This window comes from Cheilinus undulatus, linkage group 12 (assembly GCF_018320785.1).
Source record: "Cheilinus undulatus linkage group 12, ASM1832078v1, whole genome shotgun sequence".
Lineage (NCBI taxonomy): Eukaryota > Metazoa > Chordata > Actinopteri > Labriformes > Labridae > Cheilinus > Cheilinus undulatus.
In genome coordinates, this window is record NC_054876.1 from 534,788 (window position 1) to 678,966 (window position 144,179).

General features: G+C 39.5%; 3 protein-coding genes across 9 annotated transcripts in view; 2 read left to right on the forward strand and 1 right to left on the reverse strand.

The window, feature by feature from the left end:
- Nucleotides 1-515: 515 nt before the first annotated feature.
- On the forward strand, nt 516-41,323 carry LOC121518774 (RAC-beta serine/threonine-protein kinase-like). 4 transcript variants are annotated; one of them, XM_041801368.1, is made up of 14 exons: nt 516-646; nt 1,673-1,828; nt 2,030-2,158; nt 7,929-8,040; nt 8,183-8,333; nt 9,427-9,558; nt 16,711-16,776; nt 24,613-24,681; nt 24,771-24,893; nt 28,807-28,935; nt 31,233-31,447; nt 31,531-31,618; nt 40,164-40,266; nt 40,359-41,323. In XM_041801368.1, the coding sequence occupies exons 2-14, from the start codon at nt 1,783-1,785 to the stop codon at nt 40,436-40,438; spliced, it is 1,443 nt and encodes a 480-aa protein (XP_041657302.1). In that variant the 5' UTR covers nt 516-646; nt 1,673-1,782; the 3' UTR covers nt 40,439-41,323. The 4 variants fall into 4 exon arrangements, with proteins under 4 accessions (XP_041657302.1, XP_041657303.1, XP_041657301.1 ...); XM_041801369.1 differs by having other exon boundaries at nt 549-646; nt 1,676-1,828; XM_041801367.1 differs by having other exon boundaries at nt 567-813.
- A 5,127-nt stretch (nt 41,324-46,450) lies between these two features.
- On the forward strand, nt 46,451-121,609 carry cblb (Cbl proto-oncogene B, E3 ubiquitin protein ligase). 4 transcript variants are annotated; one of them, XM_041801358.1, is made up of 19 exons: nt 46,451-46,640; nt 52,152-52,329; nt 53,751-54,001; nt 62,662-62,808; nt 68,119-68,275; nt 68,849-68,970; nt 70,975-71,112; nt 76,330-76,417; nt 78,391-78,522; nt 79,792-79,992; nt 84,018-84,212; nt 90,189-90,563; nt 92,436-92,527; nt 104,740-104,856; nt 104,952-105,001; nt 108,958-109,059; nt 112,567-112,725; nt 112,829-112,945; nt 119,024-121,609. In XM_041801358.1, exons 2-19 carry the CDS (start codon nt 52,162-52,164, stop codon nt 119,269-119,271), a joined length of 2,859 nt encoding a protein of 952 aa, XP_041657292.1. In that variant the 5' UTR covers nt 46,451-46,640; nt 52,152-52,161; the 3' UTR covers nt 119,272-121,609. The 4 variants fall into 4 exon arrangements, with proteins under 4 accessions (XP_041657292.1, XP_041657294.1, XP_041657295.1 ...); XM_041801360.1 differs by having other exon boundaries at nt 104,743-104,856; XM_041801359.1 differs by having other exon boundaries at nt 46,632-46,673.
- Nucleotides 121,610-127,192: 5,583 nt separating this feature from the next.
- The window catches only part of alcama (activated leukocyte cell adhesion molecule a), a 65,186-nt gene continuing 48,199 nt past the window's right edge, over nt 127,193-144,179 (reverse strand). The window contains exons 6-16 of the mRNA XM_041801363.1: nt 142,088-142,258; nt 141,522-141,646; nt 140,418-140,550; nt 138,522-138,634; nt 135,605-135,728; nt 134,929-135,047; nt 134,183-134,312; nt 132,567-132,593; nt 131,757-131,871; nt 131,314-131,425; nt 127,193-129,314 (exon numbers count right to left, since the gene is read on the reverse strand). Of these exons, the coding sequence (XP_041657297.1) occupies nt 131,341-131,425; nt 131,757-131,871; nt 132,567-132,593; nt 134,183-134,312; nt 134,929-135,047; nt 135,605-135,728; nt 138,522-138,634; nt 140,418-140,550; nt 141,522-141,646; nt 142,088-142,258 (1,142 nt within the window). The 3' untranslated portion in view covers nt 127,193-129,314; nt 131,314-131,340. The remainder of the gene's footprint in view (nt 129,315-131,313; nt 131,426-131,756; nt 131,872-132,566; nt 132,594-134,182; nt 134,313-134,928; nt 135,048-135,604; nt 135,729-138,521; nt 138,635-140,417; nt 140,551-141,521; nt 141,647-142,087; nt 142,259-144,179) is intronic.

Genomic DNA, 144,179 nt, shown 5'->3' on the forward strand with positions numbered 1-144,179 from the left:
GATATGCAGTAAAGGGCCACAGGCCGGCTTCAAACCCGGGCTGCCCGCATACGTGGGAGGCGCTTTAAACCACTTGACCATCTGAGCTCCCATAACGCCATTTATTTTAACGTCGTTATTCCCATCACTGGTTTTTACATAGAATGAATGAACATTTTAAATAATTATTTAAACATTTATTTAATTATTCATGTATTTCATGAATTATTTATTTATTTATATATTACCAATTTTAAATAATTAATGGCACATTTAATTAATTATTTAATTATTTAATAATTAGATAATTAATTAAATTGATTATATAATTATATATTTATTTATGTACTTGTTGATTCATTTCCAGAATTAAATAATTGATGACACATTTAATTATTTATTGATTGTATATTTATATACCTCATTTTGGCACTTTTAGTCCTCCGTAGTATTCAGTGGCTCTGCGTGTGTGGAAAAGAGGCGAAAGGCTCTGTTAACCGAAATGCATTCACAGCCTTCTGCCTGCAGGGGGCGATGTGGGTCCCCATAGCTGCGACCATGTAGAAGAAGAAGAGCGTGGTGTTTTCCTGGTTGAGTGGCCTTCACTGGATTTAGCCTGTCAGAACGGTATTCATACCAGAGCAACGTGGGAAAAAGTAGTTGAAATGTGCGTGAATTCCTTGTTTTATACGACGAAATGTAAAGTAAGCCTATTAGATATCAATTGATAAGCTTATGGCTCGTGAGTAAAGTCTTCGATGAACTTACTTCGACACAAGTTCTACATCTCAGTACTACATCTGTAACTTGGGCGAAGGCAAAATGATCGCTACTGTAAGAGAGTTTACTTCAAATAAACACGTTTTTCATTTCATGATAGTGAAACTTACTTACATAACGTTAACATCAAGACAGAATGTTGGACACATATTTACTAATGTAAAACTCAAGAACATCCGAAAATCTTTACTTTTATGTCGCTTTCTGTGTTTAACTGGAAATTGAACACGATAAATTGCTTCTTTGGTTAAACATGACATGTAGCCCAAGTTGGATTAAGACATAAGTTTCCAAAAATGTATAACTAATGTTATTTTAATGGTTATCTATCCATCCATCTATCTATCTGTCTATCTGTCTATCTATCTATCTATCTATCTATCTATCTATCTATCTATCTATGTGTGTGTTTCTATTAGCTTAAAGTCATAAAAGCTCATAAAAAGAAGGTAAAGAGTTTAATATTAGAACAAATCACAAAATGGAAGATATTAGTAGAATAGGTATGAGCTACAGCCGCCTGTGCTTTTATACCAAGTAAATGTGTTCATCCCTGTGTTTATTGAGGACATATGTACATCTTTGATAACACAATCAAAGCTACGGAGGTTTTAAATTTTTAAATTGAGGTTTAAAAAAGTTTTTGAGCAAAGTTGTTGTAATCAGACCCAACAAATTCATGTGTTTATACTATTCTGTATTATTATGGTATCTTTTTTAGTTGATGTTGGAATGTGTTTTGAGATAGGTCTTGAATTTAAATTCCTGAAGCCTTCATTAACTGAGTTTAAGGATGGAATCGTTTTAAGATGAAGATACCCTCTTAAGCTACTGCAAAGAGTCTGAAGTGCTGTAACATTGTAAGAGCTTTTATACTAGATGGTCTTATGTCGTTTTTACTATTTTTTTTCAGCAGGTACTGTCTGAATTTGTTAACTGAGAGTTGATTGGGTCAAAAGCAAAACAGACTGCTCCCCTCCCAAACCTCCAGTTCCTGGGCCTCACTGAAACACATCTCCTATCATGAATGAAGTTAATATTGTCAAAGAGGGTTGGCTTCACAAAAGAGGTAAGGACCATGGGTCCCTATGATATATTTACATAACAACGTACTTTTGAAGCAAAGTTTAGCAGTTCTTGTCTTGTCTGTTGAAACTTTTGGACTCAATCTGATCAACACCTGTAATTATTAACTCTCACCTTTACATCCTGCAGCAAGTGATGCTTCTATTGACTAATAATACAGTTTTTCATCTATTTTCTTAACCAGGTGAATATATCAAAACATGGAGACCGAGGTATTTCATCCTAAAGAGTGACGGTTCCTTCATCGGTTACAAGGAGAAGCCTGATTTCAGTGATCAGACCTCCCCACCACTCAACAACTTTTCAGTGGCAGGTCAGTCCTTTAGGTTCTATAAATATTGATCTCAAGCAGATATCAAAAAGATTCATAGGAACTGGGTGGGTAAAGTACTTCATTCTAAGTTTGATTACAAAGCCAGTGGGGCAGCAATTCTAATTCATAAAGATGTTCCCTTTGAAAGAAGTGAAATTATTGCAGATTTAAATGGGAGGTATATCATTGTTTCTAATGAACCCAGCATACATGCTCCCAGCTGGGGCAGTAAAGCTTTCATACATTCTGCCTTCCCCAGCCTGTCAAATATAAACAGTTATTCACTGATAATTAGTGGAGTTTAGAATTGTACTCCGAATAGTGAGCTTCATTATCCAGACCCGCTCAAGCATTAAAAATGGTCCCTACCTGAAGCAGTTTCAATACACAGTCTGGTCTGTGTGACCCCTGAAGACACCAAAAAACAGGGCTTATTCCTTTTTCTCCCCTTTGCATCACACATTCTCCAGGATGTATTATTTGACATTTGATTTATTCCTGATATTAATCAGTTTACATACCACAGCATAGTAATCTCAGATCATGCCCCCCTCTCCTTTGTACAGAATTTTCCAGATCAGTCTACCGCTGTTAAGACATGGCGCCTGAACTCCCTTCAACTTGTAGAACCTGCATTTATTAAATTAATAAACTGTCAAATCAAGCTTTTTATTGAGACTAATGCTGCCCCAGAAATCTCCCAGTTTATTTTATGGGAAACCCTGAAAGTATTTCTGTGTAATTTGAGAAGTAAATGAGAGAATATTTCTAAATTAAAGACGCTTTCTGATGGTTTAGCAGAGATAGACTGACAGTATGTAGAATCCCCATCCCCTGGGCTATATTAAAAAAGCCTTCAACTTTATTTGATTTTGCTTCCTCTTCAAAAGTATTTTGAATCTTATGAAGCATTCTCAAACGACTTAGTACCTCTGCTTCTTGCTTTGTTCAGCAAGGCTTTATTAGAAGGCCAGTTACCCCTTACTTTGAGGCAAGCATCGATATCACTCCTACCAAAACAAGACTAGGTTAAACTCTAGTATATGGCTGACCCCATCTATCTGGGTACCTGTTGAAATGTCTGATTGAAGTGTGTGTTCTGGCAGAGGTGTGTAATTGTGCTGTCCCTAATGTCTGTGGGTTGAGAATTGAAGGAATTTTTCTGGTACTTGAAAAACTGAAAGAATGACTACATTCTACATAATGTCACACAACGTGGCACCGTCCTATTAATATGGAAGTTATTGTTCATGTATGTGCAAATCTACTTGCCAGTGAAGCCGAAAGACAATGGTGCACAAAATTCTTTGCTCCTCTGTATTTCTGATATCAAGCAGTGGTTAGCCCAAAATTTTCTTCATTTAAATGAAGAAAAAACAGAATATATTATGTTCAGAGATGCTGAGACGGTTGGCTCTGGTGCGTTGTCTTCCAGGCTCAGTCAGTCTGTCAGAAATCTGAGAGTGATTTTGGAAAGTAATCTCAGATTTGACAAACAAATTGACAATGTAGTAAGGACAAGCTTTTATCAATTACGTCTTCTTGCCAAATGTAAACTGTTTTTAAGCCGTCACGATCTTGAGAAAGCTATCCATGCCTCAATAAGTTCCAGGCTAGACTACTGCAATGCACTTTATGTCGGAATCCCCCAGTCCTCAGTAAGTCCCAGCTTGTGCAAAATGCAGCTGCACGTCTTTTAACCAACACATCCAGACGAGAGCACATAACTCCCATTCTCTTTTCCCTTCACTGGCTTCCAGTCCATTTCAGAATTGATTTTAAACTTTTAATGTTTGTTTTTAAAGCTCTGAATGGCCTTGCTGTCCTATTTATCTGAGATTTTAACACTTCGGGATCATGGCCGGGCCTTGAGGTCATCCAACCAACTTTTGCTGGAAGTGCCCAGGTCTAAATACAAACACTGGGGTGACCGAGCTTTTTTAGTTGCTGCTCCCAGGCTCTGGAACAATCTCCCCCCTGATATGCGTGTTATCTCTGATTTGAGCGTCTTCATATCAAAACTAAAGACTTATTTATTCAGGATGGCTTTTTATACCAAGTAGTGCTGTGAGTCTTTTTTTTTTTTTTTTTTGTTATTTTTACTTTTGTTTTATGGATTTGTCTTTTGCTGTCCTTTAAATGCTGTTGATTTTTTTCGTAAAGCACTTTGGTCACCTGTGGGGTGTTGTAAAGGGCTAAATAAATGAAGTACATTTACATTTACGTATATACGTCTATATTTTGTCCTCTCCCTCTGTGTGGAGACTCAGTGGTACACAGAGCCCTGAGCGGCATCATCCCTCCTCCCTTCCTGATTTTCTTTTATCGCATCTGACTGGCTACACAGAAACGTGCCCACAACACAGAGACGTCTAGTCAACCACAGCGCTTTGGCAGAACAGTGAGGAGGAAATATCCTCCCTTTGTTCTGGGCTGTTTTGTGCGGGACATGTCACTACAGGAGACATGCAAAACATCTTCTCTGCCAAGACAAGCTTTCAGTGTGGCTCTCTGCTCTGGTTTTAACGAGAAAATGGTCCAGGAATTCCTTGAGCCACATCCGAGCTAACCGCTAACATGTCGGCATGCCCTGGAAACCAATACCGAAACAGACCAGGAGTAGAGGCTAAACATCTTTTCTGTCATGGACAGCTGTCAGTGTTGCTCTCTGTGCATGTTTTAATAAAGAGATGTCCAGTTCAGACAAGTCCCAAGCTAAGCACTCCATTAGCAGGCCTTGTAAACAACCAACTCTCTCCCCGTAACTATTACATACTAATGCCAAAGCAGGTCGGCAGAAGGGCGACAACATTGTTTTCTGTCGCAGAAAGCTTTTAGTGTTGCTCTCTGCACTTGCTTTAATAAAGGAATGCTGTCCATTTCTAACAAAAGTGCACTCACACAACAAGTAACCCTTACCCTCCAACTGTCACACACTCATGCGGAAGCAGGTCAGCAGAAGAGTGAAAACATCCTTCCCACCATGAAAAGCTTTAAGAGTTGTTTTTATCCTTTATGTCATACAGAAATGTGGCCCAGTTCTGGTAAAAAGGAGATGATGTTAAAGCTACATCTGAGGCTTTTTCAGCAGTGGAGGCAGCCATTAGAGCACAGGTGTCAAACTTAAGGCCCGGGGGCCAAATCTGGCCCGCAAGATCATCGTTCTTTCTATTATAACTGTCCCGCCAGCATGAGGTCTGCAGATTTCCTCCAGTAAACATGTAAACTTAACCTTGATAATTTAAGATATCCTCGTTAAATTATAAAAATTGGAAAAAGTAAAGAGTAAACAAAGTTAGATAAAAACTCAGAAAGGTGAGAAAAGAAAGTAATGTTGTCATTTCATATTTTCAATTTTACATCACACAATTCTGACTTAAACTTATGATTTTGACTTTATTAATGTTTTGACCTTCAGAGATTCACAATTCAAAATTCCAAGTCACATTTTTACCTTTAAACTTGTGATTTTGACTTTCTATCTCATTTATTTGCCTTTAAAAACATTATTTTGCCTTCAAATTTTGTGTTTTGACCTTTTGAACTAATAAGTTTGACTTTTTTATCTCAGACGTTGAGCCTTTAAACTTCGCATTTTTACTTTTTCATCTCAGAATGATTTATTATCAGTGTTATTTATATTTTTCATATTTTACTAATGGTGAAAATGAGGTTGACAGTTTATGTTTACAGGTTGACCTTGTTGGGCTCTTAGGTAAGGCCTAAATTTAGAATCTTTGATTGACAATTCTGGCCTAATAGTCCGACCCTCAGGACTTCTCATCAGAGCAAATCTGGCCCCAGAATAATATGAGTTTGACACCTCTGCATTAAAGGGCTGTCAGTAGAACTAAACCCCACCCATAGCACAACTCTGTATGTATGGCTCTAGTTACCACAGTGGAGCAGCCATTACCCACGTCATTCAGTACAGGCAAACCCAACTCTGTATGGTATGACTCTAAAAGTAGGATCACTCACTCAGTTACTCAGACACAGACAGAGCCATCTGTGCCAAATCATACAGGTTCAAAACAACAGTCCCTAAAATGTAGCAGCTTTACCTGAGACATAACCCAAAACATTAACACTGCAGTAAAACCCAAATATCAAATACAAGGCACTCTTGTTATTTCAGTGCAATTTCTAAAGTGCAACTGGAGCTGCTACATCATTTTTTCCTCCCTTTTATTTCTTTATCCACTGTAACTTTAAAATGAAGTGTAGATTCTTGTTTAGGAAGATCCTTGATGGCCTGTTTTACATGCTCTGCTGTGTAAGACCCGCTAAACTGGCGTGCATGTAATACTGCACGCTTTACCTCAAAGGTGGAGGACTGTGTAGTGAGACTCAGCAGTGACATGGGGCTAACATCGGAGCTCTAAACATCTAAAGTGAAGCTAACAGCAGTGAAGTTGCTTTTTACATTCTCTAGTATGCTGTCACTTTGTTGTACAGCTCCGGTAAGGCAGCGTCAGTAATGCAATGTTAAGAAGACGGAGCATAGCGTGGGTCTAAAAGCTCAAGAAGATGACAAAAACCCAAATTCTCCACCACGGACGTGGGATGGTTGTCCAAAGTGAAGAATTCGACCATTTTTTTGGCCTTATCGCTCTCTCGAGGGTACTTGTCTGTTCTCTTAAAGTCCAGAGGTTGTTGTTTGGGTGTAGCTGCCTGTTGCTATAGTGAGGTCACTGTATTCTGCTGTATGTTTAGTTCAGAGACGACAGATCAAATTTGTAGAGTTAAACACTGCTCTGCTGCTCCCACCTCTTGAAACAGTTGTATTACAGATGCTGCAAGTGGCCACTGAACTGTTTTCACTCTCACATTTGAAGTTCTTTACACACCGCTGACATTTTAAACACAGGAGTGCTACCGCTACTGGTGCGTTTATGGCCTGTCGTAAAATTGTGCTCCGTTTACAACAGCAGAGGTAAATGATCAGCTGGGCTGATCGGAAATTACCAATCTCCAATCAATCAAAAATGCTTCTATCTGCTCCGATCCGATACATACGATTGGGATCAGGACATCCCTGATCCTGATGTTCTCTTTGTAGAAGTTTTAGTTGTTAAATTGCGATTTATTCAGTCTGATATTTTAAAGTTTTTTAGTATGTACTGTACTTGCAATAATATCCAGCTGATGGGTCTTCCTGCAGCTGAGGTTAAGCTCACGGCTGCTGCTTTATGTTGCTAAGCTGTCTGTAGTCCTCCAGTTGATAATGGCTAGCATAAACTCTTCTCACATTACTTTGTCAGCAAATTGTGTTGTAAATTTAGTTTTACAAGATTCTCTTTTTAAAACTTTTTCTAGAAATGTAACGTTATTTCCTTCAGAATACTCTCTGCTTATCGAGTCATGAATTGAGTGGTGACACCCAACCCTAGAGGAAACTGGGAAGCCCCGGAGGTTGATGGGGATGGCTGTATTTTTCTAAAATCCACACGTCTTCAGCCTCCAGTGCTTTTAGGCTCTGATTTAAAGGGAAGAGCAGAGGGACAAGAGAACAGGATCCTTATGGCCCTGTCAGAAAATGTGTGATCTTGCTTTCTGCAGATGGAGTCAAGCACATTTAGTAGTTTGGGTGTGTTCTGTTGCAAAACAGAAATCCACAAACCATCCTGGAATAGGCTACTGCTGATTCCAATAAATTATTTCTACATTCTCAGCCAAACAGTTGAATGTTTTTACTTTGTATATTTCTGTACAAAACCAGACATTTTGCCAGCCTGCTGCTAAGTGCATTATTAATGTTGTTTTACAGAATGCCAGTTAATGAAGACTGAAAGACCCCGCCAAAACACATTTGTCATCCGTTGCCTTCAATGGACCACTGTGATTGAGCGCACCTTCCATGTGGACAGCAACGAGGAAAGGTAATAACAATGTTATAAGGAGGCCTCGTTTTTGCTGAATAAATTTAAATGTTTTCTTAAACAAAATTATGTAGTCTCTCTGATTTATAGACCTCTTTATGTTGTTCTAATACCTGCCAATTATGGGATTTCTTCATCTTAGAGAGGAGTGGATGCGGGCCATTCAGTCTGTTGCAAATAGTCTGAAGATGAGGGAACAGGAGGAGGACGAACCCATGGATGTGCTGGGCTTACCAAGTGAAAGCAGTCTGGAGGAGATGGAAGTGGCTATGTCTAGAGGCTGTTCCAAAGTGGTAAGTGGATTAAATGTTAGGCAAAAAGAAAATGGTGGGCTCAACTAAATAATTTTAACATTATCTTTGTTAATATTTTCCCATTATTTAAGACAAAAATATATTTTGAATAGAGCTAGTAGAAGCTGAAACATGCTTGTGTGAAGAAGTTATACAGGTCATAATCCACTATATTTATATTGCACATTAAAAACAACATTACGTTTACCAAAGTGGTGCACAGTAACTAAAACTTAAATAAAAACATAAAACCACTGTGGACATGAAAACATAAAATACATACAACTTTAAAGTAACTCAAGACGTTTAAAACACATGTAGCAAAGTAATAAAAACAGATAAAAACAAGTAAAAGAAAATAAATGACACACAACTTTCATACTTCGTTAAAAGCCGAGGAATAAAAAAACATTTTAATACACAATGTAAAAGTAGGTTAGCTGAGGGTACTCTGGTTCCATCTTATATCTATTTCATTTATTAGCTGGAGAAAACAATTTTGCTCTAACAACTAAATTAATTCAAGCATCTTGACAAACCCTGATTTTTTTTCTTTACGTTAAATTCAAAGACATTATGATGACGTCTTACTGAGCCCGCCTTGAGCACCATAATGTAACTGAATGCCTCCTTGTTTGGTTAGAAATCTAACTTTCATTTATGGATTTCAGTACTGGATTCCTGTTTTAACTGACAGGGTGTGATACAAAGTTTGGGAGCGTTTACCATGGCTGCTTTAGTGGATGGGGATGAGGGCTGTGCTGCAGCAGTTGTAGCTAATGCTGTGTGTCTGATTGTTTGTTGCAGCAATGGCACAGTTTACACAGCTTCTTTTATCAGCCAAAGACGGTCCAAGGTGCTGCATTTTAGTAAAGTTGATGTACAGTGCTGATGGGCTTGGAGGTTGTGTTCCCCTTGGAAGAACTGATGTATGTTTGTGCACTAGTGATTCGATTTATATGATGAAAAGCTCCCCATTCTCAAAATTACTTTCACTGAGTCTTGTTTTCTTATTTTAGTTACATGCTTATAAAAAATGAACCTACGCTTATCCCTCATGATATCCTACACTTCTTCCTTGTCTTCATTACAGACAATGAGTGACTTTGAGTACCTAAAGCTGCTTGGCAAGGGTACATTTGGAAAGGTGATTCTGGTCAAAGAGAAGTCTACTGGAGTGCATTATGCCATGAAAATACTGCGAAAGGAAGTAATCATTGCAAAGGTAAGTAAAAGATGTGCTTGTTTTAAACAAAGGTCATTGAAGTTGTAATAATCATCCTGCTTCTATACTATCTTCTCTCAAATGCTCCAAAGTGAGAGAAAAAAGGACAGCCATGCTGCTGACAACAGTAGCTAAGCACATCTCTAAGAGCTACATTTTCTGGAATTTGTTTTTTCAAGGGTCAACAGGAGTCAAATCATCATAAGTTCTTCTAACCTTAAAAACACACAGTCACACATTTGTTAATGAGGCCTCTGGGGACTCTAATAAAACCCTTCTTATTTAAATCTGTTGTAATTGGTTTTGTTGAAGTGTTAATTTAATGGAATGGGCATGATGACCTTTGTGTTCTATGTGAATAAGAAAAATGAAGCAAACTTACTGGGCGTTCCTACTATTTTGCTTCATATTGTCTGTTTGATTCATCAATCATCAGTCAAAGTAATAATTTGGGGCGGTTTGTGGGCGGTATTGTTGATGTGCTGTGCTGTGCATGAAATTTTGATTATTGCAAAATGCACGGGTGCACAGATTCACAAATGTATTAGTTGACATAGACCTGAAAATGCACACAAAGATGTGTTCAGGGATCTACAAATGTCTGTTTCATTTATTAAACTTTACGATTAGTTAATCGTAACGTTTCCTAAATACCATCAATTTCCAGAAAAGATTATGCTGGGAACCATATTGGTACGACAGTGCAACTCGCTCGTAACGAAAACAAAGTTACACGTGTGTCACCGCCTCCTGTTGCTTCATAGGCTCAATCCCAAACCACCCCCTACACACTCTCCCTACACACTAGCCCTCCGTTTGCGCGTTCTCGCGGAGGGTCTGCCATATTAAGGACCGTCCCAAACCATGTAGTGCAGAGGGGGACTTGACCGTTCAGCCCTTAAATAGCGAGTCTGCATCGATGCACACTTTCGACGACTTTTGCAGAAGTGCAACGCCTAAATGGAGGAGGAAACAATATATAAATGTAAGTGCCGCATGTGTCCAATATGTTCCCCACACCTTTGTCACACTGACAGAAAATCACAAAAAGCGTGGTTTAAAAAACTTAAACGAAAAGCAAATCTTACTCTATGCTGACGTTTGATTTGATTGTGCAGCCCTGGCACCTTAAAATGTGAGCACAATAGGCAGCATTAATTCATTTGTTTGATTGGAAATGTCAGATGGTAATAGGATTGAAAGACGTGGAATCACTTAATATTATTTTAAGTATAATGTAGCTCCTGTCATTGTAATGGCTTCTGACAAGATAATATTTAGGTAATCTACGTGCATATTGCGGTTTTTGTGTGACTGGTGGGAGTCAGTATAATGTAGCTGCCGTTAAATGTAGAAGGATCTCACAGAGTTATGTACCATCAAATATATCAAGTTAACGAAATACACAGCATTTACCTCTTGCTGATGCAACAAAGCCAACAAACGCTGAAGACGCTTGCGTCTTCTGCAAGCGGCAGCGATCCTGGCAAGTCGCAATCTGTGCACGGTTCTGTTGCCATGGCGACGAGGTCTTCCGTTTTCCGGTGAAGTGAAGAGGGCCTCCCATTCCTGCCCATCATATTTATACCCTCCCACTTCGATTAAAGTGCCCTCCACAGCTACAAGTGTGACTTCATTTGGAGTGACACTCGGTAGTGAAGGGGTAGTGTGTAGGGGGCCATTTGGGATTGAGCCATACAGTCGCAGGCAGGGGCGTGTCACAGTCCCAAACAAGCTACAGCATGGAGGAGGAAGAGTTGTTCCCTCCGAATAAATAGTTCAAGTCAGCGGTGTGGGAATTTTTTGGATACAAAAAAATGACCAGGGTGTCATTGTGGAAGACGGCCAGCCTAAATGTAAAACATGCCACTAAAAAGTTGCCATGAAATCAGGCAGTACTTCAGCACCTGCGGGATAACCACCCGGCGTTGTACGCCAAAGAAAAGGTAAATAGTAACTGGGTTACGTAATGTCAGTGTTGGGGATGGGGTTCTGGGTTTTTGAAATACCCGAAATCAATAATGTTTTAGCTTATCGATACTGCTATCGAGTCTCACAGGCTCTGTGACATAACATCATTTTAAGATAAGACTGGTGTAAAAAATAGATCAGTTCTTTAAAGGGGAACATAAACTAGAAGTGTCATGCATCACATCAAACAAGAGTTTACCTTAAACTGTTGGCTTGAGAAAAAAGACGCTGCCTGTGAAGGAGGCAGGCTCACATATCCCTCACTTCAGCTGCTTCAGGACAGTTTACTTCTTCAGCTGCTCAGGACAGTTTTCTTCTTCAGCTGCTCAGGACAGTTTTCTTCAGCTGCTCAGGACAGTTTTCTTCTTCAGCTGCTCAGATAAATGCTGATAAATGCTCCAAAACTCTGGGACAGTCCTGTTTGTTAACAATATTAATCCAGTGTAGAAATCTGCGGTGGAATCGGCAGAATTGAAGTTAATTAGCGAACTTTATAAGCTGAAGACGGAAAATATGATGCATTCAGGTAACCTCAGTAAATTAGACAATTGTATTATAAATGTTATGATGTGTTTCTGATGCCACATAAAAATGGGAAAATTTAGTTTTTGATGAGAAACTTTAATAAATACAGTTGTGAATATGAAGAATGTGTTTATATTTGAAGGATATAAAATAGATGTGACTGTCTGAATTATAGCTTTTTAACTCAAACACTACTCAGCTAAGACCACTCGAGTGGTCCATCCAAATGGGATTATTATCATTTTTCGTGTAATTTTTGGTTACTTTACATTGTTGATATATTATTTTGTTATGAGAGCATCCTGGGATGGAAATAAATTAAAATACAAGACCTATAAGGAGTGTTCATGTAATTTTACTTATTCATGGTAGTGGAAAATTAATGCAATTAATGCAAAAATAATTGTGATAATTGTAAAATTGTAATTATTTCTCCGACAATAATGGCACCAAGAAAATCTGTAATCGTGACATCCCTAATTTAGACTAGTGCAGGGTTTTTCAAAGTGTGGGAGAGTGAGCCTCCCCTAAGAGAAAACTATTCATTCGGTGGACCCCCACCCCATAAAGATTCAGACTGAAAAAAAAACATAACCATCTTTTCAAACATTTATGTCTAATTTGTAACATTTTTAACATTTTTATATCTTTGATATTTTGGTCTGCAAATGTTCTTAAACTTCTGTCTTTCCCAGGCAATCAGTTATTTGGTTTCAGTAATGAATTTATTGCCAATGCTACCTGATTATTATGCTCTACGCTCTTATTTAGTGGGAACAATACATTTTCATCTGTACATTTGATGCAGGATTGCAAAACAGCAGACAATCTTACACCTTCAGCCTTTCCTGGCACTTGCTTTTGATCAGTGACTGAAATTCCTTTCATGTCCTGTTAAAATTCTACTAGTTTGGTCACTAGACTTTTTGTTCAGTCTTAAAGGGATACTTCAACATTTTGGTAAATTGGTCCATTGCCATAATTCCTATAGTCTTAGTAATAGGTTTGTTACCTTTAGTTGTCGGTGCAAGCTGTTTCTAGATCGGCGCTGCTGAGTTCGAACCTGCTGTGCCAACTCAATGTAAGCAGACGGATTTCCGGCTTTCCTTCACCAAACTCATCAAATACACAATCCAACAACTCTGCAACGCTCTCATGGACAAGTTGTGACCTGCACATTCACCACGCTATGAAATAATCATGGAACATTACAAGGCGGAGATGTTTTAAAGCTAAATGCAACTACACTTTTTTTGTCTGTTCTAAATGTACCACACAGGACTATCTATCAGGATTTTAATATCCTTATCAATACAAGTGAACAAAAATGCTTTCTTTGTGCAAGTGTTTGTTCATGTTAACAACCCAAAACAACAATAGATAAAGTCCAGAAAATTCTCTAGACTGAGATCAAAGATAATGGATGCTCCGAAAATCTGTTAAGAGCATAACATGGTAAACTCAAGCCCAACAAGGACAACAGATGGAGACACTGACCTTAATGTAACATTACTGAATAATACCACAATGCAGTGCCTAACTTCAGACTTCTAGAAGTTAACTTCTCTGTTCTCAGCAGCTTAACACATAACAATAGATCTCATCATCAAACATGGACATAAAGAACACAGTCAGTCAAGTTTAATCACTTAAAGATCATTCCTGGGTCCTTCACACTAAAGCAGAGAGATAAAGTTTCACAGAAACATCCCTTTACACCAGGAGGACTCACAACAGGATGATATAAAAAAGAGAGACTAAATACAGTAAGAGAATTACACTGCAGATCACTGGGAGAAGCCAAGTCTTTGCTGAGAGCTCAGCAGTGGCACAGACACATCTAATGGTGTTTCACTGCTCTGATGTGGTCAGAGGTGAGTAAGGTGGACACATCTGCCCTACTCAAGAAAAAGCAAGTAATTACTTAAAAAAAGTTTGCTATTATTTACCATATTTTTACTTGGAAACTAAAAAATGCCGCAATGTAAAATAAATGCGGACAGTAAGAAATTACTGTCATCAGTCCAGTAGATTTACTGGAATAATAATAAACATACATGTGGAACTGCTTTTCAAAACTAATGAACACACAAAGTAAAAGAAGTCTCAGTGGGTTACTTAACCATCTTTTCATTCTTCAGATCATAGAAGAGCTACAGATTTAATCTAAAACCATTTTTCTTCCTAATTAAAGCGGACCCACAGTCTAATAATGCTTTTTAGCTTATATTATCATACTCTACAGAGCTCATTCACTCTCAGGCTCACCTGTAACCTCTGCTCTTCTGTCACACACCAGCCTCTGCTGCTCTGTCTCCTCCTCCTCCTCATGATGCAGCTGTATATTCACCAGCATCAGACCCTCTCCCATAGGGACTGCAGAGTCTTTGACACTTTTGCAGCATCTTCATTGACAGGTTTTTTTTTTTTTAATTCAGCGTTTATTTACAGTTCCAGTCGATCGTTTTAGTAAGTTTTGCAGAGAGCTGCCCCCTCCAGCATGGAGGGGGCGGCTCTCTGCATTAGCGGTGTGCATGGCCAGCGAGTGGTACGGGCTATTTAAGACACTACGAACTCCAGGTAACTCAGTTCATGTCGACGGCAGAAGCAAATAACTTCAGTTTTATCTGACATGATCTGAAAGCTGAAGCTGCCTTTCAGAAGTCTCTGTCCTGTATGCATTTTTGCTCGCTTGAACTGCATAACAACAGCACCACTTCCTGATCTGACAAACTACGGGTTGGGTCAAGGGTCACACAGAACACGCATGCGTTAATCGTGGGACAAAAAAAATTAGCGCCATTAAAAGTAATTTGAGTTAACGCAATATTAATGCGTTAACTTTGACAGCCCTAATAATTATATTTTATTATTTCATAGTGTGGTGAATGTACAGGTCACAACTTGTCCACAAGAGCGTTTTGGAGTTGTTGGATTGTGTATTTGATGAGTTTGATGAGGGAAAGCCGGAAATCCGTCTGCTTACATTGAGTTGGCACAGCAGGTCTGAACTCAGCAGCGCCGATCTAGAAACAGCTTGCACCGACAACCAAAATGAACAAACCTATTACTAAGACTATAGGAATTATGGCAATGGACCAATTTGCCAAAATGTTGAAGTATCCCTTTAAGATGACCCCAAGGTTCACACAGTCTTATGCTGTCATTAGCTTACACATCTTTGCAAATTAAACACTGTAACTTGAGCATAATCAGGATCAATGCAGAACAATCCTAATTTGTATAGTTGACTCTATGGGATAGTCTTTAAAGTAACTATAAGTCTATTCATTTTGCTCCATTAACAGCCAAAGTTAGCAAAGCAAATCCCCTCTTTTCTGGTTGATGGTTCCGCGCCTCCCCTGAAGTTCTGTGGCGCCCCCCAGAGGAGGCCCACCTCACACTTTGAAAACCACTGGACTAGTGCATTTATAATATGTAAAACAAAACAGGCACATAATTATCGAGGCTGAAAAGTCTTATTGCTTTTTTGTCTCACAGCCTAAAATACCCAGAAGTCTTCAGTTACAACTGAGGTAGCAGCTTACATGTGTCTGTGGTGAAGGTCATAATATGAATGTCTGCATGCATTTTTATGCATTTGTAAAACTATTTAGACATTTGAAAATAGTTTTCCAACAGTAGCTAAATGGGCTCTTTGCATGGGGAAGTGTGACGTATTTCTCGTGAAAAATTAGGCAGCCTGACAACTTCTGCCTGACGATACATGCTAAGCAAAACAGAACCTATTGTCATCGTAACCATCCTATACTGCCTGTTTTTGTCAGTTTTTTTGTTTGTTTTTTTGATTGTAGTTTGTGTTTACTCTTTATCATAATGACATCCTATTGTGTAAAATGACGTTTCAGAGACGGGTTAAAAGCCCTTCTGGACATCATTGCTGTGTGTGACAGTGTACAACTTCAGTTGAATCTAATTCTGTCTCAGTTAACTCCTGAAAACAGCGGCTAAACCGCCATCGTACTCCATTCTCGTCTTCGCTCAGTCTCCTGACTGGAAGTTTGTGATTGGCCTAATGTCAAATGCGTGCCTAGAGCCTGTGAAAGTGTTTGCTGCTTAAACTTGTTTCAGGAATTTGTAGTCAGGCTAAAGACCAGAACATAGCACCCACAGAAAGATGAAGCTGATTTTCTTTTAACCTCTCTGACAATAAAAAAGTGAGACTAACATTTTGTTTCTGCAGGTTGAATTCTTTGCAGATATTTTATATTGAATCACATTATATTTGAAATGTATATTTAGATAGTGTTTAAAATTGCTAAATAGCAATCCCCTTACATATCCCACCGTCATTTGATGTTGCTTTCTACTACACTCAGTTATCCCATACTTTGTTGCATGATCCATCTTAAACTACAGTATATTGCTGTGTCTTAATCGCTTTTCCTTTTTACAGGTGAAACTTCTTGAAATATTGGTGAGAACTGGTAGTGATAAAAATGAAATCTAAATGAAGGGAAGTGCAGCGCACAGCTTGTTCTTGGGTTTAAGGACAAAAAATCTAAGTCTGTAATTACATTCTTGGCTGCATCTGTTTCAAAATTTGAACACGTTGCTGTTATCTGACTAACAGACATGTCAAGCGTAAGGGTTATCATTGTGATGCCTATGCTTTTTAAAATTGTTTCTTTACAGGATGAAGTGGCCCACACAGTAACAGAGAGCAGAGTCTTACAGAACACACGACATCCCTTCCTGACGGTAAGACTGTTGATAAAGGGTTGTCAGTCAATGTCGTAGCTCTCTTGGTAAATGCACCATCTCAGTTTCCTTTAAGGGATCTCAGTATTGCATAAAACTGAGATTATAGTATCATTTCTGACTGCTATGAAAAATTTTTACAAAGTTTTTATCGACATACATACAGTATGTTTTTATGTACATGAGTACTTTCAAACTTAAAATTATAAATGAATACTTTTAATGATATAGATCTTTAAGACAGTTTTCAGATTTGAAAGCAGATAACTGTCCCAGAATGGTAAACATTTGGGGTTTAGACCTCTGATAGTGGCTCTCATACCTACATAGAAAAGTAGAGAGAAAATACAGAGTGAATTGTATTTTTTACAAAATTACTAAAAGAAACTTTTTTTAAAAATTGTGGAAACAATGTTTTAACTTACATGTATCAGCATTTTACTTAGATAGTTCAATGCAACTTATAATCTACATGGTCTGTGATTGTAACTCCTAGTGAGGTCTTCAGCTGTCTGTGACTAACACAACAATTCTGTGTATTTGGCCCTAAAAGTAAAATCTTTGCAGTACATCTGCCCAAGTAGTGGCCTTTATCAGGGTAAAAAGTATTAAATGTTGATAAATCAATTTAGCCAAAATTAGCTTTTTAAAAGTATTATTTGCTTTAAAATGAGAATAAACATACTATAAATATCCTGAAATGGACAATTGTACTTTTTTCTTTCAACCTAAATGCATGCTGTTCTGTTTTTTTTTTTTTTTACCTGTAACTGCAGTGCTAAACTTGTAAACAGGGTATCCGTGGGGTCTTAAAAAGTCTAAAATCCAATAATTTGAATTTAAGGCCTTAAAATGTCTAAAATTCTCTTAAAGTCTCATAAAATGTCTTAAATACGATTTTTAAAGGTCTTAAAAATGTGTTATCAATGTATTATTATAACGGAATCGCGGAATTGGCCTATAAAAATGGAATTTACAATTTAATGCGGAAATTGAATGAATTTGACTGAAATGCTGTGGGTTTTTTTTTTTAGAAAGAGGAATGTATATCTGAGGAATATGTCCCCGGGGGAACACTAAAGCGGGGCACAACTTGTCCCTCAAACACCCCGCCCCCTCTTAAACAAATAACAGCATGTCAAAGCAGCTGCACGAAACGCCGGTGAACATCACGTAGCCCCAAACGGGGAAGTACCGTGGGACTTAATGTTGCACCTTCAAGAAAACTCATCCGTGCTTCGAGTTATTTTACCTCATCACACCGCTCACACCTCAGAGGCTAAAAATCAAGTCGGACAGACTTGAGATTTATGAAGTCCCGCAGTCTAAATGATATTAAATTCGAGTAACAGTTAGCTTAATAATTCATCCTGTAGATAATGTAGTTCCCTTTGGTTGCTCAGCGAGCCAACACTTGTCTGGATTAACGTAGCGCTCTGATATGAGGCAAACAGACAGACAGCGAGGATGGAGGGAGATGAGGAGAGAACCGTTACAGTCAGGAGTAAAACGGTGCAGCACCAAACTGCATGGACTGTTACAGACTGAGAGAGTAAAGAAAAGTTTAGGTAAAAGGTTTACTATTAACCATTTAACTTTAATGTGACCTTCTTATTTAGTTACTATCACTGTGTTTGAGAGAACAGAAGGATTTCTTTATTTTTACATTATAAACATCAGTTAGGATGTGATTATACATGTGTCTTGAAATCTTGGAAATATTTGACTGTTACACTGGTTATAATTATTTTATATCAGGGTTATCCAAACAAAGGCTCCTGGGCCAACTGTGGCCCTTATTCAATAAATTTAAGGTTATTTCTTTTTAATTAGTCAACATTTGAGTCATTTACATAAACAAGAAACTCTATTTTCCTGGTAAAATTAGTGGAAAGGTTAAAAAACAGAATTCCAAAAAAACATTAAAACCAAAAAACTGGAATTAGGGAAAGAAATAAAACAGATTACATAGGGCCCTACACATACTTTGCAAGTAATTCTTGGCTTCCGATTTCCCTTCATCTCTTTTTTACTTTCTTGCCAGTATGGTTGTGAAATGGGTCTTAAATTGTATTTATTATGGTATTAAAAAGTCTTAAAAAGTCTTAAATTTGACTTGTCAAAACCTGCAGAAACCCTGTGTAAATCTGTACTTCTAGATTGTGGTGTAACTACTTTTAGGCTGCTTAAGTAAACAATAAGAACTTCCATTCAGCTACCTTATGGAACAGTTTTTTTCCTTATAGTCTAATCTCAAAATTCTCCAAGAATACTAATTTACAATCCACATTAAAAATGACTACCTGCATTTTCTTTCTTTCTGGTCATATTCTTGTCTTTCTATCAGAACACTACATATTTGTAGTTGTGTTGTTAATGTAATAGGTTGTAAACTGAAGATGTGATAGTCTTAAAATGTATGAAGAGGGTCTTGAAAAAGGTCTTAAAACGTATTGAATTTAATGTTAGATTTTCTGTTTATGTATGGTCACAGCGTCCACATGGAGGAGGTGCTACTGATCACTTAATATCCATCTCATGTGAATAAACATGTGCTAGAGCGTCATGCTGCCTTCACAGTGTCTGTGACAGCTGCAGTGCATCAGAGAGTCTGCATGTGCTGCCATCAGTTTTCTGTGTTCAGATCAGAGGCTACACTAAGGTCTTATCATACAGAAGTTATGATAAAATGAAAACTGCTTAGATTTGGTTCAGCATCAAGGAACAAAGAAATGGCATTATGACGTGTTTCAGGTCGCACAACTGCAATTGCATTTTCCACTATTTGACCATTGCACATGCCCATATTGCACTTGTGATTGTCAAATGATATATTTTTCAGCCATAGTTTCTAGACAAGCTCAAACATACTTGAACCTGGCTAAGAAACAGGCTGAAAGTAATGCTGAGCCACAAAAGTAACCTGACAAGAGTCACAATAAGTCATTTAATCGATACTTAAAGGACTACAGAATGGTTTTTGAATAAGTGCAGGACAGCATCAGCAGAGCAGACATATTATGTTGGTCTACAGGGGTCAAACAAATTAACTCGATTTTAACTTTAAGTAAGGCTTAACTTCTTATTCACTCTGCTAGATTTATTCAGGAAACACCTCCACACAGACCCCCTGACCAGTCTTTCCTGTCCTCACTCATCCAAACATTTGCTGTGTGGCACAGGCAGGCAATTTTCTGTATTGTGGCTGCAAGACTTGTGGGGTCTTAAAAATTCCTCTAATACCACACTTAAATTTAAGCCCTGAAGATGATTTAAAATGTACTGTTATTTCCCCTTAAAGTCCTGCAGTCACAACAACCTCTTGGCCTGTAGATGTCACTGTGTTGCTGGTAAATAGGTACAGTCATGGACAAAGGTATTGGCACCACTGGGATTTTTCCAGAAAATTCATCATTTCTCCCAGAAATTGTTGCAATTTTAATGTTTTTGGTATGCATATATTTATTTCATGTATGTGCATTGGAGCAACACAAAAAAATCAGAAGAAAAAAGCCAAAATTGACATAATTTTACACATAACTCAAAAAATGGGCCGGACAAAATTGTTGGTACCCTCAACTAAACATTTGGTTGCACACCCTTGGGAAAAAATATCTGAAGCCAGTGGCTTCCTTTAACCATCAACAAGCTTCTTACACCTCTCAGCTGGAATTTTGGACCACTCTTCTTTTGCAAACTGCTCCAGGTCTCTCAGATTTGAAGGGTGCCTTCTTCAACAGCAGTTTTGAGATCTCTCCATAGGTGGTCAATGGGATTTAGATCCGGACTCATTGCTGGCCACTTCAGAACTCTCCAGCTTTGTCTCCAACCATTTCTTGGTGCTTTTTCAGGTATGTTTGGGGTCATTGTCCTGCTGGAACACCCATGACCTCTTACACAGACCCAGCTTTCTGACACTAGACCTACATTGTGGCCCAAAATCTTTTGATAGTCTCCAGATTTCATGATTCCTTGCACACAGTCAAGGCACCCAGTGCCAGAGGTAGCAAAACATCTCTGAAGCTCCACCATGTTTGACTGTAGGTACTGTGTTCTTTTCTCTGTAGGCCTCATTCTGTTTTCTGTAAACAGTAGAATGACTTCCTTTTCCAAAAAGCTCTACCTTAGTCTCATCTGTCCACAAAATGTTCTCCCAGAAGGATTGAGGCTTACTCAGGTACATTTTTGCAAACTCCAGTCTGGCTTTTTTATGTCTCTTTGTCAGCAGTGGGGTTCTCCTCGGTCTCCTGCCATAGTGCTTCATCTCATTCAGATGACCACGTGTGGTCCCAGCTGACACTTTTGCTCCCTAAGTCTGCAGGACAGCCTGAATCTGTGTGGAAGTTGACTGAGGATGTTTATCCGCCATTCCAACTATCCTGTGTTGCATTCATTTGTCGGTTTTTCTCTTCTGTCCACATCCAGGGAGATTAGCCACAGCTCCATGGGTTATAAACTTCTTGATTATATTACGCACAGTGGACAAAGGAATTTCAAGATCTCTGGAGATGGTCTTGTAACCTTGAGATTGTTCATATTTTTCGACAGTTTTGCTTTTTAAGTCCTCAGACAATTCTGGGCTCTTCTTTCTCTCCTCCATGCTTGGTGTGACACACACAGGCACACAACACAAAGGTTGAGTCAACTTTTAGACATTCTAACTGGCTTCAGGTGTGATTTCTAGATTGCCAGCACCTGTTACTGCCACAGGTAAGTTTAAATGAGCATCACATGCTTGAAATAAAAGCATTTACCCACAGTTTTAAAAGAGTGCCAATCATTTTGTCCGGCTCATTTCTGAGTTTTGTGTAAAATTATGTAAATTTTGTCTTTTTTTTTTTTTTTTTTTTTTGTGTGTGTGTGTGTGTTGTTCCAATTCACATAAAGGAAATAAACACCAAATCTCCAAAACATTTGTAATTGCAACAATTTTCTTTTACTTTCGTCCGTGATTGTATGTCGGCCCCTCAAGCCTTAAAGGTCACATATTTAGCAAAATACACTTTTCAGGCTCTAATGACAAAAATATGTGGCCCTGGCCTTACCATGAATCAGAAACCCCCCCCCACTTTTCAGAAAATGTGTGCTGAAACAAGCTGTTCTCAGATTTTCCCCTCATGATGTCATGTGGGGAGTTAGTCCCGCCCCTAGGTTTGATTGGCCCTCCCTACTTGGATGAAAGTTCCGCCATCCTCTTCTGATCAGGACAGCCACATCCATTTCCTGAGAGGGGTGCTGTGTCAGGGGTGGAGTCAGACAGCTCATTAACATTTAAAGCCACAGAAACAGCTCGTTCTGAGCAGGGCTGAAACAGAGGAGTTTTAAGACATGCAAAATCCAAGGGCTTTAGTATGGATTCTTCTTATTGTTTATTTTGTAAATCTGTGAAAAACATGAAATAATGTCATTAAAAATTGTACATGCACATAAACATGGTAAAATAACCCCATATAGCTGGTAGCTGTCACCTAAGAAAGTAAACAACCATAACTAACAGGCATACAGACCAAGTTAGCATCTAAGCTAATCTTAGCACCGTTTTTTAATGGCAAATGCTAATCGCGCTTTGCATCTGTAACAATTCTGCACAAAGAACACAAAACAAAGATTAACCTTCCAAGATCTACAAAGCAGTGAAGAGTTACATAATATATACAAAAGAGCTTACAGACTTTGATCTTCACATGAGAAAAGGTTGAAAAGGGAGTAGGCTGCATGTTTTTTTTTTTTTTTTTTGTTGGGTTTTTTTTAGTAGGCTGCATGTGCTCTCATCAGGAAGTAAAACTTCACTAATCTGTATCCTGACAAGCCAGATAGATTTGTCTCACACATCCATCTGGAAAACCCTCAATACTAAGCGTTTGGGAAAGGGCAGAGGCTTTGAAAAAAACTTTCAACGTTCTGTCACATCTTTACGGGCCAATCAGGGCAACAAAACACGATGTAGCTGCGACTGAGGTGTGCGTGCACAGCTACCGAGGAATAATGCAAACCATGGGGACTGTAGACATGTCAGTACATGACTTCTGTTGTTTTTGAAAAGAAAACAACTCACTGCTGTTCTTTGTTCTTCTTTTAACAAGAAATGTCGTCAAGTTCTGATAAAACTGGCGCTTTAGCAGCATCCACGCTAATCTTTTCCTCAATAATAGCACCGGCCTCTTGTTGCTGCTTGCTTATGTCGCGACTCCACCGCTCCTGAAAGTACTGCCGCTGATTGGTCCTGTCACTTTCTTACTGGGCCCAAATGGTATAGATGGGAGCTTTGCAAGCTGGATTCACCGGTGAAAAACAAGGAAACGGACGCATCCATCTGCTCTGCAAGGTTAAAGGGATACTTAAACATTTTGGCAAATTTGTCCATTGCCATAATTCCTATAGTCTTAGTAATAGGTTTGTTACCTTCAGTTGTCGGTGCAAGCTATTTTTAGATCGCTGCTGCCGAGTTCAGACCTGCTGTACCAACTCAATGTAAACAGACGGTATTCCGGCTTTCCCTCATCAAACTCATCAAATACACAATCCAACAACTCTGCAACGCTCTCATGGACAAGTTGTGACCTGCACATTCACCACGCTATGAAATAATCATGGAACATTACGAGACAGAGATGTTTTAAAGCTAAATGCAAAGCCAGAACTACACTCCAGACATGGCTGCTGCACTGTGTCACTCCGCCCAGTGGTTTACTCAGGAAATAGTTCAGAGTATTTGCTCCATGTGTCGTAATGTTACATAATTATATGTTGTTATTTCATAGCGTGGTGAATGTGCAGGTCACAACTTGGGATTATTGCAATGGACGAATTTGCCAAAATGTTGAAGTATCTCTTTAACTGATCTGCCTATGGCAAACAAATAGAACTTGAGTGCAGTACATTTTTACACCACCAGGTATCTCTAAATGACACAAATAATGTGGGGCAGAACACCAATACTGGAGTGTTTTTTCAGCAACAAACCTCACAGACATGTTTTGGGGACCTCTGAGACCGATATGAACTTGTCTTAAATGGGTAAAATATGTGACCTTTAAATTGCTGTAAGCAAGAGAGGGAGCAAGTATGGTGGAGTGACATAAGAGTAAACATGAGGTACAGAATATCTTTGTTTCTTTGTAGCTTCTTCCAGTGAAAAATTAGAGGACTTGTACTACTGGCTCATATATACATGCACTTTAAAAGGTGTACAGTTTTCAGAGACAAAGACGTACCTTTACTGCAGTTGTATTTATTCATCTATACCAATTCAAATCCTTAATTTAGGCAGAAAGATGTCATTTTTGCTCTTAACACATATCAATTTCCAATTTTTAATATGAACTACTAATAATTGATAATAATTAATTCATATCAGCCCTGAATAAACAATATTGGTTGATCCCTGACAAATATCCCAATATGTAAAGTATCATTAAGTACTTGTTAATGGCCAGGCCTAGTTTTGACATCGTACACTTTGGGAGTAAAGAGTAGATCTAAGAATGTCAAATTCTTTACTCTTGTTTTTTTGTCCCTCTCTTTTTCAAATCTGTAATTCTGACATCTAGGTATTGATTTGTAGAGAAATTTCTTATTGCTGCTCAGTACCACAGCTGAAATTATCTGGTAGGTTAATCCACAGTAATTGTAAATGTTTATGTAAAATTTTTTCTTTAACTAAACCACTATAATGGTTGGGATTTTGAAGGGATCAGAGGCTCTTTAAATTAACACCCATGGTTCCAGATAATTCATAGCATCTCAACTTTTTCTGGTCTATCTTTGTTTTAACCTGTCAGTGGATAAACTGACATTGTTTTTTCTTCCTTCTTTGTGACCACTGTCTTCCTGCAGACTTTGAAGTATGCCTTTCAAACTCACGATCGTCTCTGTTTTGTAATGGAGTATGCGAACGGTGGTGAGGTGAGACCTCAAACACAACTGATACCAGTGCAATTCAGTGGAAAATTGGTGAGTAAGTGTATAAATGTATCTTCTTTAACCTCTTCCAGCTCTTCTTCCACTTGTCACGTGAACGAGTGTTCACAGAAGACCGGGCACGCTTCTATGGTGCTGAGATTGTGTCAGCACTGGAGTATCTCCATTCACGTGACGTAGTTTACCGGGATTTGAAGGTAACAATCTTATCTTTTCACAGTGACCCAAAATGCCATGGTTTTCAGTATTTAATAAATTGACATATTTGCAATTAGCTTAACTTCTTCTGTAAGTCCTGATTCATTATTTCAAATTATCCCATCAAGTTTTTTTAATTAAAAAAATATGTACAGATTTTAAATACTTAAATTTTTCATGGAGCTGAGCTTGAACTCTTCTTAATTTCACTGTTGGTAAGCTTGTCAGGCTTGCTAAACTACTTTTATTCTGCCAATTTCAACATAGATTTCAATATTAGGTAATATTTTAAACCAACCTAGTGTTGAGGGTGCTTTTTATGGCCTCTCTGAGCAGACAAGGAGCAGCTGAAGCCAGCAAATGAATGATACTCTTACAATCTTGATTTTTTTTTTCTTTAAGCCAACAGTCAAAGGCACCACATGTAGGCTAAATTTGATTCATAACATGGATGTTCTTTGAGCTTATGTATTGTTTAAGCCTTCTGCTAAAGTGCTCCTTTCAGGCCTTTTTTTTTTTTTTTCTGTCTGGACATCATTTACAGTTACATTATGCCATAATTTGTGCTTGTAGATAATTCTCTCTTATAAATGTAGCATGGAGCAGTGAGGTTTTTCCTTTTGTATTTTTTTAAACTTTTGAAAGGCTGTGAGGACTGATTTGGGTGATCTGTCCCCAAAACATTATACTGAAGTATGCAAAAAAAAATCAGGAATCAGAAAGGGGGTAAATACATTTTTATGGCACTTTACATTTAGACCAATCAAAAATACAGCATAAAGACACAATATATAGAAGCTCAGGGAGTAATGAGGTAAAACAGGTTATCAACAGACTGAAGGATATAGACTACACCGTGTTCCAAATCATTATAAAAATCATATTTTTCTCTGATTTTTCTAATACATAAGTTTTCAAGTCATCAGCCATTAAAGCATAATTCAAATTGTTTTGAACAAACCTCCCAATTAACTTTTTTTTCTTCCAAAAATAAAAAGAAACTCAAAATGCACTGTTCCACATTATTATGTACAACAAAGTTTCAGAACATTTTACAGGTTGTAAAGAACTGAAAATGGACATTTGTTGAATTTGCAGCATTAGGAGGTCATATCTATTGAAATCAAAGCTATTTCAATCTAAAACATCTCAACAGGCGAAGTTCCATGTTAACACAGGAGCCCTTCTTTGATATCACCTTAACTATTCTTGCATCCTTTGAACTTGTGAGTTTTTGGAGAGTTTCTGCTTGAATTTCTTTGCAGGATGTCAGAATATCCTCCCAGAGCTGCTGTTTTGATGTGAACTGCCTCCCACCGTCATAGATCTTTAGCTTGAGGATGCTCCAGAGGTTCTCAATAGGGTTAAAGGTCAGGGGAGGATGGGGGCCACACCATGAGTTTCTCTCCTTTTATGCCCATAGCAGCCAATGACACAGAGGGATTCTTTGCAGCATGAGATGGTGCATTGTCATGCACAAAGATAATTTTGCTACAGAAGGCATGGTTCTTCTTTTTGTACCCTGGAAGAAAATGGTCAGTCAGAGACTCTACATACTTTGCCATGGGAATGTGCATTTTGAGACTGAGGGTTAAGATTGAGGGTTAAAAGGAGAATTGGGTTCAGCCTAAGTGTTTTATACCTTAGGACTCCATGTGTTTATTCCCCACAATGAGAGGATTTAGTTCAGGTTCACATCCAGGTGAGAGTTAAGCTAAGCTAAGCTAAGCTTGTTAAGCTAAGCTAGGTAGCTAAACTATGCTAAGCTAAGACATGCTTGGAATCAGAGTCTTTGAAGTCCTTTCTCCATTTTTGTAAGATTCTCCATCTAAAATTGAATCCTCATGTTTGGCAGAGCGTCTTTGTGTTAAAAACAGCCATAGTTTTTCTGCTATTATACACACATGGACAAAATTGTTGGTACCTCTCTGTTAATGAAAGAAAAACCCACAATAGTCACAGAAATAACTTAAATCTGTCAAAAGTAATAATAAATAAAAATTCAGTGAAAATTAACCAGTGAAAATCAGACATTGCTTTTGAACTGTGGTTCAACAGAATTATTTTAAAAAACAAACTCATGAAACAGGCCTGGACAAAAATGATGGTACCCCTAGAAAAAATTGAAAATAATGTGACCATAAGCAGGTGTCTACAAACTTGTAATCAGTCGGTCTATTTAAAGGGTGACAAGTAGTCACTGTGCTGTTTGGTGACATGGTGTGTACCACACTAATCATGGACCAGAGGAAGCGAAGGAGAGAGTTGTCTCAGGAGATTAGAAAGAAAATTATAGACAAGCATGTTAAAGGTAAAGGCCATCTCCAAGCAGCTTGATGTTCCTGTGACTACAGTTGCAGATATTATTCAAAAATTTAAGATCCACGGGACTGTAGCCAACCTCCCTGGATGTGGCCGCAGGAGGCAAATTGATGACAAATCGAAGAGACGGATAATACGAATGGTAACATAAGAGCCCAGAACAACCTCCAAAGACATTAAAGGTGACCTCCAAAGTCAAGGCACATCCATGTCAGATCGCACCATCCGTCGTTGTTTGAGCCAAAGTGGACTTCATGGGAGACGACCAAGGAGGACACCACTGTTGAAAACAAATCATAAAAAAGCCAGACTGGAATTTGCCAAACTGCATGTTGACAAGCCACAAAGCTTCTGGGAGAATGTCCTATGGACAGACGAGACAAAACTGGAACTTTTTGGCAAGGCACATCAGTTCTATGTTCACAGACGCAAAAATGAAGCATACCAAGAAAAGAACACTGTCCCTACTGTGAAACATGGAGGAGGCTCTGTTATGTTCTGGGGCTGCTTTGCTGCATCTGGCACAGGGTGTCTTGAATCTGTACAGGGTACAATGAAATCTCAAGACTGTCAATGTATTCTAGAGAGAAATGTGCAGCCCAGTGTCAGAAAGCTTGGTCTTAGTCGCAGGTCATGGGTCTTGCAACAGGATAATGACCCAAAACACACAGCCAAGAATGGCTAAGAGCAAAACATTGGACATGCCGTCTGGAGAAGGCACCCTTCAAACCTGAGACAACTGGAGCAGTTTGCTCATGAGGAGTGGGCCAAAATACCTGTTGAGAGGTGCAGAAGTCTCACTGAGAGTTACAGAAATCGTTTGATTGCAGTGATTGCCTCAAGTCTGTGCAACAAAATATTAAGTTAAGGGTACCATCATTTTTGTCCAGGCCAGTTCCATGAGTTTGTTTTTTAAGATAATTCTGTTGAACCACAGTTCAAAAGCAATGTCTGATTTTCATTGGTTAATTTTCATTGAATTTTTATTTATTATTACTTTTGTCAGATTTAAGTTATTTCTGTGACTGTTGTGGGTTTTTCTTTCATTAGCAGAGGGGTACCAACAATTTTGTCCACGTGTGTATAAGATACCTTGGCTGGACTGTTCAAAACTTTGGAGCCGTTTTAGTCAGCTTGTGCATCTCAGGAGCAACAGATCACATCAGTACCTGTCTGAAAGCACAAAAAGGTGGCTTTATGAAAGTGGAGAGGTTGTACAATAGTCAAGGACCTGTGGTAAAGTGACAATCTTAGTTGAAAACACAAACACATGGCAGACAGGTTTACTGTTCTATTAATAAGAAGAGGTATGGTATCTAATTTACACCTGTGTAAAGTTTATATGGCCTTTTCAACATTTGCAGACTTAATTGGCAAATTTTTACTGGTCTTCATGTTCAATAGAAACAGACAAATGGGCAAGGAATCTTTGTAATGCATGAGCTAGCTCCTGGGACCTGTAGTCACTGGCACTTTGTTGCAAACATAAATAGAAGTGTGCACATTTGGTAAAAACCTAGTTCTCTATGTCCATTTGTCCGTGATCATGAGCCTTGCATCTAATATGTGTGTTGTTGTATTCTTCCTCAGCTTGAGAATTTGATGCTGGACAAGGATGGCCACATCAAAATCACAGATTTTGGTCTTTGTAAAGAGGGGATTACCCCTGATGCTACCATGAAAACTTTCTGTGGAACTCCTGAGTATCTGGCACCAGAGGTACGTGGCAGTTTGAGATTTGTTATGAGATTCAGGATAAGGTACTGAGTATTGAAAAGTTACAAGGACTGTTTTAATCCTGTCTGACTTCAGTCTGCAGCTCCTCACTCGTACATGCTGTAGTGTTAGGGTTCGTGGTTTCCTGTCACCACAGGCTGCGAGAACTCGGAGCACAACATATCTCTACTGCTCTAACCAACCCCCCTTTGTTTAAGTGTGCCTGCTGTACTTCAGAAAAGAACAGAAAGGGAAGCTGTTGACTCGCGTGTGGTAAGAAGAAAAAACCCTCCTGAAAATGCATCCTCGATAATCCCACAAGAAAAAGAAATAATTTAAATCCTTGAAAGTGTGTTAGGTTACTCCAGCAAACTTAGTGTCAAAGTCCCACCAGAGTCCAAGATATGGTTTTTAAAAACTTTTTTATTTTATGTGCAGCTCACTCAAAATTGTATCAAATCACTCAAAAAGCCAGATTGATAATCAGATTGTCAGATTTAACAGATTACACATAAAAGTATATTCATCACCAACAAAAATGGATTACATGAACATTTTTGAATGATTCCATGGATGAAAAATGATGTAAAAATCCATTTAGAAGTTAAAAACAAACATATTAATATAAGAATATAGGTACCAAAAATTGAAAATAGTCATAAAACCCTCATGAGTTGAAGCCACAAAAGATAGCTTTTGGTTTAATTTAGTTCTCCATCTCGGACCATAACTGTCTACTCTGATCGGCTGACTCTACCTTCAGTGAGCAAAATACCAGCATGGGTCTCCCTGACTTTTAATAGCCCTTGGGTAGTACTTGGTTATTAACTGAAGTCATGCTTTACATCTATTTTATACTTATTATTGAAGTGGACATATTTGACCCTTTTAGACAAGTTTATATCGGTCTCAGAGGTACTCAAAACATGCCTGTGAAGTTTACTGCTGAAAAAAAAAAAAACACTCCAGTGTTGGATTTTTGTATGTCGAAAGGGTTTCTCTGTTTCAGCCCTGCTCAGAACGAGCTGTTTCTGTGTCTGTAGCTTTAAATGTTACTGAGCTGTCTGACCCTGCCCCTGACTTCACCCCTCAGGAAATGGATGTGGCTTAATGGAATTGGAATTGGCGGAACTTTCTTCAAGCCAACCTAACCATGGGCCGGGGCTTACTCCCCACATGACATCATGGGGGGAAAATCTGAGAACAGCTTGTTTCAGCACACATTTTCTGAAAGGTGGAAAAGGAGGGGTTCTGGTACTTTAGGGTTTGTGGACAGGCCAGGGGCACACATTTTTGTTAGAAAAGCCTGAGATAGGGATTTTAAGTGTACATTTCTCCTTATGAAGGACTTCATTCAATCAGATCTCTCACTTAAAAGTAAAATACCAATTTTCACTATGTGCCATTTGAACATCATTCAAAGATTTTAACTTCATCCCCCTTCAATGCTCTTAAGTCTGAACTGTCATTAAACACATCATAATTTTACAGTATGACATGTTGTTTAAGCTTGCTAATCAGCGTTGTATCGCTGATGTTATCAAGGAAATCAAAGTTGGATTAATATTTTTAACCAACGGGACTGACCACAAGGTTTAAGAGTTTTTATGACTCTCTGTCCAAGACTGAGGAGGATTTCTCAACAGCAGCAACAACAGCTAATATGACCAGTCTGAGCAGCTGATGCAGATTTTCAGCAATTCAAGGGTAGGCCAACAGCATTTTAGTTTAATTTCATCTGGAATACAGATAGAGCTACAGGTTTAAGCTACTTATCAACCTATCAGCTTCTCTCTCTGTTACACTGCTTCACACACCGAGATGCGCCCGCTCCTCCTCTCTCTCTCCTCTGGTTGTTTTGACAGACCGCAGGTTAGACATACATGAACGCGAATGCAGGTGAACGCACATGCGAGTGCTGCATGAACGATCCATTATAAGGGTTATGCACACACAAAAGCAAAAGAAAATATGACAGAATAAAACCATCTTTATGAAAAAAAAATTACGTGATCCTCTTTATCTTTGAGTCCTGATGTAGTTAAAACTCGAGTCCAAATCCGAGTCATCAGTGCTCTAATCCAAGTCGAGTTTTGTTTCCTCCAAATCTAGACTTGAGTCTGACGAAAGTCCAAGTCCTGGACCTGAGTACTGCAACACTGGCTGCAGCATTACAAAATTGAATAAAGTAAAGGGGGTCTGAATACTCTCTGAACTCACTGTACATTCAGACTTCGTACTGAAAGTCGACTATCCAGCCATTCTCATAAATCTGAACTAAACAAATGTCTCTTCCTTAGGTCCTAGAAGATAATGACTACGGCCGGTCTGTGGACTGGTGGGGTCTTGGTGTGGTCATGTATGAGATGATGTGTGGTCGTCTACCTTTCTACAACCAGGACCATGAACGCCTGTTTGAGCTCATCCTCATGGAGGAGATTCGCTTCCCCAGGAACTTATCACCTGAGGCCAAGTCCCTGCTTGCAGGCCTGCTCAAGAAAGACCCTAAGCAGAGGTATTTGACAGTACTGAGGGTTTTTTTTTGGGGGGGGGTTACTTCATTACCAGACTCTTACAAGATCTTGTTTGGACTGACAGGTTAGGTGGAGGTCCCAATGATGCCAAAGAAGTAATGAATCACAAGTTTTTCATCACCATCAACTGGCAGGATGTGGTGCTAAAGAAGGTAAGATGTCATTAGCCAATATGAATTTTCCCTGGTCACTACAACAAATGATCATGGCTGGCTTTTAGTTAAAATTGAGCAACTGTGGGTCAGTTGGTAGAGTCTTCCATCTCTCAATCAGAAAGTCAAGGGTTAAGTCCCCAGCTCCTGAAGTCACATGTCGATGTCTCCCTGGGAAAAACACTTAACCCCAATTTGCTCCCACTGCCACGTTGGTGGTGTGTTAATGTGTATGGAAATGTTTGAATGGGATTAGTTAATACTGATGCCCAATTCTCTGTGACAACCTCTGCTGTTAATGTATGAAGGTGGAGTAAGTGGGTGAAGATGGGTAGGTGTGACCTGTAGAGTAAAAGACCTTTGAGTAGTTAGGTGACTAGAAAAGCACTGTACAAGCTCAAACCCATTTTCCGTTCAACCCCAAATTTCCAAGAGGACCTGGATGCAGCCGAGGACCTCCATTTCACACTGGAAGTCGTAAAATTGCCGCCATCCATATCTTGTCTTCCAATACAGAAATTCACTTGAACTGAATGTCTTTTTCGTTGTTTTCTCCGTGTTTCGCCACCATGTTAATAGAGGCAAATCAGCCACATAAGGAAATACAAGTAGATGAAAAATAGGTGGCATTTCAGACTAACAAGCACAAGGATTACATAAGATTAATTTGAATAAATCGATTTATGATCCAAATTCACATATCACTAAGCACAGACATAGTACGTGACAGAAGTCTGGCTTGCCGGCCAGACATCGGTGTCATCGCCATGTTGCCAGAGGCAAGTTTGCTACGTCATTCAACACAGAAGACAAGTAGAAAAAAATTTTTGGATATAAAACAACTAACCAGTGTAACAGTCAGATATTTCCAACATTTAAGACACATCCACGTGTATAATCACACTGGGTCTAACCTGATGTTTATAATGTAAATAAAGAAATCCTTCTGTTCTCTCAAACACAGAGGACAGTAACTTAATAAGAAGGTCATAATAAAGTTAAATGGTTAAAAGTAAACCTGTTACCTAAACTTTTCTTTACTCTCTCAGTCTGTAACAGTCCATGCAGTTTGATGCTGCATTGTTTTACTTCTGACTGTAATGGTTCTTTCTTCATCTCCCTTCATCCTCGCTGTCTGTCTGTCTGCCTCATATTAGACCACTATGTTCATGCAGACGCATGTTGGCTCTTTAAGCAACCAAAGGGAACTACACTATCTACAGGAGGAATTATTGAGCTAAGTGATGCTTGAATATGACATCGTATAGACTACAGGACTTCGTAAAGGCTCAAGTCTGTCTGACTCGAGTTTGAGGGGTGAGAATGTCTTCAGTTAAGCCTGAATTCACAGCTGTGTGCCTCACACACACACACACACACACCCCTCACTCTCTCCATGACTTTTCGGTGAAGTGAGGTAAAACAACTCAGATGGGTGTTTGTGAAGTGAGGCACAAATTGTGCCATGCTTTTGTGATCCCCTGGAATATATACCCTAATTATGCATTCCTCTTTCTAAAAACAACAACATTTCTGTCTGCCTCAGTCACTTTCTGCAATTTCTGCATTAAATAGTAGATTCCGTTGATGCAGAAATCATAGGGCCATAGGAGAGGCAGAAGCAGACAGAGAAGGTGAGGCTAAGCTAGGCTGAGTTGTGGTAAAAGAGGGAGGCTAAGAGAAAAGCTGCTAAACTGCTAGGGGGCTTGTAGTTAACTTTATGTAAGCCTAAATGCACAACAGCTCTGAAACAGGAGTGATTAGTAGTGGAAAGAGTGAAAAAATGAACATGCCGATCGACATGCAGGGAAACACGACAACAGAGCAACCACACAAACAGGACATGACGCAATACACTCACCGTACGTCAGCACATCAGCCGTGTTGGTGGATGGGGACATGAGGGGGAACAAAGTGAAGCCAAAAACAGCACTTTAATTGTAGATTTTATGGAAAATTTAGTTTTTTTATTAGTTTTATTTAGTCATGGTTCCAGTTTTAAACAAGTATACCCAAGAAGTCCTCTGAGAGGTATGAATAGCAGTTGGAGCAACAGGGAGGTTTGCAAATCCAGACAGAAATCCAGACATCTCTGTAATTATAGTAGTAAGATTTCCATGCCAAATTTTGGGAGACATCGCCATCTGGTGGTGGGATGTGGGTAGTAATTTTATATGGATGCACTGTTCTTTCTGTGGAGTGTCACTTAAGATCAAGGTGGCCACATTTAAAAAAAAACATAAGAAAAAGAATAATGCATCCCTATAACATCATTACCCAGGATTCATTGCAAAATTGGGCAGCCTACACATGAATTTATTTATTTTTTTAATTTATCAGTTCATAAAATGCTACCGTTCACACTAATTTTATTCCAATGAAATGAGTATGCCTCAGTAAGCATGGTTCCTTTATGTGCTTGCTTTAATTTGTTTGTATTAGTGCTGGCAAAATAACCTGTTAATGTTGATTATTAATCACAGAAACCTAACATGATAACAGAAAGGTTTAATGCTAATTAATTGCACTGACGTCATTACATCATTGTTTTCGACATTTCTCCACTGTACCTTTGTAAACTGGATGAAAAAACAAGTCACACATCTTGTGGTGTTTTATAATTATTGTTTTCTACCTCTGAAAGGTACCTACCATCCAGGATTGATTAATAAGATAACCTATAGTCCATCTCTTCTCCTTCCTGCCCTCTTCGCCAGAGCACACACACACAAACAGACACACACAGACAAGCACAGTCATCTGCTGTAAGTGTGCAGGAATACTACCAAGAAAGGTGAAATCATCAGCTGATGTGCAGACTCCTGTTTAAAAGTTTACTCCAGTTTTGTAAGAACGTCTGATGCTGCTCATAAAGACATTATTCGTTTCTTAACAAAGAATAACAAGAACCTTCCTTCACTTCCTTGCGTATATAGAAAAATTGTTCTTGAGAAATGAAAACAGAACTTTGAGAACAAAACAAAACACCAATGAAGCGACGGTGAGACAAAAAGATGAGGAAGAGAGCCTGTGGAGACTTAGAGCAAAAGATATTGGCAACAAATTATCATAAATACATTTCAATATATAACCAATTTCAAACAGGATTGCCGTCCTGCTCATATTATCCATGTATGCTGTTAATCACAGTTAATTCAATACAAAGCCTGTAATTACTTACAGGGCTGAAATGATTCCTCGAATTATTCGGGTAATTTGATTAAAAAAATTCCTTAAGGCTTTGCTTAAATCTGTCCTGTATCCATATACGTCCACGCTGTAATATTGAGCAGATACGCTACGCAGATCTCCGAGTTTACGCACTGCCTGCATGACTCTCTGGTGTGAGACAGCGCTCAGTTTGTGTCTGCAGACTTTCATTTCATAAACTTTTCTGATTGACCCAACTGTTTCACAGAAGACAGCCAGGCTTCACTATTCAAGTCCTGTTTTGGTGCTTTCCCTCGCTCTGTCTCTCTCTCTGTCTGCATTAAATTATAAATCATTTAAATTCAGCGCACTGATGTCTTGATTTACAGCATATTTTTCAAAAAGTTTCAGCATCCCAAATGATTTGATGAGACTTATATTGATAATAAATTGACTCCAATTAAATAGAAACAGGCTATAGCCCCAGACAGTGACTGAGACTAAATAGGTCAAAGTTCATCATCATACGGTCAGGATTCAGCAGGTCATAGAAGCAGCTTTATCCCTTTAAATGTGTTCTCCGTGTCAGTGGATGGTCTTAAAAGGTCAGATTTTTATGGTCGACACCCTGTGAAGAATAGACCATATTCCTGTAATCTAAAGGTTCACCTTTCAGACATCATCAGACCTCTGTGTGAATGATGGAGCTTTATTCTGGCTAGAATGTGAGCTATTACATTCAAGCATAAAGTAGAGGATGTTAAAATGATGAAGTGTCCCCTTACTTTAATGGCAAATTGGAAATAAAAATAAACTACAATGAAGAAATAAAGTTTAAGCACCAAAAAATTCCTGGGAGAGAATCCCTAAAACTCCAAATACGGCAAAATCTAATGTCATCATTCAACTTCCTTTTCTTGTAACTTTAATAAATGTAAACTGTCATCAGAACTTCATTGCACTTTGTAAAATATATTTATTTTAAAGAACCTCTTAATACTAATTTTTAATATAGAAGTCATTTATTTAAGGGACACAGCTTCTTTACTAATTTGTCTAGTTCTACTTCTCTTAAAAAAGCAAAAGTGATTGATTAAAAAATGCAATATTTCTTATTAGAGTACTCGATTAATTGCCAGAAGAATCGATAGAGTACTCGATTACAAAAGAATCCATTACTGCAGCCCTACTTAGATTATTTTTCAATCCCCTGACAGCACTAGTTTTTATGCACACAATGGCTGCCCTTAAATATTCCTGTGCTCCAAAGGCTTGGCTGAGGCCAGCAGAATCTGACACATAAAGGTGGAAAAAAACTTTGAAGAGTAAGTGGTGATGGACTTCTGGTTGGCATGGAAGATGTGCTAGAGAAGGCTTCAAGTTCACTTGTTATTCCACTTGTGTTTTATCACACCTTTGAGTCAGATTATTAACATTATCTCTTCTTAAAGACCCAGTGTAAAGATTTTTGTGCAAGATGAGTATTTCAAAGGTCAACAAACAAGCAAGCACCACTCAAACTCCAGGGACTCACACAGCTATGAGTGCAGCAGGAAAGCTAGCATCATTACAGCTAGCAACTTCCCTCTGAAAACAAAGCCACAGGAAGTAGATGCAACTAGTGCACACATCTCTGTGGCTCAACTTCATGTACTATTTGAAAAACAGAGGCCCAAGCTCAGAGAAGATGTTGTTACGCCCAGCTTAGGGGATACTAGAAAACACTAACATAAAAGGTGACCACTCCTGTCTTACTCCCAAGATGACCCAGCACAAAAACAGGAAACAAGGTTGCAGTCCACAAAACCAAATTTAGTTATCTCTTTTCTTTCTTTAAATGTAAAAAAAGTTACCTCAGGGAGAGATAGTAAACATAATAAAACACTCTTATAAAAATCAAATATCTTACCTGACAATAAATAATGAAAATGTACAGTTCTAAACTGACTCCATAAACAAAAAATAGGAGAAAACGAATATCAAAACTACTCTCCCCTAATTACTGGGACTGCTTTTACTTTTAACTTTTAGTTTAAAGCTTACAAATTTTCAAACACAATTCACAATATCCAAACACACAATAAGCGAGCTGCTCTGTGACAAACGTTGAGAGAAAGATAGGAGGGTCGGCTTCTCCGCTCCTGCAGTCTGTTTTAAAATGTTATCTGTCAGTTCCCAGCCAATCACCAGCCGTCACGCCACAGCACTTGTCCAGTCAGCGACTGGTGCATGCCTTCAGCTCCCATCCAATCAGGAACTACCACACCTGCAGCGCAGCGTGAAGTGGAGGAGCACAGAAAGATAGATGGAGGAGAGAAAAACAACAGCACTCCACTACACAATACAATTAATACGCTAAATAAAAATAATACAACTCACAGTCATAACAATGTGTCTTTCCTGATTCAAGATCTAAGCCTCTGTTGATTCTTTGTAGGCTACGCTGAACTCCTTTCAGACATGCCTTACCTCTTTTGAATCTGTGGCTGGTGAGAACTTTAAACAATTAGCTGCACTGGAGTCCACCCTTAAAACATTTGATTCCTCAAATTAGTCTCCTTTGGACCAGCTTGATGACCTCAAGAAGTGTTCACAAAGAAAATATCTCAGTATTTTGAACATCCCTGGAGGCAGTGGGGATGGAAAAGACGCGGTCAAGCGCATGTCTGACGTGCTAAAGCAGATGATGGGTCCTGACATCCTCTCTGTGCCCCCTGAGCTGGAGAGAGAGCCCACCAGACCCCAACCTCCCTATCTGACCAGAGAAAATCCCCCCGCACCTTCCTGGCCCGTTTGTCCCGATTCCAGCAGCAGGAAGCTGCGCTTCGATGGGCGAGGAATCACAAAGTAAATCAGCAAGGAGGCACTTTAAGTATATAACAAGACTTCAGCATGGCACTGGCAAGGAAACGAGCTGCATACAACAAAATTAAAACAGCTCTGCACCAAAAAAGTGTCTTGAAGTGTCCAATTAGAATGTTTTGCTGGTAGTGTTCAGCCTGCAGCTTCCCTCAGAGGGAGGAACAAGTGTGGACATAGCTTTAATTTTAGTTGTGTTGTTCTTAGGGATGTTGGACAGGATTATGGTAAAGGACACCGTCTAACTTTCAAGTTTGTATCCATTTTTGTTTATGTTGTTGAGGTTACCCACCAAACTGTATGCCTTGTAATTGCCAATGTATCATTGAACTTCAATTTTTCTCTTTTGTTTATTGTACCTGTTTAAATAATGAAAACAGTTCTGGTACAGCAAAACACGGATGTTGGAATTTTTCCTGAAATATGAAGGGTTTAATTGGCCCAGTAAAAAAGGGTAAGAATATTCAACCATTTCTTCAGGAAACACACATGAGGGTTAAAGGCCATATTAGACTCAGGAAGAATTGGGTAGGCCAGGTCTTCCATTCAAATTCAAACTCCAGAACATAGGAACATCTGTATTAAAACACAAAAGGATTCGGTTTAAGGCAAGTAAGGTTAACTCAGATCCACAAGGGCGCTTTGTTGTGGTCTCTGGACTGCTTTTCCACTAACCTGTGGTTATGTGGGTATATGCCCCAAACTGGGAAACTTTATAGAAAAAACCAGGTCACTAATACCAGATTTTATTTCACATAACTGATTTTTTGTGGTGATTTGTACTGAGCTGTTAATCCAGCACTGGATCACTCCAATCCGAAACCTATTAATCCTTCAAAAATTTTAATGGACAGACTAGGTATTGTCAATCCATGATGATCTTCATTCCTGAAGAGTCTGTCTTCCTTCTTTTCTCCAGCAGCAGAATAGATTATTTGTTGATTGATAGAGCTCTTCTCTCACTAGGCATACAGATTGACAGGCTTTTAGATCTGACTGCTGCATTTGAGAAGGTTGACCACCAGATTCTTTTATCACGTGTTGAATGATGTGCCTGTGTTAGAGGTCCTGTCCTGAAATGGTTACAGTCATACCTATCAAAAAGAACTTTCTCCATCAATCTTGGTCAGTTCTCTTCTGCTCTGACCCCATTATGTCATGGGGTCCCACAAGGCTCCATTTTAGGCCCCCTACTCTTTTCTTTGGATATGCTCCCTCTGGGGTCCATTTTTAAAAGACAAGATGTGTCATTCCATTTCTTTGCTGATGACCTGCAAATTTATCTGCCCATGACAGATAAACTGACTGAAATATGTAAATTCATGGATGGAGTTAAACTTCTTGCGATTTAAATGAAAAAAAATCAGAAATAATAGTGTTTGGAAAATCTGAACTCCTGAGTGGTGTTTAAAGTTTTCTCGGTCCGTTAGCCTCCTACTGTCGCCCTTTTGTTTGAAACCTTGGTGTCATTTTTGACAGTTGCTTCTAGTGTGTCCAACAGAACAGTTCATTTGTTAAGACCAGCTTCTTTCAGCTGACTCCTGTCCTAATGGTTGTACTGGCTGTGGCCAGTGTTGGTGCAGTGGCTCTGATTGGTTTTCCATCTTTTCTCACCTTCCCAATCGCTTGTTTTTCACCCATAGACAGCTCTCTGGTTTTCATGTTGGTTACACTTCTAACTATAATTGCAGTCTGCACGGGGCAAAACACAGATCTGAAACTGAGTGTAGACATTTAGCACTATTTATTGTGTGAATGATCAATGTAACAGGACACACCTGGGCAATAAAACACACCTTTCAGTAACATGCTCCAGTACTTTGGCTCACATGAGAAATGGGTGGGTTCATACAAAAGGTCCTATCTTTTAAGTGGTGTATCAAATAAAAGCTGAAATGTTGATATCCTGTCTCATATTCATCTTTTGATGTCAAACCCAAATGTTTGTAGTGTACAGCAAAAATAAGGGAATTGGGCCCACCATTTTAATACCTTTGGAGGGGAGTGTATGCCTTCTGTGTTAACATTCATTTTTTAAATAGTTATTTATTTGTATGGCATATTTTACAACTGTACAAACTCCACATGTCAAACAAGGTACCGTGGAACTCTACTCTTCATATAATTATATTTAATTTAATTTAATTTTTCTTTTGTTGAATGTAAAAAACAAGGAAAATGGAAATATGTAACGTATATATTTCCATATAAATATTATTATGGAGAAAAAAGAGTCACTGCTAATATCTCTCTGTATGAACTGTGACAACCTCCGTAGTGTAAACGGAGTCACCTCTTTGAGTATTGCCATGTTTCATGTTTATGTTTTCAAAACCCAAGGTTCTCGAGGAATTTAACTGAGAATGATAAAGCCATGGTCTGAGATATTTTTGAACCACCTGTGCCCAGGCTGTAAGCTAGCTGGTCTCACCACAGACACTCGTCCACTTACAGTCAGTTTATAATATTATAGCGTTTTGCATCCATTCCATACCTTTAATAACAGTTTACTAACATTCTTCCTTTCCACTGTCAGCTCACACCACTCTTCAGACCACAAGTGACATCAGAAACAGACACGCGCTACTTTGATGAGGAGTTCACTGCCCAGACTATCACTCTCACTCCTCCAGACAAGTGTAAGTATCCTCTGTCTGAAAGAGCTTTTAGTTCTGGATAAGCCAGCACTGGGGGAGAATTGACACAACTGACTCTTGTCTTGTTTTTACAGATCACAGTGTGGACTGTGAGGACCCAGGCCAGCAAGCACATTTCCCACAGTTCTCCTATTCTGCTAGCATAAGAGAGTAAAAGTATCTCTCTCCCATAGACAACCATCATCACAAGTAAATGACATAAGGGCTACCGTTTCATCTGTAGCATGCCCTTTACCTCTATCTTGATAAGGTTTTAGTCCCATCGGGATCTCTAAGTGCCTCAACGTGGGGCTGTATTGTTCTGGAGAAGCCCCGTTTCATCTACACTACAGACAAAGCTTGGCTTTACTGACTCTACCGTATCAAACTGAAGTACCTCCAATGGTCACAGGTCAGCCAAACTTTAGAATATCCAAGATCCATCATGTATCAGGAATTTGTAGCACATTTAATGGCCTTAAATACTACCGCTGCTCTTTCAGGCTGCAAACCTCAGCAATTCTTAAAACACTATCCTTTTATGTCTTACTAAAACCCTTGTGGTTCCCTAAAGATTTTCCAGATGCTTTCCATTATATTTATAAATTAGCTGTTATCAATTGTAACAGGTCTACACATGAGGGAGAGAGTATTTTTTTTTTGTTAGGTGTGTATGTAGATGTCCTTTGTTTAGAACATGGTAGCTAATTGTATGTCTGTAGTTAGTTCAGTGTGCCATTGACAGCATGAGCTTTTTTTGTGTGTCTGACAAAACACTTTCTCAACCCCAAGTTGAACACATTTGGAGATATCTGCTAAACATGAGTCTGGTTCTGCTGGAGGTTTCTGCCTGCCAAGGGCAGTTTTTCCTTGCCAATGTAATTATGCTAAATGCTGCCAAGATAAATGCTCATGGTGGATAAATGTTGGGTCTTTGTAAATAATGGTCTAGACCTGGTCTTTGTTAAATGTCTTGAGATGATGTTTGTTATGAATTGGCGCTATACAAATAAAGATCGATTGATTGACTGATTGAAATATACTTCTACTATACTACTATATGATGTCTGATAGTGGGGTTGACCTTTTTAATCTCAGTGTAGCAAAAACAAAACATTCATGTGTTTGTTTTTAGACAAGGGTAGCCAGGCCTCGCATCAAACTGAAATATTGTGCTTCAGAAACATTCTTATTTTGAGTTGAACCATATGTTAGCCTTCAAAGCTCATTTAGTATTTCTCAGATTCATTATAACTTTGCTATATGCATCTCTAAAAATGCAGTATTTCCCCTTTTATTAACTATTTACCTTTCACCTTGTCAGTGGAGAATTACCAAGCGTTACATTTTCAACATTAACTACTCCTGATTAAATATATTATGTTCATGTTCTTAAATCTTCCTGGCTTTGAGTAGCTCTGTTCCTTCACTGTGTTTAGAATGTCCAGGACATTGAAACTGTGCTACATTTCAGTTCCAGATTACTTAGGACATCTCCCTAGGAGGAGCGGATATTAAGAACATGGCCCGTCTGAAGATTGTTTAAAAATAACATTAAAACTGCATGTCACAATTGCACTCAAAACACTTTCCTTGATCATGAAAGATGATAATACGTCTTTGGGGGCGGGGGCGGTGTCTTTCTGTAGATGAAAACTGGGGTGGAAGGGTTGTAGGCTAAAATGAATCAGTCCTGCGTCTGGATCAGAAGCGGAGCAGCGTGATGAGGACTGTAAGATTTAGTCCCATATTTATTCTTACTTCTGCCCCTGGGAGCATGTTTTTATTAAATGTTTGTATAAAACAAAAAGACCATAACATACTGACACAAGGCAAGGGCTTTCTTGGGACTGAACCTTAGCATCCTGCTCCAACAGCTGAGCTAATCAGACTCATATATTGTACGAACAAGATGACTCAAAAACGGCTCAATCTGAGTTCACACAGATGAAAATGAACAGTTTTTTCTTCATGGTTCACAATTTAAAATTTTGAACTTAAATAAAGAGAGACTTCATTTTTAACAAACATTTATTGTTGCATTTAGCATTTATTTGTTTAATTGTATAAATAATAGTACAAAACCAGATCCTAGTCCAGTCTCAACTCTTGACTGCTCAAGACCAACCAGCAGATCTGATTTTAATTTGCCACAGTATATCCATTCCTACACTACAGGCCAAATGTCTGGAAGATCAGATTTGCACTAAAAAGGTCATAGTTTTATTGGTATACTTTGCAACAAAACACACGATTATAATTTTTACTAGGGCTGCCAAAATTGATGCGTTAATGTGGATTAATCCATCATCATGATTAATCTGATTAAAAATTTTAACGCAATTAACCCATCTACAGAATGACTTACCACATACATCTGAATGACTCAAAATCCCTGAAGCGTCTCTGGCAACGCATTCGGGGCAGTTTGTCCAAGTAGGGTTACCGTGTAGCATGCTGCCGCGCATGCGCAAATGGGCCATTGATCCAGTAGTGACCAACCAACTCGATATGGAAGATGCTAAACAGCACATTGGCTCTCTTTATGGGAAATTTGAGTACAAAAAAATCGACGGAATAGTCGACCAACATGAAGTATTATGCACATTCTGCAGGAAGGAGTTTTTTTTTCACTGAAGCACTTCCAGCTTAAAATACCACATTAACGTGAAGCATATGTTTGTCAGAGATTGAGTCTGTTTGCTTATGCAAAATTAAACGTGATTAATAAAGATAAAAAAATGAATGATATTTAACCATGATTAATTGAAATTAATCCACAGCAACCCTGTGATTAATCGGATTAAAAAATGTAATCGTTTGACAGCAAACAGAAATAGTATACATGAGTGATCTGAACCAGACCAGGAGGTGAAAACAGCTCCAGACCATGAAGAAGCACTGACAGCCCAGAAATGTGTTCTTTGTTCTGTCTTTAATGCTGTCATGGCTGAACATAGACGGGAGCAAGAAACATAAGACATATCAGACGTTTTCATTTTGATTCTCTCTTATTTGCTTTTAATCCATAACAAGTTCATTTTTCTGTGCTTAGGTTTCATTCATGATCTCATAAAAGTAGGCCTGCATCCAAAGAGTACCAACATCCAGCAGAACACAAACACCGTTTCAAGTGCAGAACAGTTAAAATCTAAATGCAACAAAAGGATTTAATACAAATAATAATATTTCTACAGCTCTGATATAGATAATTCAGTGCAAAGATGCTACATATTGTAGCTTTTAAATATAAATATGTCACCCAGGCTGGGACACTCCTAAGTTTAGCTAACTAGCCTTTTTTATTTTGTTGGGATTATGCAAACAGTCATAGTCCTTTTCATTCCTATACAGCACCCTGCACTGAAGCACAGCTCCATCCAAAGCTGATGCTAATCATCCACGCATCATAGAAGAGTAAAAAGGAGTACAAGTGGAAGAAAAGCATTATTATTATGGAAATTAAAGGTATAAAATATGCAACCCCTGTTTAAAATCATCATTCTGTTCATATTTGCTTTGATTTTCTACTCAGCTTTGTCTTCATAACTCCAAAACCTAAGTTCAGCATGTAGAGCAGCCATCCCCAAATGGCGGCCCACAGGCCACTTCCTGCCCGCCATCAGGTGTCATCTGGCCCGCGAGATATTTGAGAAAAAAGACAGAAATTGTGTAAGTATGTCATTTGTGCAATGTAAATTTGTGTGTCGTCTTGTTGGTATATGAACCCACGACCAATCAGATTAAGTCCAGGAGGGATTCCATGATGCACAAAGATGTTGTCATAGACGTTCTTGTTCATGACACCATCCATTTTCACTCATTTGCCCATGCCGTATCCACAAATAGAACCCCATACCATAATGGAATCTCCACCGTGTTTCACTGTGGGTGCAATGCATCTGACATCAAAACCTTCTCCAGCTTTTCTGCAGACATAAACACGACGATGCTGACCCAAGAGTTCAAATTTGGACTCATCTGTCCAGAGTACCTTCTTCCAGTCATCAACAGTCCGGTGTTTGTGCTCCCTGGCAAATCTGAGGTGTTTCTGGATGTTTGCAGGCCTCAATAATGGCTTCCTAGCAGCTATTCTTCCGTTTAAGCCTTGTTCCATCAGTCGTCTGCTTATGGTCATTCTGGAGACTTTCTCAGACTCTGATCTAGAAGCATTCATCTTTGCCTGAAGATCAGCAGAGGTCTTCCTTCTGTCTCTAGTACTTCAAATCTTGAGTTGTCTGACATCTGCTTCAATTTCCTTGGTTTCCTGCCTCTTCCTTGGTGCATTTTGTAAGTACCAGTCTGGGCAGTTGACTCCAAAGCAGACTTGACCACACTGTGAGAACACTTTATGTCTTTCCCTGTTTGTCTCAGAGACCATCCAGCATCATGAAGTGCTTTAAAGCGGACTCTTTCACTTTCAATGAACTCTCCACGTTATATTATTTTGAACAGGAATGAGGAATTTCAAAGTGAATTCACCCAAATTTGAGCCGGCTCACTGGGCTTCTCTGAGAAGTCAGAAATGAATCAAGCATAACATTCAACCACTAAAACTCATTTTTCTGTTCAGGAATGCAATTAAATAACTAAAATTGGACATATTCATCAAGAAATATTAATGTACTTTACTATTTTTCAGGTTTTTTTGAAAATCAGTAAATTTGAAAATCCATGGATAACAATAATAATTCAATTTTAGCATTAAAAATATCATTTGGGTTACAGAGCTTCTACATATTGCTGTATTAACCATTGCAGAAACATAAGAAATGATTTTGGTAATTAGCAATGCTGTTAATTTAGGGCAGCTGTGGCATAAACCTTACTTTGGGTGGTGGTCTAATACATTTGTTAAGCACTGTATATATGCATGTTAATGAATTTTTGAAGCATTATTACCCCATTCATGCACAATATTTTCACTGTGATTGCATTGAATTTACTTGCATTGTTTCGCAGCACCATAACATTCAGACATTTTTAAGGGAGTGTTTATTTTACTATTTGATACAAATTTCAGTCTGTTGACCCATTCATGTTGTTGCTTTTGATGCCATGACAGTAAGTAAATAGATGAAAACACACTTTTCATTGCAGGCTCTTGGGCCTGGGTAATCAGTACCCCTTTCCCCCCTGTGCTACGCCCCTGCTGCCAATACCAGTTTTTCCTCATAATATCTGCATGCAGACCATGTAACTGTTTTCATGTGAAAAATAAGGAATTTGTTTTTTGGACACATGTTGGTGTTTGGATGCTTTCTGTGCTTTTGAATTGCTCTAAGTCTATTTCACTTATCACAAATGTGTGTGAACTATGAACTGCTGTTAGTATTTGTTTTTAAACCAGGAGGTTCCAGAGATGGTCACACCTGCTGTAGCACTGATGTTTGATTCATGTACGGGGGCAGAGCGTGTAGGCGGGGTTCCTGTTGTGAGAACAAACGGACGTCATGAAAGTGGGGCTTAAACGTTGTCTATTAAACTTTTGTGGTTGGAGTAAATGACATCAGACATCATCCTCTTTTTGAGGCATTATTCAGCTGCCTCTAAATCTTGACTATGGCGTGTAAAGAGGAGCCTAAATGACGTTTCAGTAGTCTGGCCAGAACAAACAAATGGCTGAATGTGTTCAAAGCCTTGAAGAAGCTTACGGGGTTAAGTTTAGCCTGTTGGGTTGTGGCTGCCCCACAGCTTTGACTCTCGGGTACCTATGGTCGGTACCGGACCGGACGTTGCCGTTCTCTGTGAGTCAGTCAAACTTTACATGGGTTCTATCGGAGCACCAATAGGTGTCTAATCGCCTGTGTTATTGCGTTGGTCGTTTCCTGGAAAATGTTGCTTCATTCTCTCATTGACCCACCTACCAGCGGAAAAGCTACATCAAGTTCAGGAGAACGGTAGCAGGTAGTAGCTACAGGAACAGAGGCGTTTCTTTCAGATTAAAATAAGAAACGGCAGTCTACATTAGCCTTTTCACTGTACGAACATAAGTATTGCTGTAACATAACATAACATTCCCTTTAAATACCATGTTGAGTGTTTGTTATTTCTGAGTGCAAATTAACTCCAGATAATTTCCTTGTAAAACCTTTATTTTGGAATAATAACCGGATGTGGCAACATTATGAGTGTGAGCTTAACGTTTATTTTTACGTACTAAACAAGCATTACAGACCTCCCCGTCTCGCGATGAACCTTGGAGGAGGATTTTACGGGGCGACTGGAACAAAAACATGCTATTAAATCCCACAAATCTACAAACCGCACACTTTTCTGTCACACTTTCTTCTTGATTCTCTGCCACTCCTGATTTTCCTGCGCCGGATGTGAGGCGAACTCAACAGGGATCCCCATTGACATTCTGTGGTGGTTCGGTGAGTTTGGACGGCGTGATTTTCTCCTCTTTTGTGAGTAACTCATGAAAAAGCACAGTAACTTTTAGGAGCTCTAGTCCTGTGAGCTTTGAGGGATGTTAGAGTTGCAGCAGCAGCGGTCATGTGCTCTTAAATGTAGCTACAGGAAACAATAGAGGGTGGCTATCGATGATTGGCCTCATCAATAACAACACTGGTGACACTGAACAGGGGTGTCAAACTCAGTCTCAGCAGGGGCCGGATCCTGGATTCAGGACTAACCTGAGGGCCTAACAGGGTCACCTTTTTAACCAGAAACTCTCAACCTTGTTTCACCGGTTCTAAAATATGAAAAATAAAACTTAGCACTGTTGATAAACGATTTTTACATTAAAAAAGTTTAAAAGAAAAGTTTAAAGGCTCGCAATCTGAGAGAAATAAATGTATTAGTTCAAAAGATCAAAACATGAAATTGAAAAATAATGTTTTTTTTTAAGGCAAATATATTAGAAAGAAGTCAAAATCATGAGTTTAAAAGGTCAAAATGGGAAACAAAATTTTTCATCATGAAACTAAAAGTCAAAATTTGATTCAGAATTTTAAATCCTGAGTCTAAAAGGTCCAACTATGGGATTATGAAGTTAAAGTTTGGGGTTAAAATATGTGATAAAATATAAAATAACTGGTTATAAACGTCAAAATATCGCTTAAAAATTAGAATTATGAATCTGAAAGCTCAAAATATTATATGAGAAGTAGGACTGGGTGATTATAGCCAAAATTAAAATCACGATTAATTGGGCTTTTAACCTTGATTATGACCAATGAACGATTATTCCTTCCCCAACCTCCGACTCTGTTTGTTCTGTAAATATTTGTATAATTTTAAAACGAATAACTGAGAGGAACATGCAGAGATTTACAATTATTGATTATTTATTGAGACAACTGAAGTCAAAATACACAGCTGAAATGAAACTACCTGTCTGCCTATCACGTGGCGACACAGCTAGTAGTTTGTTTCTAAGGGGGTGGTGCATTAGCAGAGAGAGATATTACAAGGGAAAAAATTGAAATAATTGACATGGCAGGTTTTTGTTGGTTATAGGCTCTAAATGTTGGTGTTGATTATTTTTCGATTAATTGCCCAGCTCTATTGAGAAGTCAAATTATGAGTTGAAATGCTCAAAGTATGAAATTAAAAGTCAAAATCCTAAGTTTGAGTCCTAATTGTGAGATGCTAAATTGAAAATTTGAAATTAAAACACCAATTGATTTCTTTTCCCACATTCCTGACTTCTTATCTAAATATTTTTACTCCTTGCTTTTTCAGATTTTGTGACTTTACAAGGAAATCTTAAATCATCAGGATAAGTTCACATTTTTATTCTTGAGGAAATCTGCAGACCTCAGACTGATGGGCCAGTTAGAACAGAAATATTGGATCATCTTGCCAGCCGGATTTGGCCCCCCGGGCCTTGAGTTTGACACCTGTGCACTAAACCCTGGCTCATCTGCTAAAGACTGCACAGAGGGGTACCCTTCACACCAAAGAAGTCTGTCTATAGCCCGATTTTGCTGAAAGTTTTTGCATTATTTATGTGTAAAATAGACGTTATGATCGCTGGACTCTTGTCCCTGGGGGAAGACGTGTATGCATTCTATCAGCCTCTGGGACCATGTCCATGTCCAGAGGGCTGCCCCAGTTCTTAAAGTTGCTCCGAGTGATGAAATTCTTAGAAAAATGTTAACATCATTAATTTCTTCTCTTTTTTAGTGAAGACTGGATCCTTGTAAGGATAGAAGTTATTTACAAAGCATCCTTGCCTGTAAGAGAGCTCCTGAGGCAAGGGGTGTCAAACTCAAGGCCCAGGGGCCAAATCCGGCCCGTGGATTTGGCCCCCAAGATCCTATCATATTTTAATTAGGACTGGTCCGTAGATCTGAGGTCTGCAGATTTCCTCCAGTATAGAAATAAAAACGTAACCTTGAAGATTTAATATCCTTTGGTCGGTCATAAACATTTGAAAAGTAAATAGTAAAAATATTGAGAAAGTAAGGAATAAAGGAGGGACATGAATTTGTGTTTTCATTTAATATTTTCAATTTGCATCTTAAAAATCTGACTTAAACTTAGGATTTTGACTTTTTCTCTCATATTGTGAACTTTTAGATTTCAATTTTGAATTTCAAGTCATGTTTTGAAATTGCAAGATCTTAATTTCAAATTTAATCTCATATTTTGCCCTTTCTAACTTCTAATTTTGACTTTTATCCCACATTTTGACTTTTTAAACCATGATTTAGAATTTAGCCTATCTAATAATTTGACCTTGTAGAGTCACAATCTTAAATTTGAAGTCATACGTCAACCTAAACTCTAAACTCTAAATTTTGTTTTTTACCTCATATTTTGATCTTTTCAACTCCTTTGATTTTTTTTATCCCACATTTCAACCTTTTAAAGTCAATATTTTGAATTTTATGTCATATTTTGAATTAAAACACATGTTTTTGGATTTTATCTCATATTTTGACCTTTCAACTCATTATTTTAACTTTGTATCTCATATATTTGCCTTTTGAAAACATTATTTTGACTTTTGCTTTTGTGTTCTGACCTTTTGAACTAATATTTTACATTTTATCTCAGATTTTGAGCCTTCAAACTTATTGTTTTGCCTCTAAAACAATTCTCAAATTCATTTATCATCAGTTTTTCCCCGTAGTTAATTACATGTAAAAATAACGTCTACAGTTTTTGGTTAAAATTTAAATTTAAATTGTTTTCCCTTTTGGGCCCTCAGGTTAGACCTAAATTCAGATTTCGGCCCCGCTGTGATAGAGTTTGACACCCCTGTCAAAAGGTAAAAACTGGAGGAGTGAGGAGGACTAAAGACTTTCTCCATCAGGGGGGAACATGGATAATGTTCTCCGAACACTGAATGTAGAACAGCGTTACTCAACCCTGCTCAACCAAAAAGCCAAATAGTTGAAAAATGCTTTAGCAACAGCCACGCTGTAAGTGGTGAAAATTGGCAAAAACTGATTAAAGTGTCAATAAAAATAAGTTAAAGGTGGCAAATAATGATCAAACAGCAGCATAGAATGGCAAAAAGTGGAAAAATAGGGCAGAAAGTGACAAAAATGGGTGAGAAGTTAGCCAAAAAATGATTTATTTATTTATTTAATTAATTATTTGTGATGTGGGACAATACACATTAATGGACATAAACATGTAAATGTGGCAGATTGTAGCCATAGGCTAATTTCCATCTGTAGTCCCCGGCAGTTTGATGGTTTGTACAGCATAGAGTCCATTAAATGAATTACAGGTGGAAAAACATGGCCAGAAATAACAAAAACATGGCACAACTAGAAAAGCACTCAGAGAGCGCAGACCTCTGCCATTAGCCCTATCTCCCAATAGTACAGAATCCTTTAAAACATTCATGGATCCAGACGGTGATCCGGATCACTCCCAGAATCTACACAGTTCTTCCTTATGCCATTTCAGACGTTTCCTGAAAATTTCATCAAAATCCGTCCATGACTTTTTGAGTTATGTTGCTAACAAACAAACCAATCAATCAGCAACGAGGGGCAGAGTCGTGACGTAAACAAGCAGCAACAAGAGGCCGGTGCAATTATGGCGGAAGCTTAGCGTGGATGCTGCTAAAGTGCCAGTTTTATCAGAACTTGACGACATTTCTACGTTAAAAGAAGAACAAAGAACAGCAGTGAGTTGTTTTCTTTTCAAAAACCACAAAAGTGGAGTACTGACATGTCTACAGTCACCATGGTTCACGTTATTCCTCAGTAGCTGCGCACGCGCAGCTTGATAGCGGCTATGTCACGTGTTTTGTTGCTCTGATTGGCCCGTAGAGATGTGACGGACAGAACGTTCATCCAATCACACTCCAAGTTTTTTTCAAAGCCTCTGCCTTTTCTCAAACGTTTCCTATCGAAGCTTTCCCAGATGGATGTTTGAAACACATGTGTGAAACACATCCATCTGGCGTGTCAGGTTCATGACCTCCTTGGCGGAGGTAAAATGAGTGTAGAAGTGACTAAAATTGGCAAAATGTGGGAAAAATTGTCAAAAAGCAGCATGGCAGAATGCTGATGACAGTGGCATTTAACAGCAAAAACACGGCGTAAATGGGTGAAAAGTGGCAAAAAATGTCAAAAAAAAGGGAAAAAATTGCAAATAACAAAAAGCAATATAAAAGAGGCAAAAAACTGGTGGCAAAGATGGGATAGAAGTTGTAAAAATGGGCAAAAAGTGGCAAAAAGAAATGGCAAAAAGCAGTAAAAATGGATTAAAAGTGGCAAAAATATTGAAAAGAATTGGCAAAAAATAGCAAGTAAGGGTGATGGAAATATACCCACAAAAAATAAAGGTTGAAAATTAAAGCCGACAGTATTAATGTGGGGATTCAAACTGATTAATGTGACTTGCAATGGATAATTTCTGAGGTCATAGTTTCCCTTTATAAAGGTTTTCTGGGGGAATGATATTTTAAATTAAGACATAAAGAGCCACAGATCATCATAAAAGAGCCACGCGTTGGGTATCACCGATGTAGAATATTCCTACTCAATCTCAGGTCTAAACTGATGAAAATGTTTTATACATTTCAGTCCCATTCTGACATTCTTCATTGCAAAGTGAGGCAATCCGTTAAAAACAGTCCACAGGTGCTTCTTATTCTCAGGCTGACAGTTATTAGCCTGTGGAGAGCCTACTGTGCTAGAAAGCATGTTTTAAACACGTCTTTAGATTGTGGTGTTAATTTCAGAGAATAGTGTTTATGGTTAGATTATTTCTGATTTGATTGTATGAAGGGCTGATGGATTTCACTCTAAACGTGGTTCACTTAACAGCTAAATCAGATTAAAGCCACTTCATGTGCTGACAGTTATATGAGAATAATGTGAAGAGCCTGCTGTGCACGTGAGCATGTTTATGATATTCTTTTAGTGTACGACGTAGCTTTCAACAAGATTTTGATGACATATTTTCTGAGTGGATTGTGTGATAGTGATTGGTTTCAGGAGTCCTTCTGTTCCCAGTATTACTTTTTAAAAACTTACTTTTTCTTTAAATTAAACAATCAAATCTTCGGGGAAAAATGAGTTATACCTCACAACAGGGTGAAACCAAAATACAACTTTAAGCTCCTTCCTTGCTCAGAGCTGACATCCAAATGTTTCCAAATCACTTTAGACTCCTTTGCCACAGATTTTTGAGATACGCTGCAAGCTCTCTGAGAGGATTCTTGGATCATTTGTGAGAACAGACTAGGACTTCATTATTTTCATGTGGAAGTTGGGTGTTCTCCCAGAAATGACTGCAATTGGAGCAAAAAGCCCAAAACAACTGGCAAATACCAGTGACTGTTTTACAAAGTAAAGGCTTTAGGCCTGTGCAACAGGAAGGTGTTAAGACATATCAAGCATGAAAAAAAATGCGAATGAGGCCTTTTATACAGCAGTTTATGAATGCAACTGTTTGATATTTAATTTCAGTGATTAGAGTATGGCAGCTGCCATCAGTGGCCGGAATCCTGGTGGACGTGGACCAAACAGAAATAAAGGTCGAATCTTAGGCATAATTGATGCCATCCATGATGCTGTGGGACCGCCCAAACAAGCAGCTGCCGACCGGAGGACTGTGGAGAAAACCTGGAAACTCATGGATAAAGTGGTAGGTTTCGAATTAAATAGGGCTGAATAACTAATTGAAATTTCAATAAAATTGTACCATGCCCCACTGCTCTGTTCAAGTCCCGGGAGGTACAGTATTTTTTTAAGAATGTGTTTTAAAATATCATTTTAATGTAAATATTTGCAGCAGAGGTGTTCTGGCTTATGTATTGTAAGCACATTTAAAAATAAACTTGTATGGAGAAGAAATTGCAATAAAAACCCTCACTTATCACTTAAATCAGTGGTTGTCAGCCTTGGGGTCTGGACCCCAAGGGGTCACGAGTCACTGAGGGGGGTATCCAGTTGCCCCAAAAAAAAAACTAAGAACATTTTTTAAATTACACTGTTGCCACTTTACACCAATTTGGTCAAAATTTTAACCCTGTTTCATCATTTTTTTCCCCCCAGTTTTAACACATTTCACCATTTAACACCTATTTTTGTCAGTTTTAAACTTTTCCACCACTTTATTTCTGCCTGTTTTTGCCATTTGTAAATCAATTTTTGCCACTTTAGTTAATGCTGCCTCTGTTGACCCATTTTTGCTACTATTAAACAGCTGTTGACACCCAGTTTTTTCCCATTTTAACCCCATTTACTTATTTGATTTGCCCATTTTTGCTTGTTTAACCAAATTCTGCCAATATCTGCCTATTTTTTCTTTCTCAGTTAACCATTTTTTTCCAAATTAAAGCCATTTTAGCCACATTTTAACTTCTCTTTACCACTATTTCTGCCAATATTTGCCACTTCTAATCCATTTCTGCTACTTTAAAAATCCAACTTCAACACATTTTCCACCACTTTTTTGCCATTATTAACCCATTTTAGCCATTTTTAAACCATTTTAATATTTTTTTTTCAACAAAAGGGATCTACATTTTTTAAGAAGGCTTTTTTTTTAAAAAAAAAAAGAGATTTGTTTCATGGAGAAGAGTGTTTTTTCAGGTTAAATATGAAATATGGATACCATATTTTAACTTTATAACCATGGTTTTGTTGACCTCCGTGGGCCCCCAGTTTGGCTGGGTCCCAGAAAGCTCTCCCCTTTATCCCCTTTATGGACAGCCTTGTCTCCACATAACTATTCTTGAATGTTCATGGCTGTTCAGCCACCTTCAGGTACAGTCGGGGGTCCCGGTATCTGGCACCTTTATTTTGGGGGTTGGAGGCTGAAAAGGTTGAGAACCATGGACTTAAATAACATATCAAATATAATATTAATGTGCTTCAATTAAAAATGTTCATTCCCTTAGCTTTGTGTCTATAAAGGATACACTCATAGGTAGTGAACTAATGCTAGTCCCAGTGTGTTCCCTGATGATACTAAATAACAAAATAAAGTCAAGCATATGTTTTATGGACAGCTTAATGTTTTGTCATCAAGCTAGCAGTCATTAATTGTTTTCTTTTCTACAGGTCCGCCTCTGCCAAAATCCTCGACTACAACTGAAAAACAGTCCTCCATACATCCTGGATATCTTACCTGATGCATATCAGCATCTGCGCCTCATCCTCAGCAAGTATGAGGAGAGCCAGAGACTCACACAGCTCAGTGAGAATGACTACTTTAAAATATGCATTGATAGTCTTATAAAGAAATCCAAACGTGCCATTCGGCTCTTCAAAGAAGGAAAAGAGAGGATGTATGAGGAGCAATCACAAGAAAGGTAGGAAGACAGTGTATTTTTCTTTTTAATATTTGATTTGAGGCTCCAAACATGAACTCACTGTGCTCAGGGTGCACAGACGTAAATGTCTTTCTACAACTTTCTCTGTTTCTGGAAAACTATTGTTAAAGCAATTATGACTATAATACTTCCCTGCACTCAAGACAAAAAGAGCTTCCTAGACTGTCAAACACTTGATACATTTTTGCAGAGAGTTCAGTTTTAGCTTCAGCAGAACTTGGTGTACACACTTTACTCAGGTTACCTAACAGGAACTTTGTAGATGCTGCATGTTTCCCGTCACAGATAGAGTTAACAAACATTGCATAGCATTAAAAGAGTCCATGACTGACTGATTTGAATCAAACATTAAACTGTTGACATAAAGCTATACTTTATAAGTAGCCCAGTTCAACAGTTGTAGTGGAGGTTAATGGAGGGATGAGGTGATCCCGCTATGCTAGCTTTGGAGGTGGTAACAGAGGCGTAAGTGAAGTTAAGACAGGATCAGTGGAGCCAGTGGGAAAGCAACGCGCTGTCTGTGAATTTGTGTGGAGCTCCAGTGCTGCAAAGCCATAACTTTGTGTGAGTTGACAGACGGTATCAGTATGAATGTCCCAGGCTGTCATGATGGTGACGCTTCAGTGCAGTGCTATTACCGAAATGCGCTGTGAAAATACCTAGTGTGTTGTCAAAAACATAACTGTGTTTTAGTGCAGTGGGCTTAGAATCTGTAAATAGCTTCATTAAAGTTAGAAAACCAATCCAGTTAATCAGTCTCAGGTGTGTGTAGAATTTGCTCAGATAATCCTAAATCAAAGATGTATACATGTACCTGTTCTTAGTTTGGATAGATGTCCAAACCCTCTCCTGGGTCCAAAGCAGAGGTGCTGTGATCATTTAAGGAGAGAAGAGTTTTATCAGGAAGATGTGAGGAAACCTAGTAGGTCTGTCTTGCAGTGTTAATTTTATTGACTAAAACTATGACTATAAATGTTTGTCGACAGCCTTTTTTTCCATGACAAAAACTAGACTAAGAATAAGAAAAATAGATCTGTGATGACTAAAACTGACAAAACCTAAGTTTAGTTTTCATTAAAATGACTCAAACTAGACTAAAAAGTAATGTAGTTTTTGTCGGACATTCAAAATCCATGATATTTCTCCACTGTGGGTAAATCTGTCAAAAAACAATGCAGGTGTATCTATTCTGCCTCTCAGCTGTAGAAAGCAGGGACCCCAGGTTTGGCAGAGAACACACTACCATGATTTGGTACCAGATTTAGGCAAGAAAATAAATGTTTGGACTAAAAGTAAAGACCAAATGTGAGGACTTTTATGGACTAAAACTAGACTAAAATGTTTTGAGTTTCTGTCGACTAATACTAGACTAAATCTAAAATTCATTTCATTTAAAGACTAACAGGATCTTGTGGGTCCTTAAAAAGTCTTAAAAAGTCTTGAATTAAAATCTGGGTAATTAAGGTCTTAAATTGTCTTAAATTTACCGTAAATTCGCTTTAGGTATTAAATTTTTAGCCGGTGCACTTAATGCCTATAGGAAAGCACAGTGGCCCACCATAAAACATCTAATAGTGTGTATTTATTTAATTTAGTATGCTGTTGTAAATGAGAGTCTCCATGATTAATAGTTGTTTTACAGTACGTCGGCTAAAGACGCTGGCGTCTGGCTGCATGCCGCCATTACGCGGTTGTCAAGGTGAGCAGTTTAACATGCAAAGATGGGGAAGTGCAAATTCAGCAACAAGTGGATGGAAGAGAATGCATTTAGGAGGTGGTTGGCACTGGCTGAAAATATCAATGAGGCAATGTGCAAATTCTACAAAAAGACTTTTTCATTAGGGACCATTGGGCTCAAAGCCGTCGAGTCGCACATTAAAGGAGAAAAGCACAAGCGGTATGTGGCAGCAGCAAGCCATAGTGGGGCTAGGCTAATCCCTGCATCGTTTGCAGCATGACCTAACAATGTTACAAGTTCGGATGCCAACTCTCAGTCGGCTATGACAAGATTAATTTCACCGCCAGACACCCAAAAGGCAGAGGTACTGTGGGTTCTACACACCGTGACGAGGCACAGTTCATTTAAATCTAGCGAGTGCATACGTGACGTCTTTGCTGCCAAGTTCCCCGATTCGCACCTTGCAAAATCATTCACCTGTGGTGAAACTAAAATGACAAAGGCCTATGTGGCTTCATTCATCAAGACAACACACGTTAGCACAGAGTTTAAGAGGTTTAACTATCGGTAGATGTGGTATTTTGTTTGAATATGCCGAACTGTGATTATGAGTGTTGACAGTTGGCCAAGTCTAGCTGCTAATGTAGGCTGTCGCATGTTGCCATAGCAACAGTAAACATTCACATAAGGGTTAATGAGCTGTAAATAGAGGCACAGAATGAAAGCTATGTTCTAAATACATATTAGATATGCTGTATTTTAGCATAAAATACACAATTTTACCAGGTACTAAATCTATAGAAAATAATTAGTTTTATTTGCAAGATTTACCATTAAATTTATAGGCCACGCACACAGAAAGACCATAGTGAACATTGACTGACTTAAATAGCGCACATAAGCAGTACTGTTACTATCTGCATAAAGTATTTTAGTATCAAAGCCAACATTTTTAATGTACAACGGCATCCTGTATCATAACTACATGTCTGCTGTTTGTAATAAAACAAACTTGAATTGAATTCACTGAACACTGAATTAAATTCAGTCTCCCATATATCAGTTATATAATGATAGATGTTAAATATTGTGTGTGTGTGTTTGTGTATTTTTGCATTTTATTGTTGTTTAGGTGTATGTATTTGTGTGCATGTGTGTGTGAGATTTTATATATATATATATATATATATATGTATGTATATGTATATATGTATACACATATATATATATATATATATATATATATATATATATATATATATATATATATACACACACAGTGTGTAACAAATGTATTAAACCATCTGTCATATTTGTCTCAGAGACCATCTAGCATCATGAAGTGCTTTAATGCGGACTCTTTCATTTTCAGTGAACTCTCCATTTTTTACCATTTAAACAGGAATGAGGAATTTCAAACTGAATTCACTTTTTTATACCCAAATTTGAGCCGGCTCACTGGGCTGAGAAGTCAGAAATGAATCAAGCATAACATTCAACCACTAAAGCTCATTTTTCTGTTCAGGAATGCAAGTAAATAACTAAAATTTGACATATTCATCAAGAAATATTAATGTGCTTTAGTATTTTTCAATTTTTTTGTAAATCAGTAAATTTGAAAATTCATGGATATCAATAATAATTCTATTTTAGCATTAAAAATATCATTTGGGTTAAAGAGCTTCTACATATTGCTGTATTAACCATTGCAGAAACATCAAAAATGATTGTGGTTTTACCAATTTTTACCAGTGCTGTTAATTTAGGGCAGCTTTGGCATAAACCTTAGTTTGGGCGGTGGTCTAATAAATTTGTTAAGCACTGTATGTATATTAAGTGTTTGTGTTGGTGTCCCCACCCCGCTGTAAACCTAGGGGAAACACTGAGATGCACTGTTTTCTGACAGATTTACCCACAGTGGAGAAATATCACGGATTTTAAATGTCTGACGAAAACGAAACTTACCAGTTTTAGTCATCACAGATGTATTTTGGGCTCGTCTTAGTCTAGTCTTTCTCACGGAAAAGATGGTTGACAAACATTTTTAGTCATAGTTTTGGTTGTTGAAATTAACACTGACTCAAACAGACTTTTTCAGTGGTTTTTTTTCTTTGTTTTATTGAGTAGGCCATTGTTGGAACAGTTGAGGCCAGATTTGTTGCAGATGAAAATTTCAGGAGAAAATAAGAATTTCCACCTCCTCATTTTATTTTATAGGCAGACATATTAAAATGTTAATGACCTGGCCTTACAGAATTTAGACTGTAGGTTCATCTTGTAATTTTAGGTCTTCAGTCTTTTATCTTTAGGCATGTTGATGACATCCCTCTGTGTGAAAATCATTCTGCATAAATGTATCTCTACCTTTTTCTAGTTTAAGTGCTGGCTGTAAGCTGACGTGATGTGCTGTGGTTGATGTGGTTACTGAGCTGAGAGGACAGGAAGTGTTTCCTGGGTTATGAGCTCATCACCTCTCTGTTTTAAATCAGGATGCATTCATTCATCTGCTGAACATCTAAAAGTGCTCCCTTTCTGAAAAGTAGTTGTGATCTGAAGCAATGTAAAGGATCTAAGGCCTGAGTCTGGCTCAGATCAGCAAGGTTCCTGAAAGTAGAACCATCTGGAAAGGAAGTTGAGCACAGAGGAGGAAGACAAGAGTAGCAGACTCAGGGCATCTGGTTGGTGTTTGTGTGTTTGTGTGTGTCAGCCTGTCTCTGTGTGTGATCTAAAGGTCAATGCTTGTTTCACTCGCTGCTTTTGTCTCTTTCTGCTGACATACGTTAAGAAGAGGACCAGCTTTGTCCTACTGAACTCAAATCAAATATGGAATAGCTCAGTTGTGACTGCTTTACCAGAACACCAACCTTGCAAAGCAGATGGACTCGCCCGTTTCCTTGTTTTTCACTGGTGAACCTCCCATCTGAACCGTTTGGGCCCGGTTAGGAAGTGACAGGACCAATCAGCAACGAGGGGCAGTACTTTCAGGCGCAGCAAAGTCGTGACGTAAACAAGCAGCAGCAAGAGCTGGTGCAGTTATGGAAGAAGAGATTAGCGTGGATGCTGCTAAAGCACTAGTTTATCAGAAATTGACAACATTTCTTCCTTAAAAGAAGAACAAAGAACAGCAGTGAGTTGTTTTCTTTTCAAAAACCACAAAAGTGGTGTACTTACATGTCTACAGTCGCCATGTTTTGCATTATTCCTCAGTAGCTGCGCATGCGCAGCTCGTTAGCGGCTACATGACGTGTTTCGTTGCTCTGATTGGCCTGTAGAGATGTGACAGAATGTTCACCCAATCACACTCCAAGTTTTTTTCAAAGCCTCTGCCTTTTCCCAGAGGTTTCCTATTGAAGCTTTCCCAGATGGATGTGTGAAACACAGGATGACAGGACTTTTCATTCAGACAGAATCAGCAGAGATGGACCTTTTGATGGCCAATAATAATACGAACAAACAAACAAACAAAAAACATTGTTATTTTGCTCTTTACTCTTCAGCCACCTCCATGAATTTGTCAGAAAAGAGACTCGGCGACAGCCATGATATTGTGCTGAGAATCAAAGGATTGGTTAAAGACTCTATGTATGCTCTGGGTAGTTAAAGCCAGTGATACTCAACCCGCGCTCGCAAGCTGCATGTGGCTCTTTAGTGACCAGTTGCGGCTCTTTTACGGCTTATTTGAAAATAAAAACCTTTAACTAAAAACATTTATGGAAGTAAACACTATCATCAGTAAAGATTCATGGTAGGTCACATCAGTAAATCTGCTTCCCACATGAAGAAGACAGGCTTTAACTTCCAAATTTAAATGATTATTATTTTAAATCCATATATCATTACCGTCGGATGAGCTCGACGAAGGAGCATGTGTAAGAGAAGAGAGCAGATAAGTCCGCTGGTGTTGCGTCTTCAGGAAGCTCATTCATTAAGGTCTACTGTCTTATGTTCAAATTGAACCTTCCCATTTCCTCTCTTAACTTTTTCTCCAGCAACGCCTGCCGGTGCTCTCTCACACCCAGACCTTATGGCAATTACACCGATGTGCATCATCAACGAGCATAACACACGGATCACATGTGGAGATAACCTAACATTTAGTATCTAGTGAAAGTTGTCCAAACGTGGGTGTTTTATTTGATCTTTAATGCACTAATGATCATAAATATTGTCAAAAGAGCAGAAATACAAAACCAAAGCTCCAAAATGAGGCAGGGTGAAACGATGTGTCTGGAGAGCTGCAGGTGTGAGGCAGGGCTGGTTTTAGTGATTTGGAGGCCCAGGGCAAAGACCAATATGAGGCCCCTCCCCCTTTACTAATGGCCCCTCCCCCTTTAACTAAAGAATTAAAAATGAGCAGAAAAAAATTAGAAAGTATCTTTTTTATGTTAATAAAGCCACAGAACTACAGTAAAGGCCCCAGTGTGAATATAAATACCCAAATAGCCAACACTATTCATCATTTTCTTTTGAAAAGCATTTCAGCGCTCAAACTCAGCATATTCTAATGTCTTAAAAAATCTTTAGGCCAGGTGAGCTTTCACAACACTGGTGTTGGGCCAAAGATTAGTATGTCCAAAATGACCACTTTTCATAGAATGAAAAGTTTATAATTTATAAAAGTGATATAAATTTGATTTATAAAAACAAATTAAAATCATGAAAAATTGAGAGACTAGCTTTTAGCCTGATGTCAGTGATAATTGAAAACAAGATATGCTCATTATCAGTGATATATTGGTTCTTCTGACACTATGCAGACATTTGCATCCCATTAAACCTCATAATTATCCACCAATCCTCTGTTTTATTTCATTTCAACTACAGATTAACTGATCTTTTATCTACCTTACATTCCGGGTTTGGATTGTGGCTCTCGCTAAAATTTTTTCTAGACAGTGTGGCTCTTTGGTAGAATAAGGTTGAGTACCACTGGTCTAAGCCAAATAATATCCTGAGAGACTTTTCCTGTTTGATTCTGAGGCCTATGAAGACATTTTCTAACAGCAAAACCATTGATTATGAACACTGGAAAATTCAGGATATCTGTCCGACTTAGCATCAACCAACATTTAAAGCTGTCTGTTCTCTGTTGTCAAAGCTACTGGGTCAGAATAGTTGGGACAAAAATTAACCCACCATCATCATAGACACAAAATCCTATGGTCTAAAGTTTTACTGATTTTTTAGCTTTTTCTTGCTCTTGAAGTCAGCACTATACTTCCTCTGTATTATTTTACAGATGCATCTCAATAAATTAAAATATCAAAAAGTTTATTTATTTCAGTAATTCAGTTCAAAAAGCTAAACTCATATATTCTATAGAGTCATTACACACAGACTGGTATATTTCAGGGATTATTTCTTTTAATTTTAATGTTATGGCTTACAGCTAATGGAAAGCTCAAATGCAGGATCTCAGAAAATTAGAATGTTGTGAAAAAGTTCAATATTGTAAAGTCATGCTGTCACACCCTGATCAGCTAATTAACTCCAAACACATGCAGAGGTTTCCTGAGCCTTTAAATGGTCTCTCAGTCTGGGTCCGTAGCTTCACAATCATGGGGAAGATTGCAGACTTGACAGATGTCCAGAAGACAGTCATTGACACCCTCCACAAGGAGGGTCAGCCACAAAGGTCATTGCTAAAGAAGCTGGCATTGCTGTATGGAAAGATGAATAAAAGGAAAATGTGAACAAAGGAGCTCAAGCAGCAGGGATAACCACTTGAGAGGATTGTGAAACGAAGCACATTCAAGAATTTGTGGAGCTTCACAAGGACTGCAGCTGGAGTCAGTGCTTCATGAGCCACTACACACAGACAGATCCAGGACATGGACTACAACTGGCCCAGTTCTTGTGTTAAACCACTCCTGAACCAGAGACAGTATCAGAGGCATCTTACCTGAGCTCAGGACAGAAAGGACCACTCTGTTGTGGTCTCAGTGGTCCAAAGTCCTCTTTTCAGATGAAGGTAAATCCAGGTCCCGGAGTTTGGAGGAAGAGAGGAGAGGAGCAGAATACAGGTGTCTCGAGGTCCAATGTGAAGTTTTCACAGTCAGTGGTGGTTTGGGGAGCCATGTCATCTGCTGGTGTTGGTACACTGTGTTTATCAGGTCAAAGGTCAGCGCAGCCATCTACCAGGAAGTTATAGAGCCCTTCATGCTGACCAGTTTTCCAGAGATATCATTTTTCCAGCAGGACTTGGCACCTGCCCACACTGCGAAAAGTACCAATACCTGGTCTAAGGACCCTGGATTAGCCTGCAAACTGGTCTGACCTAAACCCCATAGAGGATCTCTGGGTCACTGTAAAGAGGAAGATGAGAGACACCAGACCCAACGGCACAGGAGAGATTTTCTGAGATACTGAATTTTGTGTTTTCATCAGCTGTAAGCCAAAATCATCAACATTTAATAAAAAATGGGAAATACAGGATGTTACATGTTAGAGATGCTGCTGCTTTCTTGCAGTAGGTGGTGCCAGGGTGGGAAATAAAGTTTTTTTACTGTCCTGCCAAAGTGGCTGGTGGATGAAGAACTCTACCAGCCACTCACATTTTTCACAAGCCACATTATTTTAACAAGCAGTCTAATATAATGAGGTATAACACAATAACAACTGTATTTAAATTATAGGCCATTTAATAAACAGCAATGTTTCAACAATTATAGAAAATAATGGCATGCTCTTTGTCACGCTGATATTCTGGGGCGTGTTTATACGCTAAGGTGAATTATCACAATCATAAAAGTTATGCTGGACAGTGTGAGGGTTATTAATATCCAACATTTTTGATGCCCCCCTAGGGGTGCCTGGACCCCAGGTTGGGAACCACTGCCCTAGAGAAATGTTGCTGTGTATGATTAACTTCACTTAACTCCATACAGGATAAACATCAGATCATCACAGTGGAACTTCACATGGTGTATCAGTAGTTTCCTGTTTTTGTTCCTTTCTGCAGGAGAAACCTGACCAAGCTGTCTCTGATATTTAGCCACATGCTGGCAGAAATCAAAGCCATTTTCCCAGGAGGACAGTTCCAGGGAGACACCTTCAGGATCACCAAGGCGGATGCTGCCGACTTCTGGAGGAAATATTTTGGTGAAAAGTAGGTTATAGCTTTGCATGATTTTTTCCTGTTAACATTTGATGGTCAATTATTATTTAGGCTGTGAAGAAGAGCTGCTGCCATCTACAGTGCTGTGAAAAAGAATTTGCCCCCTTTCTGGTTCCTGATGTTTTTGCATATTTATCACACTTTAATGTTTCAGATCATCAAACCAATTTTAATATCCCACAAAGACATTCCAAGTAAACAGAAAATGCAGTTTCTTAATGAGGATTTTAAGGGAATGAAAATACAAACCTACAGTTGCACGAAAAAGTATGTGAACCCTTTGGGATTTCTTGGATTTCTGCAAAAATTGGTCATAAAATGTGTTCTGATCTTCATCTAAGTCACAAAAATAGACAAACACAGTCTGCTTAAACTAATACCACTTTCCCACTAAAATTAGCGTGTAAAAGCGGGTTTTTTTAATGTGGGTAAACCCGCTAACAATTGGCAAGTGACTCCCATTGCCAGCAGACCCGGGTCTGATCGCCAGCAGACGAGCTGCGTGGCTGTTTTTTTTTTTCCTCTGGTGCGTCAAGCTGATGTCATCACGTTGCTTTTCTTGCTCAGTCTTTCTATAACAAAGATGTCCTCTGAAAATAATTAATGTTCTACTGACATATTCAGCTCCTACAGTCTTGAATTTCTCATGGATTATCCAGTAAAGCGCAGTACTTCCTACTTATGAGCGCAGCCAAATAAAGGAGAAGCTTTTCTAAACAATGTTTCTATTTCAAATTTTCACATCTATCTGCTTCTTAGAGATATTAGACAAACATCGTTCTTTTTAATGATTTAATACAGAAACTTCAGCCTACCAAACTCCGGTCTCCTCCATCAGCTGTCATCTGGCTTAACAGCTGATGGAGGAGACGGAACTTTTGAGACTGAGATTTAGGGTGAAAACTAAAAGAAAGAATATAGAGTCATTTCCAAGGAGCAGACATATGATAAAGGGAAACAGAAACAACCTTTTAGAAAAGTCTCCCATTCTCTAGCTGTGTTTTTAGGCAGGAAGCGCTGCACTTCCTGTGATAAAACCAAGAGAAATCTTAGGCTGTAGATGCATTACTTGTTCATGAAAAAATAATAGCTTTCAGCAGATATCTTCATTATGACAAGAGTGAGCTAGACAAGCATTTTTGTGTTTATTTGTGCTGTTAAACTACGCTGCAGTGTTGAAAGCCTCTTGTTCAGTAGCAGCGCGCATCAGGCTTTAATGTACAGCTGATGGGCTAAAGTTTCTGTGTAATAACAAAAAAAGAGGATCGATGTGATCATTTCCAACAAACAAATAATGCGATAAGTAAATAAATGAAAGGTTAATAGATTATATCGTTTGAAAAGGATCTCTCTTTCCAGCTGCGCACAGACAGGACACATGGCGCTTTATGGGCTAATCCATGAGATTTTAACAGGCTGAATGAGCTAAATGTGACCTTGGGGAAAAAAATATATATATTCTCAGTGGGTATGTTCATTATGACACAGGCATTTTTGTGTTTATATGCACCGTTAAACTGCGCTGCCATGCTGTGAAACTTCTGCCTTTAAACTCTTGCCTCTTCAGGCTTAAACACACAGCTGACAGAATAAAGTTTCTATGCAACAACAACAACAAAAAGGATCAATGAGATCACAACAGGCAAGTAATATAAATGTATTACTTGTATTAATATAAACGTAGGCACGCTACGCTAAAGTCATCCTGTGTTCACTCGGTTGTGACGTTCCCACTGGAGCCGATTGGAGGTGAGCCGATAAAAACCCGTGTCCATTGCAGGGTCAGTCGACCCGGGTCTGAATGCCGATTAGAGCCTTTCCCACTGCCGACAGGAGCCGATTGTTAGCGGGTTTAAACGGGTTTATTGGCCAGTGGGAAAGGGGTATAATACCGCACAAAAATGATATGTTTTCATGTTTGTATTGAACAAAACATGTAAACATTCACAGTGCAGGGTGGAAAAAGTATGTGAACCCCTAGGCTAATGACTTCCCCAAGAGCTATTTGGAGCCAGGAGTCAGCCAACCTGGAGTCCAATCAATGTGATGAGATTGGATGTGTTGGTTAAAGCTGCCCTGCCCTATAAAAAACACACACCAGTGTTGAGTTTGCTATTCTCAAGAAGCATTGCCTCATGTGAACCATGCCTGGCACAAAAGAGCTCTCAGAAGACCTAAGATCAAGAATTGTTGACTTGCATGAAGCTGGAAAGGGTTACAAAAGTATCTCTAAAAGCCTTGATGTTCATGTGTCCACGGTAAGACAGACTGTCTTCAAATGGAGAAGGTTCAGCCCTGTTGCTACTCTCCCTAGGCATGGTCGTCCTGTAAAAGATGACTGCAAGAGCACAGCGCAGAATGCTCACTGAGGTGAAGAAGAATTCTAGAGTGTCAGCTAAAGACTTATAGAAGTCTCTGGCACATGCAAAAATTTGTGTTGACAAATCTACAATAAGTAAAACATTAAACAAGAATGGAGTTCATGGGAAAACTTAAGACCATCTGTCCACCAACTGAAGCTCAACAGAGGATGGGTGATGCAACAGGACAACGACCCAAAGCATAGAAGTAAATCAACAACAGAATGGCTTCAACAGAAGAAAATACGCCTTCTGGAGTGGCCCAGTCAGTGCTGTTTTGTTTCAGGATCACATTGGAAGAACCAAGTTTCATCTCATGTCACTCCTGAAAAATGTGGGTTTCCTTCATTTGTTGGAAATGTCTCCACTGGTGTGCTCATGCTTTTGATCAGTGAGAATATTTGGGAAACCTTTGGCACACACTTTTGTCATGTTAAAACTTCATGCCAAACTTGGCGAACTGTCTCTTTACTGTTGGAGACTATTTCTGTGCTCGTTCTTCTACTGGGTCGTCGATCATTCCAAACATCGGTTCAGTTTGTGGTCATGGGCGCCAGAATGTTCCCGGTCCTCTCTGGCCGCTTCCCAAGTCGCTTATAGATCGGTCCTCGATCCTACGGATTCGCTTGAAACGGAAGTAGTTTCTGATCCGCCATCTTGACGGCTGTGCCAAAGCCCTTACAGGGTTTTAAGACTCAAGCCATAAGACAGAGGACTGAGATTTGAAGACCGATGAGCAAAGACACATGAGAGCAGGCTTCCCGGAACTTTTTACTCAGAGGCACACCCCCTTATTAGATATCTCTCTCTGATTGGACGCTGCTACACAGTGGATGTCAGTGAAACTTTACAGCACCAGCAGAGATAAATGATGGAGGAGAAACAGAGTTTATAACAGACGATAAACGGACTCAACGGACTCTAGACAGAATATAAACATCAGAAGTTTAAAAGGCTCAATAACTAATGGGCTGAGATTTAAATGAAGTGTTTGAAATAAGCATTTACAGTGAAATATTGAGAATAAATAATAAAATCAATAATAAAGAGTGAATCAGTGGAGTTTAATATTTGATTAGTTTTCTGATTCACCTTCAAAACATAAAAATGTTAAAAGCTCATAAAATCTAAAGATTCAGATATAAATCTTCCTTTTCCCACCAAACACCAACAACATTTAGAAGATTTTTTTCTACAGTCAGTCAATCATAGCCTTAATTTAGACAAAAGATAATCGTAGGAAAGTGAGCCATGTTTTGTCTGTCTAATTTAGTCCAAATTTAGCCCAATAATAGTTGTTAAAAAATGACAACATTACAGCAACGTCTTTATAGAGAGGTCTTTATAGAGACATCTTTACAATGACTTTTCAACTTTTATGTTAAATCTAGATGTCGTTTAGACAGAGTGGAGACATTTTTTGACGTCTTTACCAATATTTTCTGCTAAGTGTTATAGTCTATTTAGTAATTTCTGTTTATTAGATTATGAAGAGAATTAAAATCAGACCACAGCAGTCTGTCTGATCTTAAGAAGAAACACGTTTAAATCATAGCGGTATTAATAAAGTTTCTATCAGTCTGATAGTGAGCGTCAGGTTTGATCAACCTTCACACTGAATAATTATGATAATTAATAATATGGTAATATAGATTTGCAGAGCCAGCATGTTTTTTGATATCAAAAAATAGTTGCAATGACGTTAAAAACGTCTCCACTCTGTCTAAACAACATCTAGATTAAACAGAGTAGTGAAAGGTGAAAAGATGTAATTTTCATGTCGTTGTAAAGACGTCGCTGTATGGTCGTACTTTTAACGACTATTATTGGGCTAAAATTGGTCTAAATCAGGTGGACAGAATAATTTAATAATTTTCTACGACTATCTTTTGTCTTCATCAAGGTTATGACGGACCGAATGTAGAAAAAATCCTCTAAATGATGTTAGTTTTTTGGGGGAAAGGGAAGACTCATACCTGATTCTGTTGATTTTATGAGTTTTTAACATGTTTGATGTTTGAAGGTGAATCAGAAAAAAAATCAAATATAAATTCTATATTGATTCAGTCTTTATTATTGATTTGATTAAATATATTCTCAATATTTCTCTGTAAATGCTTATTGCAAACACTTTTTAAAATCCCAGCCCATCAGTTCATGAGCCTTTTAAAATGTCTGATGTTTACTGCAGGTTTCTCTACATGCAGGGGTTTTCTGATCCCTGTAAATGCCGACATCCGTTAATTTATGGAGACACAATCAGCTGTTTCTGCCTCCTGACAGCTGATTGATGACCTGCTGATTGATGATCAGCCGGCACCGTCATCATAAACTGATGTCGCTTCAAGTGACAATGCAGAGGTAAGGACGTCCCATGGACTGTTAATCGTCGGTCTTATGGCTTCAGTCTTACGCGTCAATTCCTCGGTCTCTCCATGAGTCTTTGGTGGGCGGGACTAAGGAAAAGACTCAAGCCAAAGACTCAAGCCTTATAATAAGAGAAGTGAGAAGCACCCTCTGTCTTTTCTAAATCTTTAGTTCCATTCAAACACGTGACCGTGACATGCAGCATTCCCCGCACACCTCAGTTAATGGACCAAAAGATTTAGCTGCTGTTTTGTTCAGTTTCCCCAAAAATGTCAAGTTAATGCTTTACACAACTTTTGAGCTAATCATTTCCGACACCTTAGCAAAAACACATGCGCTTAAATCAGTAGCTAGCAGTGAACAAAAGATGGCACTGGTGGGAAACTTCCATCAACCTCAACCTTTAATCCAAAACACTCAGAGTGGCCGTGAACTATGGGGGGTTTACCCTCATAAGAATCTCAATGGGACCAACCTGGTTAGATACAGATACAGTTAGATACATGATCCAGCTGTTTACCCTGCAGTCTTCTGAATCTCTGCCTTTGTGATGAGATTCTTTGCTCTCTTGTAGGACCATTGTTCCATGGAAAGTTTTCCGGCACTGCCTTCATGAGGTGCATCTCATCAGCTCAGGTCTGGAGGCCATGGCCCTCAAATCAACCATCGACTTAACCTGCAATGATTACATTTCTGTGTTTGAGTTCGACATTTTTACACGCCTCTTCCAGGTAGGCCCTCATGAGTGAGTGTGAATGAAAACCACTAATCCTAACACATACTGCACAAAGCACGCTGCTGTAGGGTCCTATTTATCCATAAAAGGGGCTCCTTTAGCCTGTATTTCTGCACTTTTTCATTGTTCTAGACAAAAAAACCCGTAGAAAACTTTTCATAGTAAGTTACAATTTTAGGCCACTAAGCATGCTTTAAACTGCTGACAAATGTGAGATCCACAATGGCATTAAAAGCCATGACTGCGTATAAAAATCAAACTGAAACCTGTAAAAGTTGCACTCTGGACATTACTATGATCTACACTGGCAGAGCATGGACAAATTCTAATATTGTCCTATTGAGCCATATTTCTTTACAGTTTTGCATGAGTTATTTAATTGCATTGTTTATAGAGTCTCCAAGTTACCCCCCCAGCAGTTAACTGGTTCAGTTAGCCAATCAATCATTCAGTCAGTCTTTATATGCATAGACTGTGAATGAATGTTCACTGAAGACACCACGGTCTCTGATACACCAATATCAAAAGCTAAAAAAGAAGGGATTAAAAAATGGTTGGTCTTTTTCAGCCATGGAGTTCGATTCTCAGGAACTGGAATTTCCTGGCAGTGACACACCCAGGATACATGGCTTTCCTCACCTATGATGAAGTCAAGGCCCGACTACACAAGTACATCAGCAAGCCAGGCAGGTATGGTATAACGGCGGTTCCAGCTGACATCAGGCTAGAGGCAGTGTTCGACCTGGACTGGTCACCATTCAGTCAAAGGTCATAGGTCATGATATAACTGATGGAATGTGGTCATTAGTTTGTGTCTATTGAAGAAATTAGAAATGGTGTGATATCATAGCTGATATAACATAATAATCAGATTGTGATTATATTATTACTAGAACTATTTAGTGCTGTGCATTCCAGATACCAGGCATGATATATGGCGGTAGTTCTCAAGTGTTCTTGCCACCTCTCCTTTAAGAGAAAAAATCTAAACCACTCAGGATCATTAGGCAGAGAAAGACTTGACTGAACATAGAGAGAAGAAAAAACAAGCCTGTTTAAAAAGCTACAGAAACCCTGGAAGTACAAGTAAACACTCCGTTACTCAATTTTCCTGTTTTGGTTATTTATTTATTTAATTTTGGCTTTGGGAGAATTTGACTTGTCATCATGAGAAAGTGGGTGCTGTTTTTCTCGAGGAAAGAGACAAATAGGTGGAGATCTTGAGGAAATGACCAAAATGTATTTGCTATCATGGGTATCGAACCAACGATCTTCTGGCTGAGAGCCGAGCAATCCTACCTACTGAGACTCTGTCGTCCAATTTCAGATGAAGACTGCTAAAATAATTCAGTCTTCATTTGAAATGGGCCGATTGAGGCTGTCTTTATATATATATGTATATGTATACATATATGGTGCTTAACAAATGTATTAGACCACCCTTACCCTAACTAAAGTAGGGTTTATGCCACAGCTGCCCTAAATTAACAGCATTGGTAATTACCAAAATCATTTTTGATGTTTCTGTAATGGTTAATACAGCAATATGTAGAGGCTCTTTAACCCAAATGATATTTTTAATGCTAAAATAGAATTATTATTGTTATCCATGAATTTTCAAATTTACTGATTTAGAAAAAAAAATGAAAAAAAGTAAAGCACATTAATATTTCTTGATGAATATGTCAAAGTATAGTTATTTACTGTCATTCCTGAACAGAAAAATTAGTTTTAGTGGTTGACTGTTATGCTTGATCCATTTCTGACTTCACGTTGTCTTACAAATTATAAATGGTATTTACAAACAGTTATGTACAGGTAGGGTATATTACAGATCGGGTGTGGTGGAGATACTCATATGTACACCTATATACACATATATACACATATATACACATATATATATATATATATATATATATATATACAAAAATGTGTACAGATTATACATATAAATATGACTTATTTCACAGATTATTTTGAGCAGTTTTTGTTGTGGAGCCTTGCAGCCGCAGGAAGGAAAGACCTGCGATACCTCTCCGTCACACACTTCGGGTGTAGCATCCTGTCACTAATGGAGCTCTTTAGTGCAGTGAGTGTGTGGTGGGGGGGGTGGGAGTTGTTGTCCATCATGGAGGACAGCTTGGCTGTCATCCTCCTCTCCCCCCACCTCCTCCACAGGTTCCAGAGGGCATCCCAGGACAGAGCTGGCCTTCTTTGTAAGTTTGTCCAGCCTCTTCCTGTCAGCTGCTGTGATGCTGCTCCCCCAGCAGACCACGCCGTAGAAGATGGCCGAGGCCACGACAGAGTCATAGAAGGTCTTCAGGAGTGCCCCCCGCACCCCAAAATACCTTAGCCTCCTGAGCAGATAGAGTCTGCTCTGACCTTTTTTGTAAAGTGCAGTGTTGTTATCAGTCTAGTCCAGTTTATGGTTCAGATGAACACCCAGGTACTTATAAGATGTCAACATCTCAATGTCCCTTCCCTGGATGTTCACTGGTGATGGGGGAAATGGGGGCACCAACGAAAGCCCACAACCGGCTCCTTGGTCTTACTAGTGTTAATCTGGAGGTAGTTCTGCTGGCACCAGTCCACAAAGTCCAAAGAAAATAAAGAGCTATTGCTTTACAATCAGAGTGATGATGTACTTTTACAGGGTTTCTTTTTGTTTTGTATTTTCTTTCTCTGTAATAGTTACATCTTCCGACTGAGTTGTACCCGACTTGGCCAGTGGGCCATTGGTTATGTCACCAATGATGGCAATATTCTTCAGACCATCCCCCACAACAAACCGCTGTTCCAGGCTCTCATTGATGGGTACAGGGAGGGCTTGTAAGTAACCTGTGACACACTCTTACACTATAGATGCTGCTAACATCTGCTCTCTAACACCTCTGATCACAACTGGACAGCTTAGAGTACAGGTTTAAATTTACCTGCAGACACGTGGAGATCCCTTCATTCAGGCCACATCCAGACAGCATTTGTCCCCACTCACAAGCCAGTCTGGCTGCAGAACACCGCGCTAACCTCCACCACTGTTAGTCTGGAAGCAGCACAAGAAATTATAAAATAAAATTCACTTGATAATTCAGGTAATTTATTTATGCTTAATGTGAGAGAATTAACAATAATAAATTAACAAATAAACAAACATTGTTTGATATATGCTGGCTAAATATACTATGAACATTTGATAATGTTTAAGTATTACTAATAATTGCATTGTTAAGCTCAAGGCTTATAGAATATTGTTAAAACAATTTGGTGTTTTAACATGCCAGTTTGACTAGAATTAGAAAAATAAAACTCAGTGTTTTTTTATAAAAGAGTTCAGATAGAGATAACATAATGTTAAACCAGAGCGTCTACCTGGTGCAGTGGATACTGCGTCACAGCTGAGATGTCTCTGCTCCACAGCTAGGTTGACTTAAATTAGGGGTGTCAAACTCAATCACAGCAGGGGCCTGATTCTGGATTCAGGACTAACCTGAGGGCCTAACAGGGTCACTTTTTTAAACATAAACTGTCAAGTGCAAATAAAATATGAAAAGACTTAGCACAGATGATCAATAATTTTGACATTTAAAAATTTAAGAAGAAAAGTTTAATTGCTCACAATCTGAGAAAAGTAAATTTATTAGTTCCAAAAAGGTCAAAACATGAAATTGAAATTTAAAAATAATGTTTTTTTTTTAAGGCAAATATATAATAAGTCAAAATCACGAGTTTAAAAGGTCAAAATAGGAAATAAAATGTGTAATCATGAAATTAAAAGTCAAAATATGATTCAGAATTTTATATTGTGAGTCTAAAAGGTCAAACTATGGGATAATGAAGTCAAAGTTTGGCATTGAAAATATGAGGTAAAATACAAAATAATTGGTTAAAAGGTCAAAATATCACTTAAAATTAGAATTCTGAATCTTAAAGCTCAAAATATTATATGAGAAGTCAAAATTATGAGTTGAAATGCTCAAAGTATGAAATTAAAATTCAGAGTCCTAAGTTTGAGTCCTAATTGTGAGATGCTAAATTGAAAATGTGAAATTAAAACACAAATTAATTTCTTTTCCCACATTCCTGGCTTCTTATCTAAATATTTTTACTCCTTTTTCAGATTTTGTGACTTAACAAGGAAATCTTAAATCATCAGGATAAGTTCACATTTTTATACTTGAGGAAATCTGCAGACCTCAGACTGATGGGCCAGTTAGAGCAAAAATATCAGATCAGCTTGTGGGCCGGATTTAACTGTTCCACTGCCTGGATTTGGCCCCTGGGCCTTGAGTTTAACACCTGTGACTTAAATTAAACCCACACCACTAACCTAAAGCTTAACATTATCTCAGTATGCATTATTTTGTCAGTTTCCTCAATGTACCCTCCTAGAAGTCTAAATGATCCTAAAAATCAACATAACACATTTTTTTCTGCTTTATTGCTGTTTGCACCAAAATAACAAGTGATTTAGAGACAATCAGCCTAAGATCATGATTTCTGGGATCAAGCCATGATTATTTAGAATCAGCCTACAGAACCTCCTCAGACAATCATTTTTATCTGAATGTATATTGATAACTGTTAACAGGAGCTCCTTGTTCGAGCCTGTGCTGTGTAATTTATGAGCATTTACCCAGGTGAAGAAGGTAGAGTGTACCCCACTCCTAGGAAGAATGATACTGTTATTGTCTTTCATCTTTTACACAGTCATGCTGCAACCTCTATTGATTCCATTCAGTTCTGAAGATGAAAAATAGTTTATCACAGTTAATAGACTTAAGCTAATGCAGCGGTTCCCAAACATTTTCTTCCAGGCCCCACTTTGGCAAATGAAAATATTTTCACTACCCCTCACCATACATATCAACATGTAAAAATATGTAAACCAGCAGCAAACACACTGGCCATTACAATTTTTTGCAAACAAATCCTGATATCTTTTTTTAGAATATACCTCAACAAAAAAACTCTAAATTTAGTCGAAATAACAACCATAGCCCTAAATAGAGCTTTAGAATTCATACTCTGAATGAAGATGAACAATTCCCTGAACATAAAAACTTTGTGAACATCTTTCAATACTCACCATCTTGGATCTCTTTTTGTCTTGTTTGAGGCGACAGCAGAAAAACCTGCTTCCCACAGGTACAGTGTAACACAAGGAAGGACTGTGGCCATGGCTCTTTTGCCCGGCAGAAGGTTCTCCTTTTCCACTCTAATCCAAAATGCAGACAATGTCTTGAGCTTGAACTGCAGCCACATCAATGAAGTTCTCCTTTTATCCAATGCTGAAGTCATCAGCTGGTGTTGCTCCCTCCCTGTCACCCCTCTGGGATCAGCCCAATTTTGGAACCACTCAGTTAATGTATGTAGAATGAACTGAGCAGTTACTTTTACAGATTACAAGGTGGCAGTGTGTCTGTTAATGTTTGGGCACAGTTGCCATAAAGAAGTGTCATAAAACAGATGTAACAACTCAGCAGTGTCGTTCCAAAGGTAAAACTCCCGTCCATTTCCTCCATCATAGATTTGATTATTAGTCATATTGTCAGCTAACTGACAACCTCAGCTTAAGAAAACCATACTTTATTTACAATATCAGCCAAAGAAACTGCAGTACCCACAATCCCAGAGAGTCACAGCGTCATCTCTGATTGGTGGGTTCTGCTTTAGCCTTAGAAATGTCTACTGCCTTTGTGAATGAAGACTGTTGGATGTTGATGACAATGAATGCCACCATGGAATGAAACGATGTGTACATAATCTACCAGATTCTACAACTGTCATTTAAAATAGAAACACTCCAACAAGTGTAGAAGGGTGGGGCTTAGAAGTGTGAAAATTAATATAAGTTGGGATGCACGATATTGGATTATTCCCGATATCCGATACGCTGATATTTACAGATTCATTTTAGCTGATCCTGATACTGATATTTAGATATGTCTTACATAACTAAAAATTTAGTCCTTTGAACAAAATTTTAGGTTTGAGGATGAAAACAGAAACAAACTTTTTTTTCCTTAAAACACACTTTAAAGCAGGGATGTCTCAATCCCGATCGTATGTATTAGATCGGAGCCGATATAAGCATTTTTAATTGATCAGAAATCAGCAATTTGATCCGATCAGCCCAGCTGATCATGTACATCAGCTGTTGTAGACAGAACACTATTTACGACAGGCCATAAACGCACCAGTATAGCATCATTAGCATTTCTGTTTCAAATGTCAGGGTCTGGAAAACTTCAACTGTGAGAGTCAAAACAGTCCAGTGGCCACTTGCAGCATCTGTAACATGACTGTTTCACGAGGTGTAAGCAGCACAGCAGCGTTTAACTCTACAAATTTGATCTGTCGTCTCTGAACTAAACAGCAGAATACAGTGACCTCACTATAGCAATAGGCAGCTACACCCAAACAACAACCTCTGGACTTTAAGAGAACAGACAAGTACCCTGGAGAGAGCGATAAGGCCAAAAGATGACAGAAAATGTGGTCAAATTCATCGCTTTGGACAACCAGCCCATCTCCGTGGTGGAGAATTTGGGTTTTTGTCATCTTCTTGAGCTTTTAGACCCACACTATGCTCTGTCTTCTTAACATTGCATTATTGACGCTGCCTTACCGGAGCTGTACAACAAAGTGACAGCATATTAAAGAATTTTATAAGCAACTTCACTGCTGTTAGCTTCACTTCAGACATTTAGAGCTCTGATGTTAGCCCCATGTCACTGCTGAGTCTCACTACACAGTCCTCCACCTTTGAGGTAAAGCGTGCAGTATTAAATGCACGCCAGTTTAGCGGGTCTCACACAGCAGAGCATGTAAAGCAGGCCATCGAGAACGCTCCTAAACAAGAAGCTACACTTCATTTGAAAGTAACAGAGGGCAAAGAAATAAAAGGGAGGAAAACGTGATGTAGCAGCTCCAGTTGCACTTTAGAAATTGCACTGAAATAACAAGAGTATTTAATATTTTGGTTTTATTGAAGTGTTAATGTTTTGGTTTATGTCTCAGATTAAGCTGCTACATTTGAATGATTGTTGTTCTGAATCTGTATGGTTCTTATGTTGTTGATCCTATTCAAGTTAAACTGTTTACACCACTTTAACGTGGATGTAGGGTGTTTTTTAATTCTTTTTTTCCTCACAGTTCAGTTTTTTTTAATGACTAATAAAGTCAACTTAAAATGTAACTTTATTTATTTATTGACAGATTATTAAAGTGAAACAGAGCTAATACACCATTCTGAGCAGAAATGTGATTTTGTGTTTAACAACAATGTTGGCTGTACTGAGTTAAATGTAAACGTTTGAGACATCTAGTAGTTATTCTGTTCACTTCAGTAATTGTTGTAAACAAAAATTGACACTCTGATCTAAGTAATTATGACTATCGGATCGGGACTCGGTATCAGCAGATATTCAATATTAAAAAATTGTATCAGGATCAGAGGCCAAAAGTGCTGATCAGGACGACCATCGTTAAAAGTTTAAAGAACGAGAATGAATAAAGAGAAAGATCTCATCTTACATAGGTCTTTTGGCCCAGCCTAAAACTCCACTAATTTATTATTATATATGGCCAAATTTTACAGGTGATATGTGCTGATATGCACGGCCAAAATATCGGATGTAAATATTGGCAAAAATGTTGATATTATACAGATATCTGGTCGATAATATTGTGCATCCCTAAATATTAGGAATCCCAGTGGATTGTGGGATATGTAGTTTCTGCAGCCTCGTTGATGTGTACACAGTCTTTTACCTTTTTCCTCTTTTTGCAGCAGTTTTTTCATCGTCAGGGGTATTGAGGTTGCTGCTGAGCTAGGTTCCTGAATTTAAAATGTAGGCAAAGATTTTGAGAATCCCAGTGGAGGAATTGATTGGCAAATTTTACTTGTGAAACTGGTACAGTCGAATAAGTGCATGGCTTTCTTCAAAGTGTTTTTGAAGATAAGACAAAAAAGATGAAAAAGCAAGAGAAAGATGTGTGTGAATTTCAAACTGCTGGCTCATGTTGGCCTTTTCTCATCCACAGCTACCTCTTCCCTGATGGCCGCAGCTACAACCCTGACCTCACTGGTTTGTGTGAGCCAACCCCTCATGATCACATCAAAGTGACACAAGTGGGTGTGTGTGAGTGTGAGTGTGTGTGTGTGTGCACCAAACTATGGTGAGTCAAATGGGACAAATGAGGCTGGCTCTGAATCAGCTGCAGTTCTGTGACTGGACATGACCACACTGCTCTAAATGGCTGATTTATACAGCGGGTTCTGAGGCTATAATGACAGTTCACACTGTTATAGTGCATACCATTAAACTAATTATGTGTGGAAAGAAGGAAAAACTTCTTTTGATCAATTTGAGATGTGCCATATAGTTTTGTGGACAAAATAGTCGGTGCCCTTCTGTTAGAGAAAAACACACAATGGTCACTAAAATAACTTGAACCTGACAAAAGTAATAACAAATGAAAATGGACTTAAAATTAACTGATGAAAATCAGGCATTTCTTTTGAATTGTGGTTTAACAGAATCATTTAAAAAAACAAACCAATGAAACTGGCCTGGACTAAAATTATGACACCCTTAATGTATTTTGTTGACAACCTTTTGAGGCAATCACTGCAAATCTAGCAATTTCTGTAACTCTCAATGAGACTTCTTCACCTGTCCCAGGTATTTTTGCCCACTCTTCATGATCAGACTGCTCCATCTGTCTCAGGTTTGTAGGGTTCTTATCCAGGCTCCTCCCACAGATGATCACCAGGATTTAGATCAGGACTTATAGAAGGCAGTGTTGTTAGTGCTGTTCTTGGCTGTTTTTAGCTCTGTGTTAGGGGTCATTATCCTGTTGGAGGACCCGTGACCTGAGACTGAATCCAAGCTTTCTGACACTGGGCAGTGCATTTGGCTCCAGAATGCCTTGATAGTCTGGAGACTTCATGAAACCTGCACAGATTCAAGACTCCCTGTGCCAGATGCAGCAAAGCAGCCCCAGAACATAACAGAGCCTCCTCCATGTTTCACAGTAGTTACAGTCTACTCTTCTTTTTCTGCTTCATCTCTGTGTCTGTGAACATAGAGCTGATGCGACTGTCCAAAAAGCTTTCAGTTTTGTCTCATTTGTCCACAGGACATTCTTCCAGAAGCTTTTCGGCTTATCGATTTGAATTTTGGCAAATTTCGGTCTGCCTTTTTTATGATTAGCCATCAGTTCATGCTCAAGCTCAAACGCTCTTGGGTTATGCAGCAGGACAATGAGCTGAAACCTACCAGCAAGTTCACCTCTGAATGGCAAAAAAAAAAAAAAAAACATTCCTCGACAGTGATGAGAAAGACTCATCACCAGTTATCACAAATGCTTGATTTCAGTTATTGCTGCCAAGGGTGGAACAATCAGTTATTAGGTTCAGGGGGAAATTGCTTTTTCACACAGGGACAGATGAGTTTGGATTATTTCCCCCTTGATAAATAAAATCATCATTTAAAAACCGCATTTTGTATTCACCTTGGTTGTCTTTGTGAGACATAAAGATTGGTTTGATGATCTGAAACGTGTAATAAATATGCAAAGCAAAATATTTATATATCAGTAATCAGTAAGGGGGGAAATTATTTTTCACAGCACTGTATACACTGTGAAATTTCCTAAGCTACAATAGTGGTTACAAAAGGGAAATTAGTGATAAATACACATTGTCACAGGGATAAAGATAATAAATAATAAATTTGATGGAAGACAAATTTATTATGTAACTTAAAAAGTGATTTACTTTCTATTGATTGACTTTGAGATTCCTTGCTATAGAAACAATACATCATCGCCCCCAGTACCAGTGGTTTAAACCAACTGGTTTTCAGAATGCTGCAGAGCAGCTCATAGCAAGCAGTTGCAAGTTTCATCTCGGCTGTCTTGAGCCAACTATTCACCACTTTGACAATGACAGTATAACGTCAAGGAGTCGCTCTGAGTCACTGGTAGTAAGTTGTGGACTCAGAATATAAATTAAACTGAAGGGGATGTAAGCTGCATGTTTGTGTGTTCTGTTCATATTTCTAATTTGATGCATGCACCATGTTTGCTCTGGCTCTACAGGAGCAGTATGAACTCTACTGTGAGATGGGCTCCACCTTCCAGCTTTGCAAAATATGTGCTGAAAACGACAAAGATGTGAAAATTGAACCCTGTGGTCACCTCATGTGTACTTCCTGTCTTACAGCTTGGCAGGTATGATGTTGTTAGATTTTCCAATTAATTTTTGTGCTTGTTTACCTTTAACAGAGTCAGAACAAGGAAGAGATGCCAGAGAATGACATGGCAGAACACAAGTCTGACAATATAATCCAGGCTGCTAGCTCTGAGGACTACAGCCTCTGTACATGGGCCACAGAATATTGCTGCCAGGTTTTGTAGTGTGCCATTGATGGAAGTTTTGAGCTCACAATGACTGTTTGAACTGTAGATTTGCATTAAGTAGCATGTTAATGCTTGACTTTTTGTACAATGCAAAGCATAGTATCTCCCTAGCTTAAAGTAATATCCAGAGGCAGGTGAGTAGTTGATGAAACTGATCCCCAGCAGCATTATCTGTGAGTATGAGTCCAACTTTGATTTAGTATGATTTTGAAAATCATTCAACTTTTTCTAAACACATGTAAATTTACTGGCTTTTTGTAATTGACTTTAGAAAGATTAGCAAACCTGGATTTTCACATTTTTCAGGATTTTTGGAGCAGACTTGCACACCCTGGTTTGCGTGGGATTTTTGGTTGTTTAGCAGCAATTTTTTAAGGGGTTAATTATCAAAAAAAAAAAAAGAGAAAAACATTCTCTTGATGAAAGATAAGATGTACCATTTCTCTGAACATAGCTACAGTTTTAGCTGGGGACTATTTATCATACTTCCTGTTACGACAGCTGTACATGACACATGCTCCCAGCAAATCAACCATGAATCAGCATCATCCACACCTCATAAACAAACTTCAGTGTGTAAATATTTGCACACTGTGCTTCAGTAAAGAAGAATTTTCCTCCCCAAAGACAGCATGTGAGTCAGAAAGAGGGAAGCCCTCTGACGGTGAGTGAGACATAGATCATCACTCAGTGGGGGTTCTCTGACGTTAGTCTGATGTTTGTCTGATGTCTGACGTAAACAGAAGTGGAAAAAGCCCTCTTCACTCTCCCACAGTTAACTGGTCATTTAGTTTTTCATCCTGTTCTCTTTCGTCCCTCAAAAGAATAACTGAAGATATCAAGAGACTGATAAGATTAAGATAACTAATCATGATAGACAAAGACAACATTATTTTCTCATGATAGATTGATAAAGACATTATTTTCTCATTATAGATGTATAAAGACAATGTTATTTTCTCATGATAGATGTATAAACACAACATTATTCTCTCCTGATAGATGGACATCGTCGTTTGTGTTGTTTTAGACCTCCCCAGATGAATCCAAACGTGTCGCTTTTTCGTTTTTACTTTCCAGGAATCCGATGGCCAGGGTTGCCCTTTCTGTCGATGTGAGATCAAAGGCACAGAGCCCATAATTGTGGATCCCTTTGACCCACGAAATGAGGGTAATAAGTGCTTCTTCCTGGACCAGCACAGCTGTCCCTTTCTTGAGCTTGATGAGGATGAAGACAGAGAGGACTGCCTGGTCATGACTGGACTGACCAACATCAGAAAGGTAACACTTCTACGATTTCCTGGACCTTAATCTGTTTATTGAACAAATGGCATAAAACATTCTGATACTGTCTTGTTTTTTGCTTAACATGAGAAAGGTCAGCTCAGTTTAAATTTCAAGAAATAATGAGAACTCATGATCCTTTTTTGTTGTTTATTTGATCAGTGACTAATAAAATCCATCATTCCCTCAGTGAAATGAAGTTAAGTTTAAAACGAGAGCTTGGTTAGAAATAAAAAAGAAACACGCAGGTAGTAGAAGAGCTACATTTCATTCAGCAAAACAATACATTTAATAGCGCACTCACACCAGGCCATCCCTACTGTGCCTGGGCCCGTTTGAGCCTAAGTCCAGTACGTTTGACCAGTGTGAGCGCATTTGTTCTGTGCTTGGGCACAGCATGCTTCACGACCCCGGCACGGAAGGATGAGGTGGGCCTAGGCACGGTACTAATGCAAATGAAGGAGCCATAGCACAGAAATGTGACATACCGTTAACAACCTGCTTCAGAGCGCACAGAGCTCACCAGGCAGCAGCTGCATGCTCCAACACCTCACTGTCCTAAAGAGAGAGGCTGATAGAGACGGCAGGATTTTTTCTAGAGAGATGAGAGAGAACTATATATTTAGTCTCATTGTATTTCAATAAGTTAACAATGATTTTATCAGAGCTGAAGAATTTACCTCCACACAGCTCCACTATTACCCCGTTCTTATTAATCCCAGTCCAGTCCACATTTCTGACCAGTTTCCTGCAAAGTCAGGCTTTAATGACTGTGAGAGGTTTATTTAGTTTGTGAAATAAAGCTTCTTCTCTTGTTTGAGTCACAAACAGCAGCTCACAGGATAACAAACACGTATCATCCTCCGTGCGTAAAGGAGAGTGCCAAATACACGGACACGTGTGTGCCGGGGTTAGTCACACGGCTGATTTAACCTCTTTTATTATAAAATTGTAATGCCAAACAATTATCCACTGAATTAATTTACCTATGATTCTATTTCATGTCATCAAGAAGTGAAATTGGGATCTTGATTGCTGACGTTTGAACAGAACATCGTTTATTAATCCTGTGACGTTTTTACTCCCAGCTCTCATCAGAGGGTTAAAATCGCTCTCGTTGCGGTTAAAAATATCTTTTAATTGAACATTTAATCCTGCTCTGGACACAGGCTGTCCCATGACATGAGAGCTTGTTTGGTGCAGAACTGAAAGGCATCAAAAATTACGCATAGAGATGGCACAGTTCATGGCGCATAAAGGAATGCCAGAGGGATTCAGATACGGGCCCATAGAGGAATGACTGTAGGGGCTCATACCAGTTCAAAAGTCCAGGTTTCATTCAGCAGATTTGCTTAGAACTCTGGTCAGGCTCCAGATTAAGTGCTGTGAGGGTTAACTCAGCTATGAACCTCTCTCTCTCCTTACTGGGCTCTTTATAGTTAATGTAGCTACCAATCCAAGGTCAGGTGAAATAACCCTGATGTCAGATCAGATAACAATATAAATCTGCTGCTATTTTACAGCCTAAAAACAATACTTATATATACTGAGTCATCAACACGTATAAGTTCATAAACAGTGGATTCTCCGCGTGATGACGTTGTTGTGTGACGTGTCCATGCCCAGGCCCGGATGCGTTGAGCAGTGTGAGTGCGGGCCAAAGGGGGGCCAGAGGAGGGGGTCATATGAGCTTTAACACAGTACAGATGGCCTAGTGTGAGTGCACCCTAAGACTGTAGGAAATCACAATAACATAGGCTGACACTTGAATTGCATGAAAAAGCAGTAAGTCATGTAGATAATAGGTTACTTCATTTTATCTAAGAAAAATGTTTTCTTCATGTAGCTCAGACATCTTTACCTATGACTCTACAAATGTCCCTAAAAATCCAACATCCTTAATGTTGTGAGTTATTGAGTGATTTTTGTGACGTGTACAGTTGAAACCAGAAGTTTACATACACCATATAAAAAGGCACATAAACTTTTTTTCTCACCATCTAACATTAAATCAGATTAAACTTTTCCTGTTTTTGATCAATAAGAATTACCAAAATTATTTCTATTTGCTAAATGCCAGAATAATGAGAAAAGGATTTTTTTAGACAATTTTTATTACTTTCTTCAAAGTCGTAACTTGACATACACTATCATTACTATGCCTTTAAACATTTTGGGAAAGCCCAGATGATGATGTCATGTCTTTGGAAGCCTCTGATAGGTTTATTGACAACATTTGAGTTAATTAGAGGCACACCTGTGGATGTATTATAAGGCACACCTGAAACACACTGCTTCTTTGTGTAACATCATGGGAAGATCAAAAGAAATCAGCCAAGATATCAGGAAGAGAATTGTGCACTTGCACAAGTCTGGTTCATCCTTGGGTGCAATTTCCAGATGCCTGAAGGTGCCACGTTCATCTGTTCAAACAATTATACGCAAGTATAAACACCATGGGAATGTCCAGCCATCATACCGCTCAGGAAGGAGACGGGTTCTGTGTCCCAGAGATGAACATGCTTTGGTCAGAAAAGTGCATCTCAACCCAAGAACAAAAGCAAAAGACCTTGTGAAGATGCTGGCTGAAGCTTGTAAGAGTGTGTCATTATCAACAGTCAAACGAGTCCTGTACCGACATGGGCTGAAAGGCCACTCTCTCAGGAAGAAGCCATAACTCCAAAAGAAACATAAAAAAGCCAGATTACAGTTTGCAAATGCACACAGGGACAAAGACCTTAATTTCTGGACACATGTTCTGTGGTCTGACGAAACTAAAATTGAACTTTTTGGCCATAATGACCATCGTTACATTTGGAGAAAAAAGGGGGAAGCTTGCAAGCCTGAGAACACTATCCCAAATGTGAAACATGGGGGTGGCAGCATCATGTTGTGGGGTTGTTTTACTGCAGGAGGGACTGGTGCACTTCATAAAATAGTTGGCATCATGAGGAAAGAACATTATGTGGAAATACTGAAGCAACATCTTAAGACATCAGCCAGGAAGTTAAAGCTTGGGCACGAATGGGTTTTCCAAATGGACAGTGACCCTAAGCATACTGCCAAACTGGTTACAGAGTGGCTTAAGGATAACAAAGTCAATGTTTTGGATTGGCCATCACAAAGCCCTGATCTCAATCCCATTGAAAATCTATGGGCAGAGCTGAAAAGGCATGTGCGAGCAAGGCGGCCTACAAACTTGGCTAGTTACACCAGTTCTGCCAGGAGGAATGGGCCAAAATTCCTGCAAACTATTGTGAGTAGCTTGTGGAAGCATATCCAAAACGTTTGACCCAAGTCATACAGTTTAAAGGCAATGCTACCAAATACTAATGAAATGTATGTAAACTTCTGACTCTCAAGAAAATAATAAATAATAACTGTGTAAAAAATGATCTCTCTCATTATTCTGGCATTTAGCAAATAGAAATAATTTTGGTAATCCTAACTGACCAAAAACAGGAAAAGTTTTATCTGATTTAATGTTAGATGGTGAGAAAAAAAGGTTATGTGCCTTTTTATATAGTGTATGTAAACTTCTGGTTTCAACTGTAGCTGGCTTCTTGAGGCAAGTTTCTATGTCTGTTACCATTAGACAGGGTAGAGCCAATAACCAGTTTTTTACATAAGGAAATGTTTGGCCCAACATGTCTGCAGAATGTGAAAACTAAACAGCTGAATGTCTGTTTTTTAAAAAGAATTCCTTTATCAAATTTTTTTGTATAATCAAAGGTCGCTTTTTTTTATTATCTGTTTCAAAACACAAATGCAAGCAAAATGTGATAACCAGGAGAGACTTGGTTTTCTTAATGTTTGCGTGTATAAGTTAATATCTGCAGTTCATACATCGGCAAGAATCCAGTATCACGCAACTCTATTACAAGTGTATTTCCAAATTGTAATTTTTTCTTGATCCATATTCAGAGTTTTATATATGAACCCATATTATGTGTTTTTTATACTGTTTCAGTAAAAACCAGCTGATAATGAATGACTTCAGCAATGATTCTTTTTTCTCTTAGCACTGTGCTGAGCACCAGAACTCCCCCATGGTGTCTCCTAGCTCTTCCCCTGTTAGCCAACACAGAAAAGCTTATGGAGGAGACCAAAGTCACTGTTTGCAGCACCTCAGCCTTCCCCCTGTTCCACCCCGACTAGACCTCATCCAGAAGGGCACCATCTGCTCCCCATCCTCCAGTCCTATTAGTTCCCCAAAGGTAAGGAAAAAAAAAATAGATATAAAAATGAGTTACCTGAGTTTTCCTGCAGGTAAAGTTTGGAAGAGCTTGAGAGGGTCATCAAAAACAGCTGTCTAGAATAGACTAAAACAGTTGAAGGTTAGTGTTACAAAACATACACTGGCCATAGACGGACGGACGGACGGACGGACGGATGGATGGACGGACGGATGGATGGATGGATGGATGGATGGACGGACGGACGGATGGATGGATGGATAGTTTATTGTCATTGCATAGAAAAATATAACATTTCTTTTGGCTGTCTCCTCTTGAGCAAAAAACAGTCTGTCAAGCGGTGGATAGAAATCCGCCGCCTGTCTTCCATCCTGTCTCTGTTATTATCAAGACACAGTCCAAGTGGTGGTTAGAAACCCGCAGCCTTATGTCATCTATCTTGTTGGCGAGGGAGTGGGCATTTGCTATAAAGATGCTCGGTAGTACAGGTTTGTGTGGAGCCGCTCTTTGCATAGCCTGGCTTGTTTGTCCCACTTCCACCTTCTCACTCAACGCCTTCTCTGCCTCCTCCCCACCCATGGTATGAACAAATGCATCATGTTGTTGCCAAAGCAGCACAGAAAAACAATATAACTGTTACAATAACAAGCAATTTTAAAACAACTATATTACAGATAGTATGATAGAAAATAATAAATTCACAAAATCAAATCAAATGGTTGTCCCTCAGGCCATGACAGGTTCTGATGTATTTGGCAGCCTCTGTACAGACGACTCCTTGTTCTCCTAATTTATATGTCAGTTTAACTCCGTCCTTTAGGGAGGAACCCTTTGTTTGACTTCATTAATGAATTCTTCTCTGATGTGTTCATATTTACTGCTGTGCAGCAGGAAGTGTGTTTCTGTTTCTACCTGGTTCTGACACAGTCTGTCCTCTCCAGGTATCCAGGTGTGTCTACCTGTCTCTATGTTCAGATCACTGAGTCTGTACACGGTTAATGTCTTCCTGAGTTTGTCATCAGTCTCTGTGCTTAAATAATCTGCTAGTTTGTTTAGAGCCCAGTAACACTGGAGTTTACTTTGAGTCTTTATTGTGCTTGTCAAATAGTTAAAGTAATTGTGTTTTTCTCTCTCTGTAATCTGATTGGTTGGGATGGTGTCAGGGCAGGCTCTCTGTAATCTTTTTGGATGGGGATTAAAAGTGGAAACTGGCCTAATTCTGCTTTGCACCTTTTGTTGGTGGTGTTTCTGTGGACCCTTTCTGTGGACTCTTACAGATCTCACCTGTCATCATTTAGATTTAATGTCAGTTCTGGTGTAAGTGTAGGGCTTTGTTTTGCTGCTAGTGATGGAGCACTGGGTCGCTGTGTCAGTACACACTGCCACCACGCTACCTAAATAACATTCATTCGTCTCCTAGTCAGTGTTCTGTGGCAGTTACTGGCAGTTGTTATTAGCTTCTAAGCTAGCCAGGAGTTGTAGTTGAGACTGAGGTCTTCCTTTCTATCTTTTTTGTATTTTTCTTGATGGAAATTTTGCGTTCTTTGTCTCAAAGGTGTCCTGGACTATCCATCTTCTTTGTTGTCATAGGTTTAACATATGTTGTCAACTTTTTGTCGAAATTACAAGATAAAAAGTAGTGCTGTTGATTGATTAAAAAAATGTAATCAAGTTAATCACATCACTATCCTGTGATTATTCATGATTAATCACAGCATTAAAAGAATAGTTTAGTGTATTTTTATGTTTTTATATTTTTAAAGGTTGTTGTTGTCAAGTGCTTTATTTCTATTCTTTTAATTCTATGTAGAGCACATTGATGATTCAGTCTGTCACATCTATTGTATATCCCTAAAATATAAACACATATTCACTCTGTATTTATTTTTATTTTTAAGTTTCTCATCAAAATCTACATGTTCCCATTTTTATGTGACATTTGAGGATATCATATCATGAAGAATACAGTGGTCTAATTTACTGAGGTTATCTGAACGCATCATATTTTCCATCTTCAGCTCGTAAAGTTCGCTAATTAACTTCAGTTTTGTCAGTTCCACCGTGGAGTTCTACCCTGGATTAATATTGTTAACTAACAGGACTGTCTGTCAGCTGAAGAAGAAAACCGTCCTGAAGCAGCTGAACAGAGTGGTATTATCATGGCTTGATCCCGTGTTGTTGTAAGCATCTGTGCTAACATTAGCAAAGATGTTTGCTAACATTAGCAAAGATGTGCTTTGCCTGAAGGTGGAACTTCAGACTGGTTGTGCTTCGGTGTAAAGACACTTCATCACTGCAGCATGTACCCACAGTTTTGGTTTTATCTTAACCAACATTCTCCAGCTTTTTAAAAAGAAAATCACCATTAAGCAGACCTGGGTCTGTCTCCTCTCTCATCACTGCTGGCTGTCTGACCCTCTCACCTCTTCACCCCCAGGCACCTAAACATCCGCGCTGGAGGACTACGGGAGCAAGCTGTTGTCAAACTTAGTCATATGTTTAAATTACGTTATTATTTTTTTAACATGTTAAGTTTTCAAGATTAATCACAAGCGTTAACGTGATACAAACTAACAGCCCTTGTAATTTTTATCCCATAATTTCGACTTTTTTACCCCAAAATTATAACTTAGGATTTTTTTTTTTTCAAGAATTGCCTTACTTTTACATTTTTTCCTTTTTTAATTTGGCAGAAATGGGCTTCCATACAGTATGGGTGACCTTGATAAAGATTTATTTTACAAAAATCTTTTCTGTAGCTCATTTACTCTAAAACAAGAACTGAATGTAATATTTCAAAAATATTCAAGGGGTGACTTTGGGTTAAGTAGGCAGGGTAGGTTGTCTCACATTCGGAGGTCATGAGTTTGATCCCTTGCTTCTGCAGTCACACGTCAGTGTGTCCTTCCTGCGTTACTGGTGGTGTGTAAATGAGTATGGATGCATTTGAATGGGATTGCTGATGGACAGTTGTCCATAGAACCCCCTGCCGTCAGTGTATGAATGTGGAAGGTATAGGCAGGTGTGACCTGTGGTGTAAAAGCGCTTTGAGTAGTCAGACGACTAAAAAAGAATCATTTTCCATCACCATTTACCAAAAATGTATACGTAAAGAAGGAAACATAGCAGAACTGACTCATGATAAGCAGGCACTTTCAGTATTTATAGAGAGATCATGTACAGAAATGTTACAAAAATAAAAGTGGGTTGGCTTTCAGTATTTTTGTACTATTATGTGAATCCACACATGCAGGCAAATACAGTACAAGAGTGCTGTGTACTAGTTTGACCCCAGTAATTATGGCGCAAGTCCAAGGGCTTCTGTGTTCTCCACAATTGCTGAGATTTACGATGAAGGTCATGAGTCATCTTCTCCACAGGAAAAAAGCTGCAGTTTGTGTAATCCACATGTTGGAACCTGTGGAGCAGACCAATGCAGCAAGATAAGTCTTAGCTAAACCTTAAGCTCTGCCTCAGCCACCCTATTGATCTCTCTCTCTCTCTCTCTCAAATGAAAATATAATTCATTTAAATGTATATTCAGGTGTTGCAACCCCCCTATTTCCCCAGAACAACAATAACACTAAAGATAAAATAAAGTGTCAAACAGTAAGAAAAATCAGATCCTTAAGAAGCATCATTAATAAATATGTACATAGTAAACTCAGCAACATTATCAAAAGCCACTAAAGGTAACTTCTCAACTCCAGGAAAATCGGTATCATTCAATATGCTATAGATTGAGTTTATTGTTAAGCTGTTGTGTTGGGATTATTATGGATCTACCAATGACCAGCTATACATCAATAGTTAACAAACTGTTTATTGTGCAAAAACTTGATCACTGGAAGTCTCTGACTTGAGTCTTGAGTCTTACTTCAGACAGGACCAAAGACAAATTATCTGATCTTGCTTATCACAGATGAATTATTTTTAAAATTCATCCAGGAACCCTTCCCACTGTGAAAGCTCACAGAATAATTCTCTTTGGTCGAGGCCAGAATTTCTCCCAAACACATCCAATTCGAACTACAATCCAGTTCCCAATCAGAATATTTAAATTCAATTTACTATCAGTAATACTGAACTTAGTAGAGTGCCAATTTCGCCAGCCTTCAGAATTTGGAGAAGTATTATAAATACATAGCATTAACAAAATTGTGTAAAATGCTCAAAAGTATCAAAATTACACTTTGAATTTATCACCAATGGCAAGAGGTTTATTTTCATTTAGCTATTATTGGTTATAGCCAAATTATTAACTGTTCTTTACATCTGGTCAAACTCAGACATGGTATAAGGCAAAAGGTAAATTTTGCACACTTATAAGTCTTTGTTGTATTGAGATCCTGCCGACAACGCCAATTTTATAAGGAAATCTCTATAAATCATTAACAAGTTGGATGAGAAGTCATAGGAGACTCAGATGGCTTAAGCTGAGCTGTTTACTTTGTCTCCGCCAAGGAGAAACAGTGACATTTACACATTAGCTGGGTTTCCATTACAGCAATATTTCTTACATTTTGACTAAGTACAATCGTGCTTTAAGTGTGTTTCCATTGAAGACAGTTTTGGGCTTCAGCCTAGCAATTCTCGTAAAATCTCATCTCCCATGAATCCGCTAACCAGAAGCTGAATTCAAAACCTGCTGCGTGTTGGTACGGTTATGATTACATCTACAGTGGCTGCCTTGATAATTTTGAACAAAGACTAAGGCAACGGATGGTAGTTCAGAGGCAAAGTCCGTATGTATGGTAAAAGCCATGTATAAGGGTACAAGTTAACCTGGCATGCCAGATGGATTTGTTTCACACATCTATCTGGTAAACCACTCATACACAGCATTTGGGAAAGGGCAGAGCCTTTGAAAATAAAACTCAGAGGGTGATTGGATGACCGGTCTGTCTGTCACATCTTTACAGGCCAATCAGAGCAACAAAACACATGACGTAGCCACTTCCAAGTTGCGCCCCTATCCATTAGAGCTGCATAACGCGAACCATGGCGACTGTAGACATGTCAGTATACAACTTTTGTCGTTTTTGAAAAGAAAACAACTCATTGCTGTTCTTCGTTCTTCTTTTAACAAAGAAATTTGGTCAATTTCTGATAAAACTGGTGCTTTAGCAGCATCCATGCTAATCTCTTCCACCATAATTGCACTGGCCCCTTGTTGCTGCTTGCTTACGTCACAACTCCGCCACGCCCAAGAAACAAGAAACGGGCGAATCCATCTGCTTTGCAAGGTTAGGTATAACTATAATGTGAAGAAAAGTCTCGTCCCCTCTTCTGTCCACATGTACTGCGCCATGTTGTCTTGAAGTGAACTGGTCATGTGACACTGTACATCATGTCCTGTGATTTGTAAATGAGGAAAAAGGGTTTTTTATTGCACTTTTGGGATATACTTCTGTATTAAAACGTCTGAAAAACCTCCTCATGAGAGCGTAAAAACTGTTTAGTGATATTTGAGAGGTTTTTCAAAATTCAGTTGTTTCCATTACTAATTTTTTATCACGCTATTTAGATTTTACACATTTCTAAGGTTTAGGTTCAACCTTAACCTTGCTCATAACTCAAAATATGATCCTGTAGACTCCACTGATGGATGTGATGCGTTAACATGTACTGGAGCCAGACTGTCTCTAAGTTTCACAGATACACTAGCTGTGAGGAAACAACCCTGACTATAGGAGCAAACAGCATTTTATCTAACTCAAGAGTGTGAGTTTAGACTATCAGCCCAGGAGGAGAGGAGAGAGTCTCCTCTCCTGACAGTACATCTTGACCTGGGCCTTGAAGTAGAATGTTTGATGTATTAAAAATGCCAGGAATACTGAAAACTTCTACAACAAGTACAGACTTTTTGGGGAACTTACTGGTACTGATATCACGGTGATGTTACCATGCATCCCTGCTAACAAACTAGTTAAATACAGCAGTTTGAATTTGTTAGACTGTCAATGGTGATGACACTGCATCTCTCTGTCTCTCTAGTCTTCACCGAGCATGTCCAGAAAGCAGGACAAGCCTTTGCCAGCACCACCGCCTCCCCAGAGGGACCCCCCACCTCTACCTCCACCTGAACGGCCTCCCCCCATCCCCCTGGAGTCACGCCACTCTTGGCTCCCCAGTTCTTCCTCTGTGTCCTCCTCTACCAGTTTGCTGGCAGGTTCCCAGATCCCCCCTCAGCCCTTTAACCCAAGGGACGGCCCTTTTTCAGATGACCCCAACTCTGGATATGAGCATCGTCTCCAACTAGGACCCACTGTCCCCCCTCACCTGAATGGAAGACCGCTCAGTTGTCCACCTGCAGAATTTCGGAGGTTACCCGACAGAGGGGACAGGGCAAGAAACTCAGACAGCTCCAAGGTAGGGTAAAGATTTCTGTTCAAACATTTCAGGGGGAAAGATTAAAACAAGTTTTTTTCTTTAATAACTGAAAGCAGGATTGTGGAAATTTTGCTACATCTTTCATTCAATCTCAAAAGAAAAAGTTCAATGACTTCCTTTGCCTTGTGATATTTTCCCCTTATGATTCTACATTAAATATTTTTACAGAAATCAGATGAATTGCAAATAAATTTGGCACAGATCATTATGTTCCTGTTTAGGACTGAAGGCCTTTTAACAATAAGCCTGTGTTCTTTTCTGAGATGGCTGCATGTCATAAAAGATAAATACAATTTCCTGGTGTGCTAATCACCAGAAACTTTCCATCATGTTTTTTTGGAAAAGGATTGATTTTTGCATTTTCTATGCATTCTGCAAGATCATTTAATGAACGATTGTCCTCTTATACAGCGCTGCAGCTCCTTTCTCTCTCATGTAATGTCACTTTAAACACAGTGATTTTGCTTTTTTCTCTCCACCCATGCAGTTACACTTATTTAAGTCAGTAAACTTGCAGCCATGTTTGCACATACTCTATACTGCCAAAATTATTGACTCACTCATCCTAATAATGTAAATCAGGTGTTCCAATCACTTCCATGTCCACAGGTGTATAAAATCATCACCTAGGCATGCAGACTGTTTCTACAAACATTTGTGAAAGAATGGCTCGCTCTCAGGAGCTCAGTGAATTCCAGCGTGGTACTGTGATAGGATGCCACCTGTGCAACAAGTCCAGTGGTGAAATTTCCTGGCTCCTAAATATTCCACAGTCAACTGTCAGTGGTATTATAACAAAGTGGAAGCCATTGGGAACGACAGCAACTCAGCCACCAAGTGGTAGGCCACGTAAAATGACGTGTTCTCTGGAGTGATGAATTGCGCTTCTCCATCTGGCAATCTGATGGATGAGTCTGGGTTTGGCGGTTTCCGGGAGAACGGTACTTGTCTGACTGCATTGTGCCAAGTGTAAAGTTTGGTGGAGGGGGGATTATGGTGTGGGCTTGTTTTCCAGGTGCTGGGCTTGGTCCCTTAGTTCCAGTGAAAGGAACTCTGAATGCTTCAGCATACCAGGAGATTTTGGACAATTCCATGCTCCCAACTTTGTGGGAACAGTTTGGGGATGGCCCCTTCCTGTTCCAACATGACTGTGCACCAGAGCACAAAGCAAGGTCCATAAAGACATGGAGGAGAGAGTTTGGTGTGGATCAACTTGACTGGCCTGCACAGAGTCCTGACCTCAACCCCACAGAACACCTTTGGGATGAATTAGAGCGGAGACTGAGAGCCAGGCCTTCTCGTCCAACATCAGTGTGTGACCTCACAAATGCTCTTCTGGACGAATGGTCGAAAATTCCCATAAACACACTCCTAAACCTTGTGGAAAGCCTTCCCAGAAGAGCTGAAGCTGTTATAGCTGCAGAGGGTGGACCGACGTCATATTAAACCCAATGGATTAAGAATGGGATGTCACTGAAGTTCATATGAGAGTCAAGGCAGGTGAGCCAATACTTTTGGCAGTATAGTGTATGTGGGTATGTTGGTTTCAAATAAGATGTGGTCGGTTGCATGTAGACCGCCTAAATGTCTCTGCTGAAGTCTATTACAGTTCACATTCATGCTTTTCAGAGGGTGGTGTTAGAAAGATGTGGAGAGAAATTTCTAACCAACGTTAGCCTTTTAGACACACAGGGAAGCACGCTTTAGTATGCTGATGTATTCAAATAAAGTTATTATGAGTCAGAGGGCTGACAGACAAATATGAACATAAAGTAAAATAATGAAGGAATTGACAGTAAAATATTTGGTCTTATTATTTGTTGATTGTTGTTTTCCTTCTCTTGTGTTCAGCCCTCCTTAAATGGTGTTCAAGTCAACGATGAGTCTGACATCTGTCCCACACAAGAAGCAACGATGGCATCCACAGTCGGCAGTAGCCAAAAGTAACAATACACACACACACACGCACACTCTGTTCATATACATGTGTAGCACAGGCTTACATGCTTCCATCAATGAATGAAATCACCCCCCATGTACAGATGCATCACATTAACTTAAATTATCATCAAAAAGTTTATTTATTTCAGTAATTCAGTTCAAAAAGCTAAACTCATATATTCTATAGATTTATTACACACAGACTGATATATTTCAGGGGTTATTTCTTTTAATTTTGATGTTATGGCTTACAGCTAATAAAACCCCCAAAGTCAGTGTCTCAGAAAATTAGAATATTGTGAAAAGTTCAATATTGTAAAGTCATGGAGTCACACCCTAATCAGCTAATGAAGTCCAAACACCTGCAAAGGTTTCCTGAGATTTTAAATGGTCTCTCAGTCTGGGTCAGTAGGCTACACAATCATGGGGAAGACTGCAGACTGGACAGATGTCCAGAAGACAGTCACTGACATCCTCCACAAGGAGAGTAAGCCACAAAAGGTCATTGCTAAAGAAGCTGGTTGTTCACAGACTGCTATATTCAAGCATATTAATGGAAAGATAAATGGAAGGAAAAATGTGGTGAAAAGGAGCAGAAGCAACAGCACATTCAAGAATTTGGAGTGGACTGAGGCTTGAGTCAGTGCTTCAAGAGCCACCACGCACAGACGGATCCAGGACATGGACTACAACTGTCCCAGTCCTGGTGTCAAGCCACTCCTGAACCAGAGACCACATCAGAGGCATCCTACCTGGGCGAAAGACAAAAATAACTCTTAAAATTTGTATAAAAAATACATTTTACATACAGATTAATTTTTTTTCTCTGCACATCTCCTCTGTATTTAAAGGGAAAGGTAAGTTTACCATGAGTACAAGTGAGGTGTAGTTCTTCATGAGTGAAACCTGTTAGTCTGTGTATTTAGTCCTCATCTAGCATGAAAGTTCTGTCAAAATACTGTTTTACTCTTAAATATGAACTTAATTTCCTGACCATCCTTGTTTTTTTTCAGCCTAAAGGTTAGTGGTGTGGACAAAATCTGATATGGATCTGTTCACTGATCTTGACATCAGCGGTCCAAGTGCATCAGTCCGCGAAGCCCTGGCTGGGTAAAAATGTGGCACGAACTGGTCTTTGGACCGGTTTTAACATTAGAAATCATTTAATTGGGGTTCTCTTGTTTGTTCTCATAGTCCGTTCAGCCATGCTCTGGCTCAGCGTCTGCTTTTACCTTTAAACGAGAGAGCCATTCGCTGTAGATTCTCGCTAGGTAGCTGGATGTTTTTCACCCGTCGTCGCCTAAACGTCTTTCAGTTACAGTTCTGCACCTCAGGAAAAACTGGCCATAGACTGGATCTCTGCTAGCCTCAGTTTGGCCTTCCACCTGCTACAGTCTGTGTCTCTGCTAGCCTCAGCTTGACCTTCCACCTGCTACAGCCTGGATCTCTGCTAGCCTCAGCCTGGCCTTCCACCTGCTACAGCCTGGATCTCTGCTAGCCTCAGCCTGGCCTTCCACCTTCTACAGTCTGGATCTCTGCTAGCCTCAGCCTGGCCTTCCACCTTCTTCAGTCTGGATCTCTGCTAGCCTCAGCCTGGCCTTCCACCTGCTACAGTCTGGATCTCTGCTAGCCTCAGCTTGACCTTCCACCTTCTACAGTCTGGATCTCTGATAGCCCCAGCCTGGTCTCATCTGCTATAGTCTGGATCTCTGCTAGCCTCAGCCTGGCCTTCCACCTTCTACAGTCTGGATCTCTGCTAGCCTCAGCCTGGCCTTCCACCTGCTACAGTCTGGATCTCTGCCAGCCTCAGCCTGGCCTTCCACCTGCTACAGTCTGGATCTCTGCTAGCCCCAGCCTGGCCTTCCACCTGCTACAGTCTGGATCTCTGCTAGCCTCAGCCTGGCCTTCCACCTGCTACAGTCTGGATCTCTGCTAGCCTCAGCCTGGCCTTCCACCTGCTACAGCCTGGATCTCTGCTAGCCTCAGCCTGGCCTTCCACCTTCTACAGTCTGGATCTCTGCTAGCCTCAGCCTGGCCTTCCACCTTCTACAGTCTGGATCTCTGCTAGCCTCAGCCTGGCCTTCCACCTTCTACAGTCTGGATCTCTGCTAGCCCCAGCCTTGCCTTCCACCTTCTACAGTCTGGATCTCTGCTAGCCTCAGCCTGGCCTTCCACCTTCTACAGTCTGGATCTCTGCTAGCCTCAGCCTGGCCTTCCACCTTCTACAGTCTGGATCTCTGCTAGCCTCAGCTTGACCTTCCACCTGCTACAGTCTGGATCTCTGATAGCCCCAGCCTGGTCTCATCTGCTATAGTCTGGATCTCTGCTAGCCTCAGCCTGGCCTTCCACCTGCTACAGTCTGGATCTCTGCTAGCCTCAGCCTGGCCTTCCACCTTCTACAGTCTGGATCTCTGCTAGCCTCAGCCTGGCCTTTCACCTGCTACAGTCTGGATCTCTGCTAGCCTCAGCCTGGCCTTCCACCTGCTACAGTCTGGATCTCTGATAGCCCCAGCCTGGCCTTCCACCTGCTACAGTCTGGATCTCTGCTAGCCTCAGCCTGGCCTTCCACCTTCTACAGTCTGGATCTCTGCTAGCCTCAGCCTGGCCTTCCACCTGCTACAGCCTGGATCTCTGCTAGCCTCAGCCTGGCCTTCCACCTTCTACAGTCTGGATCGCTGCTAGCCCCAGCCTGGCCTTCCACCTTCTACAGTCTGGATCTCTGCTAGCCCCAGCCTGGCCTTCCACCTTCTACAGTCTGGATCTCTGCTAGCCTCAGCCTGGCCTTCCACCTGCTACAGTCTGGATCTCTGCTAGCCTCAGCTTGACCTTCCACCTGCTACAGTCTGGATCTCTGATAGCCCCAGCCTGGTCTCATCTGCTATAGTCTGGATCTCTGCTAGCCTCAGCCTGGCCTTCCACCTTCTACAGTCTGGATCTCTGCTAGCCTCAGCCTGGCCTTCCACCTTCTACAGTCTGGATCTCTGCTAGCCTCAGCCTGGCCTTCCACCTGCTACAGTCTGGATCTCTGCTAGCCACAGCTTGACCTTCCACCTGCTACAGTCTGGATCTCTGATGGCCCCAGCCTGGTCTCATCTGCTATAGTCTGGATCTCTGCTAGCTTCAGCCTGGCCTTCCACCTGCTACAGTCTGGATCTCTGCTAGCCTCAGCCTGGCCTTCCACCTTCTACAGTCTGGATCTCTGCTAGCCTCAGCCTGGCCTTCCACCTGCTACAGTCTGGATCTCTGCTAGCCGCAGCTTGACCTTCCACCTGCTACAGTCTGGATCTCTGATGGCCCCAGCCTGGTCTCATCTGCTATAGTCTGGATCTCTGCTAGCTTCAGCCTGGCCTTCCACCTGCTACAGTCTGGATCTCTGCTAGCCTCAGCCTGGCCTTCCACCTGCTACAGTCTGGATCTCTGCTAGCCTCAGCCTGGCCTTCCACCTGCTACAGTCTGGATCTCTGCTAGCCTCAGCCTGGCCTTCCACCTTCTACAGTCTGGATCTCTGCTAGCCCCAGCCTGGCCTTCCACCTTCTACAGTCTGGATCTCTGCTAGCCTCAGCCTGGCCTTCCACCTGCTACAGTCTGTGTTTCTGCTAGCCTCAGCCTGGCCTTCCACCTGCTACAGTCTGTCTCTCTGCTAGCCTCAGCTTGACCTTCCACCTGCTACAGCCTGGATCTCTGCTAGCCTCAGCCTGGCCTTCCACCTTCTACAGTCTGGATCTCTGCTAGCCTCAGCCTTGCCTTCCACCTGCTACAGTCTGGATCTCTGCTAGCCCCAGCCTGGCCTTCCACCTTCTACAGTCTGGATCTCTGCTAGCCTCAGCCTGGCCTTCCACCTGCTACAGTCTGGATCTCTGCTAGCCTCAGCTTGACCTTCCACCTGCTACAGTCTGGATCTCTGATAGCCCCAGCCTGGGCTCATCTGCTATAGTCTGGATCTCTGCTAGCCTCAGCCTGGCCTTCCACCTGCTACAGCCTGGATCTCTGCTAGCCTCAGCCTGGCCTTCCACCTTCTACACTCTGGATCTCTGCTAGCCTCAGCCTGGCCTTCCACCTGCTACAGTCTGGATCTCTGCTAGCCTCAGCCTGGCCTTCCACCTGCTACAGTCTGGATCTCTGCTAGCCTCAGCCTGGCCTTCCACCTTCTACAGTCTGGATCTCTGCTCACCTCAGCCTGGCCTTCCACCTTCTACAGTCTGGATCTCTGCTAGCCCCAGCCTGGCCTTCCACCTTCTACAGTCTGGATCTCTGCTAGCCTCAGCCTGGCCTTCCACCTTCTACAGTCTGGATCTCTGATAGCCCCAGCCTGGCCTTCCACCTTCTACATTCTGGATCTCTGCTAGCCCCAGCCTGGCCTTCCACCTTCTACAGTCTGGATCTCTGCTAGCCTCAGCCTGGCCTTCCACCTGCTACAGTCTGGATCTCTGCTAGCCTCAGCCTGGCCTTCCACCTGCTACAGTCTGGATCTCTGCTAGCCTCAGCCTGGCCTTCCACCTGCTACAGTCTGGATCTCTGCTAGCCTCAGCCTGGCCTTCCACCTGCTACAGCCTGGATCTCTGCTAGCCTCAGCCTGGCCTTCCACCTTCTACAGTCTGGATCTCTGCTAGCCTCAGCCTGGCCTTCCACCTGCTACAGTCTGGATCTCTGCTAGCCGCAGCTTGACTTCCACCTGCTACAGTCTGGATCTCTGATAGCCCCAGCCTGGTCTCATCTGCTATAGTCTGGATCTCTGCTAGCTTCAGCCTGGCCTTCCACCTGCTACAGTCTGGATCTCTGCTAGCCTCAGCCTGGCCTTCCACCTGCTACAGTCTGGATCTCTGCTAGCCTCAGCCTGGCCTTCCACCTGCTACAGTCTGGATCTCTGCTAGCCTCAGCCTGGCCTTCCACCTGCTACAGTCTGGATCTCTGCTAGCCTCAGCCTGGCCTTCCACCTGCTACAGCCTGGATCTCTGCTAGCCCCAGCCTGGCCTTCCACCTTCTACAGTCTGGATCTCTGCTAGCCTCAGCCTGGCCTTCCACCTGCTACAGTCTGGATCTCTGCTAGCCGCAGCTTGACTTCCACCTGCTACAGTCTGGATCTCTGATAGCCCCAGCCTGGTCTCATCTGCTATAGTCTGGATCTCTGCTAGCTTCAGCCTGGCCTTCCACCTGCTACAGTCTGGATCTCTGCTAGCCTCAGCCTGGCCTTCCACCTGCTACAGTCTGGATCTCTGCTAGCCTCAGCCTGGCCTTCCACCTGCTACAGTCTGGATCTCTGCTAGCCTCAGCCTGGCCTTCCACCTGCTACAGCCTGGATCTCTACAGTCTGGATCTCTGCTAGCCCCAGCCTGGCCTTCCACCTTCTACAGTCTGGATCTCTGCTAGCCCCAGCCTGGCCTTCCACCTTCTACAGTCTGGATCTCTGCTAGCCCCAGCCTGGCCTTCCACCTTCTGCAGTCTGGATCTCTGCTAGCCTCAGCCTGGCCTTCCACCTTCTACAGTCTGGATCTCTGCTAGCCTCAGCCTGGCCTTCCACCTTCTACAGTCTGGATCTCTGCTAGCCTCAGCCTGGCCTTCCACCTGCTACAGTCTGGATCTCTGCTAGCCTCAGCCTGGCCTTCCACCTGCTACAGTCTGATCTCTGCTAGCCTCAGCCTGGCCTTCCACCTGCTACAGTCTGGATCTCTGCTAGCCTCAGCCTGGCCTTCCACCTGCTACAGTCTGGATCTCTGCTAGCCTCAGCCTGGCCTTCCACCTGCTACAGTCTGGATCTCTGCTAGCCTCAGCCTGGCCTTCCACCTGCTACAGTCTGGATCTCTGCTAGCCTCAGCCTGGCCTTCCACCTTCTACAGTCTGGATCTCTGCTAGCCTCAGCCTGGCCTTCCACCTTCTACAGTCTGGATCTCTGCTAGCCCCAGCCTGGCCTTCCACCTGCTACAGTCTGGATCTCTGCTAGCCTCAGCCTGGCCTTCCACCTTCTACAGTCTGGATCTCTGCTAGCCTCAGCCTGGCCTTCCACCTTCTACAGTCTGGATTTCTGCTAGCCCCAGCCTGGCCTTCCACCTGCTACAGTCTGGATCTCTGCTAGCCTCAGCTTGACCTTCCACCTTCTACAGCCTGGATCTCTGCTAGCCTCAGCCTGGCCTTCCACCTTCTACAGCCTGGATTTCTGCTAGCCCCAGCCTGGCCTTCCACCTGCTACAGTCTGGATCTCTGCTAGCCTCAGCTTGACCTTCCACCTTCTACAGCCTGGATCTCTGCTAGCCTCAGCCTGGCCTTCCACCTTCTACAGCCTGGATCTCTGCTAGCCTCAGCCTGACCTTCCACCTTCTACAGTCTGGATCTCTGCTAGCCTCAGCTTGACCTTCCACCTGCTACAGCCTGGATCTCTGCTAGCCTCAGCCTGGCCTTCCACCTTCTACAGCCTGGATCTCTGCTAGCCTCAGCCTGGCCTTCCGCCTGCTACAGTCTGGATCTCTGCTAGCCCCAGCCTGGCTTTCCAACTGCTACATTCTGGATCTCTGCTAGCCCCAGCCTGGCCTTCCACCTGCTACAGTCTAGTATTTACAAACAATTATGTACAGGTTGGATATTTTACAGATTGGGTGTGGTGGAGATATTCATTTGTACACCTAGATACACATATATACACAAATGTATATATATATATATATATATATATATACAAACATGTGTACAGATTATACATATAAGTATTAAGTATTGCACAGATTATTATTATATGATCGTAAATTGGTTTTAAACACAGATGAAACTAAGCTCATGGTTTTCTCTCATACAAAGGTTCTGCCACAGAACATTTCAAACATAATAACATCCAAAGGAAAACTGATAGAGTAGGTTTTAAATTACAAGTACTTGAGTTTTATCCTAGATCAGGAGCTTTCGTTTAAAGTACATTTAAATAATCTTGTCACTAAACTTCGGGTGAAGCTTGGGTTCTTTTCTAGAAATAGAACCTGCTTTTCTCTCAAGGTCAGAGAGAAATTAGTGACAGCAACCATCTTGCCCCTTCTTGACCATGGGCAGTGTTTCCCCTTGGATGGAGTTGTAGCAGCGGAGGTGAAGTGCGTGTGCCAGAAAATAGCTCTTGGGACCTACAGTACATACAATACTTGTGTGCACAGTAGCGGGCAGGGGAAATGTCTAGTATGAGGTGTCTCAAAATTTGAGAAAATACATTTTTATTGAACATCATTAGTCTTGAAAACAAATAACTTAACACTTAACCTTTTAGGAACAAAAGAATATATATGAGCATATGTTACTCAGTAAAACAATAAAACCTAAATTTGATAAAATGGTGGTCCAAACTTCCCATCACTTATGTTAACAGCTATTTGACCTCTGCTGCCACCAGACAGTCAGTAGCACATCTGTATGACCTCTAAACACATTTTTGCAGCTACACTTCAACTTATAAATAAAGGTGTGCTATCAACCTGGTTTGGCACTCATAGTCTATCCTGAGGTTGCGCTGGACTTTTTTGTTGTCCGTCATTTTGACGGAAAGGGTTGTAAAAATTCTGGCATGCCATTTTACAATCCATCATTATTTCCTCTTTAATATCTGTGATATGATATAATTCAACATGATTTTATTAGTAGTGTTTAATTAATGAAGCACCATTTCTAAACTTATATTCAAAAAACAATCTTTGAGGTTCTGCATTTTAATGGCACTGAGAGAAAGATGAACACAGCAGCAGCGTTTACTCCTCGTCATTTTTACGCAGTGACACTCGAGCAACAATCCCTGTCTTTGTACAAGCAACTATGAACTGACCCATTTAAGATACCACCTACAGTTTTGAGGATATTTTTAATATCAAGATGTTGTAGTTTGACGATCATAGCCGACAATAATTTGTTAAAAGGCAGCACTGTGGAGCAGTGCGCATTTGTCTGCTCCACAGTAGTCGTAATCCGAAAAAAAACATCACGCACTCGGACCTTACACAAAGAGTCTGTTGCGTTTGTATTGGCGAAAATTTGAAGAATGTGGCAAATAGTTTCGTACTGCAAGCCTGTGTCTCTGTCACTCCTTTAAAGTCCAGATGGATCCATCCTGACACAGAGCTTCATACAGCACACGCTCATGTGTCATAGCGCAGAGACAAGTTGAAACGATGGAGAACAACTTTTTAATTCAGTCTCTGTTAGTACCTGTGAGTAGGCTACAAACGTATGCCTTTATCTGCTCTATTTCCAGGCTTGATATCCACATAATACACAGGCAAGCTACGGTGTTTAAAGTGAGGTGGGGGGGGGGTCGGGCGGTGGTGAGCGAGCAAGAGAGAATAAAGCAACAGGCGCTGATCTGAATCATTATTCACCCGTCTATCTTTTATATTTCCATGGTTGATATCCACATGATAAATGAGCAAACTTTGATGTTTAAAGTGAGGTTTCGGTGGTTAGCAAGCAAGGTTGATGCAGCGGGGACAGTTTTGAATCATCAGTCACCTTGGACACATACGAAATTTCGCATAAAATCGAACCTGTTCCAAAAAACACTGGAAATTAAACGACAATTTCAGCATCAGTGTGCAGACATGATTAGAACAACATGAAACAGGCTGATTGTGCAAAGGCCTTAACACTCTGCATGCCGACCTGTGTACTGAGACACCTGCAGCAGCCTCTCAGTGCTGTCAGCACGGAGACCGACGCGCTTTCATTAATCTACGATGTCGAGGTCAGTGAGAGAGCCCACTGGGTACAAGATTTTTAATAGATTAAATAACCTCATTGATAGTCCATGTGTGCAAAATGGAAAAGGTCTATGCATCTGTCTGTGTGTGTGCTAAAACGCAGGCTCACCCTCATCATTCCAGCTCGCCAAAATGATGGACAGCCTTCAAAATTCTCCGTCATCCATCAGCTGTCCAACCAAGTGTCTTATTCTCCCGCTCACTTCCGTGTATACATAAATGCTTTTGCGCCGCGAGTGTCTGAGGCTGTCACCTTTCCCTCCCGCTTTCTTTTGCGGAGAGAAGACTTGCCTTACTCGACTTCTGATTGGCTCTATGTTTTAGCTGACCAATCCAACTGACAAATGCAACAGGTATTAGTCAATCAGTGACAGAGTAAGGCATGACGGACGACAATACAGAACAAATTAAGTCCTGTATTGACTCAAAATGGGACGCAGAGATCCAGCATTTAAATGCAGCAGCGGCGGTAAAATTCCAGCAGTGGCGCACCGCCACTGCTGCATGCATATAGGGGAAACACTGATGGGGATGTGCTTTATTTGATTGCGTCATCCAAATGCCTCCAGTCTTTGGATACTGTCTTTCATTCAGCACTAAGATTTGTCACTGGCTGCAGCTGATGAAATTGAACTTGCCTTCTCTGAGTGCTCACAGATATGCACATTGGCTGACCCTAATATATAAGACTCTTTTAGACTTGATTCCCCCTTATTTGTGTGCTTTATTGCAGAAAACAAGCAGTTGCTATGCCTTGCGTTCTTGCACAGCACTAGTTTTATCTGTTCCTCGAGTAAGGACTGAATTTGGTAAAACAGCTTTCAGCTTTGCTGCCCCCTCTGCGTGGAATACTCTACAGACTGAACTGAAACTCTCTGAACTTATTCCACTTGGAGCCTTCCGTTCTATCCTGAGAGAAGGCCGCGTGAGACCACTGAACAGGGCCTGTGTTTTAAATCTTAAATTGTTGTTTGCTGTTGTGTTATAGCTCCCACACTTGAAAACACTATTGCACCTCTAAAATAGTATGTTTTAATCTATGCTGTTACTTCTTTGTAACTGTTCTTATGACATGTGCTGCTGACCTCTTGGCCAGGTCACCCTTGTGAAAGAGATCCTGATCTTAATAGGTTTTTATCTGGTTAAATAAAGGTTAATAATAATATTAAAAAAAGTCATATGGACATTATACACTGCCTAGCCAAAAAAAAGTCACCACCTGGATATAACTAAGCAAATAGGTACAAGCCTCCTACTGGATAATTACTGCATGGGCGATTATCTTTCAGCGGGCAACAAGTTATTTAACCCCAGCTGATGCAATGAGTAACTTCTCATTTCTTAAACAATGGATTTTATCTTCCCTAATGGCACGGGCATATTCCAAAATGACAATGTCAGGATTCGTCAGGCTCAAATTGTGAAAGAGTGGTTCAGGGAGCATGAGACATCATTTTCACACATGGATTGGCCACCACAGAGTCCAGACCTTAACCCCATTGAGAATCTGTGGGATGTGCTGGAGAAGGCTTTGCTCAGTGGTCAGACTCTCCCATCATCAATATTAAAATTAATGCGAGACTGGATAGAAATAAATCTTGTGACCTTTCAGAAGCTTAGCGAAACAATGCCATAGCAAATGCATGCTGTAATCAAAGCTAAAGGCGGTCCAACGAAGTATTAGAGTGTGTGACCTATTTTTGGTGGCGACTTTTTATTTTGGCCAGGCAGTGTATAAAGGAAGGATAACTTTCAAAATATCTGCTCGTCCTTACGCTTTGGAAAAAAGCGATTAAGAACTACTGTGGCTCATAAATCTCACCTGTCAAGATGGCAGAGCTAAAGTTTAGCTAAGATGCTAATGCTAAACGCAGCACAGACGTGAACATAAACATTTTTCTGAGTTAAAACTCTTCAGTTATCACCGTAACAACAGCCCCTTTATTCATGGGATTTACAACCATAGCGTGTTGTTGGGAGTGATTGATTTGGTGACATAATCAATACAGCTGAGCCCACTGATATGATATTAAACAGAGAGGACTTCTCTGAGCTGGAGATCAGCGGTTCTCCAGTGAATTGATTACCTCTGCCAAGGAGGTTATGTGATCGGCAGGGTTTGTTAGTTAGTTTGTTAGCAACATAACTCAAAAAGTGATGGACAGATTTTGATGAAATTTTCATGAAATGTCAGAAATGGCTTAAGGAAGAACTGATTAGATCTTGTGAGTGATCCGGATCACTGTCTGGATCCAGGAATTTTTTAAAGGATTCTTTACTATTGGGAGATAGGGCTAATGGTGGAGGTCTGCGCTGTTACCACTTTACACCAGGAGATGGCAATCCCAGCAGCATTTGTGGGTGTGTTCCTATTCAAAGTTTTGGAGTTTACAGAGTTTGAAAGACACACACCCGGTTGAGGAGACGAGTCAGACTGTAACAGAGAGACAGACAGTGAATTGTAGCAAGAATACTCAATGCTGAGAGGAATAGAGGAATATTCACCCTCTGCCATGGCTTCCAGTTGTCCGGTGAGACCATGGGGGAGACTGTCAGTGCAGATACAAAGAGAAAGTAAAAACCATGTTTTGAGACATGTAGACTGAATACTTACATTAAGAGGAATTATGAAAGGAAAAAAATGTGTAGACAGTAAATTTACCTGAGTAAATTCTACTCAAATTGAGTAAAATTTTACTCTGAAAAATATAACATTTGGTCCCAGTCTATTTGGAGTAAAATTCATGCTGCTTGCAGAGTAATGTTTTCAGAGTTGTTTTTAACTCTAACAAGTATTTTTATTTAACTCTAAATGGTGATTATCTACTCCACGATGAAACCATTCTACGGCAATCGTACTCACTACAGAATATTTCAGACCATAGTTCATTCATTATAGGGCTGTTTTTTCTCAATATAGTGTTGTATTTAGTCCCTTCAGAACTGTTTTTCATTCCTTATAGAAATGTTTCTATTCATTACAGAACAATTTGTACTCCATATAGAATTGGGTAATGGTTATGAGGAGCTGTATCTTAGTCTAAATAGACTGATCTTCCTCTTTATATAGAGCTACATTTTCCTCCTAATAGATAATTCTGCCTTTCAACCTATAAATGGTGTAACAAAATAGGTGTTTTTGCCTATACATATTAGACAGTGTTTTAATATTACAGAAACAATGAACATGAGACAAGGTGGTAAAGTTAAAGAAGTTTATTTGACAACAATAGTGCAAATGATGGTGACTGTACTGGTTGGAAATAGCCCTAAAAGTTTTAGGAACCATTTTTATGCTCCACAGTCTTCTTAGTTGTAAGATTAAAGGTTCAAGCCATGATTTTCCAGTTCAGATAATGTACATGAATGCTTCATAAACCATTTTCTAACCCTACACTTAACTTAGTAAATAGAAACTTATTTTCAGTGTCTGAATGCTGTGCACCCTAATCTGTCATACTCCACTTGTTTGACCTCTGACCCTCACACTCTCTCAGCAGTGCTGTGTCAGAGCATCAGCAGCGAGTGACAGAGAGAGCGCAGGATGACTATCAGATCCCCTCATCCAGCCTCTGCCTCAGTCAGGCTCCCCTCTGCCTGCCTGTACCCAGCAGGTATCAGCCTTCTCTAATGTATGAAGATGATGATTCAGCAGACATGGTTCAGTTTGAGTCAGACTAAACTGCTGTTAACATTTTTCATCCACTAGCTCTACAGAGTTCTGCTTCAGGGAGAAGATTCCCAGCCCTCCGGAGCCCAGTGAGTCCTCACACACATCCAGACATCATAACAACTTCATGCCTTTACTGCCATCATAAATAACTACCTGACATTCCATAAACTCCTGATTTAGTCAGACTAGCACAGAGGATTCAGACTGGTTTGGGGGATCTCCCATGATCTCAACATGCAGTTCTGTGTTTATCCCCATTTAAAGTTCCTGTTCCATGGTGGCTGATCTCTCTGCCTTCAGTGATAGTCATGAAGGACAAAACCAAGGCTCCTGGGTTCCTCTGCTCACCTTGGCTAGTCACTTGTTTTTGGCTGAAGAGTCTTTTTATAATTCAGCCAGTACTCCACTTGGTGTATTTACTTTGTAGAACAGGTGTCAAACTCAAGGCCCGGGGGCCAAATGCGGCCCACGGTGCGGGCCCGCAAAATCATTTCATATTTAAATTAGAAGTGGCTCACCTGAACAAGGTCTGCAGATTTCCTCCTGTATAAAAATGTAAATTTAACCTTGAAGATTTAAAAAAAAAAAACCTTGGAATTCATAAAAATCGGAAAAAGTAGAGAGTAGAAATAGTCAGGCATGAGGGAAAGATATTAATTTGTGTTTTCATTTCATATTTCAAATTTGCATCCCAAAATTATTACCTAAACTTAGGATTTTGACTTTTTATTTCATATTTTGACCTTTTAGGTTCACAATTTTTCATTTAAATCATATTGTGACATTTAAAACTTCTAACTTTGACTTTTAATCCCATATTTTCACTTTTCAAACTCCTGATCTAGAATTTTATATCATAGTTTGACCTTTTAGAGTCACAATTTAGAATTTTATCTTCTATTTTGACCTTTAAAACTCTTGATTTTGTATCTTGACCTTTAAACTGATGGTTTTAAGTCTCTATCTCGTTTGCCTTTATAAACCTTATTTTGACTTTTAAGTTATATTTTGACCTTTAGGACTTATAAAGTTGACTTTCCATCTCAGATTTTGAGCCTTTAACTCATTTATTTATGTATTTAGCATTTATTTGACATGGACACACAGTAAGTATTTAATCATTTTGACTTCTTTTTTTTTTTGAAATCTTAAAATCCTCTGTCATCACTGTTTAATTTAATTCGTTTAGTTTAATTAATGACTTAATGAGATAGAAAGCTTTCAAAGGTTGCACGTACTCCCAGCAGTCTGGTCTGGTCTTCTATCCCAGCATGCTGTGAGCCGTGTAGTGTAGTAGCTTTTAACTCATTGAGTGCCAGCCCTTTTTTAAAATGGAAAGTGGCTTGTGCAAGCGTTTTTGGCCATTTTGAGTCATCTTTCAAGACCCACAGAATATTTTGTGACTGACTCTGAAAACACCAAATAGCTCAAATGAAAGAAGAAACTCTCGATATCATCATAGAAAAAAAACGTTTGTTTGCAGCTTGTTCCATTTTTGATTTATCTGAAGTTGAATAGAGGCTAGTTTCACCAAAAAGACCACATTTTTTCTAGAAAGCTGAGAAAAATGCATTTTTGTGAAATAGAGTCTGTCAAGCAAAACAGTGATTTGAATGTTATAATTTTGCCTTCAATGACATAAAAGACATCTGAAAATTGTATAACAAATGTTATTTTATTGTAAAGTAAATAAAAATGCTTCCAGTCACTGTCATTCACACTCTGAAACTGGACGGCCTCCACAGGACCCCCCTATACGCCCACGTCCTCTCATGCTTGCGTGTCCCCTGGCACTGCCTGTAAATTATAGAAGTAATATAATATAAGATATGTTTTATATATATATATAATGTATAATCTATAATATAGTTTTTTTTTGTTCTTACCTCTTTTTCTGCCAGCAGACGGTGTTGTAGAACTGCATGGGGTTTGCTCTTCTCTCGAGTCAGCTTCTGAAATCACAGAGCACGAACGCATGAATGATGGTTTCATTCGATAAACTTGTCTGAATAATAAGTGAGTTTCTAATGTTAACTTGCCTCCATCGCTCTGGGACAGAGAACAACATCCGATTCGCTCACTCCGCTGCCATTCCTCAGAGTCTGGGTCGGAAAAGTCCGTCTCTGAAGTGTCGTTGCTGTATGCATCCAGCTGGCGAGAGGCTGCCTTATTTCTCCGATGTACGGGGGAGAGCTCGTGGCATTCTTTAACCTCTTGGCCGGCCTAGGCAGATGAATGAAAGCACTGATCCCTGGATTCGCTGTCGTTAAGTTCAGTGTCGGTTTCAGTCAGTAAGCGATTTCTGAGGCAAAAGTTTAAAGTTTTTTCCAGCGTCTATTTTAGAACTTTTAGCTTAGATTACCTCCGATTGCTCTGCTCTTTGACCTCAGGGTCTTCACCTCTCTCTGTGGCTTTGATCTACCGTCTCTTTTGACTGTAGTGTTCCGACTACGTATCCCAGAAGCCCCAAAATTACTCACAGGGAGCGTGAGAGCGCCCCCTTGTGCCAGCTGCTGAAAAAACACTTTGACATATATATACATCAATGGCACTGAAACGTTGGTTTCCAAATGACGTATATATATCAATGGCACTCAATTAGTTAATTGTGTCAGGTTTAATGCTCGATGTAAGAATGGCAGCTGCACCGCACTCAGAATTTTATAATCATATACTAGAACACAGACAGCTTTTTAGATGAAACATGGTTTAAACGTGCATCTCATATGCTTTATTTGTTTTTATAAACACACTTATTGCAGTAATTTGTATTAGATTGTCTGTCAGTACCAAATCCAAAGAAAAATGAAGATATTGCCAAATAATAAAGCTCTAAGAAGTTTTGCAAGCATTTGCATGGCACTGCATTGATGCACATATTCTGTACTTGTGTGGCTGTTTCCTGCAGCTATCCCTTCTTTTACATACCACATATATACTTAATTAACTGTTTAATCATACTCCAGGTCCCAGTGATCAGGATGAATGTTGCACAGAGGGAACTTCAGCTGATTTAGTAATAGACCACTGGGTCCAAGATTTGTAGTTTGACAATTTAAAAAAAGTCTTTGATTTTTGTTTCTTGTTTAAGCGCTTGTTCCAGAACTTAACACCTGATTAACCGGACCAATCGAAGGCCGGCCACACACTAGAGGATTTTAAGCCTGATTGTAGGCAAGATTTCACCCCCCCCCCCCCGGAGCCTCATCGCAAACGATTATTAGTCTGAGTAGTCTGCATGTGTGTGGTGTCAACACGATTAAATTACTGCTCCAAATCACGTCGTAGCCTCCCAGACCCTGAACTGTAAATATCAAACATGTTTGATATTTATGATTCTAGGTTGTAGTGCCGCTGACGGAGTACCCACAACAACCAGTGTGAGCGAGCACACCGGGTAGCATCACCAGAAGGATCATACGTACTTTCACCGCTCACAACTATAAACACAACTGTACCATAATTCCAGCCAGGATTTCGTCCTGAGTCTTTCCCTCATATGCTTTTTGCTGCACCAGTAGCACATGCCAGGACAGCCTGTTGTGGAGAGACAGCAAGAAGGTATCAACAGACATCCGTGTTTGTTTGTTTTTTCTGAAGTCACATGATTACGTGAGGTCGTAGGCAGGTCGGCAGGTGTGTGGTCTCCAGTGATCTGACAGTCTGGCTCAGTTGTCTAGTGTGTGCATTCAGAGGATTAAGGATGAAAAATCTTTGTCCTGAAGTCTGTGGTCTCCCACGGTTCTAAAAACATTTCAGATTTAAAAATCATCGAGTGTGTGGCCGGCCTTATTCTACCTTGTTAAAAGTCTTGTTGAAGTCTTGTTCTAATAGTGAATGGAGCTTTTTTAAGCACTTTGTTAGCTGTCTGGCAACTTAAAGGTCACACTGACCTATAGACAGCCATTCACTGCGTATTCACACAACCATGCAACATAGATATAGATTAAAAAAACAAAACAATATAAATAAAAATAAAAATTGTAATGAGATGGAGTTCTTGGTTGAAGTAACTATGTGAACTTTGTGTTTGTGTCCACAGGGGGGCGCTCAGAGTCGCCCAGGGGGGCAGCACATGCTGCCATCTGTGTCTCTAACACCAACAAGACATCCTCTGACTATGACATTCTGCTTCCCCCACAAGGTAGCTTCCCCAAAAGGCCCCCCCCCCCCCCCCCGACCTCACCTCACCTACACCTTCACCCCACCTATGCCCTCACCCTCACCCCACCTACACCCTCATCCCAGCTACTCCCTAAATCCCATCCTGTCCATCCTGTCCAGCCTCTCTGCTGTAATGTGCTCAGCTGAACTATGTTAAACCTTGTATTTCAAAAACAACTCTTTCCTGCATCTAGTGGATCTTCAGTGGTTTTTGGGAGGATGTTTGTGTTTTTAGTATTCACAAATGATGTTATTGAGTGAATTTACATGGTCTTGGACTTCCGAGCTGTATCACAGTTTCAGTCATGTCAGGATCTGGTGATTACATGCACACAGAGACTTCTGGTTATACATACAGCACTGCATAACATTAAGGTATGTAGGACACTAAGGGTTAACTGCGAGGCCCAACATGCCATGACCTAGGGCTGGAGAGGTTTGGGGGAGGGGTGTGTTACCTCTGGTAACATGCCTGGAGAATGTCAGAGGTTTTTGGGCCCTTCGGACATCCGTTGCACAACCAGAAACTCATGGCAACCCTACCGCCATCCAGACAGTTCCTAGGCCTGCTTACTACAGTCTAAAGATGTGGACTTTATCCAGAGCCCTTTTTGTCAATCCTCCTTCCCGCCTGCAGCTTATTTCCACATCTTTCTGATTTTCAGCCTCAAATTTTGTCCCAATCATGGCTAAAAGCTCTGCAAAGTACTGTTACTTTATCAACATGATATATAGCATCCTGATTGTTGGATCTTATTTCTGCAGACCTGTTTGAAATCAGGGGAAAATGAGACCATTCTGGTTTATTATGGGCTGTTAAATGCAGATTTTCTGTATTCACTTCATTTTTATCAACAGAAAACAGGTGTTAGCCTATCACTGCAGTTACAGCAGAGCAGTGGGTGAAACCAGCGTCCTATAGCCAGTTCAACACGACTTCACTACAGGTCATTATATCAATGCTGTCTGCCATCTCAACTTCTATTACACAGGTGTCAAACCCAAGGCCCGGGGTCCAAATCTGGCCCGTGGTTCAGTTACACCTAGCCCGCAAGATTATATCATATTCTTATTAGAACTGGCCCTAGAATATGAGGTCTGCAGATTTCCTCAGTATAAAAATATAAACTTAACCATGATGATATCAAATATCCTTAAAGGTACAGTGTGTAGAATTTGGCTGCATTTCGCCGAACAGAAACGGTGTACATGGGATATAATGTTTATATATCTATGTAAAGTATGTTAAAATAAGTGCACAATCATCCCCTTTAAACTTTTGTTTTCTTTTTACAAAATTAGAAAAAAGCTTTTTAAATTTACATTACCGCGGGTCGCCCTCACGGAGGCTGTCATATTGAACCGCCATGTTGTCTACGGCAACGTTTTGGGGACAGAAAGAGCGAAACGCGATTTTTAAATACGAACCTGCCCGCCGGTCCTGAAAGCTACCTGGAAGGCAGGTGGAGAAGAAGACTGACCTATAATCTATAAAAATTATGGTTACAGAAAGGAATGAATAAACCCTCACCTCGTCACTGCTGTAAATGACGATCCTTTTTGGTCTTCACAGGCTCTCGTCGCCTAGTGATGTAACGTTTTGGTAACAGATCGGCTCATTCTAAAATCTGAACGCTAGATGTAGCTAAAATGCCAAATTCTACACATTGTCCCTTTAAGTCATAAAAATGTGAAAAAATAAAACATTGAAATAATTAGAAAAACAGAAATGTGGGAAAAGAGATTCGTTTGTGTTTTCATTTCATATTTTCAATTTTGCATTGCACAATTAGGACTTCAATCTATTATTTGGACTTCATTTCATATTTTAACCATTTAAATTTATTATTTTGACTTTTTATCTCTTATTTTGACCATTTTCAATTTATTATTTTGACTTTTGTGTCATAGTTTGACTTTGTCAATTTATAATAATCACTTTATTATTCATATTTTGACCTTTCAATTAATAATTTAGACTTTATATCTAATCATTTGACCTTTTCAACTTATTATTTTGACTTTTATCTCACATTTTGACCTTTTAGGTGCACCATTTTAAATTTTAAGTCATATTTTCTGCCTTAAAAAATGACTGTTACTTTCTGTTTTATATACTTGCCTCTTAAAAGCATTATTTTAACATATAATTTTGTGTTCTAAATTTCCCTCACTTATTATTATTTTTTTATTTTACTAATGTTGTTGCAGCTAATACTTTATTCCGATATGATAAATATTGATACATATGAAGTCTGGAGATTTCCTCCAGTAAAAAAAAATGTAAACTTAGCATTGATTATATGAAATTTCCTTGAGTCAAAAAAGTGTGAAAAAAAATTAAGTGTAAAAATAACAAGCTCAAAAGAAATGTGGGAAAACAAATTCATCTGTGTTTTTATTTAATATTTTCAATTTTGCTTTGGACAATTATGACGTTAGTCTATTATTTGGACTTCTATTTCATATTTTGACCTTTTTAATTTATTATTTCGACCTTTATTCTTATTTTGACCTTGTAGGTGCAACATTTTCAATGTTAAGTCATATTTTGCCTTAAAAACATGATTGGGACTTTCTTTTCTTTTTTTTTTGCCTTTTAAAAGCAATATTTTAACATCCAATTTCGTGTTTTGACCTTTTGAACAAATAAGTTTGACATTTTTTATCTCAGATTTTGAGCCTTTTAACTAATCATTTAGACTTTTTAAATCTCAAAATCATTTTTCATCATTGGTAACTTTTTTCCCATAATTTATTACTGGTTCAAACTGAGGTTGACAGTTTGGTTAAATGTGGACCCTGTTAGGCCCTCAGGTCAGACCTTAATTCAGGATTTGGCTTCTTCTGTGATTGAGTTTGACACCCCTGGTGTAAAGTCTTTAAAATATTTTAGCAACAGTAATATTTTCTAGAGGTTTTCTTACAACAGCGTGGAGATGAGGAGAGGGAGAAACGGGCAGCACATCTCGCTGCTCTGCCGCTCTTGCAGCAGGAGCTGGGAGCAAACTTTTCTTCTTCGTGTGTTTTAATATGACGGCTACTTCCTCTTCTTCGTTGGTGGTTTAATGGCGGTTAGCAACCACACTTACCAGCGGATAAATACTGTCACAGTACTTTCCATTTATTTTTTTAATGGTCCGGACGTCTACATCATGGGGGATTTTTCTGATTCTTGGGGTGATTTTTTTTTTTACCTTTGTTTAATGGGGAAAAAACCTCATTGAGATTAAAAACCTCTTTTTCAAGAGTGTCCTGGCCACGATTATTTTTCGTACAACTCCTGTCAGAGTCCTCCTCCCTCACTGGCTTTTGTCAAGTTCTCAGTGAAAAATAGTGGCTAAGTTTTCCTCTAAAGGGCAGCATGCTGGCCACTCTTCATCAGTAATCCCATAGCCATGTCTATGTTTTATTTGGATCTTGTAGCAGTGCCAGCCAGCCGCCTGTATGTGTATGAAGTGTTCATAGGGCTTCTGTTGTTTTTCAGCTTTAAAGGACACCTTCAACAGCAGCCCTCCCTCCCATCTTCCTCCCCCTCCACCAGCTCGACACAGCTTCACTGATCTCTCCTCCTGCAGCTCCTCCTCTGTCTTCACACAACCACACAGACTGTCCTCTGGAAAGGATCACTTGTTGTTAACCCCTGGTGAGTTGTCCCCCACATTAGATACAGAAGTAGTATCATCTGATCTTTATAAAATGGCGGTTTAACTGAGCTGCTGTTTCTTTTTGTCTTATTTGTGCTTTAGAAACTGTGTTTGACATGCTGAACAATGCTGCTCCTCTGCCTCCGGTCAGACGACATGCTGAAAATGTTAAAGGCTCCAGAGGCTGCCTGGAGTTTGACCCTTTACAAGACTTTCAAGGTAGTGTCATGCAGTGTTCATTTTGTCGACTAAAACTGTGACTAAAAATGTCCGTTGACTGCCTTTTTTCCATGACAAAAACTAGACTAAGACTAACAAAAATAGATGACTGAAACTGACTTTAAGTAAGTTTAGTTTTTGTAAAAATGAATAAAAATAGACTAAAAATGAAATGTAATTTTCGTCAGACATTCAAAATCCATGATATTTCTCCACTGTGGGTAAATCTGTCAAAAAACAATATATCTGTATCTCTTCTGCCTCTCAGCTGTAGAAAGCAGGGACCCCAGGTTTGGCAGAGTGCATAGAGGCTGACCAACTCAGTAGACAGCTTGGACCAGCTGACTCTTTGCAGAATTTCTTCACATTTAAAAGCATAAGCCTACTCACACTTATCTTTCAGAAACGCTTTAGAAAGGGGAATTTAGGGCAGCTCTTCTTTGTCTCCAACCAACAACGTCTGGGAAATGTGGGTGGGGCTTAAATAACTCTGTGCTGAGCTAAAATAACACTCATGGATCAACTCTGTAGAATAACTCCAGCTCTGGACGCCTTTTAAATCAAATGAGTTAAAAAATAAAACACTTTGGGAATTAGAATCAACTCCTATGTGTTTAACCCTGAAATTTCAACCCTCCAATTTTTGCTGTGTACATTAAAAGGACTGTAAATCAAATTCTAGTCAGTTTTAGCATGCCATAGTCAACTTTATTATATAACATGTTTCCTGGACACCAAAATTGTGACTCTTTAAAACTGAGAGTGGCTTGTAACTTTCAAAAACTACTGGCCACTGAGGAGTCAGTGGTTAGACTTTTAATCTAAACCAGTGTTACTCAACCCTGCTCAACCAAACAGCCAAATTGTTGAAAAATACCTTTGCAAGAGCCACAATCTAAGTGGTGAAAAGTGGCAAAAACAGCTTGAATTAGCAATAGCAGTAAGTTAAAGGTGGCACAAATAGTCAAAAAGCAAAAAAAAGGGTAAATATGTGGAGAAAAAGTGGAAAGGGTACAGAAAGTAGCAAAAATGGGGGAAAAGTGAAAGAAACGTTAGTTACAGTTGGCATAAATGGTCCAAAAGTGTCAAAAAAGAATTAAAAGTGACTAAAATTGGCAAAAAGCAGTCAAGACTGGCAAAATTGGCAAAAAATGGCACTTAGTGGCATAAGGTAGATGAAATGGGTGAAAAGTGGTGAAAATGGGTAAAAAGTTGCAACAAAAGAGTGTCAATATGGGTGAAAAAGTATTGGTATTAAGTGGCAAAGACAGCCTAATTGGGCAAAATGAGACAAAAAATGAAAAAAAGGGGCAAAAACTATGAAAAAGTGGTATTTAATGACAAAAGATAGCACAAATGGGTGAAATTCGGAAGACAAAAGGGTAAAAATGGGATAAAAGGCATAAAAATGGGTTAGAAGTTGCAAAAAATATGTGTGAAAAAGTGCTTACCTCTGCACATATAAGGGTTCCAAGAACGCTCTTCATAATCACAACCCATAATGTTCTTTTATTTGGGGGCTTTAAACCCCTTGGATAGAGAGAGAAATGGGAATAATATTCAGAAAAGAAGCCATGGGTCAGATTTAAGCAGGCTTCTTTAAGTACATGGTCTGCACAGACCCAACAGCTACATCACAGTTATACTCCATGATATATTAACATGATCTGCACAGACCCAACAGCTACATCACAGTTATACTCCATGATATATTAACATGATCTGCACAGACCCAACAGCTACATCACAGTTATACTCCATGATATATTAACATGATCTGCACAGACCCAACAGCTACGTCACAGATATACTCCATGATATATTAACATGGTCTGCACAGACCCAACAGCTACGTCACAGTTATACTCCATGATATATTAACATGGTCTGCACAGACCCAACAGCTACGTCACAGTTATACTCCATGATATATTAACATGGTCTGCACAGACCCAACAGCTACGTCACAGATATACTCCATGATATATTAACATGGTCTGCACAGACCCAACAGCTACGTCACAGATATACTCCATGATATATTAACATGGTCTGCACAGACCCAACAGCTACGTCACAGATATACTCCATGATATATTAACATGGTCTGCACAGACCCAACAGCTACGTCACAGATATACTCCATGATATATTAACATGGTCTGCACAGACCCAACAGCTACGTCACAGATATACTCCATGATATATTAACATGGTCTGCACAGACCCAACAGCTACGTCACAGATATACTCCATGATATATTAACATGGTCTGCACAGACCCAACAGCTACGTCACAGATATACTCCATGATATATTAACATGGTCTGCACAGACCCAACAGCTACGTCACAGATATACTCCATGATATATTAACATGGTCTGCACAGACCCAACAGCTACGTCACAGATATACTCCATGATATATTAACATGGTCTGCACAGACCCAACAGCTACGTCAAAGATATACTCCATGATATATTAACATGCCATATAGTCCAAAGTGATGTACATCTCAGAGTTTTCCCCTTTAGCCTTCCCCCTTGGTTTTGCACGTTCAGAGATCTGAAACTCGCTGTGCACCGATGCTCCACGTCCATCCTGATGGAGCTGGGAGGTTCAGCACAGAGAAATTGGAGACAGTGCCTGAAAGCCAGGGTGTCGAGCTCGTAGCACCATTCTCAAAAAGACTTGAGGCTGTCATCACTGCCTAAGGTGCTTCAGCAATGTACTGAGCAAAGGTTTTGAATACTTATGTACATGTTAGATTTTTGTTTTTTATTTTAGTGAATTTATGAAAAATAAAATAAACTTTTTTCACTTAACCTAATGGGGTGTTGTGTGTAGAATTTTAGATAAAAATGAATTAAATCCATTATGGCAGGGGTGTCAAACTTAAGGCATCTTTAAAAAAATTTTTTATATATATATATATATATATATATATATATATATATATATATATATATATATATACAGTTGAAACCAGAAGTTTACATACACTATATAAAAAGGCACATAAACTTTTTTTTCTCACCGTCTAACATTAAATCAGATTAAACTTTTCCTGTTTTTGGTCAGTTAGGATTACCAAAATTATTTCTATTTGCTAAATGCCAGAATAATGAGAAAAGGATTTTTTTAGATAATTTTTATTACTTTCTTCAAAGTCAGAAGTTTACATACACTAAGATTACTATGCCTTTAAACAATTTGGGAAAGCCCAGATGATGATGTCATGTCTTTGGAAGCCTCTGATAGGTTTATTGACAACATTTGAGTTAATTAGAGGCACACCTGTGGATGTATTTTAAGGCACACCTGAAACACACTGCTTCTTTGCGTAACATCATGGGAAAATCAAAAGAAATCAGCCAAGATATCAGGAAGAGAATTGTGGACTTGCACAAGTCTGGTTCATCCTTGGGTGCAATTTCCAGATGCCTGAAGGTGCCACGTTCATCTGTTCAAAAAATCATACGCAAGTATAAACACCATGGGAATGTCCAGCCATCATACCGCTCAGGAAGGAGACGGGTTCTGTGTCCCAGAGATGAACATGCTTTGGTCAGAAAAGTGCATCTCAACCCAAGAACAAAAGCAAAAGACCTTGTGAAGATAGTTGGCATCATGAGGAAAGAACATTATGTGGAAATACTGAAGCAACATCTCAAGACATCAGCCAGGAAGTTAAAGCTTGGGCACGAATGGGTTTTCCAAATGGACAGTGACCCTAAGCATACTGCCAAACTGGTTACAGAGTGGCTTAAGGATAACAAAGTCAATGTTTTGGAGTGGCCATCACAAAACCTGATCTCAATCCCATTGAAAATTTATGGGCAGAGCTGAAAAGGCATGTGCGAGCAAGGCGGCCTACAAACTTGGCTAGTTACACCAGTTCTGCCAGGAGGAATGGGCCAAAATTCCTGCAAACTATTGTGAGAAGCTTGTGGAAGCATATCCAAAACGTTTGACCCAAGTCATACAGTTTAAAGGCAATGCTACCAAATACTAATGAAATGTATGTAAACTTCTGACTCTCAAGAAAATAATAAAAAATTGTCTAAAAATGATCTCTCTCATTATTCTGGCATTTAGCAAATAGAAATAATTTTGGAAATTCTAATTGACCAAAAACAGGAAAAGTTTAATCTGATTTAATGTTAGACGGTGAGAAAAAAAAGGTGCCTTTTTATATAGTGTATGTAAACTTCTGGTTTCAACTGTATATATATATATATATATAGTCATGAAATTTAGAGTCAAGAGTAAAAACATTTAGATAAATAAAATTAATTTGTGTTTTCATTTCCAATAATCAATTTTCCATCTTACAATTAAAACTTCAACTAGGATTTCACATTTTAATTTCATATTTGGCCTTTCGATCAATAATTTTGGCCTTTTAAACACACATTTTTTAATATCATCTCATATTTTACATTTTTAATTCACAAGTATTAACCTTACCTCATATTTTGAGCTTTAAAACTCATGATTTTGAATTGTATCTCATATTTTGGCTTTCTAAACTCACAACTTTTAATTCATATTCTCATATTCACCTTTTTAAATTTACAGCTGTGAATTTTGTCGCATATTTTGATCTTTCATGATTCAGACTTTCAGTCTCATATTTCTGCCTTATATATGATTTTTTTCTATTCTTTTTTTCTTTTTATTTTGTGTTTTGACCTTTTGAACTTATAAGTTTGCCTTTTAACTTCAGATTTTGAGCCTTTAAACTGATCATTTTCACTTTTTTATGTTGATGTTTATGGTGTTTATCATCAGAGCTAAGTTGTTTTTTTTACTTCCCATAATTCATCACTAGTGAAACTGAGGTTGAAAATTTTTGGTTCAATGTTGATCCTGTTTGGCCCTCAGGTTATACCTAAATCCAGATTCTGGTCCTGGCTGGGACTGAGTCTGACACCCCTGTTTTAATGATTTATTCTATGGAAAGGAAACAAAAGAACAAAGAGGAATGGCTCCTGCTAACTCCCTCATGCTGGCCCGTCCTCTACCTACCTCAGCTGCCAACAGCATTAGTCTGTCACCCAGCTAAATTAAGACACTCATAATGGAATACTAAATATATTTTAAAAAATAGCAAAGAAAATACTATCAGAAATATATCATGAAGAAAACACCCCAATATTACTTAGGAAACTAGATATGAACTTGAACAGCGATACTCATCGTGTGGCTCTAGAGCCACATGTGGCTCTTTAGTGATTATTTCTGGCTCTTTTATGTCTTAATTTTAAATATCATCACCCCAGAAAACCGGAAAAAAGGTAAACTTCTTTGCCATTTTCACAAATTTTGCCACTTTTCACTTTTCACTCAATTTTGGCCACTTTTATCTCATTTTTTGCCCCTTTTTTGTACATTTTTTTTGCCATTTGCCATTACATACCACTTGTTTCATTTTGCCCAATTTTTGCCTCTTTTTTTTGCCACTTATTGCCCATTAAAACTAACTTTTGCTATTACATACCACTTGTTTCCTATTTTTTTGCCCATTTTTGCCACTCTTGACTGCTTTTTGCCCATTTTAGTCACTTTTCACTAATTTTTTGTGACTTCTCACCCATTTTTGCTGCTTTTTGACCATTTTTGCCACCTTTAACCTATTTTTAATGCTACTTCAAGCTGTTTTGCCACTTTTGACAGCTTAGATTGTGGCTCTTGCAAAGGTATTTTTCAACAATTTGGCTGTTTGGTTGAGCAGGGTTGAGTGACACTGAATAAGAATAAAAAGCTCCCACACACATGATGTCCAACCTGTCCAAAATAATAATTCATAGAATGTGCAGCAAAGCCGGTTGTGTCAGGTGGGAGGGCAGCATGAGTAACACTGGCAGACGCTCCTACAGTAAACTCTGCTGAATGTCTCCCTGAGTTCCTCTGAGGTGCAGCTGATGCTTTGGTGCAACAATGGCTACATCATCACCCCCTCCATGCCAGTGCAGCCTCATTCAGTGACAGTGTTCAGCTTTGACTCTGAAGTGTGTTTATGTCTGTGTGTGTGGGGGGGCTGTTGACCTGATTTATCTCTCTTTATTCTTCAGGGGACTGTGTGCAGGCCCCTGCCAGACCACCCAAACCCCTCCCCAGGAAGATCCCTCCCGACAGCCAGTCTGGGAAATCCAACTGCCTGGATCTGGAGACTGTGGATGCCAAAATAGCCAAGTTGATGGGGGAGGGTTACCCCTTTGAGGATGTGAAGAGGGCACTGATAATTGCCCAGTACAAGGTGGACGTTGCCAGAAGCATTCTTCGAGAGTTTACCTTAATGGCTCCAAAACTGAACCTCTAGTTCTGAAGACTTCACAGACATCAGTGCAGATGAATGGACTGACAGAAAATGGTTTTACACATAGAAAGTTCTCAAAAGGAGACTTTAAACAAACATAAGTAACCATGACCAAATCAGAGGAAATTAAATACCTGGAGAAAACCTTTTAATGATGTCAGCTGGAAATAAAAGCAGGCTTGTTGTTCACATAGTCCGATGTCAGTGCAGGCCTCTGTTTTCAGGGGCTTGGTCTGCATGCCTGATATAAAGCCTTGATCCTGTTACTGCTGCAAGGCTCCCTTCATGTCTGCTAGCCTCCACTCTTTAGTTTAAAAGGGGAACTTTTAATAGAATGAGACCTTTTCACTTTAGCTTACATGTTAGCAGATGCTGGTGGTTGCTTGACTTCCTGCTCTCCTCTTCAACTCATCGACATTTCCTGTCTCACTCACCTCCTTATGTCTACTGCACCTCATAGGAAACAGCAGAATATGAATTGTCAAGAAGGAGCCTGAGGTTGCCTTATTGCCTCCTTCAGAGCTGGAGAAAGTGGACACCAGCTCCAGTGGAGCCCCTTTATTTCACCCAGTGTCTTATAAGGACTACAACTGTGAAATGTTAGTTTGATTATCCTCTTTGCTTCTTTTATCAGGTAGGACTGGGACCTTTGTGAAAAAATGCTCCCGTCTGTGAACAACAAGCCTATAAATGTTCTTGATGAGGGAGCTCTGCCTCGTAGCTCTGCAGTCTGCTCAGGCCTAGTTTGGTTTGTTTGAGGATGTTTTTGTTTTTCATCAAATGCAAGAGACAAGCGTGCCTACATTTTAGCCTTTGCACTTAAATGACAAATGTAAACCTGTTGTGTTGATCAGTGTGCCAGACTTTGTGTGTGCGAGCTCACAGCAGGCTGTCATGCTGCTCTCTGGCTCTGGTTTAAGCCATCGTATTCTTGAAGAGTTACTAAACTCACAAACTATTTTTAGCTGAAAACTGATGCATGTGGGTACTCAGTAATTCTGTTCATCAGTATCTCAACGTTTATGTACAAAGTATTTCAGTTCTGCTTTAGGTGGTAGAAATATGCAAAGTGAGCACCCTCTACAGGCAGAAACCTAGCTACTACAACTGTATTTTTCTACTTTGTTATCCGGAGGTTGTTGATGTGTGTTGCCCCATAGAGCTCACCGGTGACCAGCTCTGGTTTCAGAGATAAAGGCCCCTGTTTTAAATCCTTTCATAGTAGAATAAGAACTTTAACTAACAGTAGCATCAGCTGAACCTGGCAGGTAAAAGCAGCAGAACTTCTACAGGAGCATAAACCAGTTTCACACGTGTCTCACCATCATGTTGGAATGGTTCACTATAGTATGCCATGTGTTACAGACCGGATCAAGGTCCAGCACATCTGTCCCCTCCGCAGAGAGCAAACAGTGAAACCAGGCTGACATTACTCTTAAAAGCAAAGCGTTGGTGTTTAGGAATTATTGTGTTGGCTCTTTTTAGCATTTTACCATCACCCTGCCTTCCATTTCTTAGATCTAGATGTTGGCTACTACTATTATCACTACTACAAAGGTCAAGGTGCACAATCAATCATTGGTGCATATATGGATGGTACCAGTGCAGTCACCTGGTATCCAAATGAATGCATCGTTAGGCATCCTCTGCTTGTGTAATGTAACAACAGCAGAGTCAGACTTGACGAATGGTCAGTAATTCAGATGTTTAGAGGCCCTTCTTATAAAGCAGATCTAGAACAAACACTGAATGAGGGAAGATTTACATTTGAGAGAGGGAGGAAACTCAAACCAGAGTTAGCTCTGAGTCTGACTATGGTAACTGAGTTTGTGAAGCTAACCTGGTCAGGAGAAGGATTTCTTCAATGACCCCCAGCCTCACATCCACATTCATTCATTCATTCACTAGTAGGTGTGTTAGATATTTTAACTCTGGATATCAGGAGGCTGCGTTGTTTCAGTAAAAGTTAATGTAATTTGGCCTAAATAATGAACTAAACAGGATATAGGTGAGAGGATGCAACATGCTGAGGATAGAGCTAAAGCACAAATTAACTCCTGAACAAACTTAACTTTAATGTGCCAAACAGGATTGAAGAGTGGTGAGCCTGTTTAAACCCTAATCCTGCTGGGAGCCTCCTAAACAAATCTAGAATTACATCCCATCCCACCATCCTGTATGATTGAACAAGTCTAAGCTTACAATTACAATTTCTTCTTCTAAGACTAACAAAAACAGATCTGTGGTGACAAAAACTAGACTAAGACTAACAAAAATACATCTGTGGTGACTAAAACTAGACTAAGATTAACAAAAATAGATCTGTGATGACTAAAACTAGACTAAGACTAACAAAAATAGATCTGTGGTGACTACAACTAGACCAAGACTAACACAAATACATCTGTGGTGACTAAAACTAGACTAAGACTAACAAAAACAGATCTGTGGTGACTAAAACTAGACCAAGACTAACAAAAATAGATCTGTGATTACTAAAACTAGACCAAGACTAACAAAAATAGATCTGTGGTGACTAAAACTAGACTAAGACTAACAAAAATACATCTGTGATGACTAAAACTAGACCAAGACTAACAAAAACAGATCTGTGGTGACTAAAACTAGACTAAGACTAACAAAAATAGACCCGTGGTGACTAAAACTAGACCAAGACTAACAAAAATAGACCTGTGATGACTAAAACTGACAAAAACTAAGTTTAGTTTTCATCAAGATGACTAAAACTAGACTAAAATGTGATGTAGTTTTTGACAGACATTTAAAATCTGTGATATTTCTCCACTGTGTGTAAATCTGTCAAAAAACAATGCAGCTGTATCTATTCTCCCTCCCAGCTGTAGAAAGCAGGGACCCTAGATTTTGCAGAGTGTAGACAACATACTACCATGATTTGGTGCCAGATTTAGGCAGGAGAATAAATGTTTAGACCAAAAGTAAAGACTAAAATGTGAGGACTTTTTATAGACTAAAACTAAAAAGGATCAAAATGACTAAAATGTGACTAAAACTAAAATGCATTTCATTTAAAGCCTTAATATCAGCCTAAATTCAGGCTAGAACTTTTTTTTCTTTTACTTTTAAGGCTTTAATCTCTAAATCCTTATTTATGTGGCACTAAAACTCAACATGGTAGATGACTCTCCTTTTTCTGCAGAAGCTGCAGAACTTAAACAAAAACTCCCCATTAGTCCACATGAGGATTTCTACTTTGAGACCTCCTATTGCCATGGTATCGGAGCTCTCTATGGTTTTGTGGTATACGCTGAACTCTGAGTTAAGTGAACTAACTCACATCTGCTGTTCTGAAACCAAAAACTGAGGGTAGATCAACCCAGAGCTCGGGGTTAGACTTGTTGAACCATCTTCAGTACTTCAGTACTTGTTTTATTGAGCTTAGCTGTTGTGTTGGACCTCCAGACCTGTGCAGCATGGAGAGAAGTTAAAGAGAAATGCTGGCAAGCACCCAAGCTGTGACCAAGGTTATTATAGAACTAACTAAATACCTAAAATTCAAAAATCATTTTAGTTAACTGAAACTAAATCAAAACTAAGCTTTACTGAAAAAAATTAAAACTAAAACTGTATAGTGCGCTTACAAAACTAACTAAAATAAAAAATATCCTTAGTTTTAGTATCTGACACAACCATATTGACTGGCACCTACACCAGTCTGGGGAGAGTAAAATGGCCTGATCTGATTGGTTAAGACTTCACACAGCGGTAGTTTTATGTCTGGAGTTGTAGTTAAACATCATCTTTAAACGAATAAAATGAAAAGTGAAGAGTAGCCTGTTTGAATATGTTTTTAAAAATGTATGACGCTCACTCAGCCCCTTACATACCAGCAGTAAAAACTGATTAAAACTAAACTGAAATTTTAAAAAAAGTGAGAACGAAATAAAGTAAAACTACTGAAAAATATAAAACTATTCTAACCTTGGCTGTGACAGAACTTGGCCTCTTTAAATTCAAGAAGTGATTAGTGCTGTATGTGTCAGTCAACTTAGTCCTGGTTACTGATTGGTTATACTAGATTAGAGTTTAGATCAATCATTAAAAGTGAAGCCAAAGAGAGAAGAATGTTGTAGGGTGTGAATACAGTCTTTTTAATGGGATGTATCATTTTAAATACACCGTCTTAACCACATTTAACAGTTATTTAAACACTCTTTCATACTAATGCAGGTGTTGAAGGTAAGTCTTCTTTTAGCAGTCGACCTGGTGTGTTTGGACCTCTCCTTTGTTATGAGCACAAATGAACGTATAAACTAGCACACACAGCGATGCATTGACCCATTTTCATGTTAATTTTTTTTGTCTGACCTGCTAACTGAATTAAGGATCACTGTTTGTGTTTTTAGATACCAGAAGTGAATTTTGGCTTTTCCAAAGAAGAAAACAATAAGAACTGGATTATTAGACTGAGTCACTATTTTATTTCCTGACATCCACATGTGAAACACATGTGAACATGTGAAACACGTGAACATGTGAAATCTCATGGCCTTTCCCTTTAACATGAGACTCGGGTTTGCTCTCTGTCCTTGCCTGCTCCTGAACTTGAAAAACACCAAGCTTCGAACCGTTGTATTAGACGCCCATGTGGTTGGAATAAGTGGCCTTTGATTGTCGGGTGGTTCTTATTATTTCACCTTCATATTTTTGGGCTTGTGTGATAAAAGGAAAATATGGATATGTAAATCATATGCACTTAATTTATACATTATTGTTTTTTAAGTAAGTTATTTTCATGAATAAGTAAATAAAGTCATAAATTCATTTTCAGTTTTTGCTTTTGTGTGTTTTGTGGTATTGAAAATAAACTTCACATTAACTAGAGGTTTCTGCTGACTCATGAGGTTCAGATCTACTATGGGGTCTGACTGTGTGCTCGATACTAAGGTCAGATTTGTAAACACCGCCATGGCCTGACAGTAGGAGGAAGTTTCAGGAAAGTTTGAAGAGAAAAAATTACACTTGAACTGTTAACATCACCACACTGAATAAAAGTGAAGGCAAAGAAAAAGCCCAAAAAACAGACCATGTTAGTTAGTTAGTTAGATCACACTAACGACACAAGAGACTTTATCATCAGATGTGGAATTCTTCTCCAGCACCATGTTTAATGAAACATGTCATCATGTAAGCTTTCTAATACCTGTAGAGCACAGGTGTCAAACTCAAGGCCTGGGTGCCAAATCCAGCCCGTGGTACAGTTATACCCGGCCCATTAGATCATATCATATTTTTTATTATAACTGACCCTAAAATATGAAGTCTGCAGATTTCCTCCAGGATAAAAAATGTGAAATTAACCCTGATGATATCAAATATCTCTTAGTCATAAAAATGTGGTAAAAAAATAAGTATATATAAGATAAAAAGAAACATACTTGTGTTTTCATTTCATATTTTCCATTTTGCATCACACAATTATGTCTTAAATTAATTATTTGGGCTTTTATTTAATATTTTGACCATTTTCAATGTGTTATTTTGACTTTTTGTCTCATATTTTATCCTTTTCAATTTATAATTTCAACTTCATCTAATAATTTTAGCATTTTAAATGTATAATTTTGACTTAATTCTATCACATTTTGACTTTGTAAATGTATTATTTTCCCTTTTTATCTCATATTTTGACATTGTAGGTGCACCATTTTAACTTGTAAGTCATATTTTTGCCTTAAACAAGACTGTGACTTTCTTTTCTATATATTTGGCTTTTGAAAGCATCATTTTAACACCTAATTTTGTGTTTTGAACTTTTGAACTGATAAGTTTGACTTTTTAGCTCAGATTTTGAGCCTTTAAACTCATCATTGTGACTTTTTAAATCTCAAAATCAATTATCATCAGGGCTAGTTTTTCCCTGTAATTTAGTACTGGTAAAAATGAGGTTAACAGTTTGGTTTAATGTGGACCCTGTTAGGCCCTCAGGTTAGACCTTAATTCAGAATCCGGCCCCCTCTGTGGCTGAGTTTGACACCCCTGCTGTAGAGAGTAGAGTCTAACAAAGGTGGTGTAGTTTATGAGCCAGCTGAAATCAAGGGATGCTGTCTTCATGTGAACAACATGTATGCTCACCAGCCACTTTATTAGGTACACCTAATAAACCTAGTACCTAGTACCTAGTACCAGGTTTGTGCCCTTTTTTGCCTTTTTTCTTTGTGGCATGGTTTCAACAAGGTGTTAGAAACCTTCCTCAGAGATTTTGGTCTGTATCGACATGATGGCATCACACAGCTGTTGCAGATTTATCAGCTGCACATCCCCATTCCACCACATCTCAAAGAGACTGTGGAGGCCACTGGAGTCCAGTGAACTCACTGTCATGTTCAAAAAACCAGTGTGAGATGATCTGAGCTTTGTGGTATGGTGCATTATTCTGCTGGAAGCAGCCATCAGAAGATGGTACACTGTGGTCATTAAGGGACAGACATGGTCAGCAACAATACTCAGGTAGGCTGTGGGGTTTAAACCATGCTAGGGGGACCAATGTGTGCCAAGAAAATCTCCCCCACACCATCACCACCACCACCCTGAATCATTGATTATGAGGCGGGATGGTTTCATGCTGTGCACGCCACAGACACAGAAACAGCTGGTTCTGAGAAGGGCTGAAATAGAGGGCTTTTTAGACATGCAGAAATCCCAAACTGGAGTGTTTTTTAGAAACAAACTTCACAGGCATGTTTTAGGGACCTCTGAGACCAATATCAACTTGTCTTGAAAGGGTAAAATATGTGTCCTATAAAGCTACTTGTTCTTGTTTTTAATGTGTTTGATGCTCCTTCAGCTTATACACTGATAAAAATATTCCAATCTACTTGGAAAAACCTAAGCAACGTTTAGCATCAATTTTTTTGTAAATTATCCAGATTAATCTTTGTAAAAACTACTACTCTGTTTTAGTTCAAGAACAAAACAAAGTGAAATTTACTGACATTTTCAAGTAGATTCAACAAGACTAATCTTTGTTTAACTTAATTTTTTCTTTGAAATACACAATATTTCAATTAAACTTTGCTTGTAAAAATGACTCATTTTTCATATGAATGATATAATTTATGATTTTATCCAACTACTTGTAGAAACACCTGAAACAATGCTGCATTTATTTCCACACCTTGTCGATCCCTCATCACTGAAATGATCACGGATTTGTTCCATGTTTGACCTGAAGACTAACTCAGACTGTCAGAGTCATTTTCAGGAGGTCCTCTTTTCACTCATGGTGCAGATGTGTTGACCATCAAAATCAACAATAATCCAACAGAAAGATGAACAAAGGAATCTCAGCAGTGATGTCTGTACAACATTCAACATCTAAACTCACCTGATCACATTCAAACACATCTAAACACATACAAACACTCTGCCCCAGGGCATCATGGGAAAATTCTGCCTACATATCCCAAGGATTAGAATACCACCAATCTGATCTCGCATCACTGCCATGTCTTCAGTTAGCAGTTCATCTATTCCCGATTGTTAGAAAAACCATTTATCACTCATCTGAAATACCCACAATGCATCACAGGGGGCATTGATTCATGGATAATGTAGTTTTTTTGTAGTTTTGAAACACAGAATGAAACAGTAAAGGTAACAAAGTCAGGCTTAGTTATGTGGATATAAACTTTGGAAGATTGGCTAACATTACCTAAATTATTCTAGTTTAGGAACAAAATTCACAGTGTCTGTATTTTTAACAAAAAAAAAAAAAAAAAAAAAAAAAAAAACTGACAACAAAATTAGATTTTTTTATGTCAAGCTAGAAACTTGGATTTTTATTGTTGATATCACAGATTAAACTTAGTTAAAGTGACTTTTGCTCAGATTCATTTTTCTCAGTGTATGCACAGCTGACATTCAGCTGCTTTTACTCTCACTGTAAACCTTTCTATCATGGTGGTCACAGTCTCTGATAATATGGAGGATGTTGTTTCATATCGTCTAAGTTGTATTTGTGTCAATGGGACCCCCTCATAAATGAGAGGCTGCATCTCAAGGGGCTATCCTTTAATAATGAACTCAGTTCAGATAACTTTATTGGCATGTAAATCTATTGGTTTCATTGCCAAAGCAATTCATAATCAAAATAATAGCAGAAAAACTCTAACTCTTTATCCCCTTTCTTTTCCATTTTGATGCTTGGATTGAACTTTAGCATGTCTGAATGCATTTAGCTGCTGGGATTGGCTGATTAGCCACAGTTAACAAGGAATGAAGGAAGAGAGACTGGTGATGATAGAAGGATGCACAACACAGAGATGCCTCTTTTATCTCTCAGGGCACAGGGAAAAAACACACACACACACACGCACACACTTGTTCCTCTTGATGGCAAATAAAAAGGTTTCATTTGATCTGATTCCTCTTATACCTCAGAAGGGATATAATTTTGTTAGAAAAAAAGCAGCATGTGTTGTTTTAAAACGTACACTTTATTAACAGTAAAAAAACAAAAAAGAAACATAAACTGTATTCTTTACCACATTCTTCTCTCTTTGGCTTCACTGTTTACCGGATGACTTGAAATCAACTAAACTGAAATATTATTCTTGTCACAGTTTTGCAAACTTCATTTAGTGAGAAAAAGTTTGGCTGTGAAAATTCTAGGTTTGGCTTCCAGTAACTTCTACACAGTTTAGACAACCAGAGAATCAAAAGTTATTCTGAATTTAGAGGAAAAACTAAACTGTTCCACAGAAAGGTCCTGGCAACATTTCTTGAGTTTAGTCACTGATGTTTCAACATCAAAGCAGAAAATCAAAATATCAGAGAAACATAAACCATAAATATGTGAATGTGTCAAACTGTACAATAATAACCTTAGTAAAATGCGAACTCATGATGATTCTTCTTAAACGGTCTCTTCTACAGCGGCTCAATGAAGATGAAGAGATGTGAATCCGGATCATCTAGAAACATTTTACTGATCTCAGTTTGGGTCCTCCTTCACATCTCTGAGCTTAAAGTCCTGCTAGACTGAGAATAACCAGCGTTCTTGAATATTTTACTGTCCTGTAACATTCAGCAGCTTTAATACCTTCACTTAAAATAAGATTGTATTGTAAGCTGCAGTATTGCTGGTTAGGTCACACATTATAAATACATCCAAAAACAATCTCTCAATTCAGGCCTGGCATCAGTTTGCCAAAAAAAAGAAAAACATGAAAGAGGAAATAAATGTAATCTAAAGCAATGACAGACAGACAGACAGACAGACAGACAGACAGACAGGTAGTGTATCAGACTCAGAAGGAGCATGAACATGTATTAAACATGATGCAAGGTTTCTCTATATCTATGAATTCTTATTTTTCCAAATTTAATCAGTTGAAAACTAAAATCATTCAACAAAGATCTCAAAGGCTTGAATCTGAACCACAGTGGTTCATGTCACACTTGGCACTTGTACATGAACCTATAAGAACATGGTGACTATTGCTCCGACTGTGTCTGACTGTGGGTCTCCATCCATGTTCAGGAGGTTTTTTCAGTGTTTTAATCGTCTTTTACCCGTCAAATCTGATGAGGTTACCTCGGTAAAAGTCTGAGGACAGTTTCAGTAGGGTTTACAGCAGTGACGTGTCTGACAACATCCACACACAGGAAGCCAGTGCTCAGCTGGCACAGACACAGAATCCTAATGTTTGTTCAAGCCTTATAAAGTGTACAAGTCACATTCTTAAGAGAACAACAGAAAAAAGAACTAACTCCAACCACAGAGCCTCACAGAACTACACATTAACGGAGTATTCACCAGGAACACAAACAAACAGAACGACACAGCCTCAGTGCACACTTCAGACAGTGTGTGTGTGTGTGTGTGTGTGTGTGTGTGGGGGTGGGTGTGTGTGGGTGTGTGTGTGTGGGTGTGGGTGTGTGTGGGTGTGTGTGAGGGGGGCAGCAGGCTGGAGGCAAGACTTTGGTTCTTTGAAAGTGGAGACTGACTGATCATCAGCAGCCATCTGGAAGTCTCTATGGGTTATTACGCCGTTTTCTTTCACCTGCAGAAACACAGAGAACATTTAAAAATGCTGAATGTTATCTAACGCAGAGTCATAGGGTTAACTTCAAACTTCAAATGCAATCCAGATTTACAGCTAGATGATGTTCAGTCCTTTTTACGTGGTTAGAGCTGAGATCTGCTGGCATAGGACAAAATGTCCCGGTCTAGAATGGCGTGAATGCAAAAACAACATTGATGACACTAACTGGAAGCATGCTCAACATCCTTCCTTTAGTAATTAGAGTTATTAAGGGGAAATTTTTAGCTTAAAAATAAAAGTTTCACTTCTCTCAGGGTAAATGGAGGGAAAGTCTGCTCAGTTACCAGCAAAACTCCAGGTTTCACCCTGAGCTTCCACAGTTTTCTCTAAAGGCCAGAGAGTCACTTCTAAAGAGTGCCAGAGATCAGGTAGACCGAACACTGCTTCCAGTGTTGAAAGCACGGATATGGAGGCAAACAACCTAAAACTAATGTTGGAGTCAGACATGTTTAATTTCACAAACACAACATAGACCTGCTATTTAACCAGGAGTGATTGCCAAACCTGATGTAGTGAGGGTTATAAATCAGCATTTGGCACACACAACTAACCTTGCAAAGCAGATGGATTCGCCTGTTTCCATGTTTCTCACTGGTGAATCCATCTTGCAAAGCTCCCATCTGAACCGTTTGGGCCCGGTTAGAAAGTGACGGGACCAATCAGTGACGAGGGCAGTACTTTCGGGCGCGGCGGAGTCACGATGTTAGCAAACAGCAACAAGAGGCCGGTGCTGTTATGGCGGAAGAGATTAGCGTGGATGCTGCTAAAGCGCCAGTTTTATCAGAACTTGACGACATTTCTTCGTTAAAAGAAGAACAAAGTTATGCAGTTCTCTATGGAGTTTACTCCTTGGTAGGGGTGTAGGCTCTCACCTCCTCTAACTGGATGTGACACACCCTCTGAGTTTTTTTCGAAGGCTCTGCCCTTTCCCAAACACTGTCTATTGGAGGTTTTCTAGATGGATGTGTGAAACAAATCCATCTGGTGTGCCAGGCTAACACATAAATAGATTTAATGGAATAGGATAGGAACATTCAAAGGCTCAAGTTGTTTTTTTGAGGCTGGCCTCAGAACGCCCACAGACCTGGGTAAGGTCAGGTTGAACTTAGCAGGTTGTTGAGCTTGGATTGATGGACTACAGGCTCAGGTAGTGTTGGCTCCAATTTACCAGGCTGGGCTTGCACAGGCTAGAGCCAGGGGTGTGTTGGGGTTTTCTTTGGGAGTGTTAAAAGATTTATACACTCAAATTTTCAACTGAACTCGTGCTGCGGAATAGTGATCATGGCAGAGCTGACTGTTCCATGGGAGGAGAGAGTGGAGGCTGCCTTAGAGAGAAAGGAGAGAACTGTGCCCACCCAACAGGCAGGGTGGAGAGCCTGCACCTTTCCACTAGATGTTAAGTGTTGGGGCTTGAACACCCCTTGGCTCCTGGAATCCCTCAGCATCATTGGCTACAAACAGGCCCCTGGACCAGTACTTGTGTTATTGACCTTAGCTAATGTGCTGGACCACCAGACCTCTGCAGTGTGGAGAGAAGTTAAAGAGAAATGCTGGCAAAGACCAGCTCTGAACTAAATGAGCTTGCAGAGAAGGAAGGACAGGGGAGCTTTTGGCTCTGAAGGAAGGACAAGATGTAGCAGGGGGTGGAAGAGATATGTCCCGACTGCTTCTCCATCACCTTCAGACGAGCGAAATGTAAATTGAATATTTTAAGGGATTTATTGCAAGATTCTGTCAGCACAGGCAAGCGGATTCCCCTTTTTTCAGTTTTATGTTGAACAAATCTGTTAGTGTATTTTTCAGAAAACGATGACCTCTAGCCTGCACCACAGCAACAAGCAGGTGGCCCAGCCTGTACTATCAATGATAGCTTTGAAGTAAAATGATTTATAACATCTGAGCCAAAATGACTCCGTGTTGGTGTGTCTGTCATCTTTAGAAAGGGTCCAGTTCTTACCTCTTGTCCCATGAAGCCTGAGTTGCCTTAAACCGTGTGATTGTTCTCCTCTAGTTTCTTGCTCTCCTCAGGCGTGCCTGTCTCCTTCTCACCGGTTTTCCAGCTTCCTTGCCTGCAGTATTTACAGATATCAGAAAAAACATGCCCCAGATAGCTATCACATAGCAGACTGGCAATCTTCTCTCTGACATTCAGACATCTATGATTCTCTTTATCATTACTGGTAACTTGCTGAATATTCATATCCAAACAGGAATGTGTGGCACAGACTGTGGTTTCATTGTCCACCCTCACTGAGTAGTCCTGCTTCAGTTCTTGACAGAAAAATGTCATGTTGATGTCTTCCAGGTCTCAGAGATCCCCGTGTCTACAGAACAATTCTTCATGCAACTATTACGCTTCCTGCTGTCAGCAGTGCTATAAAGACTTTTGCAGGAACTCACCTTGAATTTTTCATGTACAGCCAGTAGATCAGTCCCACCACACCAGCAGCTATGAGAAGTCCGACCACGACCCCTACAATGAGTGTTGCTTGGTCCCCTGAATCCCCCTTGGAGTCTGAAAACAGACAGCAGCACTCACACAAGCACAAGCTTTCTTACAGAACTACATACTCAGAACACTTCATGCTGCCTCTCCAAAAAACAACTCCACATTTACAGAACTGTGCAGAAGTTTTAGGCATGTAGAACGCTAACGGTTCTTCACAGGTCCCGATGGCCCTGATGAAGAGAGCAGGGAGAGCGGCCAGAGTCAGTGTCCACACATTTGACATGTACGTGTGTCGCTCAGCAGCCAAGGTTGAGCTTAACAGCATTTCTTTAGTCCGGGCCTTTGCATCCCTGGTAATACGCCCAGCAACCACCAACAGTTTTCAGGTGCTAAGAACATACACATGACAACCAGGGGGTTGTGGCAACCCTCCTACCCGCCCGATTGGGCTCTCAGGTGGGTGGACTCGCCATTATACACCTTTCTTCAGCCTCAAACTTTGGCCCAAACATACCTAAAACTTCTGCACAGTACTGTACCTGCTCACTTCTCACTTTATCTCAGATTATGTTTTAGTTTCTTGTTATTTTTTACTACTAGGACATGTTCTTGTTGTCACAAGTAAGCTGGCCATTACCATGGAAACATTGATAGGCCATGGGATACCTCATGACTTGTTTGAGTTATAAGACAATTTTCAACAGAATCTATTTTCCAAAAGGAGAGAAGAAAAAGCTACAGAAAATAAAATAAAATCTTACCTTGTTTCTCTTTTCTCTCTTTAACAACTGAAATCCAAAATAAAAAAAGAAAATACAACTCATAAAAACGTAAATCCAACAGAAAAAAACCTTTTTCTAAAAATAAAAAAACCCTTAACCAATCAAATTCTGTAGTGATAAAGACTTGGATGAGTACAGACTCCGATTGTCATTTATAAAAATCACTTTGATTTAGTCTCAAGGAAAGTTATCTGTCTGTCTGAGGGAGCTCAGGGAAGGAAAAGAGACAACAAACCTTAACAGAGAAAAGAAAAGGCTAAAACCTTCACAATCAGTGAGCAGGAGTTTACTGATTGCTCTGTTTTACTAAACACAGTGGGGGGAGGGATGAGAAGTTCATAGGCTGACCATGATGCCATGGTTGAATCTGACCAAATGTTTATTTTTAACCCTGTGGTCCACACATTTCATCCATCTGTGTTTCAACGCTTGGACTCCTGTCCTCCTGATGCCCAAAACAGTCCTCAACAGCAGACACAACCTCCTCATCTGCTTCCAGCCAAGTTACGTGTTGGAGAACAGAAAATAGTTGGATGGTTCCAACTCAGGAGAATATGGAGGCTGATCAACGCCACAGTCAGGCACAGCCACCACAGACTTGTGTGCAGGAACACCATCCTGATGAGACAAGCCCTCTTCCTCTGGGCTGTTTCTGATTGCCTTTGGCAGCTGCCTCAAAAAGTTATATTATTATATTATTATTATATTGTTCTCCACTGGTCCATAAACATCTTTGCATCCCAGAGGACGGAGGCCATCACCTTCCCTGCTGATGATACCTTGACCTTCTTTTGAGGGGGAGCAGACAGGTGCTTCCACTGCATGGACTGCCGTTTGGTCTCTGGCTCAAAGTGGTGGACCCAACATTCATCTTGGGTGAGGAAACATTCAAGAAAACCAAGTGGATCTGCTTCAAAAAGTGCCAAGTTTGCCTGCAACATGAGCAGCCTGGTGTGGCACTCACTGAGTGGAAACCGCTGACATGCCAGGTCCGTTGTGTAGAATGGTCTCTACTCATTCAGAGATGCCTACAGCATTAGCTGTTACACATCTGTCATCTGTGTGTTGAGCACAGTCCATGTTTTCTTGGGTGGTGGCTGTGGCAGAATGTCCAGACCTGGGTCATCTACATGGCTATGCCTACCCCTCTTGAATTAAGCTGCCCACTTTTGCACAGTTGATAAAGCTGGAGCATCATCCCCTACTGTAGCAGCCATGGCAGCATGAATGTCCTTGGGGACTAAACCCTTTTCCTTTTTTTTATTTAATAACACCACAGTGAGAAATTTTGTTCATATTCCTGAGATGTCTCTAGTACTGATTATTGAAGTCCCAAATAATTTCTTCAGTGTGGCTTTAACCACAAGGAAAATTTCTCTGCTGTGGCATAACTCCTTCTTATGTTGTGGTCACACCAAGCGCGAGTAAAATCATTAGCGCGAGTGAATTACATGTAAAGTCGTCAGCCTACGAACGTTTCAGTCTACCCTCATAAACCACCACCAAAGCCAGTGAACAAGTAAGAATGGCTGCTTTCTTATTCTAAACTATGACAGAGGTTAAAGTTAAAATAAAGGCAACAGATAGACACTGACCTGAGGACACGTTGATGGTCTTGAAGTCTTCTCCCAGCTTGTTAGTGACTCTGCAGGTGACAGTTAGATTCACCTTTGGGACCACTGTGATTTTGTGGATGGCCTTGCCATTGACGTAGGAGCTCTCCTCCTGGACAAAACACACAGGAAAGAGAGGCTTTTAAAGTAAGGGGGCAGCCCTTTCCTCCCCTCACACATGATTGTTTTTCTCTTCTGTAGCCTGGCTACCATACAGCATGTGGAGAGCTAAAGGCATTCACATCCCTGTCTTTCCCCGGCCTTGTGCTTCTCATGTTTTGGTGACTTTTTGGAGACAAATTAACCTTAACAGGCCCAACTGCCACAGTCGTCATTGTCTGCATGCCTAGGTGCTTGATTTATTTTATGCACCTGTGGCCATGGAAGTGATTGGAACACCTAATTTCAATGATTTGGATGGATGAGTGAATGCTTTTGGCAATATAGCGTATATCCTACTTGTAGTAAAGTATGGGCAATGGCAAGGATCTCTAGATGGGGCCTAAATGAGGATCCACACTTTCAGTTCACATGGGCAATCACATGTCTAAATGGGAGTTATTAGTGAAATCTGAGTAGGAGCTTTTTTAACATCTTCAGAGAATCAGAACTTCACGCCACATCACTCACTTCGACATTGTTTACTGCTAACTCCCTACACTTTACTGAAACTCCCTCTTATCCATCATACAAACTGAAAGTACTTTGGCACTCATGCTGCCACCTACATTTGTGCTGTTGACACTCCACTGGAAACTGGGCTCTGGTGCTCCTTCAGCCTCACAGGTCAGGACTTTGTGTTCATCATCAGCGCGGTGTTTGGTTAAGCTGGTGATCGCAGGCTTTCCTGATCAGAACCAGAATCAGAACCAGAATCAGTTTAACTGTGTTATTACTTTCTCTTCACAGTTGGAACAGGAGGACAACAGATTAGCAGACGTAGATCTATGATGTTATTATTGAGTGTAGTGATATGTAATCAAGGAACACCTTCCATTTTAGTTACTAAATCCACTTCCTGAAATATACTCCAGAAAAACGGAGTCAAAGCTGGCAGCTCTGTCAGTCTTCAGGTCTCAATCTTTTTTCTGAATTTCTTCAACTATAGACAATGCTGTGCTAAACTTAATCTTTTGAAGGGGTTGCAAGGGTAAAATCAAATAATTTGCACAATGATTTGTGCAGTATTATAATACCAATCCTTAAAGTGCAAAAATATATTTTCAAAATAGGCTAGCAGCTGTGAACAACTACGCCTGTTAAATCTGTCCCCATGTTTAGCTCATGTGGTGAAGCCCAAAGGGAGGGATTATTACTACAATGCTTCCACTCCTCTGTCCTCAAAGACAACATTCACTCAGCTAATGCCAGCGGTAGTTTTTGACTACAGCACACCGTACTCACCTTCTACTACTAACTCAAAGCTCTGGCGGCGAGAGAGGCTTTCCATGGAAACCTCACAGACATAGACGCCTGCATCGGCATAGGTCAACTCATCAAATTCTGGCTCCTCCACTGGCTCACCATCCTGAAACAAAGAAAGGATCTCTCAAACGTCTCCTAAAGTACCAGCGTCATGTTAGTTAAAGTCAGATTGTCTCCTACCAAGGATTTACGTAATCACATCTGATTGGTCGGATTTTAGAAATACATTTTTAGTTGCAGTAACTGATCCATGACACATTAATCTGTCACTGGAGTTGGACTGGCTCATTCTTTTTCTCATTCGTTAAATCTGCAACATGACGACTTTAAAATTATAAAACTATGATAAAGACAACTCAAAGCTTCACGCTGGAAGGAACAACAGGTACAAAACTTCATTAATTTACCTGCTTTTCACACAGAATCAACAGGATAAATGACTGAAATTAAGTCACAGTCTGTTAAACAAAAAATAACAACAGCTTTAAATATGACCTGGATTTCAATTGATTTAAGTTATGGTAAAATAAATCAGAGGAAATGTGAAATAAACTAAAACTACATAAAGATGCTTTAAACCTTGAACCTTTTACTGTAAAGCAACAACAACACAAAGTATAACAAAAGCACAGCAACACTTTGAATTATTCATCAAAAAACAGATTAAATTAACTGCAAGAAACAAAAATATGATAAATAAGTTATATTAAAAAAGAGACTAATCAACAGTATGAAGTATATTTAGGGCTGCATAAAACTAAAGCCTAAATTTAAAACATTTAAAACCTTCCTTTAGCACTACCATCCAGCCTATTTGATGCTCACCTATAGGCTACTTTAGTTTTTCATTTGTTTTCATTCTAGTAAATATATAAAAGCACATTTTGAATTTTATTTTCTCAATTTCTGAGAAAACACTAACCTGATAAACCTCTGAGCAGTGCTGGGATCATAACATCATTTCTGTTTGAGTTTTTGCCATCAGAACTAGGTTGGTTGTCACACTAATATTTAACCACCAGAGGGCGCTGTCTCCCAAAATTTGGTATGGAAATGTCCAGAATATGGACCAAAGCTCACCTACATAGACTGGACTTGAGGTGAGAGGACTTTTGTGTTTTTCATGTCAAATTAAAATATTTACAACTCCTCAGTATTTTCCTTCTAGGCCAGGGTGTCAAACTCAATCACAGCAGGGGCCGGACTCTGGATTCAGGACTACCCTAAGGGCCTAACAGGGTCACCTTTTTAACCAGAAACCATCAACCTTGTTTCATCGGTAATAAAATATGAACAAAAAAAAAAAAAAAAAAAACTTAGCACAGATGATAATGGTTTTGACATTAAAAAAGTTAAAAAGATAAGTTTAAAGGCTCACAATCTGAGAAAAGTACATTTTTTAGCTCAAAAAGGTCAAAACATGAAATTGAAATTGAAAAATAATGTTTTTAAAGGCAAATACATTAGAAAGGAAGACAAAATCATGAGTTTAAAAGGTCAAATAGGAAATAAAATTTTTCATAATGAAATTGAAAGTTAAAATATGATTCAAAATTTTAAATTGTGAGTCTAAAAGGTCAAACTATGGGATTATGAAGTCAAAGTTTGGAGTTGATAATATGAGATAAAATACATAATAATTGGTTAAAAGGCAAAAATATCACTTAAAAATTAGAATTATGAATCTGAAAGTCAAAATTATGAGTTGAAATGCTCAAAGTATAAAATTAATAGTCAAAATCCTAAATTTGGGTCCTAATTGAAATTGAAAATGTGAAATTAAAACACAAATTAATTTCGTTTCCCACATTCCTGACTTCTTATTTTAATATTTTTACTCCTTGATTTTTCAGATTTTGCGACTTAACAAGGATATCTTAAATCATCAGGATAAGTTCACATTTTATACTTGAGGAAATCTGCAGACCTCAGACTGATGGGCCAGTTAGAACAGAAATATGAGATCATCTTTTGTGGGCCGGATTTAACCGTTCCACGAGCCGGATTTGGCCCCCAGGCCTTGAGTTTGACACCTGTGTTCTAGGCTTTCACACAACAAAACAGTTTTTACCATTAAAGGGGGAGTAGAAAGCTAGAGTTTAGATTGTTGTTAGCTAACTAACTAGTTAGTTGATGCGAACAAGAAATTCACATTCTCTCTGGTGTTGGTCATCACATTCTCTCTGGGGTTGGTCGTCACATTCTCTTTGGGGTTGGTTGTCACATTCTCTCTGGTGCTGGACATCACATTCTCTCTGGTACTGGACGTCACATTCTCTCTGGTGCTAGACGTCACATTCTCTCTGGGGTTGGTCGTCACATTCTCTCTGGGGTTGGTTGTCACACCCGTTCAGGGAGATTTGAGAGAAGTGTTGGATGTGTAACCAGTGGGCACAAAGGTCTGCTTAGATGCAGACCCTACATTAGCCAACACTGTTAGTCAGAAAGTGAATGTGTGTAGCTTTGCTGAGTAGACTGTTATCATTATTAGGCCTAGTTGTTTTAAAGATGTTGTTGTAGCCCTATAGTCTGGCCTAGAGATGTTCCTGTTCATGTTCTTTGCTCTTTTTAAAATACATTAATATATGTGTTTGTCTGCCTTCTTGCCTTGTATTTTAGATTAAAACAACATTGTGACAGACAACCTCAAAGTGTGTGACAACCATCCCTGTGACGAGGTTAATTGTTGCGTCAGAGTGTCTTTGATCATTAATTTCCTCTTTGGTTCAATAAGTTGAAAAATGAGGGGGATGCACCTTAAGCTTCAGTTTAAATGGAACGACTACTGAAAGACGTTTGGATGTTTACACTGGAGTTAAGAGACAACCAACCCTGTTCTCCCCTACTGACTGTTCTCTTCTCTCTCTGAGAGACAGATCTACCTGATCATCATTACCTTTGTCCAGGTCACGTCAGCTTCTTCTGAGGAAATCTTCTCCATCTTCACAATCAGAGAGTCGCCGATGGTCTTCACAACATTCCCAGAGGGACTCAGACTCAGGTCCAGATCTGAAACAGACAACGAGACCGATGTAAGGTACACAACAAATAAACAACAAAACATTTCTAATAGGCAATGTACTGTAAACTTCCTGCAGTGAAAACAAACGTCCTTGTTTAAGATGTAAAAATGCAGTGTAGCTGAAATACTGGGGGAGAGGGAGCTGAGTTGCACTTTGTTTGTTTACTACGGTAAACAAGACAGAACAGCTCTCAGGACACCGATGGTAGGGTAAAGTTTGTAAAGCATTAAACGAGTCATCTGTGATAGGATGTCCCATATCACCTTTACAGGAGCAGCATGTCCAGACCACCTGTAAAGGTGATAACTAGTGTTTGTGCAGGTGTGTGTGTATGTGCTGCTGTTTTGGGGAAAATTTACCATGTAATATTTCATGTTTGGGAGCTGAGAGGAATAAAGAAGCCATACATGTTGACCCGACCCTGTTGTGCCACTTACTAGAGTAACTTTACATAGCTGTTATATTTACATCAGGGCTGGAAATTTATTGTTTTACTTCCTGTCATTTTGACTGTTGGATTCAAAAATCTACCCCCACTGTTATTTTAACAAGCAGCATAATGAGATGAGGTAATACAACCAAGAATCAGTGTTTAGTTTTAGGATGTAGTGTTGTAGTATAGTAGTCAAGATGATGTCTCACTAAAGATCAGTAAATAAACTGGGAGTTGGTGCACCAATGATCTGGTTAGCTGTGTTAGCACCGTAAAGCCACGCAGCATTCTCCTGTATCATGAGTGTCAGAATTAAGAGAATTAAATACTCACGTACAATCTCACGTCTTATTTAACCTCAGGCCTTATTTAACTATCACAGACTTAAAACAAGAGAAACAGGTTTGAAGACTCCTTTAGTAGGTAGACCAACCGGTCTACCTACTAAAGGAGTCAAATTCTAGCACACAGCTGACTGTAAGGAGGAAGAGGCTAACCTGACACGCCAGATGGATTTGTTTCACACATCCACCTAGTAAACCTTCCATACACAGCATTTGGGAAAGGGAATAGCCTTTGAAAAACTCGGAGGGGGATTACATGAACGTTCTGTCTGTCACATCTTTACGGGCCAATCAGAGCAACAAAACACGTGATGTAGCCTCTACCATGGCTTTAACTCCATATAGAACTGCACAACATGAACCATGGCAACTGTCAACATGTCAGTACATGACTTTTGTTGTTTTTGAAAAGAAAACAACTCACTGCTGTTTTTTTTTCTTCTTTTAACGAAGAAATGTCGTCAAGTTCTGATAAAACTGGCGTTTTAGCAGCATCCACGCTAATGTCTGCACCGGCTTGCTTACATCACGACTCTGCCACACCTGAAAGTACTGCCCCTCGACGCTGATTGGTCCTGTCACTTTGCAAGATGGATTTGCTAGTAAGAAACACAGAAATGGGCATATCCATCTGCTCTGCAGGGTTAGGAAGATGTAGTGTCTTTGGTCAGGTAGTGATTAGGTCTGCTCAGTTTGTCGTTTACCCTCACAAAATCATTCCTACTCCAGCTAAGTTACAAAATTCAGCAAATTCACCAGACACTGCTCAGAAATACTCATATTTGTCTGGTGGCAGGTGCTAACCTCCCATCCTGCTTTATCTACCTTATTTGTACATGCTGACTCATGCAGACCATAATATTATGAACAATTCAAGCACACTGCATTAAATAAGCTTGTTAGAATTTTGCTTTTGCTGTTGATTTTTGCTTCATGTATGCTGCTACCTTCAGTGGCTCAGGATTTGAAAAGGTCATGATGTGAGTACTCACAGCTCACAGAAATAGTCTGGACGTCCTCCAAGTTCTCATTGTCAACCAGAGAGCATCTGTATTCTCCTGCAGCCTCTCTGCTGATGGACGCTAAAGTGTAGGTGTCTGAGTCTTCCACCAGTTCTTTCTGGCCCTGTTTAAGAGAGAAAGATGAAAACACTGAGACAGACAGACAGAGACGGAACTAGAGCTGGGAATATATCATGTGATAGACTTTCAAACAAGATAAGAGAGATAAAATAAGACAAGATTCCTTCTGTTTCTGTGAATATTAATCTGAAAGACATCAGGACATATGCTAGGGTAAAAAGACTCCTTACAGCTTACTGACTGATTTTGGTCTCATCAGTTTTATTTCATTTAAGGAGCATTTTCTAATTTACAGATTTTTCAACAAACTGTTCATCTAGTCCAGGGGTGTCAAACTCAATCACAGCAGGGACCGGATTCTGGATTCAGGACTGACCTAAGGGCCGAACAGGATCTATATGTAACCATAAAATGTCAACCTTGTTTTCACCAGAAATGAATTGTGGGGGAAAAAAGCTTAGCACTGATGATAAATGACTATTATATTTAAAAAGTCAACATGATAAGTCTAATATAGATGAAATGATAGATGAAAATGTCTAAATTGTTGGTTCAAAGGGTAAAAACGTGGCATTTAAAGTCAAAAAAATGTATTTAAAAGGCAAATATATGAGATAGACAGTTGATATCACATTTTTGATGGTGAAAATATGAGATAAAAGTCAAAATCATGAATTTAAAAGGTCAAATATGGGATAAAATTCAAAATTGTTAGTTTTAAAGGTCAAAACAATAAGATTCAAGGTCAAAATAAGATATAAAAGTCAAAGTTAGTAGTTGAAAAATCAAAATGGGAGATTAAATTCAAAATCATGAGTTTTAGCTGAAAATATATCCTGATATAATTACTGGTTCATATTCCACAGTCCTGGATTGAAGGTTCAACTTCAGCTTAATGTAAAATTGGACAGACGACATAAAACACCTTAGATAAGAACTACAACCTGGAAGCCTAAAAAGTCACATTTAAACCTGTGGTGATAATAGAAGTCTGCTGCTGGAGGTCTCACTGACCTTCATGGAGAAGTAGAAAGAAGTGGGTGGAGGGTTCCCATCAGCATGACACTTCAGCGTCACGTCATCTCCTTCCACTATGGCCCCCTTGGATAATATTTGCAGGCTAACCTTTTCTGAAGGATCTGTGATGATCAAAGGAGGAACAACAAGCAGTCAGAGCTTCATGGCAGATTTACATGACTTCCTTAAAACATAGATATTTATCCTTCACATTTAAATAGAACAGAATCTTCTGTTACATCTCAAAAGGTGGATTTAGTTGTTTTATCACACATGTGCAAATGAGAATCTGAGGTTTGTGTGACATGTAAAGATCTTTGAATGATTCCTAGCCTTGCCAAACAATGTCAGATGTTTTCTATCCTGTGTTTTTGGTCTTTTTGCAGTTTTAACACACTGGGCTCTGGCTTCAGGAACTGTGTTTGAGAAATAGTCCATCAAAAAAAAAAAAATTATTATAATAATGATGAATCAGCTACCATCGGATCTCTCCTGACCTCAGCACAGATTTAACCCTGAACATGTGAGAGGAACACGGCTGTTGGGAGGGTGGTTGTACTCACAGTGGACGGGGAAGGGTCCTGCTTCAGCGTCCTGACTGGCCAGCTTATGTGAGGACACGCAGGTGAAGATGACACCCATGTCCTCCTTGGTGGCTGCATACTGGAGGATGGAGGTGGTGGTGGACAGGCCTGTGGCTGGGTCAAGCTTCATGCTGGGGGTGATGACCACAGCTTCAAAGGACACACACACACAAGAACACATTATAGTGAGTACTGCATGTTCAGCATCCAGGCTGATAGTGTCAAATCACAGCTGTGATATTGTCGTTGTCTCAGGCTGTAGATGATCTAGAACAGCTGGAAAAAAACAGAGTAGATGGACCTCAGCTTGTTTTTGTCTGACTACTCAGAGCGCTTTTACACCCAAGGTCTCACACATTCACACACTGATGGCAGAGAGTGCTGCAGACAAATTGGTCATCTTTATTAGCTAGGGCTGGAAAAAAAATTGATTAAATCAATAAATCAGATTTTTGGAAAATCGAGATTTAAACTTAATTTTACTGAAAATAAAAGCTGCTATAGGAAACTGAAGTTTAATGTTTGTTCTGGAAACCCAGTAAAAATGATAAATGACCTCAAACTTAAGAAAAACATCCTGCTCAGTTTTAATAATCATATTCACTCTGAATATTTCATGTTTGCTGACATTTTTATCCAACAGAGAAGACAAACAGAAATACAGAAATAGTCCTTCATCTGATGGTCTTGTTTGCACTGATCATGAAGCCACATTAGCTGTACTTTCAGTCAGTGTTAATTTTGGCAGCTACTTTTAATTTTAGTCTTAGCCATTGGATGAAATGTATTTTAGTTTTGGTCACATTTTAGTCATTTAAATTTTATTCTTGTTTTGGTCAACAAAAACTCAAAACAGTTTAGTCTAGTTTTAGTCCATAAAAAGTCCTCACATTTTAGTCCTTACTTTAAGTCCAAGCATTTATTCTCTTGTCTAAATCTGGTACCAAATCATGGTAGTGTGTTCTCTGCCAAACCTGGGGTCCCTGCTTTCTACAGCTGAGAGGCAGAATAGATACAGCTGTATTTTTTGTTGACAGTTTTACCGACAGTTGAGAAATATTATGGATTTTGAATGTCCAACAAAAACTACATTACATTTTAGTCTAGTTTTAGTCATCTTGATGAAAACATTAAACTTAATTTTTGTCAGTTTTAGTCATCACAGATCTATTTTTCTTATTCTTAGTCTAGTTTTCGTCATTGAAAAAAAGGCTGTTGACGAACATTTGTAGTCATAGTTTTAGTTGACGACATTAACACTACTTTCAGTCTTTTTATTGAGCAGATAAAAACGTTCAGAGCCTGAGAGTTCATGTAAAAAACTTTACTGTAAAGGAAAATCCAGGTCAATAATGTCACATGTTGTTGATAAGAGTGAAGGAAACCTGAGAAGTTTTTTTTTCATCTAAAAACAAAAAGAATTAATTACAATTGTAAATCAAGATTGATGTGAAAAAATTGGAGATTTAATATTTTAACTGTATCACCCAGCCCTATCATTAGCTAATCCACACACGTTTACATGCCTCAGATGAAGCAGTGTGAGAAACTTGGAGTTTTAAGTGTTTTGCCCAAGGACACATCGACATGTGACTGTGGGAGCTGGGGATCGAACGCACAACCTAGGAGGACGACCTACATTGCCCCCCCCCCCGAAAAACAGACAAACAAACAAACAAACAAAAAAACCCTGGAATATTCCTCTTTACCAGTAAAAACAGTGAGGAACAAGAGTAATGTCAGAGACACCAGCAAACACATCAACAAATGTACTGAAAATAGATCCATCACTGCACAATTCCACAAATTTAACTCTGCAGTGAGAAGAGCCACTTATAAATGTGTGCAGAGTTAATTATGACTTTGTATTTGTGGATCTAGGATGTTGGAAGTCTCACACTTCCACACAGTTGACTCTTCTCTGGAAGTTACCCAACCACAGTGTGTCAGCACACTTCCTTTCTGGGTCTGATTTTAGACCCAGGTCTGTTTGGGCAGCTCTGCTTGGTGCTGCAGATGATGTTGTTTCATTGCTTTGGTATTGCTATGGTAGAAATAATTTACTTACCTG

Excerpts from the sequence above, each read along its gene's own strand:
- LOC121518774 (XM_041801368.1), top strand. The coding sequence starts at position 1,783 with ATGAATGAAGTTAATATTGTCAAAGAGGGTTGGCTTCACAAAAGAG. Across the intron at positions 24,682-24,770 it reads AGTATGCGAACGGTGGTGAG|CTCTTCTTCCACTTGTCACG; the intron begins GTGAGACCTCAA and ends AACCTCTTCCAG. Across the intron at positions 24,894-28,806 it reads TAGTTTACCGGGATTTGAAG|CTTGAGAATTTGATGCTGGA; the intron begins GTAACAATCTTA and ends ATTCTTCCTCAG.
- cblb (XM_041801358.1), top strand. The coding sequence starts at position 52,162 with ATGGCAGCTGCCATCAGTGGCCGGAATCCTGGTGGACGTGGACCAAAC. Across the intron at positions 54,002-62,661 it reads GAGGAGCAATCACAAGAAAG|GAGAAACCTGACCAAGCTGT; the intron begins GTAGGAAGACAG and ends TCCTTTCTGCAG. Across the intron at positions 84,213-90,188 it reads GTCCTATTAGTTCCCCAAAG|TCTTCACCGAGCATGTCCAG; the intron begins GTAAGGAAAAAA and ends CTGTCTCTCTAG.